The 140,681-nt window shown below is 45.1% G+C and overlaps 6 protein-coding genes across 14 annotated transcripts in view; 4 read left to right on the forward strand and 2 right to left on the reverse strand.

Annotated features, from left to right (window-relative positions):
* Positions 1 to 2,281: 2,281 nt before the first annotated feature.
* LOC310644391 (synaptophysin-like protein 1) lies at positions 2,282 to 22,509 on the reverse strand. 2 transcript variants are annotated; one of them, XM_083369314.1, is made up of 6 exons: positions 22,319 to 22,509; positions 11,795 to 11,913; positions 9,165 to 9,375; positions 7,175 to 7,363; positions 4,499 to 4,650; positions 2,282 to 3,159 (listed from the first exon to the last, which is right to left on the reverse strand). In XM_083369314.1, exons 1-5 carry the CDS (start codon positions 22,385 to 22,387, stop codon positions 4,519 to 4,521), a joined length of 720 nt encoding a protein of 239 aa, XP_083225440.1. In that variant the 5' UTR covers positions 22,388 to 22,509; the 3' UTR covers positions 2,282 to 3,159; positions 4,499 to 4,518. The 2 variants fall into 2 exon arrangements, with proteins under 2 accessions (XP_083225440.1, XP_083225439.1); XM_083369313.1 differs by having other exon boundaries at positions 2,282 to 4,650.
* Positions 22,510 to 23,555: 1,046 nt separating this feature from the next.
* Positions 23,556 to 86,009, forward strand: KMT2B (lysine methyltransferase 2B). Of its 6 annotated transcripts, none has more exons than XM_083369165.1 (37): positions 23,556 to 24,264; positions 35,875 to 35,950; positions 38,038 to 40,226; positions 42,840 to 42,947; positions 43,188 to 43,350; positions 45,939 to 46,179; positions 49,228 to 49,283; positions 55,649 to 55,894; positions 56,364 to 56,458; positions 56,835 to 56,933; positions 57,761 to 57,874; positions 58,095 to 58,241; positions 60,671 to 60,766; positions 61,431 to 61,548; positions 62,444 to 62,557; positions 63,523 to 63,707; positions 64,743 to 64,835; positions 64,921 to 65,010; positions 65,473 to 65,546; positions 66,501 to 66,625; positions 67,494 to 67,597; positions 68,443 to 68,580; positions 69,542 to 69,700; positions 69,973 to 70,093; positions 72,373 to 72,451; positions 73,290 to 73,450; positions 74,250 to 74,465; positions 75,043 to 76,564; positions 79,355 to 79,450; positions 79,535 to 79,641; positions 80,805 to 80,942; positions 81,597 to 81,671; positions 81,844 to 82,021; positions 82,569 to 82,676; positions 83,280 to 83,363; positions 84,233 to 84,362; positions 85,088 to 86,009. In XM_083369165.1, exons 1-37 carry the CDS (start codon positions 23,932 to 23,934, stop codon positions 85,361 to 85,363), a joined length of 8,454 nt encoding a protein of 2,817 aa, XP_083225291.1. In that variant the 5' UTR covers positions 23,556 to 23,931; the 3' UTR covers positions 85,364 to 86,009. The 6 variants fall into 6 exon arrangements, with proteins under 6 accessions (XP_083225291.1, XP_083225293.1, XP_083225292.1 ...); XM_083369167.1 differs by having other exon boundaries at positions 73,299 to 73,450; XM_083369166.1 differs by having other exon boundaries at positions 35,881 to 35,950.
* A 2,810-nt stretch (positions 86,010 to 88,819) lies between these two features.
* PSENEN (presenilin enhancer, gamma-secretase subunit) lies at positions 88,820 to 91,135 on the forward strand. Its single transcript, XM_083370013.1, has 3 exons — positions 88,820 to 89,056; positions 90,284 to 90,388; positions 90,771 to 91,135. Exons 1-3 carry the CDS (start codon positions 88,996 to 88,998, stop codon positions 90,908 to 90,910), a joined length of 306 nt encoding a protein of 101 aa, XP_083226139.1. The 5' UTR covers positions 88,820 to 88,995; the 3' UTR covers positions 90,911 to 91,135.
* Positions 91,136 to 101,162: 10,027 nt separating this feature from the next.
* HSPB6 (heat shock protein family B (small) member 6) lies at positions 101,163 to 106,630 on the forward strand. The gene is made up of 3 exons (XM_083369662.1): positions 101,163 to 101,451; positions 103,234 to 103,356; positions 105,225 to 106,630. Exons 1-3 carry the CDS (start codon positions 101,257 to 101,259, stop codon positions 105,414 to 105,416), a joined length of 510 nt encoding a protein of 169 aa, XP_083225788.1. The 5' UTR covers positions 101,163 to 101,256; the 3' UTR covers positions 105,417 to 106,630.
* Positions 106,631 to 110,339: 3,709 nt separating this feature from the next.
* On the reverse strand, positions 110,340 to 121,796 carry LIN37 (lin-37 DREAM MuvB core complex component). Of its 3 annotated transcripts, XM_083369586.1 has the most exons (10): positions 121,562 to 121,796; positions 119,361 to 119,414; positions 119,029 to 119,104; positions 117,592 to 117,642; positions 116,845 to 116,874; positions 114,704 to 114,789; positions 112,906 to 113,072; positions 111,612 to 111,761; positions 110,661 to 110,734; positions 110,340 to 110,521 (listed from the first exon to the last, which is right to left on the reverse strand). In XM_083369586.1, the coding sequence occupies exons 2-10, from the start codon at positions 119,392 to 119,394 to the stop codon at positions 110,440 to 110,442; spliced, it is 750 nt and encodes a 249-aa protein (XP_083225712.1). In that variant the 5' UTR covers positions 119,395 to 119,414; positions 121,562 to 121,796; the 3' UTR covers positions 110,340 to 110,439. The 3 variants fall into 3 exon arrangements, with proteins under 3 accessions (XP_083225712.1, XP_083225713.1, XP_083225714.1); XM_083369587.1 differs by lacking the exon at positions 116,845 to 116,874; XM_083369588.1 differs by lacking the exons at positions 119,029 to 119,104; positions 119,361 to 119,414; positions 121,562 to 121,796 and adding an exon at positions 118,217 to 118,310.
* Positions 121,797 to 132,233: 10,437 nt separating this feature from the next.
* The window catches only part of PROSER3 (proline and serine rich 3), a 10,404-nt gene continuing 1,956 nt past the window's right edge, over positions 132,234 to 140,681 (forward strand). The window contains exons 1-10 of the mRNA XM_083370174.1: positions 132,234 to 132,448; positions 133,432 to 133,540; positions 134,020 to 134,318; positions 134,501 to 134,646; positions 135,459 to 135,520; positions 136,338 to 136,417; positions 136,937 to 137,067; positions 138,356 to 138,540; positions 139,256 to 139,753; positions 140,498 to 140,669. Of these exons, the coding sequence (XP_083226300.1) occupies positions 132,438 to 132,448; positions 133,432 to 133,540; positions 134,020 to 134,318; positions 134,501 to 134,646; positions 135,459 to 135,520; positions 136,338 to 136,417; positions 136,937 to 137,067; positions 138,356 to 138,540; positions 139,256 to 139,753; positions 140,498 to 140,669 (1,693 nt within the window). The 5' untranslated portion in view covers positions 132,234 to 132,437. The remainder of the gene's footprint in view (positions 132,449 to 133,431; positions 133,541 to 134,019; positions 134,319 to 134,500; positions 134,647 to 135,458; positions 135,521 to 136,337; positions 136,418 to 136,936; positions 137,068 to 138,355; positions 138,541 to 139,255; positions 139,754 to 140,497; positions 140,670 to 140,681) is intronic.

The raw sequence follows: 140,681 nt of genomic DNA on the forward strand, positions 1-140,681 counted from the left end.
TGGAGAGAGCTCATCAAGTGTTAAAATATACAGCAGAAGAAGTTAGCTCTGTTTTATTAGCATTCTTTTCAAATATTCTTGCTTTCAGCATTTCAAAGGAAGCAGCAGCAAATCTGCATAGCTAAATGGGATTTTAATTGCATCCAGTGTCTGAACTGCTGTGCAAGACCTGAATTTAGACGGGGGGGTCTCTCTCATGGTTAAGCTTTTGCTCTACAGGCTGAGTTGCGACTAGCACTTTTTTTGTCACTTCCATTTAGTGGTAGCAAAGCTGCAAGGTATTTTAGGAAATGGAACAGAAGATGAAATCAGATGGAAAGAAGACCAGCCAGTTATAATTCTGACATTCCCATAATCCTGCCCCTGAAAGGTGCTGCACTGGGATGACTTCTGGGGGAATTATGGGAAGGAAAGTCAACCTAACATCCTAGACCAGTGTTTCTCAACCTTAGCAACTTTTAGGATGTGTGGACTTCCAATTCCCCGAATTCCCCAGCCAAGAGTTGAAGTCCATACATCTTAAAGTTGCTAAGGTTGAGAAACACTGTCCTGGACCAGGAGAGGGACCAGGAGAGCTGGCTCAGGAATTCTGGGAGTTGAAGTGTGCAAGTCATAAAAGAGCCAAGGGCCCCCACCCCTGTCCTAGACCAAGGTTCTAAACTTCCTCTCACGTCTGCAATGTAATAGTAGATACAATTTCACCCACCCCTTGGTATCTGCTTTCCAAATTTAGGCCAAAGGGTCTCTTTGGAATACTTTCACCCAACCCTCACGAAGATTCATTCAGTGTTGGTCTGAGATTTGTGTGCCAAGAGATCAATTTTCACAGCTTAGGATGGTCAGGACCAACAATGTTGTCAAACTGGAAGTCCACTTCCTTCAGCACCACCAACTGGCCAAAGAAAGAATTGCAGCTATCCAGGAAAATTTAAGATTATCTAGCTTGGACCTCACTAAATGTCTATCGTGTTTAGTGACCGTTTGAAGTTTCAACGGCACTGAAAGAGTCACTTTACACCAGACCTTGAATCTACAACTGTTGCACTGTCCCAAAGTCACCTGCACACTTCACTGCCGGCTTCCAATAAGAAGAAGCCAGCAATAAAATTGCAAGTTCTGATCATGTCACGTCTCGCTTAACAGCTGAATGGAAAGTGACAGTGTAAGCCAGGGGTCTTCAAACTTGGCTGGCTGGCTGAGGAACTCTGGGAGTTGAAGTCCACAAGTCATAAAAGGGCCAAGTTTGAAGACCCCTGCTGTAAGCCCCGTGCAGTCATGTGATGTTTCACTTAGCAAATGTAATGGTGTGTGGGAATGACCTTGGGAGAGGGCTGGGGAGAAAGGCAGCCTAGAGAACAATCAGATAAAAGAGGGTACAGCCCTCAGCTGCACAATGGGCGGAGAAAGAAACTCAGAAAGGAACATAACCTCTCAAGCTGTAAAAGAGACGTCGGGGAGAGTTGTACTTTCAAACTTGCAAGAATCTGTTAATGTAGCCTTACAATAAAGTAGAATTAGTTCATCTAGTTATGTTTCCTGTCTGTTCTATCAGGAAGGCTGACAATGACCTCACTTGTCATTAAGTGAAGGCTTCTGAAAGAGGTCCAGAGCTACTTCTTCCTCTTAGCAATAGGGGACTTTTTCTTATGGTTTCCAGCCTGTAAATCGAACGCTTGCATATTTGTTCTCTACTGTAGCAAAAGGATAGGGTTCTATGGATTGGGAAACCTCATGCCCAAACCTTAATTTTATAGGAAGAACCAAAGCTTATTATTTTAAAAAGTGGGAATTCTCTCTCTGTGGCAATAACAGAATAATAGACTTGGGAGGTCTACTAGTTCAACTTTCTGCTCAAACAGGAGGCCCTATATATCATTTCAGACAAATGTTTGTCCAATCTCTACGCTGTTCCATTCACCCAACTGTATATTCTGCTCAAGCCAGGAACAAACAGTATGACAAGTCTGTTAACAAGCATAATGATGACACTGACATGACAATGATTTTTCCCATAATCTCCCCAATGTTGACGAAACACTATTTTTAATAAGTAAGCTTGTAGTCCTAGCTTTCACTGTCCTGCAGTAAAATTAAGAACAGTGATTAAGTGAATAACAGTGAATAAGATGGGTTTTACAAAAGGTTGATCTTATATAGGTTGATCTTATATAGACTGGGGGGGGGGCAGATTAGGTGCTGTCCCTAACAAAATACAAAAATTGAAGGTTTAACTGTAACATCTTACTATGAAAATAATTGTAAATGAAAGAAAGACAATGAAGAAAGTAAATGCAAATTATATTAAAAGGGGAGGAAAAAATCATACAAGCACATCTAGGCATGAATAGGAATCAGAGCAAAAATTGATACACGGCTGATCACATTGTCCATTATTTTAAGAATCAATCCAAAGAACACACATGTTCTTTACGTAGGTTTGCAATCGGAAACTTTTCTGGATTTCCACAACCAAGGTGGAATACCTTGGCAAAGCAAGTTGGCACATCGAAGGCAACAAAACAGCAGCGAATGGGGCAAATTCATACATGGCAGAATGGGAAACATGATTAAAGTTAGCATAAATGGACTGATAATATTACCTAGTGTGGTAATAAAACGTCTGCAAGAAAACCACCATGCTCAGAGAGCACCAAGGACCCCACAATTCAACCTTGGGCTACAAATGTTCTCTTCTATTGGTAGTTAGAATAAAAAATAAAAACCATGCAAGGTACATTTTCACTTCCAGAGATCCTGTCTCTTCATTTCTGGTATTTGACATCATGACAAACAGAACCTCAACTTCTAGCCAATTTTAAAAAAAAATTAAAACCAAATATTTGGACGACAGTATTAAAACCAAGATATCTGGAAAATTGTGCCAGAAAAACCACCAACCCCCAAACCTCACACCAAATTCTGCAATCACAAAATGTATATTTACCCAGAAAATATAGGAGATGACCAGGCTGAGCTGGAGGGAGGGGTCAAACACACCATCAGTCTTCAGTCCCTTCAAGCCCACAAGAAATCTAAGTCCAGCCCATCTTGAATTCCTTCCCCTTGGCCGTTAATAGTTCAGATTCTTGCAGAGAGCTCAAGATTACAATAAATCTTTAAACCCATTTGAACTGTCTGGATCTCCTGAATTTCCTGGTGCTTGACAGAAAAAAAGCAATTGTCAACTCCTTCACAGTGTGATTCCCTCCCCCCTAAGCTTCTGTACAGTTTATATAAAGCCCTGATTCTTTGGCATATATATTTTGCTTTGGGTTGGATCATTTTTTTTAAGAGGAAGAAGCATAAATTCACAGCCTTGAGTGATGCTGATCATTATTTTAAAGGATGCCTCGTCTGCCAGAAGGACTAGAAGTTAAACTCTTGTTTAGAATCCCTTTCAACAAATTGGAAGCCATGATCAGACACCACTTTTCCTGCAGGTTCCTTGGATTCATCAGCAGAATTCACTGCCATCCTGCACCAGGGCTGCGCCATTATTTTTCAGCCATGCTAACTAAGCACATGAGTGACATTTGAGGAGACCCCTTCCAGCTTGTGAAAAGAGGCAGAGTAGTCCAGGCCAGGCTAAAACCTAATCTGAATTCAAGTGTCATTAAACAAGCTAATTAAATACAATCTGGAAGATCACTGCCCATGGGTTTCGCAACGTTCAACAATATTCAGGATTACAACTCGGTGGCCTCTTTTATTGCAGTTGCACCAAGACTACGAGAGGGGTGGTGGTGGCTGTGGAGCTTCAAGTTGTGCAGTCGCTTTGGGGGACCTGGGGCCCTTTAACTACGTAACATGCGACATGCTCACAAGGGCCACATTAGCCAAGTCTGTTGGGTTTGTAGATGAGAATATTGGGGGGGGCAGGAAGATCAACTACCAGCATTTTAAGTTATCTAGCTTTAAAGAACTCCCAGAGTTACGGTTGATTTGGAGTTCCATGTAAACCGACTGCAAAGCCCAGGCATTTATGCATTCTGGACAACAGTCAGAAAGGCAAGATCGGTATAAAACTGGATGCTTTAAGCGCAACTCTCTTCAGGGGAATCCAAAGGCAGCATCCTAAGCATGCTTAATGGACAGTCTGTCCCACTGAATTCAGAGGGGGTCTTCCTTCTAAGGAAGCATATGGTGATAGAGGTGGCACTTCATATCAAGCGGGACAACTGAACCCTGACAAGCTGCCTTTGATCAACTGAAATGCTGGCCACTCAGTCTTTTATTAACATGGTGGAGCCTTCGAACCCAAGACAGCAAAATCCTCTTTTCCAATGCAGGGAACAGGTTTTCACACAGCATAATGGTCCTCATGCATGGTGTCACTTTCGGTTCTGTCCTCAGCATGGGAGCAAAAACAAAACATGAAACCCCAAAGGGAAACCCATCAATTTTTCACACAACAATTACACAACGGAGGGAGGGAGGAGAGGGAAGGTTTAACAGCCACGAGGATCATCCTGAGGCGAGGAGAGGCGCTTTTCCATACCAAAGGCCTTTTCAGATTCTTCACATCCCTGAAGGAGACGGAGAACTGATCGCGTTTGGAGAAGCGCTGGAGGGAGGATTATGTAGGTGAGTTTCCTTGTAGACAAACCAAGCGTTGCCGGCCCACAGAATCAGGTTGAGGAAGCCAACAACCTAAGAGGAAGAAGAAGGTGGGAAAGGTAAGATTTTTAGGCCTAAGCAGCCCAAAAGGATTGGATGATCCAGCAGAAAACTGAAGCAAAGGCTTTGATTCCAGCTTCCGAAAGTGGTGGAAATGTATTATTCAGTACCTCCAAACAATATATTTGACACACGATATTGTATAGTTCAGGGGTAGGCAACCTTGGCTCTTTTATGACTGGTGGACTTCAACTCCCAGAATTCCTGAGCCAGCCATGCTGAGGGGAAACGGAGAGGTTTCCAAGCTGTGCCATGCTGGTAAAAATTTGGTAACAGAGGGTTAAAAATGTCTGGCACGTTTGCCAACTGTTTCACATTGGGGAAACAAAACTAAGATATGCCAGCAAGATATCCATGGGTTGCCAATAGGTTCAACCCACGGAAAGCAGCTAGCAATAAAAATGGAAAGACTCAGAATATGCTCGCCCTAAAAATAAAATTGGCTCCCTTCATTTGTGTGACATTTTGACAACACGGCCCTCCTGGGTCTTGCATGAGCTGCTGGAATCCCTGCCAAAAAAAATGTGTCTCCAGTTACAAAAAGTTGTGATGAATGTTATCTGCTTTAGCCGTGGCATTTCATCCTGGTCACTTTCCAGAGAAATTTCCTTACCACGTTTTTCCTTAATATTCCTGATTTTATAAAACAAACACCTGCTTGATTTCTTTTCTAACTCAAAAAGGCTCCAAGCCTTTATTCGAGAACATATATTTTTTATTTTACTTGTAAAATTTATCGGATGCCCATCTTATCTCAAGGTAATTCTGGGCAGCTTACAATCATAAAAGACAAAATATATAAATTAAAAGCATAAGTAAGTTAGTACAAAATGTCAAACATGCAGCACAATGAAAAGAGGGGGAGGGCGGGAGCAGGATGATGGGGGAGATGGGAAACTGTTCTTCATCGATCCACCACCTCCGCTAATATAGACAAAATATAAAAACGAAGATCAAACAGCTGAAAAGGGAACACGTCTAAGCAACAGGGCTCTTTTGCAATGGAACACATTTTGATGTACGCAACAATACACAGTGCCAAAGATAAGAGTGCCCCATCTTGAAATTCTGTCTTGCAGAAGAAAACACACAAGGCACATGCCAAAGGGCTGTGTGGAAATGCAGAAAATGAGATACTAAATCCTCATAGAGAGAAATCCACTTGAACCGCTGAGAATTGAAAGATCCAGCAGAAGCATTTTCATTTTGAACAAACAGGTAGTTCTCAACCTAGGACCGTAATGGAGCCTGCCCATTATGGTCATTAAGTCGGGCAGTCTTAAAGCAGGCTGTCGTTTGTCTGACCCTATTTTTTCAGCCTTTTTTCGTAGGTTTGCAGCAGTTGTTAAGCAAATCACCACAGTCATTAAGTGAGCACTACTATGGCTACTTAAGTGAACCCATCGTTTGCTATGGGGCGTTTTGGCCGAAAACTGGAAGTAAAGGCCGGTCTTCAGCAAAAAAATGTCTCCAACTGCAGTCATGCGACTACAGGATACTGCAAAAAACCATAATTGCAAGCCATCTGAAATGCAATCATGTGACTGCGGGGGTGGAAGTGGGACAGCCACTGGAACTTCAAAACTGGACTGTAAATATCTTCTGGGAAGGTCAATCATAAGCCTGAAAGGTCACTAAGTCAGCGTTTCCCAACCTTAGGAACTTGAAGATGCGTGGACTTCAACTCCCAGAATTCCCCAGCCAGCATAGCTGGCTGGGGAATTCTGGGAGTTGAAGTCCACGCATCTTCAAGTTCCTAAGGTTGGGAAACGCTGCACTAAGTGACCAGTTGCAAGTTGGGAACTGCTTGTATAGTATTTCCTACAAAGCTCACACCACCTTTCCAAAACATAAAGTTCTAAAAATTTTAGAACACAAAATTCTCAAAGTTGAGCGTATGGAACCCAGCCAGTTTTCATATTCTTCATCATGCCCTAAGGAGTTGTGGAGGAATTCAATTTTGAAGCATGCCCAAACATGCTCTAGTGAAACACACCTCAAGAGAGGCATATTCCTAAATAAATACAAAGAACGCTTATTCCTGATGGTTTGTCTAGATCGGGGGTAGGCATTCTTGGCTCTATTATGACTCGTGGACTTCAACTCCCAGAATTCCTGCAGGTCTTGGTAGCTGAGGCACCCTATGCCCACTTTCCGTGTCCCCTCACCCTTTCAGGCAACATCCCCTGCCCTTTCTGAATTCAGAATTCTCCTCTCCATTTCTTTCCCAGCAGCTGTTGCTTAGTAGATAGATGTGATCATCAGAAAGTGAGAAAGACGAAAAACAGGAGATCAGAATTAAGGAAAATAAGATAATGTTCCCCATTCATGTTTGGCTCCAATTCTTCTTACTGCTAGTTTCAGCTAACATGCAATCTGCATGAATTATTAGCCTATTATTCTGTCTCCAACAGAGTGGCCAAGAGTCTTTGGCAGCCTCATATCAATGGCACCCCTGCCACCTGTTCCTCCCCCCATGTACCACATGCCCACGTACCACAGACACATTCAGGGATCCCATCCTCCTGATCTCACTGAAATGGCAAAACCCAGGCTGTGTCGTACAGTACTCATTATCCGTAACTATGTTGGATCCGGTGGATATTTTGATATCGACAAGTGCCTTCGCCCAGGCTGATGTGCTGACCAGCCACAGAAAAGAAATGATGACTGTAAAGACGAAGTCCTGGAGAAGGAAGAAAAAAAATAAAAGAGGCTTTAGCAGAAACGATCAAGTAGATCAACTCTTATCACTCTAAGGACTAACATTGACTATATCATAACTATGGGATCCACCAAAAGCTTATTGACCAAGGAATTTGCCCAAACTTTCTGAATTTCAAATTTGAGCAGGTGGGCTTGCTAGTAATGTCTATTACAGCTCCTGCCTTGTGGATCAGGAGGTATTTTTGATCTACAGAAAAGACGTCACACTCACCACAGCTCCTGGAATCCCGGCGGCAAGAGAAAGAGGAAGAAAGATTTACTGTTATGGTTAAATATTTCTCTGAAGGATGCAGAACCTCTTCTCAGCATCAGCTAACTGTTCCAATGCATCCAGCTGCCTAGGCATGGGCTGAGGTGCTGCACACTCACCAAAGGCATAGAGCAATGGACAGAGATGAGAGGAAAACTGTATTTTAAAAAAATCACCAAGTAAGTGAATCTTAGGGCTTTAAAAATATCTTTTGTCGGGAAACTGCCACTTTGGCTGGAAGGAGGAGGTCAAGCAAGGGCCCAGTTTGGAGTCTTTGCACAGCAATAAGCAGCATAAGCTAGACCTCCTCTAAGATCCCTGAAGCCTTTACTTGCTCATTCCCAGTGGAAGGCAAGCAGTATGGTGAGATTCTTGTAACATAGGCAATAGGCAATAAAGTTGCTGACTTTAGCTATTTACAAGCTCTGGTTGCTTGCGCTTGAAACTTTTTTTTGCTTTTATTCAAAATAAGGGTTTTCTCTATAATATTTACGGCATTTTCTAATAGAGGGAAATCTATTTGCACTGAAGAAATACCTTTAGAATAAGGCTTTCAAAACTTGCTTTTAGAAACAGGTTTTAAAAAAACGGCATGAGACTCAGTGAGGGTAAGTGAATGATGAAAGAAAGGTATGATAAACCCTTGGTCTGCCCAAGATTAATAAAGCAATCTCAATTAAATAATTATATGTTAGCCTTAGTTACCCCACCTTTCCAGAAGCCTTTTTCTCTTTTGAAAGGCTTCTTGGCTAAAAAGAAGGGATATTAACTTCTAATCCCATCTTAAGTGTGAAAGTTGGCTGGGTGACTTTGGGCCAATCACCAGGAGATAGTGAGTTCTAGTCCCATCCTAGGCATGAAAGCCAGCTGGGTGAATTTGAGCCAATTCCTCTCTCTCAAGTCCAATTCACCACATGGGATTGTTGAGGGGGAAACGGGAGGAGGAGGGGGACATTATGTATGCTTACCACCTTGAGCTCTTTATAAAAATATCAAAGATGGGATATAAATGAAAAATAAACAAATAAAAATAAAACTGCAGCTCAGTAAATTAACCTTATGGATAAATGGCACCCGCGATTGTTTCCCATCCATGAAGTATGCATACCTTCAAACAGTGCTATGAATTAGTGGTCCCCAACCTTTCCAGTTTGGTGGCATGGCGCCCGGGGGGGGTGGGGGGGAGAGGCACACACGTCTGTGCACAGCTCCATTTGTGTGAACAGCACGCAGGTGCGCCTTCCATACACGCAGATGGGAGTTTTGTGCCCGAGCGAAGGATGTTTGCGGTTTACACATGACGTTCCACTCGCGGGAGCGTCAGGCGCTTGAGCAGAGGGCGTTTGCGTTCGCACACAAAGCTCTACTTGCGCAAGTGGAGGTTCACGTGCCCGTGTGCTTGCCCATTTCTCCCGCAGCCTGGATTCTAACAGGCCGCAGCCCGGGGGTTGGGGACCCCTGCTATAAATAATAGAAAAGCAAAGTAAAAAGCCAGATCAAGTTGACTTACAACCATGGGGAGTTTTCCAGCACCTCGATACAAGTGCATGTAACCGAGATACAGAATTAAGGCTCCGATGCAGTACAGGAATACGAGAACTGCAAAAGTCACAAAGAACTCAGCAGAGGAGGAGAAATCTCCCAACAAGTAGATGGGCGAGCTCCAAGTACTGTTGCATTTTGCTGCCGAGTCCAGAGGTCCAAATGAAATTTTGCTCAACCTGGCGACAAAAAGGAAAAGCTGACAGTTTTCAGCCATATCTTTGCCCAGCCAGACATCCATACATATGAGGCTGACGAAAAGCTTGTGTGTTTGCGTGCCCGTGTGTCATGTCGCAAATACTGCAATTTACATACTCGCATCAGATAGCCGAAAAAGAGTATAGGACAGGGTTTACAAAGGGATAGGCATGTCGTAATTTCAACATAATTTTGGTTTACTGTGAATGTCCACTTTTTCAACCAGAATACATTCCCACAAATATGGAAGCTTCTTTGTCTCCAGCAGTTTTTGCTGATCCAAGTTTCTTTAAGTGTTTTCAGATCAGGTATGTTTCTACGCAGAAGATCTCATATATAAATCTAACAATACTTGGGCAGGATACATATAGACCTCAGGTTATAGGTTACAACAATTGGGACCAGGATTGCCATCACTAAGAAATGTGGTCATAAATCACCACATCATGCGAATGCATCTCTTAGCAATGACAATCCCAGTTACCACCATAATCCCAAGATACGCAGCTCGTTAAGTGGGAAACGGGGTGGGAATCCCAGTAAGGAGTGCAGCCTGCCATTGGGAAGTGTGTGCCACCGGGGTGAGGGCCTGCACAGGTCACATGCAAGCTGGGGGAAAATAGAATAGAATAGAATAGAATAGAATAGAATAGAATAGAATAGAATAGAATAGAATAGAATAGAATTCAGAATGAATAGAATAGAATCCAGAATAGAATAGAATAGAATAAAAAAATATTGTTTGCTAATGTATGCTACTTTATTGGTTGCTAATCAGCATACATTAAAATGAAATTTCATCATATTCAGCTCTCAAAAAATAGCATTATGCATATACCCACATACACACACATATATGACAGAGAAATATCACAGTCTAGTTTGAATGTACATATACATAGCAAAAAAAAAAGAATGCTGTGAATTTACAAGACAGAAGGCATGAGGAACAAAGCCATTACAACAGAAGTGTCAAACTGCCGGCCCGCTGACCGGATGCATCATAGTGAAACCGCACCCACCCCATTGCCAGCAATGGAAAAAAAGTCGTGACACGTCGCGACATATCACATGACGTTGCGAGTTTGATACCCCTGCATTAGAATCTAGTAGGTCTGCTATAAATACTCGGAAACCTGAATAGGCTTTGGGGAGCAAAAAATTGGAAGCAATTTTTCCAATAGTAAATGCCTTCCATAGAACCAGCCATGAGGAAAAGGCTTGCTAAGTGTTTGAAAATGGATGACAAAATTTACCCTTCCATCCTTATTTCTTGGTTGTGCAACTGAGTGAGAATTATTTCCAAATATTCAGCTGCCACAGGATATTATAACCATGTGTGTCCTGATTACTGTAACTTTTCCAACAAAAATATTTATCTGCTCATTTGATTCAGATCCTGTCTTTCCACCAGGAACTCAAGATGGCGTCCTTAACCAACCTTCAATTTTTCACCATACAAGGCAGATTGTCCCCTTAACATCGGGGACAAGTTACTACCCCCTGTTGATAGGGCCCGCAACCTGGGTGTCCTCCTTGACTCGCAGCTCTCCCTGGAAGATCACATAGGAACTGTGACCAAGGGGGTCTTCTCCCGGGTTCGACTAGTTCGCCAATTACGGCCTTATCTGGACCTGGATGCCTTACGTACAGTCACCCATGCTCTTGTGACCTCTCGCCTAGACTACTGTAACGCTCTCTACTTGGGGCTGCCCTTGAGATCCACTCGGAAGCTTCAACTGGTGCAAAGTGCAGCGGCACGGACACTCTTGGGAGCCTCCCGATACTCCCATATCACACCTCTCCTCCGTGCACTGCACTGGCTTCCAGTTGCCTTCCGTGTGAAGTTCAAGGTGCTAACAATGACTTACAAAGCCCTACATGGCATGGGTCCGGACTACCTACGGGAGCACCTTCTGCCAATGTCAGCACCCCACCGTCCTGTGCGCTCCCACAGAGAGGGCCTCCTCAGGGTGCCACCGCTCAAGGAATGTCGGCTGGTGGCCCCCAGGGGGAGGGCATTCTCAGTGGGTGCGCCAGCCCTCTGGAACAGCTTACCAACCGAAATCCGGATGGCCCCCGACCTCCGCACCTTCCGGCGCGAATTAAAAACTTATCTGTTCCAGCAGTCCGGCCTGGCCTGATAGCTCTAATCTGGGGTCCCAGTTTGTATTTTACTATTGTTTGTTTTCACTGTTGTTCATTCTGTATGCCTACCTTATTCTGTACACCGCCCCGAGTCCCTCGGGAGAAGGGCGGTTTATAAAAACGAATAAATAAATAAATAAATAAATAAATAAATAAATAAATAACTGTCATCTCCTACAATAACTTTTCTTAACCACAGGCAGATACACCCAAGAACAACCACGTGGATTTGAAAAAGTGACATAGTCTCACCTGAAAGGATAGAAGAAATCACGGGTCCATGTGATATTTTGGCCACTTTTACAGGTGAGAAATATAGATGTTTGCCCACTGTATCCGCCACAGGTAGCAAAGGCAAAAATGGAGAATATCTATGAGAAATTGAGGCAAAAAAAGGTTACATGTCAATGATGTTTTCCAGAGACAAACACAGTATGGGCCTTCACAAGAACAATCCATAATTCTTTCTGCTCTTCAAAACCATCTTCCAATTTAGGCCTATTGAAAGCTTGCTTAGAGATCCATCCTTTGAATCACTTCAGCAGAGATCTCTTAAGAACTTCAAGAGAACAGAGAGTGGGTTCATATCTTGTATTGTTTGGCAAACTGGTGAGGTTTGCACATAGTTAAGATATAAGCTCCCTTGGCTGGATTCAGCCTGTAATTTATGCCCCGCTCCCAAAAAATATACAGTGGTATTTTGGTACTCATTGTTAATTGGTTGTGGGAGGTGCGATGAGGATCAAAAACAATGAGTACCCAAACAAATTTTTCCCACGAGGAATAATGTAGTGAGTCACAAGGCAGCCGACAGTGACAAGTTCTAGCTTGTGCATTGAGTATCAAACAAACAATGAGTACCGGGACAAAAATTTTGCATCAAAATGTGTTGAATACCAAATTCGATGAGTTTCAAAGCAGTTGTGTACCCAGGTTCCACTGTATTAAAGTTTTTTATTTTTTATTTTTATTTTTTTAATTCCATTTATATCCCGCCCTTCTCTGAAGACTCAGGGCGGCTTACAAGCTTAGCAGTAGCCTTCATTCTATGTATATGCCTGCTTGTTAGGGCTTTCACACACACCCCAAGCGGCATTATTACAAAGTCAGCTTAATTGCCCCCAACAATCTGGGTCCTCATTTTACCTACCTCGGAAGGATGGAAGGCTGAGTCAACCTTGAGCCTGGTGGGATGCGAACCTGCAATAATTGCAGGCAGCTGGTGTTACTTAAGGAGGCATTAGCCCACTGCTCCACCAAGGCTCAAAGCCCACCAAGGTTTGATGCAAGGCATTAATGTTTGCAGCATGACAAGGGAGAAAGTAATGGTCAGATTGTGGGAAATGTTATCAAAGCCCTTATCAAACCCAAAACAATTTAAGTTTTATTTATGTACTACCCCATCTATATGATTTTTACAGACGACTCAAGGTGGCGAATATATCTAATACTCCTTCCTCCTCCTATTTTTCCCCACAACAACAACAACCCTGTGATGTGAGTTGGGTTTGTATGACACAGGCTGGGTTCACAGATAATAGAATCCCTATCCCTGAAAAATAGACTTATCTTTTAGTCCATTTTATCTCCTACAGTTTTCCTGTGCTCTTAAGGACGCAGTCAAAAGTACATGTCAGTTAAGGAAGGCCAATCTACTCAGACTGACTGCAAATTATGTCATTCCACTATAAAGAGTAACACCCAGAAAATAGTCTCCTGCTAACTAAGGCTGTGCAAATCCAAAGAGGTCTTTGAAACAAACACCTTTCAAAGCAATTCTCTTCAAATGGCTAAAGCTTGGAAAATAACATGGCTGCTTTAATTCCAAAAAATGGGTTCCAAATATAGCACCTTTTTTAAAAAAAAAATCCACAGGACCCTCCAGGCTCATTTAAAGCAGGTCATTTTCATTTTAAATTTAGGAGAGCCTATCCAGAAATTCCTGAAACACACATTTCATTCATTTCATACCTATACCGATTTTCTTCGGAAAGCCAAGGTTGCTATTTCAACATCTTAGCCTGCCCCTTCCTTAAGTTATGATCATACTTAAAGCCAGGAACCTGTTGTGCAACATTTTACAATTTGCTTCAGTTATTGCTTACCAGAAAATCTTCCCTCCCCAAGAAGATTGTAGTTCTAAATTAAAACTGTTAAGGGCAACCAAAGAACAATGAAAAGTTGAACCCCAGGAATGACTGATGTCTTGTATCTCCACTCAATATGTCCTACGGTTAAGGGGCAAGAGAAGAATTTTCCCCTTTGGCTCTGTTGGATTTCCTCGTGCTATTGTGAACTTCCTCTCTCCAGCATAGGCTTACACAATTATTACCCAATGTGAATAGAAGCGCTGAAACCGAACATAACCAACCACACCATGGGATGTAAAACTAAGGGAAGGACAAAAGGTCCATTAGGATGATCACACATTGGCAAGGCAAACCTAGAAATCTCCACACATGGACGCCTAAGGACCCGGCCAGGTTTTCTGTGAATGGCCCTAAAATACCATTAGAGCAGGGATCTTCAAACTTGGCCCTTTTATGACTTGTGGACTTCAATGCCCAGAATTCCTCAGCCAGTCTGCCTGGCTGAGGAATTCTGGGAGTTGGAAATCCACAAGGGACTTAAAAATCTACAGATCGTCCTTGACTTACAACAGTTCATTTAGCGACCGTTCAAAGTTACAATGGCATTGAAAAAAGTGACTTAGGAGCGTTTTTTTCATAGAACCATTGTAGCTTTCCCGTGGTCACGTGATCAAAATTCAGAGGCTTGGCAACTGACTCATACTGATGACAGTTGCAGTGTCCCAGGGTCATGTGATCACCTTTTGTGACCTTCTGACGCCAGATTCACTTATCAACCGTGTTGCTAACTTAACAATTGCAGTGATTTACTTAACCGTGGCAAGAAACGGCGCAAAGTGGGGCAAAATTTACCTAACAGACGTTTCGCTTAGCAACAGAAATTTTTGGCTCAGTTGTGGTTGTATGTCAAGGACTACCCGTATATAAGAACTCAAACAAACAAGCATCTCCTGGTTTCATTCTTTCTGAAATCTGTCTCTTAGGAACAAAAGGCTTCAGAGCACAGGAAATAATTCAGAACCAATTTGCATCCCTGTTGCATTTGCCCCAGAGCTATTTTAAAAATTAATTTTGGCAGCCAATCAAAACAGTGTCATAGACTATTTTATGCTATCATGATTAATTTCACTTTTATATTGTTCTCTCCCTGGAGTCATCCAGTGAGGCATACAAAAAGAAAATCGTATTTCCATAAATAAATAAAAAATATAAACAAAACCATCTATCATTTTAAAAAAAGCTCCAGAATTAAAAAAAAAACAATGTTCATTTTAGAACAGGTCAAAAGGCAGTCTGGTCACCTAATCTACTGTTTAGGTGAATGTCCTTTGCTATTGCTTAAAAGAAAACAATATATTTGAAGAGGACAGTTAATATCTCTTTCTTCCTCTGTATTGCCCTGTGGGTTTATTTTCTTTGCCATCATTGTCTTGTGATATTTTGGTGGAGGTTTTTTTTTATATTATTCTCTGTTTTTAAAAATGTTTTAACCATTGTAAACCACGCAGAGTCACTAAGAGTTGGGCAGCCTATCCATTCTGCAAATTATTATTGACCCATAGTTTGCAGGAACAAATCAACAATATGTACGGGTGTACCTCAGCAATATTGTGGGTTCGATTCCTGACCACTGCAATAAAGCAATATCACAGTAAGGCGAGTCGCATAAATGTTTTGGTTTCCCATTGCATAACCAAGTTATATTTATATTATACTGTAGTCTATTAAGTGTGCAATAGCATTGACTTTAAAAAATGTACATGCCTTAATTAAAAAAAACTTTATTGCTAAAAAAATGCTAACCATCCAGACGTCGTACTTTTTTTTTTTTTACTGGTGAAGGATCTTATTTAAAAAAACCCCTCACAATATCTGTGAAGCCGCAGTAAAACAAGGTATGCCAGTACTTTGGGATGTACACTGGAGATTTATGCAATGTGCGAATTGACTTATCTATAGCTGAAATTCTGAAGGAGAACAGGAATAGCTGCACCCATATCCATTCCTTCATTTGGTATCCTTGGAATGCAACATGAAATCCTGTAGATGTCAACTTTTGTTTGATTTAAAAAAAAATTCTGAAGAATTTGTTTGTTTACCTTTGGATTCTTCTCAGGACGTGCACAGCTCTGGCATATATTCCTGCCAAATGTCTACACCAGGGGTAGGCCATCTTGGCTCTTTTATGACTCATGGACTTCAACTCCCAGAATTCCTGAGCCAGCATGGCTCAGTTTGGAAACCTCTCCCTTTCCCCTCAGCATGGCTGGCTCAGGAATTCTGGGAGTTGAAGATCACGAGTCATAAAAGAGCCAAGGTTGCCTACACCTGGTCTAGAGAATAACAAGCCACAGGTAGGCCTGGACTCACAACCATTCATTGAGTGACTGTCCAAAGTTACAACATCATTGCAAAAAGTGATTTACAACCAGTCCTCATATTTATGACTATCATAGCATCCGAATTGGTCATGTGATCAACATTTTGGAGCATGGCAACCAGAATGTATTTACAATGGTTTTAGCATCCCAGGGTCATGTCAACTCCATTTGTAACCTTCCCCAGATTCAATTACTGACCACATGATTCACTTAACAACTGCAGTGATTCACTTAACAATTATAGCAAAATAGGTTGTCAAATTGGGCACGACTCGAAACTTAACAACCGTCTTGCTTAGCAATGGAAATTCTAGTCCCAATTGTGGTCATTAAGTTGAGGACTGCCTGTATTCAGAGTGGGGTAGTCAGCCGTGATTGTGAAGAGCTCCAGAGGATCACCCAGTGACAAATTCAGTGTAAGTGTAAAGCCAACCCCATTTGGGTGAGAACAAGCGATTGTGGAGTCTGAACTATCTACAACAAGCCAGGGAAATGATTTTGAGGTCACAGCGGACAGTTCAGTTAAGAAATCAGCCCAATGTAGCAGTTGTAGAAGAAGCAAATTCCATACTAGGGATCATTAAGGAAGGGATTAAGAATAGAAATGCCCAGATAATGCTCTTACATTGCAGAATATACCCACAAAACCTGCTGTGCATACATAATCCTGACTAGTTCTTTTTGCCCAACCTAAAAAAAAAAGGTAAAATACAGCTGGAAAAAGGGCAGCAGACAGCAATCAAAATCATGCGAAACTTGAATGCTTTCCGTTTCAGAAACGGTTAAAATATTTGTGACACTCATTCCAAGTTGAGGGCTGCAGGCTTCCAAATATCGGTTACCAAGCGAAGAGTAACAACAGAGGGATTTGTTTCCTTCGCTCATTTGCCAGCAGCAAGAGGCCTCCAGTTGGTCAGTAAGAAAAATCTAATGCTTGCCTGGAGGGCTCATCCAGCAAAATTATTCTTGCATTAAGTTCTTGGAACAACCTTGCCCAACATATCATGTGTGAGATGCCGTCATCTCAGAATCATCTCTTTCCTTGGGTTTTCCTCTCCCAGGCGTTTCTACTGAAATAACTTCTTAGAGCAGGGGTAGGCAACCTTGGCTCTTTTATGACTCGTGGACGTCAACTCTCAGAATTCCTGAGCCAGCGGGCTCAGGAATTCTGGGAGTTGAAGTCCACGAGTCATAAAAGAGCCAAGGTTGCCTACCTGTGTGTTAGAGGTTCCTCCTCTAACTTCCATCGTGGAGAGAGACAGAATCTCTGCTGGCTATCTATCTGCCGGTCTGCCCATTTTAGACGGCTGCCCATTTGACCAGCAATTCAGGGCATGTGAGGTTGTGCCATCTGGTGTCAGGTGAAAGAAATCAGAAGCCAGGACAGAGTTCAAAAATATAACTTTATTTCATGCTCCGTATACCCAAAATACTAACGGTCAAGGCAAACTGGAGATAAGTTAATTGTCAGTGGACTTCAAGGAGAGGGGGGAGGGACTGGACTCAGGTCTCTGACATGGGCATAGAAATGCCAAGCTGACAATGCATTTGACCCTGCTGTCCTCTGGGGTCAGACTGGTCATCTCCTACTACAACTAGCCCAGCAAAAAAACAGCCTGTCCTCCTTCCCCGATCCAGACTTCCTGATCTCTCAAGATCTTTGAAAAGTAAGTGAGCAATCCCTGACTTGTGATTGGAGGGGTGGAGAAGCTGTGGGGACCCCAAGGAGTGGGAAGTGGAGCATGGGGTATCTCTGGGGATAGGAGAGGCCTAAGACAGGTGGGCTTGTGCCTGCACTAGGTCCCCCTAGGTCAGGGGCTCCCAACCAGGGGTGTGAGATGATATTCCAGGGGGTGCGAAAACTTGGGGTTTTTCAAAATTATAGTGCATATGCGTAATTTGTTGCCATTATTTTGAACTTTTGTTAAGGGGGTGCGGGAATATATCAGAAGCGTTCCAGGGGTGCGGGCAATAGAAAAGGTTGGGAACCGCTGCCCTAGGTCTTCCACACCCATTAGGCGTGCCAGGCTCCACTTAATCACCCCCCGATGTTCATTTAACAAATGCACTGGGGAAAACAAGGATGGCAGGGCCCTTAAGTGAGCTGATTCACTTAATGGTCATCCCAACTTTCGGCTGTAATGGGCGTGATCCATTAGAGTCATAATTCTGGGACTATCTGTAGCAGGGCTGGCACCAAGACACTGTAAACTGTACCAACACAACGGAAGCGGCTTCAAATTAGGATATCAAGCATTTGGTTTCAATGTCACAAATGGGACCTTTGGGGAGGCAAAACATCAAAAAGAATTGGAGTATTTGTTCAAAATATTTAAGAACTACAGGTAGTCCTCAACTTACAACAGCTCATTTAGTGGCCAAAGTTACAACAGCCCTGAACAAAGTGACTTATGACTGTTTTTCACACTTAAAACCGTGGCAGCATCTCCATGGTCATAATAATCAAAAGTCAGACACTTGGCAACTGACCCATATTTATGACGGTTGCAGTGTCCCGGGATCATGCGATCACCTTTTGCAACCTCCTGACAAGCAAAGTCAATGGGGAAGCCAAACTTGGCACTTTGATATGGCCCAAGGGCTAATCAATAAAGACTTTACAAGGAACTAAGCATACTTGCTTGTGGCATTTCTTTTCCATGAAAAAAGAACAAAGCTTCTTCCAAAAATTGGGTCCCTATTATGTTTAAAAACTCATGCTTTCTTTAAGGAGCTCAAGGAGGCTTAAATAGCTGCCCCCCCTCCCCCACCATTCTTTATTCTCAGAAATAGACTACAAGGCGAAAATAAGAAGGGGATGTAATGATTTGGATGCAGATTACATCAGTCATATTTAATCCCACTGAAAATCAATGGGCCTGAAAATAATGAATCATGTTTCAGAAGAAGGAAAGCCTGTTGAACCATGTCTGGATTTCAGAAGACCTATGCTGAAATGGCCAGAAGCACAGCGTATACAACCCAGCCTTGGTCCTTTTCAAATGGTTTAACTCCACGTAAAACTCCTACTGGCTGGGGAATTCTGGGAACTGAAGTCCAGGCAGTAGATCTTAAAGTTGCAAAGTTTGAACAAACACTACGCTGAACTCAGCCTCCAGATGTTTCGGATCACATTTCTTTATTTCTGACGCTGGTGGTGATGCTGGTGCGTTATAATCCAGGAGTGTTTATCTACAGTAGTTCTTCTTTGCAGCACAAGACAAAGCCTTGGATGCGAGCATCCCCTCCTCTCTAGCCTGAACAATTCAATAACGTCTGATTCATGGTCTACCTCTATACCAGACATGTCAAACACAAGGCCCGGGGGCCAGATCTGGCCCGTGAAGTGGTTTCATGCGGCCCGTGAAGCCATCCTGGAAACAGTGAGGGAACGGCCCCCACTGCCTTGGCCCTGGCCCAGAGACCCTCCTCCTGCCAGAGACCCTCAGATCTGTCCCACTCCTGCCCAGGCCCCCATAGGCACCCTTGATGCAAACGATGTAGAGCTGGCCACGCCCACCCAGTAGGCCATATGCACTCTAGCCACACCCACCCAGTAGGCCACGCCCACCTCAACGCTGATGCGGCCCTCAATGAAATTGAGTTTGACACCCCTGCTCTATACCTTTTCTAATCATGTGCCCTCCATTTTATTGAAAAAGACCATCCCCATCAAGACTTGGCCATGGGAAGAAAGTAAGGACCTTCGTCATTCATGGCGACTTCACTTCTGATTATTCTCAGCAAGTTGAGAGTCAGCACCCACCGAAGACTGCAATACCCATTAACCCCAGCCTGTATAGTTCAGACCATTAGCCATGCTAGTTGGAACTGAAAGCGAATCTGAATTCACATCGTGGAGGACCATGCTCAACAGAAATCTAGCATCTCAGGTTTCCCTAAGGTAGTACTTATGAATCACCACAATCCCTACCCTGCACCGTTTGAAAGTCTTACGGAATTAATATAATATTAAAAAGAGAACCCCATCAAAGCCATGATCAACAATCAGATACTGTACTCAAGTATTTGGGTGTATCACACTCTTACTCATGCTCAAATGCCTTTCTCACAAACCGCATTGGTACAACTTTCTAAAGGTGCAACAAGGACATGTTAGGTTTTGCTGCATCTGTTTGTGGTCTACCCAGGCGATGCATTTGAACACGCTGCTCCATTGTTTTACTGGAAGACTCCAGGCAGAATCGATCATTTGAGAATTCTTTCTCCTTCAACAGTTTAACTATAGGTAACCCTCAACTTACAACCACAATTAGGAATAGAATTACTGTTGCTAAGCAAGGCGGTTATTAAGTGAGGTACACCTGATTCTGCTAAATGAATTACAGCTAAATGAATCAGGCAGTCGTAAAGTGAATCTGGCTTCCCCCATTGACTTTGCTTGTCAGAAGCCGGCTGGGAAAATCAAAAACAGCAGTCGTTCTAAATAAATGCTAACTGTTGAGCGCCTGAATTTTGATCATGTGACCATGGGGATGCTCTGGCAGTCATATGTACAAGGATTAGTCATAAATCACTTTTTTCAGTGATTTTAAACAGTCACTAAATGAACAGTTGTAAGTCGAGGACTAAATGTACTGTGAACCATAATGTAGCAGTGTTAAAGAATCTGATTATGTGCTTCCATGAGAGATATCAATCTATCTGTATTTAAGGTGTCCCCAAATTCCCAAAGAAATAAACACTGGGGATTTCATTAATATTAAAATGCTTTCTTTCCCAGAATTCAGACACTGGAAACATTTTTTTTTAAAATTACCAAACCAGTCATCTTACCCCTCAATAATATCTAAAACCAATGGGTTTGGTTTCTCCCCCCCCCAAACTTGTCAACTTTTAAGATGTGTGGATTTCAACTGCTGCCTGGGAATTCTGGGAGTTGAAGTCCACACATCTTAAAGTTGCCAAGTTTGGAAAAAATCCAAAAGATTATTATGTGGAGTCCTTGGCACTCTCCGAACCTGCATGTTTTCTTGCAGGCTTTTCATTTAACCCCCCCCCCCCACTAACTGGGTAATGAAACGTCATTAAGAAAACCACCCAGCTCAGAGAGTAGTGCCATGGACTTACACAATTCAAGTGTGAACTACAAACACCCCTCTTCTGTTAGCTAAGCTGTTTGTACCCCAAGAGTCCAACCGCCAGCAGTCAGCCCCCCCCCCAGCCTTTTATCAATAAATCAGACTACAGTACAGGAAACACAAACACACGCCAGCCTTCCCTTGAAAGGGACACCATCTGGTAGCAGTAGAAGACAGAGGTGCCATTTTGCTCTCTCCCCCCCCCCAAACACGAATAAACTTACATAATCGCCTCTTCGGATAAGATACCAATTTCACTCCCCCACAGACCCCTGGATCAGACCCCCACACGGCCCTTTTCCCCTTGCAACCCCCCTCCCCACTTGGCTAAAGATCCCATTTTCAGCTATTAGCCCCAGGCCGCTTGTTAGAAGCCTCTCTGGATTCCTTCAAGCAACGTAACGGGCGCTTTGGATCTGGCGTTCCTGGGAAAGAGGTCAGTCGTGTAGAGAGAGAGAGAGAGAGAACGAACCCCAACCGATTCAAGGCAGAATTCTTAATGGATTTAAGAGCGACCCGTTGGAACCCGGCGGGACCCTTCGCCGCAGATTGCACGGCTTAGGCACGAGGCTTTGCGGGCCGAACCCAGCACAACTACGGTATGCGGCGAAGGCGGGGGCGGGTGGGAAGAGAGGAAAAACTCCCAAAAATAGACCGCCGGAGGATTAGGGTGTGGGAAAGCCATAACACGTTTCCTAGAAGCATTAAACTTTGCAGCCCGGAGGCCACGCCTGGCTTTATAAATCCGGCGGACGGGCGGTTTGGGGGGGAGAACAACGGGAAGGGGATCGGAGGGGGGGGGAAATGCAGGCGGAGGCGCTAAAGTGGGCAAAAGCAGAGCGGGCGGGAGGAAAGTTCACCCGACGCTGCTCGGGACGAGAGAGGGGCGGGGGGGGGGGCGCTAAGGAACTGGCTGCAACAAGTCTCTCCCACCCACCCACCCCGAAAACACCCACGATCCTCCCCCACGAGCGGCGAGGCCAGCGGGAAACGGCAGAGCCCGGATTGCACGCGCGCTCGTGCCGTGGCACGCGCGCGTGGCACCCCCCCCCTTTCTCCCCCGGTTGCCTCCTATATGCGTTGTTTTCCACCCTTTTGGGTGGGGGGGGTGGAAGCCCGCTCCAGCTGCGGGCCCTGCGCGACATCCTGGTCCCGCCGAGGCCCTGCTTGGCTGGGCGGCTCCGGCCGCGACCGCTCGCTTACCCATTGCAGGCATTTGATGAAGCCGATGGGCTCCTTGACGGGCCCCAGATCCAAAGTAAACCCGACCATTTTCAGCGGGGAGCGAGCAGGGCGCAAAAAGGGAGGCGTCTCTTTCGCTTTCTCGCTGCGGGGAAGGCGGAGCGGGGCAGGGCAGGGCAGGGGAAGGGAAGGGGCGGTTACGGCCGAAGGGGCCGCCACAGCCTTCCTACCTGAGTCACTCGCTCCGTCCGGGCTGGCGCGGCCTCGGGGCTGCTGGCGCTCCGCCCCGCGGCGGGAGAGGCGGCTGCAAGGCGTCGCCTTCCCCCCCCCCCCCCCGCCGCCGCTGGGGACGGTCGTCCTTGGAACCGCGAGGCTGGTCTGGGAGCCTCCGTCCGGCCAGGCCCGCTCTTCCTCCAGGGCCCGCTCTGTTTTGCTGGGCCCTCCCCAGCCTCTGGGGGTGGGGAGAAAAAAAAATCCCCCTTTCCTTGGCTTAGCGGGCTGTGATGCTTCATTTGCTTAACCCAGGGGTCTTCAAACTTGGCCCTTTTATGACTTGTGGACTTCAACTCCCAGAATTCCTCAGCCAGCTTTGCTGGCTGAGGAATTCTGGGAGTTGAAGTCCACAAGTCATAAAAGGGCCAAGTTTGAAGACCCCTGGGTTAACCTAACAGTTTGGCCGGGTCACTTGGGGTGATGCCCTGGAGAAGGCAATTAAATTTGAAAGATTGGGGGTCGAAGGAAAGGACACCGGCCAGAGCATATCGAAAAAAGCTCCCCAAAAATGGGAAGATGTGGAGAGACCTTGCTAAGAGTAGGACATAACTGAATGGGTAACACCCACACTGGATGTTTTTAAGGAGAGATTGGTATAGGGCAGGGGTAAGGCAACCTGGGCTCTTTTACGACTCGTGGACTTCAACTCCCAGAATTCCTGAGTCAGCCAGGAATTCTGGGAGTTGAAGTCCACGAGTCGTAAAAGAGCCCAGGTTGCCTACCCCTGGTATAGGGTTTCTTCACGGAAAGGGAATCGCACTGCATCCTGGGACCGGTAGTCTTGCAGCTGCATCTCAGAGTGAACGTAAAGGAGATTCACTTCCTATTAGCGGTTTTAAAAGACTTCTCTTGCAACAGTGCATGGAGAGAGCAGTAATACTCTGCGCCGTAAAGCAAAAGGCAAAACCCGAATTTTATTCTTTGTACAGACATTCTAAAAGATCCTCCGACCTCCCTCTCTCTCTCCCTCTCTCTCTCTCTTCTCTCTAGGGCGAGCGACCATTACACCCGACTCAATCGTTCACCATGCCTAAGGGCCGTTCGGCTTCAGTGCGATCGCGGTGCCCGATGGGAAACGTAGTTTTCCTCTTTCACGGCCTCAGCCGGACTGCAGAGGGCCAAGCGCCAGCTAGGACTCTTTTCCCCACAATCCGCATCTACGTCAGACGGGCGTTTCCGGCCCGCGGCGCCCGCCGGGAACCGCGGTCCCGGAGTCTCGCCCCCTCCTTTTTCTCTCAGGGCACCGCTGCCCGACGCGGGACTCGGACTCCCAGGCTGCCTCGCGCCGCGAGCTGGAGGCGGCTGGTGGAGGATTGTTATTGTGGTGGCCCGGCCCCCTAGTCTCAGCTCAGTGTTTAAAGATGGCGGCGGCGGCGGCTGCTGCGGCGGCGGGAGGCGGCGGCGGCGGCTCCTCCTCCTCCTGGGCCTGGGTGCCGCGGGGTCGCTTTCCGGGACGACCCGGCGGGTGCCGCGCGCGGGGAGCCGGGGCCGGCAGCCGCGCGCGGATCTCGCTGCTGGCGCCGCAGCTGCTGCTCTGGGCCGCCTCCGGAGAGGGCGAGCGGGCCGCGGCGGCGGCGGCGGCGACGACGACGGGGGACACCACCCTGGGGAGCCTGCTGGGCCTGAGCCGGAGCTGGCGCCGCCTGCAGAGCCTGCTGGGGGACAGCGGCAGCAGCGGCGGCGAGGAGGAGCCGGTGAGAATCCCGCGGCGGCGGCGGCGGCGCGGCCCCTTTGACAAGGAAGGCGGCCCTGGCGCCACGGAGCCCGCTCCCTTCCTCGCCGGGCGGAGCGGCCCGTGCACGCGGTGGGGCGGCGGGTCGACCTTCCGGGCAGCCGCGCTGTCTCCCTCCCTCCCTCCTTCCTTCCTTCCCTCCTCCCCCTTCCCTCCCCCTCGGATCGGGCGTCTCCTCCTGGGAGACTGGCCGCAGCTGGGCTGCGATGCTCGGGCCGGAGGTTCCGGCGGGGCCGGTGGTGGCTGCTCGCCATCCCGGGGTGCAGGCAGGCAGGGAGGGAGGGAGGGTCGTGGCAGCCCTTCCGCCGTGGCTCTGTCTCGGGCTCCGAGCCGGGCCCGCGTCTCCTGCACGTGGATTGCGGCGGTTTTCGCTCCTGGGCGGCCTTGGGGAGGAAGAGGAAGAGGAGGAGGAGGAGGGGGCGGGTGGGTTTCCAGCTGACTTAGCGCTGCTGCCTGGCCCCGCGGGCTCCAGCAGTGACTTCTGCCGTCCGCTTTTCAATGCTCCGAGTGGCCTCCGTGGGTGTTGATAGCTGCCCACCTTCGCCGCGCTCGTCCGGGCGTGCACTTGGGTCCCAGGGGCGCTTCCCCTTCCCGAGGAAGAAAAAAAAAAGGAAACCCCGGCTGGGGATGGCAGCTGAGCTGGCAGGGAGCCTCCTGGAACTTGCGCCCCGGTTGCTATCAAACCCGCTCCTCCCTTTGTGCAACTAGTTCAGGTGTGATGGGGTAGCCATGGTGAACAGATGCTGTCCTCCTCCGGGGGAAACCGTGGAGGAGGGGTTTTTGCTTCCAGCCCTTGTTGTTTGTAGGCAGCTGTTCTCCCTTTTGCTCCTAGGTGCTCTTTAGTAGGAAGGTGATGGCTCTTTGGGAGAGAGGGAGGAGGAGGAGGGCCTGTTCCTGGTTAGTTGGGGGTGTGGTGCATTCAGACATACGCTGCCTTTGTTTCTTCCTGGGTCCTCCAGAATTACTCCTGGAACAGTCACCTGCCAGAGAGGCTTTCTCCTCCTCCATCCTCCTGTATCCTGATCCTTGGAGGAACCAGCTTAACCGGAGAGGTCCTTTCGTGCAGCTTCTTACAAAGCAGCTTGGCAGATGCTTGCAGGATTCTAAAGGAATCCCTTGATTCCTGAAAGGTTGGAGGTTTCTTTGGAGTAAGATTCTGTTGCTTGCTTCTGGAAACTTCAAAAAGTTACCTGGGAACGTTTTCCGGAAACTGAAAATGTCTAGGAAGTGCCAGAAACAAGCTGGATGGTGGCTTGACTTTCATACATTCGTGGCAGCTCCTTGTGTATGAATTGCAATTCCATAATCTTCATCCAGGGGGAAAAAAACATTTAGCCGAAGCGCTAAATTGAGGGATATCCACTCCCCTGGAAGGGGTTATTGATATGGAAGAGCTTTCTGTCATGAGTCCCACTTGCAGACAGCAGTCATCCAGTTGATATAGAGTATAAGCTTTCCCCTGCCTGCTTCAGTTTGATTGGCATCGCCCCTGAATATTTGCAACTTGTCTTTGGAAGCAGCACATCAAATAGGCCTTTACCACTTATTTTATTTATTTGAGGCTAGTTGCTGTTGCTGATTGCAAAATGATGGGTTATGGCACCCTGACAGGGTTTCAGAAGCCCGGTGATATCAAGCACCTAGTCCAGGGGTAGGCAACCTTGGCTCTTTTATGACTTGTGGACTTCAACTCCCAGAATTCCTGGCTGACTCAGGAATTCTGGGAGTTGAAGTCCACGAGTCATAAAAGAGCCAAGGTTGCCTACCCCTGACCTAATCTTCTAGAAGAAGCTAAGGCAGGGGTGTCAAACTGTTGGCCCACGGGACAGATGCATCCTACTGAAGCCACACCCACCCCATTGCTGGCAATGCAAAAAGAGTCGCGTCACGTGATGTGGCAAGTTTGACACCTGTGAGCTAAGGGAATCCTAACAGAAAGTCTATGTGGCCTTTGAAACAAGGCCACAAGTAAAAGGTTTGAGAATTGTTTGGCATGGGTCACTGCTTCCTAAGGTGGAATGCTTTACATCTTAGGATAGACAGTGACCTCAGGCCTAACATGGCAAAGCAAAGCAGATACCTAGTTAGTACTTCAAGTGGGCTTCCTTTTATCACCTGCTGCAATAGCCATAGTCTCTCTGGTCCCAGATGAAATATTGCAAGCACGACTCTCTTTCTCACACCTTTCACAAAAGACAAAAGATGCACTGTGTTCATATTTTTAAAGCCACAATTGTGAGGATTCTGCTACAGCTCTTGGCAGCGTCGATTTTTGTCATCAAAGTTTTTCTTCCTCCTTTGATTTTGTCACTTGGGTGTAACTTGAAAGTTGGCCTGGTCATTAGTGACATTATTTAGCTTGCATGAGAAAGACTGTGAGGGTTGGGCCCTTAAGCTCAATTCTTATTCCTTCTCCCTTAGCACTTGACATCTTGAGAGCACACAAGAAAGCAACGGGGTGTTTGGATTTGTGAAGTAACATTTTAGGTTGATCAGGCTAGGTAGGCAGAAGACACTAAAAGGGTTTGTACTCCACATCAAAACTGATGAAAATTAATCTCTGTTGTGATGAGTTTGAACGTAAGTCTCTACCTCTTAAGAGAAGGTCTCTAAGATTCATCTAGTTTGCTGCTGTGCATAATACAGCGGCCAACCCAATGAATATGGAGAGCTTGCAAACAGAATACAAGAGTGCCAGTTGTTTGTTTTTAAAAATTGCCTGATCTTTGATTTTAGAGATTAATATACACCTATCAGAATTAGTGATAATTTACAGCCCAGTCTTCTATTAGTGCATAGTTCCCTTTATGCTTAAATTGATAGCTTGTTCACCACATCTAGTGTTTAGTACATTCCATAGCTATAATTGTACAAACTATATTTTTTGAATAGTCACTCATCTTGTGTGTAGCTTCATTAAATTCACTATTTCAGTTTGGAAGAAAAGTGTTTCTCCGCGTTTTCCTTTTCTGTAATTTCTCCCTCAGCCACTATTTTAGGTTGTCCTTTCCTTGCCAATGGCTCTTGCCATGATCCTTACTTAGTATAAACAAGTACTGTATGTAGACCTCGGGAACTGAAAGATTCAATTGTTCTTTGTCTCTCTTGATCTATGCAATTTTTGCGCTACCGATTAAGCAGGCCTCAATTAGAGTTCCATTAATAATGGCATATACATTTTTCTTACAAGTTACCTTTTCCACTGCAATCAGTTGTCTGACAATTGCACATTTCATGACACGGGATTGAATACATTCTAAGATAGAATTCTAGTTCCTGGGAAATATATTTTATCATATACCTCCAAATTATAGCCTTTTCATAGCCCCAGAGCTGCCTGTGAGCCTGAGGATGTAGGAAATTCATGGACGCTGCACTGCTCATCCTTAAGTAGGTCTAAGGAAAATGAATATATATATATATATATATATATATATATATATATATATATATATATATATATATATATATATATATATATATATATATATATATATATATATGTGTAAATTACTAACAAAGAATTAAAGGGAAACTGAAATGCATTTCTGACTCATTAGTCGTCATCAGCCAGCCATACCCTTCTGAGATTCGAACCATGGGCTGATTCGAATCTCAGAAGGGTATGGCTGGCTGATGACGACTAATGAGTCAGAAATGCATTTCAGTTTCCCTTTAATTCTTTGTTAGTAATTTACACAAATATAGGAATTGTCCGGTGTGACTACTGCCTGTTCGATAGCCTTCAAGATAGGCTGAAAACAGGAAATAAAGATTTGCCCCATGTTTGGGGCCTAGCAAGGTAATCTAAAGAGTTAACATTTGAAACATATATATATATATATATATATACTTAAAAAAATCCTCAAAGCATCTTATCTCTGCCCTTGTGATTAATCATCACTCCATGTATTGCATCTTTTTTTTAAAAAAAAAAATATCTGAGTATAGTTTCCAGCTATCAAAATGTTGTCCACTCCAGAGTTAAAGCCCACGAAAGAGGGTTTGAAGGCCTCCTTTGTGATCGTAGAATACATCTCAGAATCCATTGCAGTGGATAGATTAAACAGACAGCAAGTTTGAAAGCTGCAGAACTAGTAAGGAGTGGTCACTGTACTTGAATTACAGTAATACAGGTAGTCCTCGACATACCACAGTTCATTTAGTGACGGTTCAAAGTTACAACCGCACTGAAAAAAGTGACAGCCGTTTTTCACACTTACAACTGTTTTGTTTTTTTTAATCCCGTTTATATCCCGCCCTTCTCCAAAGACTCAGGGCGGCTTACACTCTAAGCACAAATCAATGTGCTTAGCAATAGCCTTCATTCTATGTGTATGCCTGCTTATTAGGACTTTCGCCCCTCCCAAGCGGCATTATTACAAAGTCAGCTTATTGCCCCGAACAATCTGGGTCCTCATTTTACCTACCTCGGAAGGATGGAAGGCTGAGTCAACCTTGAGCCTGGTGGGATGCCAACCTGCACTAATTGCAGGCAGCTGGTGTTACTTAAGGAGGCATTAGCCCACTGCTCCACCAAGGCTCTTGCAGCATCCCCTTGGTCACATGATCAGTATTCTGACACTTGGCAACTGACTCATGTTTATGACGGTTGCAGTGTCCCCGGGGTCAAGTGATCCCTTCTTGTGACCTTCTGACAAGCAAAGTCAATGGGGAAGCCTGATTCGCTTAACAACCGTGTTTCTAATGTAACAATTGCAGTGATTCACTTAACGACTTGGTCAAGAAAGGTCATAAAATGGGGCAAAATTTACTTGAACTGTCTCGCTTGGCAGCAGAAATGTTGGGCTCAGTTGTGGCCGTAAGTCAAGGATTACCTGTAGAGGACTTATATGATTTCTAATTACAAGCATAAAGCTGCTGGTTCCTACAAGTATAAATAATCCGTAAAATAAAACTGTGTAGATCCTTACTCCCCTCCCCAGGCCCAATAAGCTGTAACCTCCTAGCTCAGGGGTAGGCAACCGTGGCTCTTTTATGACTCGTGGACGTCAACTCCCAGAATTCCTGAGCCACGATTGCTTACCCCTGTCTAGCTTTTCATGAAATATGCTGCTGGCGATACAGTACTAGCAGCAACTGAAGCTCCATACTTGTTTGTACCATCCATCTTCTGCTGGAAATGCATGAGCATCTATGCTACTGTGGATTGTGTCAGGACCTTCAGGCAGCCCACCTGCAACTTCTGTTTCCTCAAGGCAGCTGTTTATGGGTGGCTATGGGTATCTCATAAAAAGTTGTTCTTATTTTGCAGCTCACGGGAATAAAAACAGTTTTCTAGGATGTGCTAGTGATGGCTGATCAAGACTCAAATCAAATGAACTCTCAGGCAAATAATTCAGTTCATCCAGAATTTTAAGATGGGTGAGTCTCTCATGTCTTGGACTCACCTGTTCTCTTTTATATATGTTCACTCCATGCTTCTTTCTCTCTTAGAACAGAGCTCTCCAACCTTTCCGGCTTGGAGGCTCGGAAGGAAAGGAAGCAGCAGGGAAATGGGCACAAATGGGCACGCGCATAATGGTGGCGCTAGCATGCACACGCATGCACAAGAGGGCCATGCGCGCCCATGGTAGGCACACCCTGGCACCCGCCTGCATGCACAAATGGGCTGTTGGCATCCACGCACATACGCAAGTGGGCCGCTGGCACCTGCGTGATTCTGGTAGTGGTGCTAGTGTCCCCAGGCATACACAAATGGGGCTGCTAATGCCTATGCGGTGGTGCTACCGTGAGTGGGGGGGGGCTCGCCAGCGGTTCCCAGGCCCCAGTGGCCAATAGGCCACGGCCCGGTACCAGGCCACGGACCATAGGTTGGAGACCCATGTCTTAGAACTTTTGCCTTTGCTGTAACTGTAGAATTTTTGTAGGATGAAATATGTACACACAGACACATTTAAATTGTTGGAAACATCATAAATTATGCTGTGTGTGTGTGTATGAGATGCTTTGTATATATGCATGTGTGTGTATATATATATATGTATACATACACATATATGTATACTACACACTATACATACATACACACATACATATACATACATATACATATCTGTATATGTATACACACAAACACACACTGTATTTATTGCTTCATCTCATCTGTGCCTGCCTACAGGGGAAGAAACCCCAATTCACATTTGTTTCAGTTAATAAATTTTTATCTGCTGGCTGCCTGAGGAGAATCATTTACTATCCTCAGGCAGCCAGGTGAATGGCTACCTCAGCCTAGCAAACTTTGATTGAAATAAAATTTGCCTGACATTTTTAGTCACATTTAGTACAGGTAATTCTCAACATACAACCGTTTGCTTAGTGACTGTTTACATTGGCAGTGAAAAAAGTGACTTACGACCGTTTTTCTCACGACTGTTGCGACATCCCCCTGGTCACATGATCAAAATTCAGAGTCTCAGCAACTGGCATGTACTTCTGACGGTTGCCGAGCCCCAGGGTCACGTGATCACCTTCTGCGACCTTCTGACAAGGCAAGTCAACAGGGAAGCCAGATTCACTTTAACAAGTGTGTGGCTAACTTAACAATTACAACGATTCATTTAACAACTGTGACAAGAAATGTCATAAGATGAGACAAGTCTTGCTTAGAAATGGAAATTTGGGGTTCAGTTGTAAGCCGTATAGGGCTACCTGTACAGGCTTTCTCAACTGTGGCAACTCAGAAATGTGTGGATCTCAGCTCTCAGAATTGATATTACCCAGTGTGGGTAATATTAATATTTCAGGAAGAGAGTGTGCTTGGTATTAGTTCTTATTATGACTGGTTGCAGAAACATTTGTGCACATGAATTTGAAGACTGTTTCAGTCATGTTCTTCCTTTGAGTGTTGAATTTCCTGCGGTTTATAGCTAGATGCTTTGATTACTAGACAGAAGTTGAGGAACAAGAAGGAAACTTTTCCCTCTTAATTTTTTTTTGTAAAATGTGCTAAAGAACTGATTGTCTGTAATCCATTCATTAGACTATAGCAGGAGCAGGCAACCTTGGCTCTTTTATGACTCATGGACTTCAACTCCCAGAATTCCTGAGCTAGTCATGCTAAGGGGAAAGGGAGAGGTTTCAATGCTGAGCCATGCTGGCTCAGGAATTCTGGAAGTTGAAGTCCACGAGTCCTAAAAGAGCCAAGGTTGCCTACCCCTGGCCTATAGCATTAATTCTGGCTAGCATAGATGGACTCCATTTGCCTCTGCATTTTTTTGAGTTTATTTTTTCCATTTCCAAGGTGCATAAATGTACAGAATCATGAGTGGGTTGAGACACTCACAGGCCTGTATGCAAGAGTGAATGAATAAACATTCTTGCATTATCCCTCTTTGTGCTGTATCAGGGTTGGAAGGTGGATTAGTTGGAAGCTGGGATGTCAGCCATGCATGTATGAAATAAGCTGATGCACTGAAATATGTAATATCTATGAACATTCTGGTAGAGCTGGGCTTCTTAAACTTTTTTGTTGTTCCAGGGACCCCTTTGGGAGCCTGGTGAAACTTGCAGGTCCTTCTCAGAAAAAGGAATATAAATATATAAAATAAAATGATATAGCCTTGGTGGAGCAATGGGCTAATGCCTCCTTAAGTAACACCAGCTACCTGCAATTAGTGCAGGTTCGAGTCCCACCAGGCTCAAGGTTGACTCAGCCTTCCATCCTTCCGAGGTAGGTAAAATGAGGACCCAGATTGTTGGGGGCAATAAGCTGACTTTGTAAAAATGCCGCTTGGGGGCGGCCGAAAGCCCTAATAAGCAGGCATATACATAGAATGAAGGCTATTGCTAAGCACATTGATTTGTGCTTCTTAGATTGTAAGCCGCCCTGAGTCTTCGGAGAAGGGCGGGATATAAATGGGATTAAAAAAATAATAACAAAAATAAAGTTGTATTTTTTTCCCTATCCAAGTTCACAGACCCCCTAAAATCTATTGATGGACCTCCAAAGCTTTAGGCTTTTAGCACAGTACAGCATGACCTATGAAGGGGCAAGCATGACCTTTGCACCTTAACTGGCTGCATAATTTATCATCTGATTATAGAGAAGTTGGTTGATTCCTCTTAAAGAGCTTTCTGTCAGCTAAAATTGCTCCAAGAACTGAGCCGAGTCCCAACCCACCTATCTTGCTGATAATTAATAAGAATACCTGCAAATTAGTTACACCTTGCCTTGAATTTCAATAGGGAAGAAATATAATAAAACCGTTGCATGTGCACACCCCCAAACAGAAGAATAAACCAGGAGTTCTGCTTTATTAAACAGTATTGTGCCCCTATTCATTCATTTCCTCTCCATGTGTTGGTGAACATCCTGCACAGCAGAATGTTAACCAGAACCTGGGATTATGGTTAAATAGGTTTAAAAAGCCAGATTTTGTAAAATAACAGTGCTCCCTGATTTATAAACCTGCTTCTTTGTAATCCCTGGTTTATAGGCAATATTGTGCTAAATGTATATGCTTATTATACATTTACTGTACATGCTACTTGCCTAAGGACGCTGTACAAATTGCTGCTTAATGAGGCAGAATTCCTAAGTTCTGTATGATGGCACATAATTATGTATTGATTAGTTGCAAAGCCATATCAGAATAACAAAAGACAATAATAAAACCGTCTAACATAATACAGCGAGTAGGCAAGAAAATACAGTTCTTATTTCTATATCATCTCTACAGTTTACTTCCGTAAGATCCATATATCCAGTTCTCAGTTGTGCTGTTTTATTCAGGTAATGCTGGCTGGGGAATTCTGGGAATTGAAGTCCACAAGTTGCCAAGGTCGGATACTCCTGGTCTTAACCAACTTGCCTTGCTTTCTTTTCCCAAATCCTGCAATTCAGGGGTTCTAGGTGCTTCCAAATTGTTTCAGAAAGAAGCCTGGCATCTTTCTGGCATCATCATTATCATGGTCAGGCTAGATTTTCATTTCTTGACAGCCGCTTCCAAGTGCAGTAGTCCTCTCCATTTCCTGTGTTTGTTTTTCAAGTGATCCACATGCCCCTTGCCACAAGAAAATGCTGACAGCTCTTTCTGTCTCAGGCTGAATAATAAGCTCCATTCGGCATTCTGATCGGATGAGCCGGTGGGAGAGAAAAGTTGGAAGCATTTGCTAGCCGGGCACGGCTCTGTTTTATGCGTATTTCTGTTTTCAGAACACTCCTGAATTATTTTACCGCCAGTGGGTGTCCCTTTACCAGCTGGAGAGGGTTGCCGTCGATTAATGCATCTGTTTTTGGGGATGAAGGTCTGGCGTAACTCGCTGCAACTGGTCACTGCCCTCCTCTTTGCCATACACTTTTAAGAGTGGCATCTTGGGAGCCTGGAAGGGATACAGGTAGTCCTCGACTTACAACATTTCATTTAGTGATCATTTGAAGTTACAGAAGCAATGGAAAAGTGACTTACGACCGTTTTTCAGCACTTAGGACCATTGCAGCCTCCCCAAGATTATGTGATCAAAAATTCAGAGGCTCGGCAACTGACTCATATTTACAATTCATTTAGTGACCACTTGAAGTTACAATGGCACTGAAAAAAGGGACTTATGACCATTTTTTCACACTTACAGCCATTGCAGCATCCCCGCGGTCACCTGATCAAAACTCAGATGCTTGGCAACTGATTCGTATTTATGACCGTTGCAGTGTCCCGGAGTCATGTGATCCCCTTTTGAGACCTTCTGACAAGCCAAGTCAAAGGGGAAGCCAGTTTCACTTAACAACCCTGTGACTAATTTAACAACTGCAGGGATTCGCTTAAGAACTGTGGCAAGAAAGATTGTAGAATAGGGCAAAATTCACTTAAATGTTTCATTTAACAACAGAAATGTGTGGGCTCAATTGCCGTCGTAAGTCGAGGACTGCCTGTATGTTTGTATGTAGAAACAGCTGGGACAGCCATCAACGTTACAGCTCTGAATGTAAAGGTGCAACAACCCACGAAGAGCGCACAAATGCGAATAAAAAGCGTAGGGGCAAAGTATAAGGCCAGGGGTCTTCAAACCTGGCCCTTTTATGACTTGTGGACTTCAACTCCCAGAATCCCTTAGCCATCCATGCTGGCTGAGGAATTCTGGGAGTTGAAGTCCACAAGTCATAAAAGGGCCAACTTTGAAAGACCCCTGGTATAAGCAGTCAGCTTAATTTTGAAATTTTGTGCCATTGGATCTGAATTTTCCTTCCCTGAAGAGAGAGACAGAGATGAGATCCTCCCTGCATGCTTTTCTCTCTGACCCTGCCAACAGCTGGGTTTGACTGCTCCGCCATGTGATCATTAATCTTGAGAGAATTTGGCTTCAAAACAGAAAAAAAGTTGCTCATTTCGCCTCTGCTGTTTCTTTCTTGATTTTCTGCAGAAGCCCTGCCAGCTGTAGCTGAATCTGTACCTGATCTCAATATACTTTCTTTCTTTTTTGCCACCTGTTTCCCAGGTGCTGCTACCTTGACTACGTCTTGACACTTGGGTCTGAAATCTAGCAATTTATCGTGGATCACCTGTCAAAAGAAAAAGGGTTTTCGGTCGCTTTTGTAGAATTATTTTTCTCTTTTGCTCTCGAGTCCCAGGATTGTTTCATTCTCCTTTTTCAAAACTTAACACCTGCAGTTTTTCTTTCTGAAACTGAGGACTAATCCACTGGCATTCAAATCTATTAAAAGCTTCTGCATTTCAGGGGTGGGGGAAGCAGACAGTTGCTACGACTTGGGTGACCTTTCAAATCTAAATTGTGAATAAATAAATAGTAAAGATCTAATGAGGCCCCACGCAGAGCTGTCAACTTGATCCTTCCTTTCGATGCAACGTGCCACTTGTGCGTGCGACCCGTGTGTTAAAATGGCCAACCTTTTCTGCTGTATGTGCACGTGTGCCTAGGATATTTTTCCCATTCTTTCCCCAAAGATAATGGGAAAGGCATCCCATTAAGAGCCGTGGTGGTGCAGTGGTTAGAATGCAGTACTGCAGGCTAATTCTGCCGGCTGCCGGCTGCCAGCAGTTCGATTCTTACCGCTTCAAGATTGACTCAGCTTTCCATCCTTCCGAGATCGGTAAAATGAGGACTCAAGATTGCTGGGGGCAGCATGCTAACTCTGTAAAACGCTCAGACAGGGCTGTAAAGCAGTATGAAGCGGTATATAAGTGCTATTGCTATCCGAACATTGTTCCTGTTTCAGTTAATGTCTGTGGAGCTTCTCGGTCATCCGGATCACGGTTGTCCCAAGGGTGTTTTTTCAAAAGGCAACTGGGCTTTCTTTGTTTTTCTTTGAAGACGTTTCGCTTCTCATCCAAAAAGTTTCTTCAGTTCTGACCGAATTGTGACTGACCATTCAATCGGAACCGAAGAAGTTTCTTGGATGAGAAGTGAGAGGTCTTCAAGGAAAAACAAAGACAGTCCAGTTGCCTTTTGAAAAAGCACCTTTGGGACATCCTGTTTCAGTGGTGCTGGGTTGGGGGTGACTCTGGCCGCATTCTGCAATGTTGCCTGTGATAAGTACGGTACCCTCCCCTCTTTCTGTTGGAATGACCATGGTTACTTTTCTTTCTCCTGGCAGGAAGAGTTCCTGGGCTTCCATTCAGAGGACGATGCTTTTCAAAGCTCACTGCGTGCTGCTCTAAGATCTAAAAGAGGTAAGGAATTTATGTAGGTATAGGTGAGCGTTTTGGGTCTTATCTGCAAACATGGTCTTCGGGGTTGGGCATGGGCCAAACTCGTGAGGGTTTGATCTTCTAGCTAGCTTAACATCTTGCTGTGGAGTTTCAGTGTTCTCCTCCAAAACTTCATGGGGTATCAGTTGAGAGCACTGCAATCAGCAATAGGTATCAATCTTGCAAAGTGGTAATCTCAACCATTATTTGACATTCATGCTTTTTATTAATTAATTTTGAGTCTCCCACCGATTCCACTTTTGTGTTGTGTTGTGTTGCGGTTTAGTATGCTGGGGGAACTAGGCCATCACACTAACCATAGGGTTCTGTATAGTACATTGTGTTTTGTCAATTTGAGTTTAGGATCAAAAAGTCTGGGACTCAACCAAAATATAATCTAGGTATGTATTGTAAAGTCCAAAGGCTGACTCCCAGACAGAATGTGAACCCGTTTTTTTAGTCTTCATGTGAAAGTCTTCAACTCTGATGCTGTTAGTCTGAGTTGGACTTTAAAAACCCCCAATATTTAATCATTTTAAAGACAAGTTGCTGTCCCATACTTATACGAGATCTGCCTCCCTGAAACTGGATATATTGTATTGCAATACAGGAAGGACATTGTTCATAACTGGTCCAAAAATTCTTCTGTTTTCCAGCAATTGTGTCCATGCACAATAATCACATTAGTTATGACACTATACTTAAAGCAGTAGTTTTTCTAGTGGGTCTAATACTAGGATCTGGGGGGCTTTTTTGTATGAATGTGGAATGATTACTTCCAAGGGCTTTAATACTGCAACTTTTTAAAGTCACTACTAATACCATTTATTAATTCTTCTGAGACTTGGAAAGCTCTCCCAATTTTATAGGATTCCCAGTGGTGCAGCTTGGTTTGGCTTGTATGATTCTCTGCCAGATGTGAAGTTTTGCCTTTGATTCCATTCCTGACATCTGCTTTCTTGACCTCTTGTCATTGAGGTTGTCTGCTGTTCAGAGCATTTATATGTGAAGTTTAAATATTATCACAAAAATTATTATAAGCCTCAACCTAAGTTTTCTTTGGGTATTGTAATTTCATTCGTTGCATCATTCACTGTTAGAAAGAAAGCTGATTTTGAATGTTCCAGAAGATTTCCAACTTATAGTACAGTATACACAATTGAGACTGGAATTTCCATTATTAAACAAGGTGGTTGTTAAGTGAATTGTGCCCAATTTTACAGTCTTTTTTGCCACTGTCGTTAAGTGAATCACTGCAGCTATTAGGTGACACACGCGAACATTACGTGATTCCAGCTTCCCTCACTGAGTTGGCTTGTAAGAAGGTGGCTGGGAAGGTCACAAATAGCAATAGCACTTAGACTTATATACCGCTTCACAGTGCTCAACAGCCCTCTCTAAGCGGTTTACAGAGTCAACTTATTGCCCCCCAAAATCTGGCTCCTCATTTTATCAACCTCGGAAGGATGGAGGGCTGCGTCAACCTTGAGTCGGTCGGGATTGAACTCCAGGCAGTGAGCAGTGAGTTAGCCCGCAGTACTGCATTCTAACCTCTATGCCAGGGCGCTCCAACCTTGGCAACTTTACGCCTTATGGACTTCAGCTCCCAGAATTCCTCAGCCAGCATACGACTTGTGGACTTCTGGAAGTTGAAGTCCACAAGTCATAAAGTTGCCAAGGTTGGAGACCCCCTGCTCTATGCCACCACATATGGCTTCTCCACATGGTAATCATATGGCCCCGGGTCACTGCAGCCATCATAAGTACATGCCGATTACCAAGTGCCAGAATTTGATCACGTGACTGTGGAGACGCCGTGACAGTTATAAGTGTGAGAACCGGTTGTAGGTCACTTGTTCCACTGCAGTTGTAACTTTGAATGCTCACTAGAGGAATGGTTGTAAGTTGAGGACTATTAACAGAACCGTCACAACTAAATATCGGACAATGTTCAGCTAGCAATGGGATGTTACCTGAATGGACTCTGCCTGGGTAGGAAATTGTTTTGTGAGCGCCCCTTGTAGCCGAGTCATTTTTTTTACAGCTAAGGTTTCTCTCTCTTTGTACAGGTGCCTCTCTGTCACCGCACGGCAGGAGGAGGAGGGCGTTCGCTGAGGACTCCGTTTCCAAAAGGTTGGTCAAACAAAAAGCTGTGGAATCCCAGCGAGACCGTATGGTAAAAGCGTTGGCTGAGCTGCTTCAGAGGACCAAAGGGACCCCAGCCAGGATAGGCCGGCAACCAACATCTAGTCCAAAAGTTGTCAGGATGCTTCCTAAGCAGACTCAAGCTGACCCAGAACCAGCTGTTGACCCAATAAAATCCACCGCTCCTCCCCTTCTCCCACCACCAACAGAGAAGACTCTCAATTCCACTGTCTCACCTAGGCCACGAGGCCGGCCACGCGGCTCCTTCACAAAGAAACCTATTCCAAGGCCCGGACCTCTCCACCAGAACATCAGAACTTCATCTTCCATCCCGGAGCCTAACAATAATATACAGTTGCCCTCCTCGTGCGCAGAGATCAGTGCATCTTCCGAGCCATCCGAAGCGTTGAAGAAACCACCGCTCATCCTCAAGTTCTTCTCCAAAGCCAGGCGGCATAAATCTGGCCAGTTGGTGGTGACCCACGTCCGGCTAAAGACCCACGGTCACAGAAGGGGCCGGAAGAGGAAGTGGAGCGTGGTGCCAGAAAAGAAGCTCTCCCCGCTTCCTTCCGAGGCTGTTTCTGAATCGGAGGCAGTTTTATCAGAGCCGGATACTTCTGACCCTGAACCTAAACAGAAGGAGCCCCCTGCTCCTCATTTGCTGTCAGAAAACCTTGCCCCCGAATCATCTCCTCCGCCCAAATCTCCAGTCTCAAAACCAGAGCCACAGCTGGAGGCAGTTGTCCAGGAACTGCAGCCAGCTCCAGAGGCCCCTGACCCAGAAGCCTCTGGACCAGAACCAAAGTCTTCTGTACCTGAAGGTGGCATTCTTCCTTCGTCCACCCAGGTCTCTTGGAAGCAGGAACCCCAGCGGCCCTGTCTGCAGAGCGACGGAGCAGTCCTCCTTCCCGAGAAGGGGCCTTCACGTGTTGCCCTTTCTGTAAGGGCACAGTGTTTGAAACGGGGTCGTGGGCGGCGCGTGGCAACTCAACAGTTGCCAGGCAAGATGAGGCTGGAGGAGGCTGGGGGAACCGCTCAGCAGTCTGGAGTCACTGGCTCTGAGGAGGTCCCAGCTCTCAAGACCACCTTCCTGAAAAATATCCGTCAGTTCATCATGCCGGTGGTGAGTGCCCGGTCATCCCGTCTCATTCGGACCCCCCGTCGCTTTATGGATGAGATCCCACAGAAGGCAACCAAGCCCTTGGAAAGCCCCGTTCCTGATGGGGCTTTAGACAAGCAGGAAGCTTCTCTGTTGCCCTTGCAGGGGACCCCTCAACAGCTGAACCCCCCAGTCCCTAGTTCTCCTGAAAAAGATACCTCTAGAGCTCCGTCACCCCCATCTTCCCCTAGTGGGCTCCACGTAACGCCTACTGCACCAGCCCTGCCTGAGAAACGGCGATCCATCCTACGGGAACCCACATTCCGATGGACCTCACTCAGCCCCACTTTGTCTCCCAAAGATATGGGGAAAGCTCTCTTTCAGGTGCCTAGTGAAGATGCGTCTCTTGTGCCCAGCGCACCAGCTCCTGTCTCTTCCACCCCAACCAAGCGCACTCCCCTGCTACGGGCCCCCCAGTTTACACCCAGTGAGGCCCACCTTAAGATCTACGAATCGCTCTCTGTGTCTCCCGAAGAGTCTGACCCGGTGCCGGTTTCCCCCGAGGTCAGAAGGGACCCCCCAGTGCCGCTGCAAGAAGCTACCTTGCTCTCCAGCGAGCCCGTGGTGACCCGCAGTGGCAAAAAGCTGGTGGGAAGAACCAACCACCTTGCTTTGCCCCTCTTCACGGAGGTTCCTAAGCCCCTTGAAGCTCAGAGCAAAGAGCTGATCACCATGGAGGATGTCAATTCTCCCGGCGTGGTTCACAAGGTGGCGATCCGAAGAGTGGTGCCTCCCTCCACCCAAGTGCAGGAGCAAGAAGGGAAAGCAGATGACAGCTCAGAGAGCGAAGCGGAGCCAGCAAGCCTCTCTGTGGAGGAAGCGAAACCCCCCATGCCTCAGCCCAAATCCATTGTCACTTCCCTTTCCAGCATGGATAAAGTGTATAGCCTGCTGACTCGTGCCAAGGTGCAGCTGTACAAGATTGACCAGCAGAAGCAATTCAAGTTCATTCCGGTAAGAGAAGCCCTCCACCAGGTTGAGTGATGTGGGTTTGGGAATTGTAGCGAGGGTAGGCCTTGTCCATAGGGGAATCAGGTGCAAGAGGTCAGGATCCAGGAGAGAGGTTAAAAAAAAAAGTACTTACAGGTAGTCCTTGACTTATGACCACAATTGAGCCCAAAGTCTCTGTTGCGAAGTGAGATATTGGCTAGGTGAGTTTTGCTCCATTTTTTGACCTTTCTTGCCACAGTTGTTAAGTGGGCCATTGCAGTTGTTGACGTAGTCACAACAGTTGTCCCAAGTGTACTTTTGGGCGAGGCAACTGGACTTTCTTGTTATTCTTGGAAGACGTTTCACTTCTCACCCAAGAAGCTTCTACACCTCTGAAGCTTGGATGAGAAGCAAAACGTCTTCCAAGAATAGCGAGAAGGTCTAGTTGCCTCTTGGAAAAAGCATCTTTGGGACAACCATGACCTGGATGACGGAGAACCTCCATAGACATTTAGTAACACAATTGTTAAGTCAATCTGCCATCCCCATTGACTTTGCTTGTCAGAAGTTGCAAAAGGTGATCACATGACTTCGGCACACTGCAACCGTCATAAATACGAACCAGTTGCCAAGCATCTGAATTTTGATCACGTGACCATGGGGACAGTTGAAAAACGGTCATCAGTTGAAAAATGGTCATAAGTCCCTTTTTTCAGGACCGTTGTAACTTTGAACGGTCACTAAACGAACTGTTGTAAATTGAGGACTACCTGTACAAGTTTATTTCATGCTACCTATACAAACGATGGAGGGACGTTGGCGTCAGATAAGAGTCCACAGGACTTGAAGTGGGGCTGGACTTAGATGTCTTAAGAGAGTGTAGAGATTCCAAACTAATGATGCATTTGACCCTGCCCTCAGGCTCAGCCTGATCGTTTCCCACAGGGGGCAGGGAGTTGTGGTCTTCAGGTTGTTGGTTTTGCTTGAGCACAGCCCACAATTTAATTTAATTAATTTAATTTATTGAATTTATATACTGCCCTTTCCCGAAGGACTCAGGGCGGTTTACAGGGTATAATTTTAAAACATTAATACAAAAATTAAGACCAATTTAAAAAAGATTAAACTAAGTCCCTGCAACATGTAAAACCCCAGTTAAAACCCAATTAAAACTCAGCCTGAGCCGGAAAGCTCGAAGAGCCAGGTCTTCAGGTCTCGGCGGAATGATCGAAGGTCGGGGGCAGTCCTAAGCTCCACGGGCAGCTGGTTCCAGAGGGCAGGCGCCCCCACAGAGAAGGCCCTCCCCCTGGGTGTCATCCGCCGGCATTCTTTGACCAGCGGCACCCTGAGAAGACCCTCCCTGTGGGAGCGCACAGGACGAAGGGAGCTTGATGCTGGCAGCAGGTGTTCCCTCAAATATCCTGGACCCAAGCCATATAGGGCTTTATAGGTCATCACCAGCACCTTGAATCTCACCCGGAGGGCAACTGGAAGCCAATGCAGCTCGCGGAGCAGAGGTGTTACATGGGAGTAACGGGAAACTCCCATCACAACTCGCGCGGCTGCATTTTGTACCAGTTGAAGCCTCCGAGTGGTCCTCAAGGGCAGATCCATTTTGATACCAAACACATGAGTTACTTTTATGAATGCACCCCAGGTTAGAAGTCTTTGAATTTGCATCCTCTGTTTGGAGAATTATCAATGGAGCATGTTATAACAATAATAATTGAGTTGGAAGGGACCTTGGCTGTCTTCTAGTCCAACCCCCTGCTCAGGGAGGATCTAACGCACAAAATACTATAAAGATGGTGCAGCATCCAAAGAATTGGGCTTATTGTCCTATATTTATGTTCTCCCCCTAGGAAAGAAATCAAAAGGTTCTGAGATATTCTGAGCAGTAAATGAGAAGCAAATGAGGGATTGGGACAGGCTACCACCTATGGTTAGAAGTTGATAGCTACTTTGAGGTTAGGTCTGTATTTTGCTCTAGGCCAGGGGGGTGTCCAACCTCGACGCTCACTGGGAATTCTGGGACTTGGAGTCCATAAGTCTTAAAGTTGCCAATATTGGACACCTCTGCTCTACACCATAATAGCTGCCTTTATCAAACATGCTTGATGTGATCAGTGCCAAACCTACTGGTTGCGTGCACACAGTGTGCCACGTATGATGACTTTAAATCTTTTTTTAGTGTGTTTTTGTGATACAGTTTTTTGTGAACTCTGGCCGTTTGGTAAGCTTACGGTGCGGTGTATTTTGAAAATCCTGTCATTGGATTCCTACAGTTACCAGGTTGAATGTGCTATGTGAACACATGAACGGAGACATTTTTCTTCGGTTTTGGCTTGACATGTGTGAATACAGCCATCTGTTGTTTATTCAATTAGCCACAGTGAAGCAGTTGATGGTTTAGTGTGATTTGAGCGTGCTCTTGGGACTCTGCATGCCTGGGCATAGCTGTGTGCGCCATGCTGTGCTTCATGGAAAATGACTGGTGCCACTGTATTGAGAGATTTCTGGAATGAAAGCTGCCATTGTGTTGGAAAATGGGCAGAATTGTTTGGGGAAATTAAGTATTGAAGGGGGGGGCAGGTCCCAAACCATGTGGAGTATAATGCTTGTGTCCCTTTCTCCTAGGGGTGTCAAACTGTCAAAGCCGAGGCCTTTGAGACTCCAAAAATCCCAGCTGAGCAGGAGACGACTGCAGACCTTAAAACGGAAGATCAGAAAGAGGCTAGAAAACAGGTAATTGACTTGCAGCAAGATTCCAAATACAAAAGCACGGGAAATCTAGGTGCTGTGCTTGATAACCTAGCTATCGTGGCTGGCTTCACAGTTTGTGAGCCCAGCCACTCACAGGTCAGTCAGTGCCACGTGGCCCGGCACAATGCATGGACCCTGGCCAAACAGATAACAGTTTCGAAGAACTAGCTCTGCTGCTTGTCACTCATGATAACGGAAGCTCTTCCTGCACTTTCTTGACAGGGCCAGGAATCCCCAGTGCAGGGCCCTCGGATCAAGCATGTTTGTCGGCATGCCTCGGTGGCCTTAGGGCAGTCTCGTGCAATGGTGCCAGAGGATGTGCCACGCCTCAGCGCCCTGCCTCTGCGGGAGAGGGAAGAGATTGCTGCATCGCCCACCGTAGAGGGTGAGTGTTGGTGGAAAAGATTGGCTGAAGATTCTCCTTCTGCCTTCTGGCCTCACTTTGTCTTACTGGGTAAACCTGTTTCCAGAGCATATGGTGTATCTTAATCTGTAATGCCTGCTAATGACATCAGGAGGCAAAGCTTTTACCCCTGTTTCCCCAAAAATAAGATAGGTCTTTTTTTTATATATTTTTGGCCTCCAAAAGAGGCGCCATGCCTTAGTTTCAGGGGGTGCCTTTTATACTCAACTCTGGGACCGACAGCCCCACCCAGCCGGCCCACTTCTTCTGACCGAAGGAACAGCTTCTTTTTGCAGCTGCATTCCGGCCTGGATTTTGCAGTCAGGTCTTTCTGGAAGGCCTATGCAGCCGAGTACCCAGCTATGGATCACAACTCAGTTCTCGGCTGCAGTGGCCTGTAACTGAGAAATGGAGGCCTGGCTGCAGAAAACGCCACAGAAGAAGTGGGCTAGCGAGAAGAGGCCTGGCTGCAAGGTGAGTGGGTGCAGGATGCGTGGGGCAGCTCCACCCCCACCCCAGCTTGATTTTTAGGTGTGCGCCTCACCCCAAAACTGGGCTTATTTTGGGGGTGGGGCTTATATTAGGCCCACCCCCCCCCCCAAAATCAAGCTAGGGCTTATTTTCTGAGTAGGCCTTGCTTTCGGAGAAATAGGGTATTCAGCCTTGGGTGCAATAAACATGGAAAAGGACCGGAACACCCACGTAGCAGGCTTTATTTAGACAGAATATGTCTGTTTGGGTTAGGAGAAGAGGAATTCTGACTCAGATTGATTGAGGTGGGCGTGTCAACAAGGGAGGAAGTACAGATGGTCCTCGACTTACACCAGTTTGTGTAGTGATCGTTTAAGGTGACAACGGCACTGAAAAAAAAGTGACTTACGACCACTTTTCACACTGAGGAACACTGCAGCATCCCCGGGGTCATGTGATCCCTTTTTGCCACCACCTGACAAGCCAGATTCACTTAAAAAAACTGTGTTGCTAACTTTAACCACTGCAGCGATTCACTTAACAACTGTGGCAAGAAAGGTGGTAAGATGGAGCAAAACTCACTTAACAGATTTGGGGCTCCAGTTGTCGTACGTCGAGGACTACCTGTAATATATAGAAATATGTATTTTTGGATTCCTCAGTATGCTTGCAGATCAGTGCGATCCCTGCACTGAGGCAGTGCTCATGGTGTTCACAGGACTTCTTACTAGCTTCCTTTTGAAGATCGTGGCGTATTCATGACAGTTTTTCCGTTGGCAGTGCAATGTGAGCCTGTATTAGGAACACCTTGCAAGCATAGCTGAACCAGGCGCTCGCTCTCTTTTATTTTTTAAGCCAAGCTCTAACTTTCATGGTGCTGGCTCTTGGGCCATGCTGGTTTCCTGTGATAGGGTTCAGGTGGGGGTGAGAATCTGAATGTGTGGTGCTGTGGTATATACAATAGAAGAGCCAAGTTTCAAACAGTTGGCTTAAGGCAGGGGTCTTCAAACTTGGCCCTTTTATGACTTGTGGACTTCAACTCCCAGAATTCCTCAGCCAGGCATGCTGAAGTTTGAAGACTCCTGCCTTAAGGTGTACCATCCCTGTACCTGAATTTGCCATTTTTACACTTTTGCTTTACAAGCAAACCTCTATAACATGTAAATCCAAAAGTCCTTTTATGGGTGTCTTATCATAGTTGTTGGGCTGAAGCTTCTTCAGCCTGTCCCATCCATGGTTCCATCGTGGCACTTTTTCTCTAATGAAATCAGATTTTTGCTACTCCCAGGATAAGATAGAAATAGCAGATCTAGAAGGTTTTGTCTAACTCAGGGGCTCCCAAATTCTTCAGCTCATTGACCCATTGAAGTTTCAGATTGTTCGACTCCCAAATATCTATTATATATAAACAATTCAATAAATACTATTTTAAGTAATACTGCTAGTACTGCTAATAATAATAAGGGCTACCCAAGTCCGCTCTTGCTGTTCTTCATGACTGTGCATCTGTAGGTAACATCTCTCACTGCTGGCTAACTCACCTTCAGGGCTAGTGTGGAGATCTACAGAGACCCCAAAAGATTAATGGATCCCAATTAACCTTCCATCATTTATCAACTACCTCTTCACCACCAGCCGTTTATCAACCCCTTGGATCAGGGGTCTTCAAGCTTGGCCCTTTTATGACTTGTGGACTTCAGCTCCCAGAATTCCTCAGCCAGGCATTTTAGTGGGACTTTGACACAATTTAATTCTTTTTTAATATTTGTATTCATTTGTATTTTATTGTTGTTAGCCACCCTGAGTCCTTCGGGAGATAGGGCGGCATACAAGTCTCATAAATAAATAAATAAATTCTGGGAGCTGAAGTCCACAAGTCATAAAAGGGCCCGGTTTGAAGAGCCCTGCCTTGGATGGCCCCATTGACCCTTGGAGGCCAATATTGAACACCTTGGGGAGCCCTGATCTAACCTGACAAGTCAGAATCTTATGTCAGCTAACAAGCATAGATTCATTTTAGCTGTAGCTAAAGAGGCTTAGAGGATTAGAGATTGTAGCATCAGGCTTACAGTCAAGTTAATGTTTGGACTGTTCCACAGAGACCTCGTCAACGTCTGAGAACGAGTGTGGCCTCCAGAAACAAGTGAAGCCAGATCCCGCAGTCAAGGCTACACCGCCCCCTGTGCGTCGCCACGTCTCTCACCATCACGGCAAAAAGAACCGAATGACTCGCTGTGGGAAGTGCAAAGGATGCCTAAGGCTCCAGGACTGCGGCGAATGCATCAACTGCCTAGATAAACCAAAATTTGGCGGGCCAAACACTAAGAAGCAATGCTGCGTGTGAGTGTGTCTGAGAAGTTCCCAACTCCAGCCCTGACCACTTGTCCACTCCTTCCGTACCTGCTGAGCATTAGAAAGCAAGGCTTCAGGGTTTTACCCGTAGCCAAGGAGAGGTTGCACCTGTACTTGTAAATGGGGGTTGTAAATGCTGATTCTACTAGGCAAGCCCTGGCTGCAAAGTTTAGCATCCCCTCTCAACAGTTAGAAGCAACTTTCTGCTCCTTATGGTAGGCAAGGCAACTCTAAAAATCCACAGCTACTTGCTGTGTTTCTTCGGAGGAGAATCATAAGTCAGGGAGTCGGATGTTTCAGCAGATAGGAGTCCACAGGCATTGACATAGTGATTTCTTTGTTTATTGGTTTGATTTATATTCCTCTAAAACAGGGGTCTTTAAACTTGGCCGTTTTATGACTTGTGGACTTCAACTCCCAGAATTCCTCAGCCAGCGTGCCTGACTGAGGAATTCTGGGATTTGAAGTCCACAAGTCATAGTATCAGTTTTTATCCCAGCATGGACTCAGTGATGGCGACTGGCTAGAGTCACTCAGTGAGTTTCCATTAAGTGTGGGTTTTATTATGAGATTCCCTTAACAGAGTTAATACCTAAACCAAGGGCGTCTAACCTTGGCAACTTTAAGACTTGTAAACTTCAACTCAGAATTCTGCTGAGTGAGGAATTCTGGGAGTTTGAAGTCCCCAGGTCTTAATGTTGACAAGGATGGACACCCCTGCCTTAAACATTACACTATATTACACTTACACATTCGGAGACCCCGGTTTAAATGCCCTTTGAAGGTGCAGCTAAAGTTGAGTCAGAATACCGAAACCTAAGCATGATGTGTTATTTTCTGTATCTGTATCACAATTAGTACGCAAGTTAAATAAACACAAGGTTCACCATGCCACACTCATTGTGATAAACACCCGAAACTCTTGGGGTGTTGAGTTGGCTGACCCTTTTCCTTTTGTTTCTTGCATCTTTTCTGCTTTCATAATTTGTCTCGTAAGTAGGCGGGTGTCACTTTGGAGTGCTGTGAAGCTGAACCCATCCCATTCTTCCAGCATCTTAGTGCTAACTCACTGCTAGAAATCCTTTCTGTCTTTCCAGGATTGTCTTAACAATTTTCTGCAACTGGATGTTTGGCTGCTGTGAGTCTTTGGACTCTAAAGCTAGCTATTATTAATATTTGTGATAGGACAGTAAGGAGAAGGGGATTAGGCAAACTCAGTAGCCTTGTTTTTGTTTTTCTAATCTCAGGCAAGTAGCCCTGATGATGTTACCTGGTTGGGTAATGAAACGTCTGCAAGAAAACAACCCAGCTCAGAGAGCACCAAGGCTTACATGCAGTCCTTAGAGTCAAGAAATATCCTGGTGGAGGGCATGATCTTCCTGGAACAGAGAAACAAAAAGATTTCAGTGAAAACCGCAGAAGTGTAGGATGGAGAAAATAATCCCTGAAGAAAACTTTGGAACTCTCTAGCATGTCCACTAGAACAGTTCTTTTTCAATCTTGGTAACTTTTAAGGTGTGTGGACTTCAACTCCCTGAATTCTTCCGTCAAACGGCTGTCTAGGGAATTCTGGGAGCTGAAGTCCACACACCTTAAAGTGGCCAAGACTGAAAAAGACTGCAATAGGACCTCAAGTCTTCTCCTAGCTTAAGTCCTCATGGGACAAGGTAGACTTGTCAAGGAGGATGGGAATTCCTTTTCCTTTTTGATAGGTGGTGGTGGGGGGAAAATAAAGCAATTTACAAGTTATGCAGGCAGGACGCTGCATTTCCCATAGCAGTATATGTTTTAGAGGTTTCATTTTAAGCATAAGCCACCTTTTCCCCAACCTGGAGTGCCAAGAGGTTGCATTTGGAAAGCTTAATGAGTCCAAAATTTTACATGATACAAGTTGATTTCCTAATTTTAATAGGAGTCATTATTTTCTTGTTTTAGGACACACGTGTCTCTCGCTTCAGGCAGAGTGATACGAGAGAAAGGCCAATTTCCTAATTAATTTCTCCAGTGGACCCACCTTGTGCTGAGGGAGACCCTAGGGCTCTGCTGCTGGCTTTGCTTGAAGCTTGTGGCAATAATAATAATATAATAATAGTAATAATAGTTGGAAGGGACCTTGGAGGTCTTCAACCCCCTGCTCAAGCAGGAGACCCTGTATCATTCCAGACAAGTGGCTGTCCAGTCTCTTCTTAAAAGAAAAGATTTATGAAAGGCCTCTGGTCTGTATGACTAAGTTTCAGTGGCTGGCATATGTCAACTCCGTGGGGGAAAAAAGGAGCTTCTGGCATCATGAGACATTCAGAGCCCACCCACTCCACCTGCCTTTTTTAAAAGTATCTTTTGAAATAAATAATTACAGGAAGAATCATAGAATTCTTTATTGGCCAAGTATGATTGGACACGTAAGAAATTTGTCTCCGGTTCATAAGCTCGCGGTGTACATATAAACAGCAAGGAATAGGTCATAGGACTTAATAAACAACATTTAATAAATCATGAGAAACCAACAGGAGAGGATAGTAGGAAAGATGAGTGGCTAAGAAAAGAGAAAGGAGTCAATGCTGTGGGAATTGAGCGTTCCGCAGAGGGGAAGGCACGGGGGGGGGGGGGGAAACTATCTTTGTGTAGTTGTTTCGGCATGCAACTCCTGACGGGAGAAGTTGAAATAGATTATGCCCAGAATGCGAGGGGTCTGTAGCTATTTTCTCAGCCCTCTTTCTGGTTCATGCAGTATATCGATCCTCAATGAAAATATCTTCGCTGCCAAACAAAATATCAGCCTTTGGCATATTTTCAGGAGCAATCCTGGTCCCCACAAAAGGCTTCCTGGGATGCTAAGAGAATTCAACATCTAAACAATGGGTGTTCTACTTAATGGTGACAGCCGTGTTATTCTTTGTGCTCTCCCAAATCTAGATGCGTCCCCCCACTCCCAAGCTTGAGTCCTCCTGGCTTATTTCTAAATCCCTGGGCTGAAGAGTCTGTTGGAGGTAGTTTTTCTTTTTACCTCTCCTCTGACAATGTATGTCTGGCTGACAGGTATCGGAAGTGCGACAAGATTGAAGCACGGCGAGTGGAACGGCTGTCTAAGAAAGGTAACAGTTGAGTGGTTGAACTTGACTGGACTAATGTGCTCCTGTGAGTTGGTTGCGTGATCATGTGTGGTCTCTTCTCTGTGTGTGTCTTTGGTTTTCCTGTTAGATATTATATGACCTTCTGATCAGGGGCATTTTTTTTTATTTTTATTTTTTTGGAATATTTGTATACCTTTGTATAACCATACTAGCTAAAGTCCAGCCCATACCAAAGGGCTGGAATTCTGCACTGAAGGTCCAAACTGGGATTTCAACATTATACCGGAATGAACGTTTGATGCTTCACATCCCAAGTGCCTGTGTTTAGACAGGCTTTTTAATGTTCTAGTAGTTTTGCCTTTTAAAAGTTTTGTATAAGTCCAAAGCTAATGTTTCTACTGTCTTTAACTGTAGCTTTTTGAAATTGTGTGTTTTTGATAACACTTTTGCTGTTTTTCCTCGATTTGGCTTTGTTTGTTTATCTGTCTTCTTGTAAATCACACGGGGTGCGTTAATGTTTGTGGAAAAGGCGGATTTACAATGGAAATGACTTATTGCCAATGACTCACTTTGTATGCTGGCGGGTTCTACCTTGCGACTTGTGCAGATTGACGTATTAAATTGTAACGCGGCACAATTTTGTGAAGAAGTTGAAATGTGGTATGTAAACCGTCAAGAGATGGGGAAGAAGCCTTCAGGCCTGTGAGGAGAAGAAGAAAGGGAGGGTGCAGAGAAGTATGTAGTGTTCCTGGGAAGAAACGGTACTGCCCTTAAGAAAGGCACATTCCCTTGACCACAGGATCCTTCTTCCTTTTGGGGAGTGTGGGAGGAACACATTCCTCTTTATGGTACATTTCTGTGCTGTGGTTGCCTACATATTTCTTGACAAATACATGCATGCTGTAGAATATGGTCAACAAGCCCACAAAAGTGACTAGCCTGCTCTTGGCTGAGTGCTTGCAAGGTGTTTGGTACTGGTCACAAGAGAGGGAAAACCAGTATGAAAACCCAACAGACGTTGTCAGAGAAGGAACCCAAAGCCATGCCCTCTTCTGCCAGCCCAGTCAGTCACCTTGGATGACCAAGGCAGTTCTTAAATATAAAGGTCATCAAGTGAAGGTGAGCTCCTGAGGATCTGTGTACAGGATTTGTGTCGTAATCCAAATAATGCATTATGTGATTTGATGATAAACATACAGAACATCAGATGTCCCACTCGGGAGGAGCCAAACTGATCTGCTGCCCCCAGGATACTGCTGTGATGCTGTTGAACAATGTCTGCTCACTCACACTGTCCCTGAGCTGCTTACATTTCTTGGAGCGAAGTCAGAGGGTTTATTTCATTATGGGTAGTTTCAGAGAATCTTAATAAATAAATAAATTTCTAATGCAGTTTGCTTCAAGAATATTGGGGTGGGGGGCAGGGGCCCTATTGGGTTAGGATGATTTAATATTGGGCTCCTATACTTTGTGTGGTTAGGCCTCAGCACTTTTAGCAACAACATATTACTGTTAGGACGTGGCCTTTAATTTTGCTTTTTATTTCTTGATGAACTTTGCAGTCAGTTTAGTTTTGTAGGCTGTCCAGATCCAAAGATCTGAGGCCAGAGAGCTGAGCTGTTTTTTGTCTCAAAGGTGCTTTTTTAAGAGGCGACTGAGCTTTCTTTGTTTTTCCTTGAAGGCGTTTTGCTTCTCATCCAAGAAGCTTCTTCAATTCAGAACTGAAGAAGCTTCTTGGATGAGAAGCGAAATGTCTGCAAGGAAAAGCAAAGTCCAGTTGCCTCTTGCAAAAACACCTTTGGGACAGTCACGACCTGGATGACTGGGAATCTCCATAGACGTAGACCAGGGGTCTTCAAACCTGGCCCTTTTATGACTTGTGGACTTCAATTCCCAGAATTCCTCAGCCAGGCACGCTGGCTGAGGAATTCTGGGAGTTGAAGTCCACATAAAAGGGCCAAGTTTGAAGACCCCTGACATAGACCTATTCTTAGATTTGCTTTCTGAAAAAAATGTGCTTGATTAAACAAGCTTTATATTAAAATAAAATAAATTCCAAAGACTTGCGGTTCCTCCACAATTGTAGCTGATCTTTTAACCAAGGAAGCTATTTCGTACCAGGTCAGACTTTTCCACCATTATGTCTTTGAGCTGTCAGCAGCTCTCCAAAGGCCGGCATAGTCTTTCCCCTCTCCTGCTATTTCTCTTCAGAGCTGCCAAAAATTGAATTAGGGATGTTCTACAATGCATGGGCTCTATCACTGAACTGTTGCCCACGCTTGTCTCTATGCTGACTGGTGCAGTGACCTGGTTTAACATATTCCTGGCTCTGTATTTTGTTTCTTCTTAATGTGTATTGTCTGTAGCCATTACACTGAATTATGCTTGTTTCCCCCTAGAATGTGCTGTTCCATTCACTCCCCTTGTTTCATGCTGTGACAACTGCACCTATCCCTGAATCGTGAACTGTTGCCATTTGAAATGCTGTTCCATCTAGCTGACATTCTTGGGCAGGCTGTTTTTCACTAATTCCATGAAAGCTGAGATTGGTGCACCAAGGTTTCCCATCTGGTCCTTCTTCCAAATGCTAGCCAGGGTTGCTGCTGCTTAGCTTAAGGAAGATGGCTTCATCACACAACCTCTAGGCCAGGGGTAGGCAACCTCAGCTCTTCTATGTCTCATGGACTTCAACTCCCAGAATTCCTGAGTCAGCTACAGTATAGGCCTTGCCTTCACTCTTTGTGGTTTCTCTCTGGAGGTACATATTTGGTTTCATGAAATAACAGCCATTTAAAGTGAATGTAATTTAAAGAGGTACCCTGTTCAGATAATTGTCTCCTGCCCCAAAGCTATTTAACAGGCCCTTTGGCCTCAGATTTTTCCTCTTAGCACCATTTCTTCAGTCACCTGTGTCCCCAACCAAAGAAAGATGATGCTCATCTTGGGTCTTTTGTTTTTCTCAAGTGAGGGGTTCCAAAAACAAATACTTCTCCCCCCCCCCCCCGCCCCCAAATGGGAATGTGGAATCTGATCTGCTGCAATTTTAAGTTTTAAATATTGGTGAGGATATAAGCACTTCTATGATATCACCAAAAGGTGCAGATTTTCTACCACTGATATTAGCTGTGCATTCATCTTGACCCCTTTCGTCCTTCAGATTTTGTAGGATCCTGTCATATGGAAACATTTTACCCTCTTAAAGTGACTATTAAAATGCTATCTAACATTTATATCCTGCTTTCAAGTGTACTAATTGCTCTTAAGATGCCTTATGTTCTACTAATCCTTAAAACAGCCTTGGGAAACGGGATATGTGATGCTCTCTGTCTTGCACATGGGTGTTGGAGTTGCTGAGGCTCACAGCAGGGAAACTTCCCTAATGTCACCCTTGAAGTAAGATTTTCCTGTGTCATAGCCTAGAGTAGGTGGTCTAAATTATAAGAATTCAGTTTAAACACAAGTTCCTTGATTTGGGTGGATGTGAAAGAAGGAAGAAAAAAAAAGGGTCAGTTCAAGTTGTGGGTTGAATTGGTCACTTAGCTCTGATATTCCCACTTCCTGTTATCCACTGCAGCTTTTCCCTAACCTGTTTCCTCCTCAGATGTTTTGGGCCTGGCTTCCATCACAGTTGAACAGACTTGGGACCTGCAAAAGTTCATATACTGATTACTAGAACGAAGTGCATGGGAGCGGCTTAGTTATATGAACATGCGCTAAGTCTTGAGTTTACAGCACACATTTACCTTTGTACCAAATGAATCCATTTCCTTGGCTCAAACAGTACATTGAAGCTTCTACTAAAGAAATGGAGCTAGGTTTGCACAACATGCTAATAATCAACCACAAAAGCTACCAAATGGGAAAACTGAATAAACCTTGCCTACTGGGCCAGTGAAACTGCTAAGTCTAATTGGCCCGAATCAGCGTATTGTGCAGACATAGGTTGCCTCTGAGCATATGTATAGCCCAGGAATTTGGGATGGCTCTCAAAACAAGCTCACACCCCTCTCCACTCTCACAATAAAACATCCTGAACGTTAGAAGCAAGCAAGTTTTTGTGATGCTTTTTCTTGGAACAATATAAGTAGGAAACCTTTGCTGTTCAACAAACAGATTCCTAATCCTGCTGCTTATCCCTGCTGTAATTAATGCTGTAATCCAGCCTAGCTGAAATTACCCATGCTTTCTGCTTGCTTGTAAAACCCATGTCTTCCGCCTCCCTCTGTTGTTTTCCCCTCTTGTTTAAATTTAGATGTTTCTCAAGCTTGGCGGCTTGAAGATGTGTGGATCTCAACTCCCAGAATTCCCAGAGTTGAAATCAGCACAGCCAAGCTGAGAACCATAGTTTAAACTTTAACCTTCTGTAACTACCACTTAAATCAGGAGTCTTCAAACTTGGCCCTTTTATGACTTGTGGACTTCAGCTCCCAGAATTCCTCAGCCAGGCATACTGGCTGAGGAATTCTGGGAGCTGAAGTCCACAAGTCATAAAAGGGCCAAGTTTGAAGACCCCTGATTTAAATGTTCTTTGGGAGAAGTCCCAGGTAGCAGTTTCCCTCATTGTCTCTGCTCCCCTCCCACCCCCAAGTTCTTTTAGATGCTCTGGGGGGAAAAAAGGGGTTTTAAAAGTAGACTAGTCTTCCTCAGTTTGGCATCCGGTTGGGGAATTCTGGGAATTGCAGTCCTCTGGAGGCCAGCAAGTGGAAAAGGCACTTGCTAGGTGAAGGAATGCTGTTGTCTGCTAAAGACTGGGATGGGTGGAGCCAAGGATACCATAGATAGTTCTGCAACCGTGGGAGTAGGTGGAGGTCCTGTCCTTTTTTTTCGGGATTATGGGAAGGAAGTGGGCAGGTACTAGGAAGGGGCTGGGCTGGGGAGGCCATTGTGATCTGAGGGGGCCTGAGCAGAGTTGATCATGCATGCCCCTGAGAATGCCCTCACTTGCTGTGCAGACTGAAGAAACATTGCTTATGTGAGCAGATAAATCTGGGAAAGGAGGCTGAAGGTGGGGAGGGTGGCAAAGAGTGTGTGTGTTGTGTGTGTGTGTGGGGGAGAGACAACATTTGGCTTGTTCTGCTCTTGGGGGGTGGGGGAATTGGAGCTTAGATTCCTGGCTTCTTCAGCTCAGCTCTGGGGGTGGCTTGGGAGAAATGCTAGAAGGTGCAGCCACATGTTGAGGGTCCCTTTGAGCTGCTGAATCTTTTTCCTGCCTTACCTCTTCACTGCTTCTTCATCCTTTTTCTGGCTTCCACAGTGGGAGCAGAGGCAGGGAGTTTTGGCCCTCCACCCCTCCCTCCCTTTGAATTTCACACAAAAAAACTCTTAATGGTACCTTCAAGGGGGAGGGGTTGGGATCAGAGACTTCATTCGGCTTCATCTGCATATGAGAAAGTCGACAATGACTGCCAGAAAGCTAGAGAATTGCTCTTTGGCTTTGCTGTAAACCAAGGAGAATTACAAGCCAGTGCAGCTTTCGAGTAAATCCATAGTGCCTGATTGAAGTTGGATCTATAGGAGCTCAGAGCCTTGAGCCAAAGTCAGTATGACCGCGGTGATAATGGTCTCTGAAGTCCCATCTAGTTTTTTTCCTTATCTCTCTGCTCTTAGCTGTAGACCTTAAATCTCTTTTGTTTAGGAAATGAGAAAGTAAGGAGGAAGATCATTTACCGGGCCTTTTAAGAAAGGAAGAAAGGGCCCTTTAAACAGCATTTCCAGCAGGGATGGGTAGGGATTGGAGACCTAAATTGCTGACAGGAGGGAGGGGGGAAGATTAAAGCATTGCTGCAATAGATGGAAGATGAGCTGTGGCTAAGGTAAGTGAGCTAATAAAGACTTTGTCATGGGGAGAGCCTTATAGATGGGTCCGTGGCTAAGCAGAGCAACAGCTGACACAAGATGTGTTGTTGTGTTGAGGTGCGGCTTCTTCCACAAGGCAGGTGAGAGTAAGCATCTCTCACCAACCTTAAATCCGGGCTGCTAAAACCCAAATGCCCTCTGGTTGCAAGCAGAGATACAGAAATATTCTTTTGGCAACTGGAGAGCTCTTCTTGGTCCTTGTCAGTCCTGCAGCGCTGAGCAGTAGGTTAAGCTGAAAGTTGATGCTGGTAAGAGCACCTAACCGAGCTGCAGAGCTTTTTTGAATTTTGGTCTGATCAGAGGTTCAGAGCCTGTTGGGATGGCGGTCAGCTGCACTAAGTACCGTGCCTCAGTTCAGGGGTTTGCATTCATTTTTCTCTCCCATCTCCCCACCCCTGATTATGCATTTATAACAAGTCTTGGGCAGTGTGCAAGGGGGATGGAGGAAAGGGGAGGAAAGTTCGGCCCAGCATCCATCTGCTGCTAGAGTCGGACTGCCGGGCTCTGCTCACCCATGCCTTTGTCTTCAGGCCGTACAGTAGTGAAGCCCATCGCCCCCTGGGATTCAGAGGATTCTCAAGAGGAGTTTCCAGCCCCCTGGGAAGTCATGCTGGGGGCCACAGAGACTGCTGAGCAAGACTCTTTGTTGCAGCGTAAGTCAGCCCGGCGCTGCGTCAAGCAGAGGCCCTCATATGACATCTTTGAATCCTCTGACTCAGACACAGAGCCGGCCTCCGGCTCAGCCACTCATCGCCGGAAATCTTCCCGGGACTCAGGTGAGATGTGAACTTTTGGGTTGCTTGGTCCATGACTTCCAGGCTAAGATTTGACAGCTACTGGGCTACTATCGGTGGCCATCTATGGCACATGCACAAAAACAAGAAGCTCTTGCATGTGTCTGAAGCTGTGGCTAGCTGCAGCTTCCGAGGGCACAAGCATGGTTGTTGGTATGCCCACCCTGGGCACAATTTTCTTAAGAGGAAGCTCTTGATGGGAAGACCAATAGGGCCTGAGAGGTTGTCTCGTTTTGGTGTGACGTGACGTTACGGCAAGCCAGAGATCCTTGATGCTCAGTGATAGCTAATTCAGTAGATTCTGACTTATTCTTGACTCACAGCATCTCTGAGGTAAAGCCTAGTGGAGTTGCCATGCTTTGTGCTTTCGAGGTGAAGAATAGAGTAACTTCTCACCCTGTTTGAGTCTGATGCAAAGAGAATACGCTCTGAGATGCTCATATGTTTCCAGATTTGCTTCCTGTGGACTCCGAGGAGCAAAGCCGGCCTCGTAAAAGTTCTTTGCAGCCTGTGGTGCAGTTGAAAGCCAGGAAGAAACCGGAGAAGGTGAGCCATCAAGAAAAGGATGAGAGAGGCAAAAAAATTCACGTCTGGGCTAGGTTTTGTTGTTGTTTGTGTTGTAACTCAGGAGGGTGCACAGCGCACATCAGGGACTTCAAGGAATCCACTGTGTGTTGTGTTCTTTAAGTGGGATATGAGCCAAGTGGCAAGTCATTTCTTTGTTTTCCCACCGAGATTCATTTCCCTTATAGCAAAATATGCCAGTTCTTCCGTCGTCCTTCCTTACCCTCCCCCACATCAGTTTATTTCTTCTCTTCTCATATCCTAATACCAGCATCGTGTTTCCCATAGGACACCTGGATGTCTGGGAATATTCAGTTAATCTGCCGCTATCTTTCCTTCTTTTCTCTGTCCTTTTCAGGACATCCCTCTTTCTGCCTCACTGCCCTCCATCTCCAATGGCTGGAACGGGAAACAGAAGTCCACGGACGGAGTCCACCGGCTCAGGGTTGATTTCAAGGTGAGGGAGGAACTTCTGCCTCATAGACACCATGGAAAGGATGGCATATACAGCGAAGTCAAGTTGGCAATCACTAGACTCCAAAGTGTATTCCCTAGCGCAGGGGTAGGCAACCTTGGCTCTTTTATGACTCGTGGACTTCAGCTCCCAGAATTCCTGAGCCAGCCATGTTGAGGGGAAAGGGAGAGGTTTCCATGCTGAGCCATGCTGGCTCAGGAATTCTGGGAGTCGAAGTCCACGAGTCAAAAAAGAGCCAAGGTTGCCTACCCCTGCGCCTAGTGGAACAAAATCTCAGTTGGCACCTGTTCCTAAATCTGCTATTTACAGTCTTATGCCTATTAAACCCAAATGGCTCTACAGATGATATTGTTCTAGACCTGAACAGTTTTGGTCTAGGCTACTGCAGCACGCTATACACAGGACTGTCCTCGGAGATTGTCCTGTAGTTTCAGCTGGTGGAAGAAGGTACCAGTGCAGTTTTGCAACCTTGTTTGTCCCACATTAAAGGATATGTGATGGTTCCTAGTTCTTTCTGTGACTCAGTATAAGCTGTTCGTCTTGGTTTTACATTTTTAAATAGATTACAATCTCTAAATCCAAGTCTCTATTTGTCTTGTTAATGCACAGGAGGATTTTTTTTTCCCCTGTGTCATTCCCAAACTGCAGAACAAATATCCTTTGAGGCTGATTGGTCATCCCTCTACTGTCAGAAGAAGTCATCAAGGCATACCATTGAAAGTTTTTAAATTCCCTTTCCGTTCATCAATTCACGGTGTGTTGCTCTATAGCTTTTAGAGCATTTTTTTCCCCACTTGTGTGCCCCATAGGAAGACTGTGACTTGGAAAATGTCTGGCTGATGGGCGGTCTCAGCATCCTCACTTCAGTACCGGTCACAACGCAGGTGGTCTGCCTGCTCTGCGCAAGCAAAGGTTTCCATCAGGTGTGTCCAATGATGGAAGGAGCTAAGAAGTACTGAAAGTTGCCCTGGGCAGGAATTTTGAGGAAGGGCTTTGCTTGCCATTTGGGAATTGGTCAGGTGGAGTTGCACATTGGGGTACTTTTGCCCTCAGGGTTTGGGGGTTAAAGAGGAATCAAGAGTTATCCAGTTGCCTGTTTTCATGGATGTAGGATCTCTAACCTGACTGCTGCCTGTTCTGTAGCTTGTGTACTGCCAGGTGTGTTGTGACCCTTTCCATGTCTTCTGCCTGGAGGAGGATGAACAGCCACTGCCCGAGCAGGAGGACAGCTGGTGTTGCCGCCGTTGCAAGTTCTGTTATGTCTGTGACCGCAAAAACAAAGCCTCCAAGGTAAGGAAGTGGTGTGTGTGTGTGTGAGAGAGAGAGACAGAGAGACAGAGAGAGAGAGAGAGAGAGAGAGAGAGAGAGAGAGAGAGAGAGAGAGAGAGAGAGAGAGAGTGTGCAGGGAATACACTGGCTTGTATGCTCCTTCTGCTAACAGGAAAGTAGCAGTCCATCATTGCATCACCAACAGCTCTGTGTAAGGGGGGGGGGCAGGAACCAGCATCCTGGAAACGGCTGTGCTTTTAGCTTGTTCATGCTCACAGATGGAGGACTTCAAGGGTCAGGAAAGTGACCTTAAATCAATTGCTCCTTGGTCTTTATCTCCCCTTTCAGGATAATGGGGAGCGTGTGGGGCATTCCCCTTCTTTAAGCCCAGACTCGGAAAACATAACCAAAAATGGGCAGATGTAGCAATAGCAGAAGCAGCAGTAAACTGAGGTTTCAGAAAACATTAATCCCATCCTTCTTTGGCTTCCTCTTTTGCTACCACACTTCCTTCCTTCCTTTTCATGAGTGCTCTGTCTCTCCTTTTTCTAGAGCCACTTGGGTACTCAGGCACCATCCTATTATTTTCTTCACTCTTGGTTTCCTTAACATGAGTACTCCATCTACCAAATGGCTTCAGTGGTTCCCTTTTAGCTGACCTGAACCTTGATTTGCCTCCCTGGTGCTCTTCTCCTCCTCCTCCCCTTCTCCCTTCTCCCATAAAAATGTAGTGTGTTATGGATTTATATTCCATTTCTCTTACTTTTATGCACTTAGGACAGCAAACAGTTGACCAAATACAGAATTTCGGATCGCTCCTTCACTTTTCCTTGGAGTCTTCTGCCAAATTTGGGTCTTTTGTACCTGTGTCCCCACGTTTCTCATGCCTGGCAACTTTTAAGATGCTGGCTGAGGAATTCTGGGAGTTGAAGTCCACAAGTCATAAAAGGGCCAAGTTTGAAGACCCTTGTACTAACGTAACAACTGCAGTGATTCACTTAACAACTGCGGCAAGAAAGTTTGTAAAATGGGGCAAAACACACTTAACATGTATCTTGCTTAACAATAAAAATTGGGGGTTCAGTTGTGGTCATAAATCAAGGACTACCAGTAAACAACCAAAGGATTCTCAACTGGAGAGAGGTACTTCTGCAAGGTTTTTTTTTTAAGCAACATATACTGCAAAGAGAAACAGAAGTAAATAGGGGAAGGGTGTTAGAGGAGAGGGAAAAAATGGCAGTATTAACAGCTATGCATGAAATAGGGAGGGATGCGGTGGCTCAGTGGGTTAGGCCGCTGAGCTTGTCGATCAGAAGGTCGGCAGTTTGGCGGGTCGAATCCCGAGTGCCGCGTAACAGAGTGAGCGCCTGTTACTCGTCCCAGCTTCTGCCAACCTAGCAGTTCGAAAGCACGTAAAAATGCAAGTAGAAAAATAGGGACCACTACAGTGGGAAGGTAACAGCGCTCCGTGAACCTTTGGCGTCTAGTCATGCCGGCCACATGACCACGGAGACGTCCTCGGACAAGCGCTGGCTCTTTGGCTTTGAAACGGAGATAAGCACCGGCCCCTAGAGTTGGAAACGACTAGCACGCATGTGCGGGGGAACCTTTACCTTTACCTTATGAAATAGGGAGGGAAATGAAGGTGCCAATTTGAACAAATGGCATATAGATTCAATAATGCCCTGGACAGGTGCTGGACAGCTAGACAGGCATTTGAGTAGAAGAAGGAGAAGCTGCTTCTTTTTTTAAATTATTATTATTATTATTATTATTATTATTATTATTATTATTATTACTATTATTATTACTATTATTATTATTATTATTTTAAAAAATCCATTTCTACATTGTTGTCTAGGTATACAAGTATTAAAATATAATAACCATCACATTCGTAATAATCTTATCAAAATTCAACCATATACTAGGAAATAGCAATTGAAATATCTAAAATAATATTACCCACATTAACATTAGTTATATAACAATCAAAAGTATTTACTAATCCGTTATAAATCTTGCTCACAAAATCCACCTGTTCTCCTATTTCCAACTTTCTAACCTCTGTTTTTATCAGCTAACCATTGGTAAAATAAGTCCCGTGTCATATAATAATTCCGTTTCTTCTTTTTCTTTAATTTTTAACGTTAACCTATCCATCTCTGCGCATTTCCAGTATTTTTTTTAAATTATATTCGAAGGAGAAGCTTCTTTATCATGAACGTAAATATTTGGAAAAAAATAAAACCAGAATTCTAAGGATCTGGTTTTCTTAACATAGCTTTTGTGTTTAGCTCTCAGCTTTCTTTTTTTTCCCCTGCACATTTTGCATTTCTGGCCGCAGTTCTCCGTTAGGAGATGCGAAGGATTCCAAACACAGGGGTAGCAGCTTAGTTGTTTTCCTGCGCCTTACTCCCTTTCTCTCTCTCTTCTATAACCTGCCACAGCAACTGCTGGAGTGCGAGCGCTGCAGGAATTGTTATCACCTGGCCTGCCTTGGCCCCAACTATCCCACCAAACCGTTTCGTAAGAGGAAGGGCTGGGTAAGTATCCGCAGAGTGGAAAATGTTGGGCAGTGTTTCTCAACCTCTGCAGCTTTTAAGATATGGGGGACTTCCAACTCCCAGAATTCCCCAGCCAGCACACTCTGGGAGTTGAAGTTCACACACCTTAAAGTTATTTATTTATTTATTTATTTTATTACATTTATATACCGCCCTTTCCCGAAGGACTCAGGGCGGTTTACAGGGTAATTAAAAAAACCAAGATAAAAAAGTTAAAAACAATTTTTTTTAAAAAAAAATTATATTTGTCCCTGCATAAATAAAACCCCAGTTAAAATTAAGATTAATTCTCAGCCTGGGCCAGAGAGCTCGAAGAGCCAGGTCTTCAGGTCCCGGCGGAATGAACGGAGGTCGGGGGCAGTCCTCAGCTTCACTGGCAGCTGGTTCCAAAGGGCAGGCGCCCCCACTGAGAAGGCCCTATCCCTGGGTGTTACCCGCCGGCAATCTTTTACCGGCGGCACCGAGAAGACCCTCCCTGTGGGAGCGCACTGGACGAAGGGAGCTTGATGCCGGCAGCAGGTTGCCGTAGTTGAGAAACACTAGAGCAGAGGAGGAGAGTGAATCAACTGTACAGCCTTTGTACTGCAGGCTCAACCGCCCCTATGTTGCAATTGTGAAATCCTTTTCCTTTTACGTCCTTCAGATCTGTTCTGCCTGCATCCGCTGCAAAAGCTGTGGGACAGCGCCAGGGAAGAACTGGGACACGGAATGGTCCAGCGATTACAGTCTCTGCTCGGCCTGTTCTGTGCTGTACAATAAAGGTGAGTGCAGCAAAATCTTCTGAAAAGTTTCAGACGTTTCCACTATAAATCGGAATGCTTAGCAAGTGTTTCAGTACAAGGACATGTTTAATGAATTTATGGACCATTAGTCTCTGGGGTCAGCCCGTCCTTTTAACCATTATTCCACACTGGCTTTCCAAAGTAATTCTTGCGTATGCATTACCTATATTTTTTTACAGAGGTATAGATTGCTAATACCAATTTTCCCCGTAAGAATAGCCTTGTAAAGTAAGTTGGGCTAAGAGTGAAAGGCTGGCCCAAAGTCACTCAGCATAGACTTGAACCTGAGCGATGTAACTTCAGAGAGATTAAAATATATCTGTGCTTATAACTGCCGTGAAGAATACCAGAAGCCACATTTTATATCTTTTTTTTTCTTTTCTGTTTTTCTTCACCTTTTTCTCCTTGCAGTTTTTGCTTTTTCCTTGATTTACTTTTGGTTTCCCCCCCCCCTTTCCCCCCTTGCTTTATATTAGTTTTTATTGGCTTTTATCATCTGCTTTAAAAGCTTCAGTGACCATTTTAAAGAATAGACTTCAACCTTGGTTCCCCCCCCCCCGGTTCTAGCCCACCTTTTCATCATTCCGCCAAACCGGCTATTTTCCGGTGCCAGGCAAGAATGGTTTATTAGTTTTTCAACCTTTTAGGCATTTTAGTTTTGTTCCGTTTCTACACCGAGGCATAGTTTTTATTCTACTTTAGGCCCAGCAGCTTCTATTCTGCTTTTATTGGTGTTTCGGTTTTCGTTAACTGAATATTGTTCGGCTACTGAAATACGGGGTATGAATGGAGCGAGCGTTGAAATCTTAACATTCGTTTCAAAAACCGGGTGGGCTCATCGTCCCTCTTAATGTGGGGTCTCTTCCTCGTGTAGGGAACTACTGCCCGATCTGCCTGCACTGTTACGAAGATAATGACTACGAGAGCAAAATGATGCAGTGTGCCAAGTGTGACCACTGGGTTCATGCCAAGTGCGAGGGACTTTCAGGTTGGTTGTCTGGAGCAACATGGCTTAATTCAGGAGGCTAAGCCATTTTGTTGTCCATCCACATTGGGAAGGGACTAGGACTAGCCCTAAGAAGATGGATAGCATTGCTGCTGCATTCTTTTTTTTTTTTTTGAACTATTACCATCTCGCAGACGGTACAGGATAATAAAAACCAAGACAAACCGGCTGAAAAATAGTTTTTATCCCAGAACTGTAATCATATTAAATACTACTGCATAGTGCAACATTGAAGTGCAATATTAGTGGCAGCGCAATGGTGAATAGAATGTGAAGGATGCGTGTATATAATGTATGTCCTTAGTTGTGGTTTTTACTTGTGTGTGGTGTGCACTGAGGACAGCACTTAATTTTGTTGTGAGTTACACAACGACAATAAAGATATTCTATTCTATTCCATTCCATTCCATTCCTTCTGAAATTATTCTATTCTATTCTATTCTATTCTATTCTATTCTATTCTATTCTATTCTATTCTATTCTATTCTATTCTATTCTATTCTATTCCATTCTATTCCATTCTTTTCCTACTCCTACTCCTACTCCTACTCCATTCCTATCCTAATATTTCTTCCAGACTGGTTTCAGTCGTTACACTAATCTATCATTCGAACCAGGATATTTAACAAGTCTGTTGGGTCAGGCAGTTCAAACCCATAAATGATTGTTTTCAAAGTCAGAGTCTTAGACGTTGCACTAAGCTCAGCATGAATGCTGAATCCAGATATTATGTGGGGAAAGCCGTTGATGGTAGCAGAGGTGTTGCAGCAGGGGATTGTTTTGTTCTAGAATTGTGTGACCTTTGTGGTGTTTTCCCCTTTGTGGGTTCCCCCAGCTAGATTCCGTATTTGTAAATGTAGCAAGAAAAGACTGGAGGGGGGAAAATGGGAGTGTCATTCGACCTAGGAATGAACATGAGCGATGTGCTCCTTTCCTGTCTCTTCCAGATGAGGGCTATGAGATCTTGTCTAACTTGCCGGAGAGCGTGGTGTACGCATGCCGGCCCTGCTGTGGCAGCGATAAGACCAAGTGGCGAGAGGTCCTTAACTCAGAGCTGCGCAAGGGACTGCGGCAAGTGCTGCAAGGGTTGCTAAGCTCCAAGTGTGTGGCGCCACTGATGCAGTGTGCACAGGTATGGTTTCTGGAGCATCGTGCGGGACCATTTCTTCTCTATTTTCTCTCTTTCCCCAACCCAATTTGATAGCGCAAAGTGCTCAGTGTAGGTGACCCAAATGTACTGGCTGCCAATTAGCTTGGCAGACATTCTCCCAGGCACTGGGCTAAGGTAGTTAGAGCTTTGTGATGAGTGTACAGCTTCTTTCTCTGGTTGATCGGTTCTGCCATCTGGTTATTGTCATCGTCCCATGCTCTTTGTAGATCTGTTGTTTGCTTTTATGCGATGAGCCACTCAAAGTCGATCGCAGTTGGGCGACGCCTAAACTAAATAAATACAGAAATGCAAACATGCCAGTCATCATTGTTTTAATCAGTTTGTGGATTGGGAGTTATTTGAAAAGCTATTTCCTTCCAGGTGGCTTCATCCATATCTTAAGATCGGTTGCTAAACCCTTCTGACACATTATTTCAGAGGCAACTGCCAGCTTTTCTGCATGGCTGCACCTTTTAGTGGAAATACTAGTTGATTCTAGTGCTCCTGGAGCTGAGGCTCTCATCCTGCTCCAACCAGATGTATGGACTTCAACTCCTAGAATTTTTCTCAGTGTCCACATTGATTGGGGAACAACCGGGATTTTTAAGCCTACGTATGTGGTGGTGCCCAGGTTGGAGAAGACTGGTCTGAAAGTGGCTTGCATGTCGCTACTGTTTTGCAAATTTCTCTTCCTTTGGAAGAAACATAGCCTAGGACAGGGGTCCCCCACCCCCGGGCTGCAGCCCACTACCAAGCTGCATGAGTGATGGGCAAGCACACAGATGCTCACGCACAAACCTTCACTCGTGTGAATGGAGGGCACACGTGCCCCCTGCTCACACCAATGGAGCTGTGCACACGCGTGTGCGCCTGCCACCCATGCAACACACACACACCCCCGCCCATTCCAGGCCAGGCTGCCAAGGTGTGGGGATCGCTGGCCTAGGAGAAGGTGGCTTATAGGCTGCAGGTAGAAGTGACAGCAGCCCATTTTCCTCACCTCTTTGCTCTTGGCAGTGCTGCCCGGATGATGGCGTGAAGGTTCACCTCCGGCCTTGTGATCTACGCACTGTCAACAAGCTCTTTGAACAGGGACATTACTCGTCCGTGGTGAGTGTGGGGAAAAGAATTACATGCTGGAACTGGAGAATGGGAGCTACTTGTAACCTCCATTGAGCTTTTTCTCTCTTTGCAGCACAGCTTCCATGAGGACATAGTGGGAGTCCTGTTGGGACACACAGAGGAACAGCAGGTCATCTCCTCTGCAAAAACACTCTATATCGAGGTACTCATCACCTGTCGGTGGTGGAAGATGGTCTCTTGAATTAATTTAGTTGATAAGGATTAAAGTGTGCAGGGATGCATAGAGCAGGGGTCTTCAAACCTGGCCCTTTTATGACTTGTGGACCTCAACTCCCAGAATTCCTCAGCCAGCGTGCCTGGCTGAGGAACTCTGGGAGTTGAAGTCCACAAGTCATAAAAGGGCCAGGTTTGAACACCCCTGCCATAGAGTATCCGTTTCACCTTAGCCTCATGTACCTTCTCTCCTATAGTTATGTATAACATCTGTCAGGGTTAGGCAAACTCTTCCAAGTTTAGAACAGCTGTCTGGAGTGTATTTGGCAGCAAGTATCCTGTGTTTGCAAGTTTTTATTCTGAGCTTGGAATAGTTCTTGGTTGTTTTGCTTTCCTGGGAACTGCTGCCTCTCGTCTTAGCTCTCTGAACTTCTCTCTCTTGTCTTTCCAGCTGATGGGAAAGTATTTCAGTTGGTTCGATGCTCAGGATACAAAACACTGGACCCGCAACAGCTCCCTTCCAAAGTGAGTGCTCAAAACCCAAAATATGGAAATCTTTTCCAAAGTCATAACGGGCGATGTGGAATCTTTATCCAGTTGGGGCTGTTGGAGGCAGCAAATCCCTTGGTTACACCATGGAAATGAATTTGGTGCACCAAACTCATTGATCCATAGCAGCAGTCCCCAACACGTGTCATGCTTTCTGTTTAAAGTCCTGTTTAATCAGCCGTTTTCTTGTAACTGTATCTTAATGGAAGATGCTGTTCCCAATGAGGGATATGAAGAAGGGACAGTTGGGTGGCCTAATGCAACCCTTACCTGTTTTAGAAAGCCCAGCGATGGCAAACGTTTTAGAGATCGAGTGCCCAAACCACAACCCAAAAGCCACTTATTTATCGCAAAGTGTCAGGGGCCGCATCAGCATTGTGGTGCCCTCAGGGTGTGTGGGGGGGTGTGACCCACTAGGTGGGCGTGGCTGCGGTGGTCATGGCAGACTGGGTGGGCGTGGCCGCCTTGATGCTGCTCATGGGGGGATGCCTGTGGGGGCTGGGCAGGATTGGGGGAGATCCAGAGGGTCTCTGGTGGTGGAGTGGTGGGCAAGAGGCTTGTCCTGCAGGGTGAGGCAGGGGGTAGGGTGGGGGTGCCATTGCTGTGGGGCAAGGCAAGGCCAGGGCAGAGGCTGCCTGACTCCATCGGCCCCCGCACACAGAGGCCAGCGAGCACATGGGGGCGTGATGTACCACCTCTACTCAAGCTTGCTAGATGTCTGCTTTGCCTTCTTTGTGCTGGACGGGGCTGCTGCTCCGGGCGGTAGCGGCAGCCTAATGGACCTGCTCAAGCTGCTGGCAGCAGCAGGCGTGCCCACAGAGAGGGCTCTTGAGTGCCGCCTCTGGCACACGTGCCATAGGTTCGCCACCACTGGAATAGCCTCTGCAGCTTCTGATGGTTTCCTGTTTTTCTCCTCCCCTCTTTTGATAGTGGCATGCTTCCCAATGCAGTTCTGCCTCCTTCCTCTGACCACATCTATGCTCAGTGGAGGCAGCCACAAGAGGTCAGCTCAGCTGCCAACAGCCATCTGAGTTCTGCTGGCCCTGAAAACATGGGTAAGGCTTGGATGGAAAGGCCTCAAGGGTCAAGCGTTTCCTCTTTGCTTGCAGATACCTTCAGACCAACAACTTGCTAAAGGGTGGGGGGTGGGGGCTGTCTTCTCACCCCACATCTCCCCAATACATAGAGAACCTATGACCCTTCCTTCTTTTGAGCCCGATTCCTGCTCCACCGCTGCCTGTAGCAGCCTTCTGCAATCCAGCCCTCTCCAAATATTTATTGTTTGCTTGTTAAATTTACTCGCTGCCTATCTCTCCATGGGGCTACTCTAGGCGGGTTAAAATAATGAAAAGGAAGAAAACAAAAGGAGTGTAAACAGGAGTAAAATAATAGAGCAATAAAACAAATGATGAAAAGGGCTACAATGAGAATACATCAAGATGATAACCAAAAAGATGGTCGTATGGAGAGCATAGCACAGGGGTCTTCAAACATGGCCCTTTTATGACTTGTGGACTTCAACTCCCAGAATTCTGGGAGTTGAAGCCCACAAGTCATAAAAGGGCCAAGTTTGAAGACCCCCGGCATAGTACAAGGGGGGGGGCTGGGGCGGTGGAGTCTGCCATCAGTCCAGCAGCCACCTCCAGCGTGGGACTGCCCCATTTGGTCATCAGGCCAACCAGCAGATATGCAAGTATGCTGGATTACACACTCCATCTTTCCACCCAGCACCACACAGTCAGAAGATTAGTCTGGCATATTAGAAGGGCAGAAGGCTAGTTTTTCTGATTCTACTTGAAGATACTCCGGATAAAGATCCTGTCTCCTTTTCAGGATCTCCTGTGCCCTGAGGAAATATTAGAGGGGTTGTAGGGAGTGAGGATCAAAATCCAATTTTTTTTTTCTTTCTTTCTCTCCTTGCAGTTGGGAAAGATGCAGAGCGTGTCTCTCCACAGCAGCTGTTGACAGACCCCGAGGATAAGAGACAGTGTGCCCTCTGCCTTCAGTTTGGAGATGCTCCTTCCAAGGTAAAAGTGGTCCTGCTGGTTCGTCCCAAAGTCCTTTGCTCTTGGAAGGGCCAACCTCGGGAAGTCCTACGAGGAAGACTTTCACGTAGATCAGTGATTCTCAACCTCTTCTTCACCACAGATCCTCTTTAAATGCTTTTTATGGCCATGAACCCACAAGACTTAGCTCAAGATTTAAATCATAAATTTTTTTCAAGACCACCTGTGACAACATCGCTGCTCCTCCACATACACACAGGGGTCCAAAGACCACAGGTTGAGAATCACTGGTGTAGATGAACCGTCCCATATCGGTCCTCCCACAAATGATGATGATGATAACAACAATGTTGGCAGGGACGTTGGAGGTCATCCAGTCCAACCCCCTGCTCAGGCAGGAAACGCTATACCATTTCAGACAAATGGCTGTCCAGTCTCCTCTTAAAAACTTCCAGTGTTAGAGCATTCACAGATTCTGGAGGCAGGTTGTTCCACTGGTTAATTGTTCTAACTGTCAGGAAGTCTCTCCTTAGTTCTAGGTTGCTTCTCTCTTTGGTTAGTTTCCATCCGTTGCTTCTTGTCCTGCCTTTAGGCACTTTGGAGAATAGCTTGGCTCCCTCTTCTTTGATATACCATATACCAGGGGTCTTCAAACTTGGCCTTTTTATGACTCATGGACTTCAACTCCCAGAATTCCTCAACCAGGCTGGCTGGCTGGCTCAGGAATTCTGGGAGTTGAAGTCCACGAGTCATAAAAGAGCCAAGGTTGCCTACCCCTGCGCTAGGCAATCAAGCACGGTGGAATTCAAAAATCATACTAAATCAAAACCAAACACGTCACCTCTCCTCCGAACCCTTCTCTCTAGGATGCAGGGAGGCTGCTGTACATCGGCCAGAACGAATGGACCCACGTCAACTGTGCCATCTGGTCAGCCGAGGTCTTTGAGGAGAATGATGGCTCCTTAAAGAATGTCCATGCTGCTGTGGCTCGGGGCCGGCAGATGGTAAGTTTGGCTCATTTCTGTTCCCCTCTGCTCTCCCCTCTTATTTGGAGGGGGAGCAAGAACAGGCCCTCTCCAGGGGAAGCACACCTTGGAATTGTTTTGGCGTTATTACAGATCACTTTCTCCGTGCCTTATGGTGCATTTTGTACAGGGATGTAAATGTTATAATGTGGAGTCTTGCACCAGAGATGGGAGCGGTGGCATCAAAACCAGAATTGTTACGTTACATCTATTGTTCAGACAGGATTTCCTAAGTCCAATAATGCAGTAGTAGCCCGGCTGCTGATGCTGGAAGATCTGTTCTGGATTCAAACAGGAGTGCTGGTGTAAATTTTCCCTGAGCCCCAAAGACTCAAAAGTAGATCAGAAAAAATGTGTGGTTGTATCCCAAAGCAGTTGGATACACTCGAAGTTAAAACAAGAGCAAAACTTGCACCCACGGGGAGACCATCTTGAATCCTTTTATTTTCAGAGCCTTGACCTGGCAATATTAATCTTAAGAAAAAGTTGAGTAGAACAATGGCCCCAACCTTTGGGGCACTAGAGAACGGTTCCGTTAAGAGACGTTTTTCTGTGGATCGGAGGGGGCATGGTTTCACCTGTTGGCTGCATCCCGCGGATGGGGCTTCCACTTGTTTGCGTGGCCTGGTTCATGGCATGCCGTGGCCTGGGGCTGGTCCACGGGCCGAAGGGTTGGGGACCCCTGGAATAGACTACAAGATTGCCATAGCCACTTTTTGTAGTTGCCTGGGCTTGTTTAATGATGAGAGAGAGACAGTAGGCAAAGGAGAGCGTGGCAAGCACAAGAAATGTGTGCTTATATGTCTCGTTTTTGCACACTGCAAACAATAATTTGATGACAGCAAACTCCGTAGTGACTGCTGGGCCTTTTACGTAGGTTTGGCCTGCTGTACTGACAGGGCTACCCCGTCCTTGACATATCTCACTTTTCCTGTTCTAGCGCTGTGAACACTGCCAACGCACCGGGGCCACTGTTGGCTGCTGCCTCTCTGCATGTCTCAGTAATTACCACTTCATGTGTGCCCGCCTCTGCCATTGTACTTTCCAGGAAGACAAAAAAGTTTTCTGCCAGAAGCACATTGACCTTCTGGATGGAACGGTAAAAAACGGAGGGGTGGGGATGGGGGGGGGGGAAAGGGAAACAGGAGAATTGCCAAAGGGTGGAGTGGAGAATGCCGGAGTTTCCATGAATGCTGGGATTAAAAGGTTGGGATAGTTTCATCGCTTCTGGCCTTGGCAAGCTGGAGGAGTGAGCTGCCTTTCCTACAGGGCTGCGATCTGCAAAGAGGGCGGCCTTTGTCCCTATGTGCGTTCTGGTGACACCTTTATGAATAAGCAGCGTGTTCAGCTGCCATTCTGCCTGCCCTCTAGGAGATTGTCGCTGAAGATGGGTTTGACGTCCTGCGACGGGTCTACGTCGACTTTGAGGGAATCAGCTTCAAGAGGAAGTTTATGGTGGGCCTGGAGCCGGATACCATCCACATGATGATAGGTACTTGAGGGGATGCAAATGAGCGGCGATGTGCTAAGGCAGGGCTCTTCAAACTTGGCCACTTTTAAGACTTGTGGGCTGGCTGGGGGATTCCAGGAGTTGAAGTCCACAAGTCTTAAAAGTGGCCAAGTTTGAAGACCTCTGTACTAATCCATTGGGCTGGCTGAGGAATTCTGGGAGTTGAAGTCCACAAGTCTAGTGGCCAAGTTTGAAGACCCCTGTGCTAAGGGAAGCCTGGGGATCCAGAGTAGACAAGCTTTACTTCTCCTGTAAGGTGGTGATTCTCGTGGTGGATGTGGAAATGAGTTTAAGGCTACAGCGGTAAAGAAGACCTGATCTGAAAATGTCTCTGCAGCCCTGTCACATTCATGCCTTCTATTCTGGCAACGCTCATGCTCAGATTGCATTGAAGCCAAAGGGGGCCATGCCTGAGAGCATTGCATGCTGGTGGAGGTCTCATGTGTTTCTGAGAGAATGAGTTCCACTCCCTTTTTCTTTTTCCCCACATGGAAGTGAACGGGAGCAATTTATGGACAGGGGATAAAACACCAGTTCACATCCCTGGAATTAGAATTAAACCTGGTCTTGGTGGCTTCCGTGGCTATATATGTGTGGGAGGGGGCAGGGGAGAATATTAAAGCAAACATTGCCTCCAGTGGCTGCATCGAGAACCAGGTTGGTGTCTAGGTGAGCCATGGTAGCACAGTGGTTAGAATGGAGTATTGCAGCCATACTCTGCTCACTGCCAGGAGTTCAATCCTGACCGGCTCAAGGTTGACTTTGCCTTCCATCCTTCCGAGGTTGCTAAAATGAGGACCCAGATTGTTGGGAGCAATATGTTGACTCTCTAAACCGCTTAGAGCAGGTGCACGTTCAGAATGCCATGCCGCAATTGAGGAACTGCTCCAGAGAAGACCTTTTCTGTTCTTCTCTAGATAGCACTCAGACTTCATAGTGTTGTACAGCACTCTCTAAGCCAGGGGTCTTCAAACTTGGCCCTTTTAGGACTTGTGGACTTCAACTCCCAGAATTCCTCAACCAGCGTGCCTGAGAGTTGAAGTCCACAACTGGCCCTTTTAGGACTTGTGGACTTCAACTCCCAGAATCCCTCAGCCAGGCACGCTGGATGAGGAATTCTGGGGGTTGAAGTCTACAAGTCCTAAAAGGGCCAAGTTTGAAGAGTGCCGTACAACACTATGAAGTCTTGAGTGCTATCTAGAGAAGAACAGAAAAGGAGGTCTTCTCTGGAGCAGTTCCTCAATTGCGGCATGGCATTCTGAAGGTGCACCCCATTGTTTCAGGATAAAAATCATTTCATTTGGGCTTTCAAAACTACTCTAATTTTAGCTGGTGGCATGCTTTAGTCCCTCTTAATTTTATTGTATGTGGTTTGGCCCTTTAATATTTTATCGATTTTTAAATTTGTGCGTCGCCTATCCTGAAATCTCTTACATAGCCTTGCGAAATAGAGCTGTCCCCAAATACTGTACATAAACTGATAGATGCCTTTAAATAATCTGCCTGGGATTGTACCCCTCCACCCCTGCTTTCAGTTCTTGGCTATCCAGGAGCTGCTGTTCTTTTATCTTGCGGGTTATTGTGTTTAATTTTGTGGGTGGGGGATTAAATTCAGGTTGATGGTTGGGAATGCCGGCGGGGGGGGGAGGGGGGGTTGGGGCCCGTTGCCTACGGGGAGAGGCTAACTCAACATCCATTTTGGCATTTCCCCCCCCCCTGCCTGCCCCCTTGAGAGTCTCTCCCAGCAAGAGCCGGCAGTGTTGAGTAGGGCGCCAGAAGGCTCCGACTCTGTCGAAGACGGCTTCCCTATGTTCTTTTTGCAGGAAGGGCTGTAGCTCAGTGGTAGAGCAGCTGATTTGCATGCAGAAAGTCCCAGGTTCAGTCCCATCACCTCCAGGTAGGGCTGGGAAAGTCCCCTGCCTTGGAGAGCGTCTGCCAGTCAGCATAGACCATTACGTAGCTCGATGGAACAAGGGCGGCCTGACTCTCTGCGAGGCCGCTTTCTGCCTTGGTATTTGCTCTGCAGCATTGCCAGCGTGGCTAGTCTGAGGGGCATAGCTCTTGCCCGTCCTTCTCACCCTGCCCCCCCTTTATTTCCATGGGCCACCACCCACCGGGACATTCTTGGGGGCAAGCCCCGTGGCAACCAGGGACTCCCACAGCAGAATTTCTCAGGGACTTTTGCCCAGTCGGTGAAGCGTGTTGGATCTTCCGCTCGGTGAGCCTTTTAACAGCTTCCCAAATCTTGTCTCTGCTGTCAGGCTCCATGAAGATTGACAGCTTGGGGATGCTGACGGACTTGTCCGAATGCGAGGGACGGCTTTTACCTGTAGGCTACCAGTGAGTATCTACTTCCAAGTTGTTGGTCTCAGTGTCATGTTCCCTTCTTTTATCCTAGAGAGGCAGAATTTTGATGCCAGGTTGTATGCACATGCGTACGTCACGGTTACGTGATTGTGTTTTGTGACAGTTTTACCAAAAACTAGCCTTTACTTGGCTTGCTTGACGACGGCCGCAACAAAAGGTCATAAAATCGGGCTGGACACCTGACCGGTCCCTTTTATGACTCTGATGGGTGTTCTCCGTTATGGTCATAACTTGAAGGACTTGCTTGTGTAGGAAATGTGCGAACTAAAGATGCTGCTTCTTCCCCCAGCCTCTAAAAAGCTCCCTGAAGGCCACATTAGCTGGGATGCTTTGAGTTGTAGCCCTACACTTCTAGGGGGCACCAGGTTGGAAAAGGGCGATTGTCCTTTCAGAGAGGACAATCTTTGATAGCATTTGATGGGAGATTTTTTTTCCTAATGGAATTGGACCAAGATTTTTTTTAAAAAAAATCTGACCTTTCCAGTTTTGTGGCACGTTGGAGATTCTTATTTTTAAGCTTGTGTTAGAAGTAGAACTTAAGCCAAGCTGAAGGCTTGATTATAATGTTTGATTATTTTCCAGGATTTCTAAAAATTATTTTCTTTCTGTCCCGATGGCAGGAAATCTTCCTACAAAATTTCAGCAATAGCATTTAGGGGAAAACCCCCCCCCCCAAAAAAAAAACAGGGTTAGGGATTGCAGGTTGCCCACCTCTTCTCTAGCAGGCAGGTGCCTGACTCCTAGGCTTCTTGCTGCTTAGACCAAGACGGTACAGAGATCCTTTGCTTCCTTCTGAACATATCCCCACCAGATGTTCCAGGTTATATTGGAGCACAGTGGATGCCCGTAAGCGGTGCCGATATACATGCCGGGTCCTGGAGTATCGACCCAAGCTGAGCCAAGAAGAGCCAGATGCCTTGGGAATTCAGGAAGAGAACCACACTATTGCTCACAGTCCTGCTGTCCCTGTAGGTAAGTCTGGTCTGGGCCCTTTTTTTTAGACCTCTTTTGCATTTTACTTTTCCACCTCATGCAGAAATGTGACAGAAGATTTTCTGCATCTCTTAATGTCCTCCTTAATGATGGGGGGGGGGGACACAGAGGTTCGGAGTCAGCTCAACGAACTCATTGGATAGTTCTGCAGTCCTTCTACCTCCTAGATTTTTCAACCCTGGGAACCTCTGGGAACTTCTAAGATGTCTGATTGGACTGTCCCTCCTCCTCCTCCTCCTCTACTCCAGTGAATTAGGGAGGCATCTGCCTGAGTCCCTTCCAGATGTTGTACTGATAGAATAGAATATTACTAACTGAGGGTTGAACTGTGGGCTCCTTGGTGCTTGGTGGTTTTCTTGCAGACGTTTCATTACCAAACTAAATAACATCATCAGGGCATTAACATCATCTTGTTGTTTTAGACTTCCTTCAGCCCCCCTTTTTTAAAATCCCATTTATATCCCAACCTTCTCCGAAGACTCAGGGCGGTTTACAATCTAAGAAGCACAAATCAATGTGCTTAGCAATAGCCTTCATTCTATGTATATGCCTGCTTATTAGGGCTTTCGGCATATTTCTGCCAAAGATATCTTGGTGATTCTCTGCACTCCATCAGCCAGGTCTGGAGTGGCCTCACAAACTGGAGGTTTATTATCATGAACCTACAAGTAACTTGTCACTAATAAGAGCCTGGTAAAGGTCCTTGGCCCTCAGCCATTGAAGGTCCCTGGGTTCCACTGCTTCTGGTTTCTACTTCTGACCTGCTCACTCTTTTCAGATCCTAACCTCAGAGAGAAGCCACTTCAGGAGGCACCTTCTCCTGTACCACCACTGGAGCGCCACTCTCCAGCACAGAACCCAGGACCTCTGCCACCTCCAGAGCCTGCTGTCTCCAAGCCTAAACCTCTCACTGGAGCTCGCATCAAAGTGCCCAGCTACTCCCCCACCCGCCGCCCCCTAAGCGGGGTATCGTCCCGCCCGTTGCCTTCTCCCGGTGAGTACTTGGCAGTCCATGTCCATCGGGTGTGCGGATCACCCATTTTTAAAAATCAAGGGCTGGCTCTTGAACCAACTCCCGGGACAAAACAATTCGCAGAGAAGTAGCCTAGATGTGGTAGGGTCCCTTTTTCCTTTTCAGTTTTCCAATTGAGCCACAGTGGCTTGGGATTCATTCATTGTGTTAGACCACAATCCAGGATTGGTGGCGTGTGAAATACAACGCTAGGCTCAACCCATCCCAACTGTAGGAGAAAGGATGGCAGAAGCTGGAGGTAGAGTGAAAAGGGGGATCAGCGTAGAATCCCTATTTAGCTGTAAGAGAATTAAGTCCAACCCTTTGCTGTCGACCCTTCTCTAATTCTTAAGCAATGTCACAAAAGTGCCTTGTAAATACTACTAAAAATGTCCCCACTGAAGTGAAGGGGCGGGGAGGAAGAGTTGAAAACTGGGACGATAGGTTGGGGGTTTGTCTCCATAGCACATTCCTGACCTGGAGAGATCCCTGCAGCCAATGCATCCTTGCTCTTCTTAAGACCTCCATTTTTCTCTTTCCCTCCTCTGTTTTTTTGCAGGGAGCGCATCATCCATGTCCCATCATATCTTGACTGTGGGTGACCCCGACTTCCCTCCCCCGCGCCGCGCCCAACGCCTCAGCCCCATGTCACCTAGCAGAAACCCTCGCCCCCGCCAGTCCCCTCTCCCGCCCCAGGCCCCCGCTAGCAGGACTAGCCCCCCCAGCACCTCTCTCAGGGTAATGCCGCCCCTCCCAGACTACCCCACGGCTGGGAATGGCTTCAGGCATCCTTCTACCTCAGCCGGGTGTGACGAACTGCCGCCCGTCGCAGCTACCTCGCCCCCTCCCTCCTCCCCCCCAGTGCCGCCAGAGCTAGCCTTTGAACTCAACGTCTCCGACTTGGAGTTTGACGACAGCCTTCTGGATGAGCCTTTCCAGGAAGAAGAGTTGGGAGGGCCACGGACATGTCCCCCTTCACCCAGCCTGGGCCTGCCCCAGTTAGATGGGCTGGGCGACGGCGAGAGTGAGGAGGAAGGAGAGGCCAGCCGCTACGTCCGCTTGCCGCGTACGGTGGTGACCCGAGACCCACCTCTGCCACCCTACCCGCTGGACCTCCCACTGCCCCATATCCACCAGCTGGATGGCATAGATGACGGCACTGACAGTGAGGCGGACGCGGCGGGGGGACACCCTTCCACCAAGGGCAAACAGCCTGAGCCGAGGGTCGAGCGAGAGCTGGCCGGCCCCACCCCAGCGCCAGAGGACTTGCCCTCGGACATTGTGGACTTTGTGCTGAAGAACATGGATGCTCCCGAGAGCAAGAGCAGCCCACCTTCTTGTCTCAGCCCGATGCCACTGCCACCGGCACCTCCTACCTCTGCCAGCCTCAATGGCACCGAGTCGGCCCATCCCATCCCTGCTCCTGCTCCGGCTCCATCCTTAACCCTTGGTTGCGCCCAGGTGCCCTCCACCCCTGAAGTGACGGTGCTGGGACCTGAGGCACAAAAGCCCAACTCCAGAATCATTCTGGTGAACAAGCTGGCCCAGGTGTGCATGAAAGTTCAAGGCGAGGAAAGCCTGCTGGCAACTCAAGATGGGGAACAGGCTTCCAAACCGAACCCCACACCGATGTCCACTGCTCCCAACCTTGGCACAGTTATTCTGCGGGCACCTCTGGGCCTGTCTCCTAACCCTTTGCCCACTTGGACAATCCGGGGCCCGGTGCTTAGCATGGTACCCATGATGAACATGATGGGCACCACATCTCAGGCTGTTGGGGGTGGGCAGTTGGCGCTGGGTACCCCAGCTCTGGTGACGCCCTCGCTGGGACTCCAGCAGACCTGTCTTCTTCAGCCAGTCGCCATGAATTCTAGTGTGCTTAGTATTCCTGGCTTGGTGTCGTTGCCCGGGCCTCGCCCAGCCATCCGTGTCAAGAGAGTTTCCACCTTTGCTGGAAATGTGCCCGTCAAGAAGATGAAAGTGGATGGAGTTAATGACGAAGATCCCTCTCCTGTATCCCCAACAGTTACTGCTGATCACTTGGCAAATAATTGCATTTCTGGCAGTACACTGGGTCCTGGGTAAGTATAGTATAGGTATTGTTAAGTTATCCCTTTTCTGTTCCTCCCATGCTGATTGCATAAAAGTTGCGTTGAAACCAAAACGGCACGTGGTTTTGTAACAGGACCCAGCAAATTGAGACCCCTGAATCCAGGAGAGCATGCTACAATAGCTGTGGGATCCATGTTTCCAGATGTGCATCCCTGTGCTTAATGCTAGCACAGTCTTAAATCTAGTATCTCTCATGATCTAGAGCAGACACGTCCAAGCTTGGCAACTATTAAGACCTGTGGACTTCAATTCCCAGCTGGCTGGGGAATTTGGGGGGTTGACATTGAACTTGCCTGTGGACACCCGTGTCTAGACACTATCGTTTTAATATAGATGCAACAGGTATCTTGCAGTTCCATCTAAAGTTATCTCCATTCTAACACCAGGTCTCCTTACATACGGTTTTTCTTTAAGACTGCCACCGTTCCACAAATAATACCAGACAAAGCCATTCTATACATGCATAATCTTGAGTTTTGGTCCTAAAGGTGGAGTTGCATGGAGAAAACGTGGATTCAGAAGTAGGTAGCAGTGAATAATGCCCATCCTACCAGCTTGGACTATTTTCTATATACCTGGTTTCTTCTTTGTTTTGTAGAATAAAGCAGCAGCTTTCTAGGATTAAAAACAGTCCTGGTGTGATGAGTCTGGTAATTGGGTGGCATTAACATTCATATTCAGCTGGTTTGCAGGCACAGTTTTATCTCAGTTCAAAAGGCAGCTAACTGCACAAATAACATTAAAACCAAAGATGGGAACAGGATAAAAATGCAGACAGTAGCTTAGACTTAGCTGAAGTGCTTTCCTCAAGTGAAGTGAGATTACTGTTCAGCTCTTGATGACAAGGGTATCTAGAACATTTTCAGTCCAACTTGAAGCACCTGGCCCCAAAGTAACTTTTATTGACCTGATGGGTCACTTCTATTGTTGGGGCAGGACAGGAGCAGCAGGGACAAATGGAAACTTAGAGGTCATCCTGGATTGCTTGGAGATTTTCACCTTCATTCATGGTGTCATTCATACTTCACAGCTATCTGGAAAGCCAAAGGATACAATTGTTTTTCTTTGACTTGTAGGGTTAGGGTTTCGTGGGCTTTCTTTGGACCATCTGTTCATCTCTTTGGCATTGCACTAAATGTCCCAGAAAACCCCTAACTCGATGGTGTTTTTTTTAAAAAAAAAATATTAATGTGAAGCTTCAGGTTGAGAATTTGTAATGAGTTGCTGTCAGTATGTTAATTAAGCCTGCCTCTTTTTGTGAACTGAATAAGGTGAAACTGGAAATGCTGAACTGGTATTGGGAGACAAGGGTAGAGGGACTGAGCTAATTCCATTAAGCTTTCCAAAGGTTTAACATACCTCTTTTATTGTTTAACCTTTAAAAAAACTGACATGCATAAATCGCATCACTGTTAAATAGCAATTCACCCTTTCAGTGGCACAATTTTGAGGGAGCTCCAGGGATTGCCAAAAGAACTAGAAGAGTCTTTTGTATACAGGCAGTTTGTAGGGTAAGTTCCCACCTACAACAGCTCTGATTTAGACTATAGAATCATAGGACTGGAAGGGACCTTGGAGGTCTTCTAGTCTAACCCCTTGTTCAAAGCAGCAGACCTTATACCACCCTGGTCAAATGGTTCTCCAGTCTATTTTTGAAAATTTCCAGCGATGAGCACCCACAACTCCAGGAGGCAAGCTGTTCCATTGATTTAATTGTTCTCACAGTCAGAAAATTTCCCCTAGGTTGCATCTCTCTTTAACAAGTTCCACCCATTACTTCTTGACTGCCTCTGGTGCTTTGGAGAATAATAATAGGATCTACCTTGTTTTAACCCAGCATTAACTGCAACCAATCATGGAAAGGAAGAAGCTGTTCACATTTATCCTCCCTGCCTTGGTTGTTTCCTGATCAAATTACTGTGATACTATGTCCAGAGTTTGAAGGAAATCCAGCTAGCATTGCAAAGATTTTCTAGATACTTTGATATGATTCTGATCTCATCAAAAGCCTGTTATTTACTTTCCATTTTTTTCCCCTCTGTTCATTTTTGTTTTTGAGACTCGAAAGCATGGGTCTCAAACTCACCGCGTCACGTGACGTCTCGCGAAGTATCATGACTTTTTGCATTGCTGGAACTGAGGTGGGTGCAGCCTCCACATGATGCAACTGGCCCGCGGGCTGGCAGTTTGACACCCCTGCTCTATAGGAATCAGGAATTGGGTTTCTGGAGGAGTTGTACCTGTCTCCCCCCAATATTCAGTTCATGAATAAAAAGCCTTCTCCTTCACAGAGAAGGAAAAAAGTGATGACAACTGAATGGAGACACTTTTATTATGTGGCTATACAACTTTGATTTTTCTAAAAAAAAAATCATAAATGGTCTTGGAACCCATTTTAGGAAAGAGAACCTACATATGCTTTATGTTAGTAAACAGAATGTGTCGGTAAGGTTTTCCATTCCATTCCATTCTTCTATCACAATATAAAGCAATTTTGAAACCTCAGGAAAAAAAATGCAGTTATTATTGTTATGACTAGCTGGACACTCATCCACATTCCCTCTCCCAGCATCAACTAACTCTAAAAGCAATAGAGAAAAAATGGCTGCATTTCCATCTGTTATCAAAGCAAGAACATCCGATGTTAGCAGCGTTGGCAATATCTAAATCGCATTGGTTTCCCTCGCGCAAGTGTCTGTTTATGCCAGTGTGTGTGTGTATGCGTGTGTATCTATTGAAATGGCCCCTTTGCCCTACAGCATTGGGAGGGTACGGATGAAGACGCCCACAACAAGGGGCGTCCTAAACCTGGATACATTCAAAGAGGAGACGAGCGTCGTCAGCAAACGTGAGCTGTAAGTGGATTGGCTTCAAGCTATAGGAGCTCTCGAGTTTGCTTGCTGCTGGCCCTTAATCTTTCATTTCCAATGTGTCTGCAGGTCTCCGATGGAGTATTCTCCTTCCTTGGCAGCACTGCATTCCCATCCTGGATCCCCGGAGCAGATCCCAAAGTCTATTCTGGAACACGTCTGGCATAGATACGCAGGTAGAGTCCTCTGCTTGCGTCTGGTTGGGGAGGTTCTTGAGTAGCTCCTGAAAAATATATTCAAGGATACGCACATCAGTCTTTATTATGGTCCTACACCGGCATAAATTCAAAGATAAAATGGCGATTTTTACATAACCCCCGGGGGATAACCAGCCTAGTGTGGAAATTGCAGCTTTTGAATGGAGGACTGAGAATTCAAATCCCCATTTGCTCATAAAATTTAATGGGTAGTCCTGAAACTGCCATTCAGCCTAACCCTTGTGCATCCTTTTGGACCCGCACTGCACCTCCTTCACACAACCCATGCACCGTCCCCAATTCTCACTACACCTCTGTGACCCTCACCGTGCCTCTTTCCACCACACTTCCGTTGCATTCTCCTGCACCCCGAGCTTCACCACACCTCTCTCACCCAGCAACAGCCACTCTCACCTTCCTGCCATCCTGTTTGCAAGCCACCTGGGACTTTCAATTTCCTGCCAGCTTCCCCACTGACTTGTCTATGAGAAGCCAGCAGGAAGTTAGTTGCCTTTCCTAGCAACTGTGGGATTCAGTTAACAACAGCCACGGGACTACAGAGATCACTGCTGCTAAGGAATGCAGCTGTGCTTTACAACCACATCATTTAGCAATGGAAGTTCCAACCCCAATTGCCATTGTGAGTCGAGGACTACTTACACAAATGCAGAAAGTAGAATGTATACATAATGCATTGGTCAGTTGGTCATCCCAGCGCTACAGAGCAGTCAGTGTAGGTATATAGGTTCAGTGCCCGGACAGACAGCATGCCTGCCTCTGGAATTCTGGAAATTGCAATTGCAACTCCACACATCTGGAGAGGCTGGCCTTACTGAAAATGTTAGGGGAGTTGTACTTGTGGGAAAGTCTCAACTCAAGGCTGGTTTTTGAAATTATGCTTTGTGAGATGAAGTTCTTGGCAAACCACTTTTTTTTTAAAGGGATCCTTGAATTTTCTTGTTTTCCCTGCTATTTGGACCTTCCCTGTGCCACTGCATTAGCAAAGACCTTTACATAGGCAGTCTTCACACAGTCTTCTTGACCGACCCTCATTGGATTTTGCATCATACTTACATTTGCCTTCATTCGTGAGTCTTCACACAGTATACTAGAAGGGATTTGGGCCTCTCTTTTGCCTCTAGGAGATCTTTCCAGCTCAGACGAAGACAATCTGAAACAGGAGGACAAAGAAAATGAGGTGCCCCGCAAAACGCAGCCCCACTTGTGTTTTGAGATCACCAGCGAAGATGGCTTTAAAGTGCAGGCTGACAGCGTTGACGGTGAGGAGGGGAATCAGCCTTGGTAGAATTCCCTTAGCCATTCTGCTAGGTGCTCTGCGCCATCTGCAAAGCTCCCTCAATAATGGTACTCATGGGTTGAGTTTTCTTGGGGTGCCAGTGGCAGTCATGGTAGGCTTGCTTGAGAATCCTTTGGAGTTCCAAGCAGTGGTGGGATTCAGCCAGTTAGCTAAATATTGCTGCGTTCAGAGAACTGGCTGGCTTCAAGAAATCCAGTCTAGGCCTGCATGGATGCTACTCCCAGAAGTCTGTTCTAGGCCTCAGAGGCCTAGAGGAGGCCTCCCAGGCCTAGTGCATCCCACCGGAAGTGCGTGGATGCCATTTCTGGAAGTCCGTTCTAAGCCTCGGAGGCCCAGGCCTGCTTTGAATAAGAGAACTGGTTCAGGTATTTGAATTCCACCACCGACCCCAAGTCTCCCTCTGCCCATCTCTTATATCAGGGATGTCAAACTCGCCATGTCACGTGTCATGTTGCGACGTATCACAATTTTTTTTCTCGGTGCTGGGATGGGTGCGGTTTTCACGTGCCGGCAGTTTGACACCCCTCTGCCGTACATTGATAGGCGATTACATTTGCAATGAATTGTTTAGCCCTCTCCTAATATAATAGTTCATTTGTGTTCTGTCTATCCTCAGGTGCCTGGAAAGCAGTGATTGAGAAGGTCCAGGAAGCTCGCACCAATGCCCGGTTCAAACACCTATCCTTTGCAGGTAATAAAAGTTCTACACTGGTTAGGATTTTTCAGCATTTTCCATTTGAAGGGAACAAACTATAGGAGGGAAAGGTAGATTGGCATAGCTGTAGGCTTTCTTCTGTGCAAGCAAAGACACCTTGGAATCAGGCCTGGGTGCTGAATTGCACAAATTGTATTTTTCCTTACAGGAATGAACGGAGTGAGAATGCTGGGGATGCATCACGATGCTGTCATCTTCCTGGTGGAGCAGCTGTATGGTGCCAAGGCCTGCCACAAGTACAAATTCCGATACCACCAGCATGAAGGCGAGGAAGAGGAGTTGCCTCTCAATCCTCACGGTTGTGCCCGGGCTGAAGTTTATGTCAGGTGAATTAATTTTCCTTTTTACTTGGTTCAGGGTAATAGCCACTACAGGCGCTCCTCGCTTTCAACACAATTGGGGCTGGAAAATCCATCGTTAGGCGGACAGCATTTTGCTGCAGTCGTTCAGCAAGACATGACATAATTAGAATTTGCAGCCTGCGGGGCCAGCTTCTCCATTGTCATAAACCAGCTGAGAAGGTTGCAAATTGTGTTCATGTAACCCAGTGACAGAGCAGCTGTCATAAAGGCGAGCCAGTTGCCGAGCACCCAATCACGATCACTTGACCACAGGAATGGTGCTATGGTTGTAAGTGCAAGGACTGGTCATAATAAGTCACCTTTTTCATGTTGTTGTAACTTGGAGTGGTTGCTGAACGAATCATCGTAAGTCAAGGGCTACTACCTGTATTTGAAGCCCGTGCAGCAACAGAAAGGGGTTCCTGATCCAGTAGATTTGAAAAGCAGGCTAGAACGTGTGAGAAAGGGTGATTGAAAGGACAGAGAAACCATTTGGGTTCTGAATAATGGTGTTGTGTTCCTTCCTCTTCAGGAAATGCACCTTTGACATGTTCAACTTCTTAGCATCTCAGCATCGTGTGCTTCCTGAGGGTGGCCCTTACGATGAAGAAGAAGATGAGGTGCAGCTGAAATCCACCAGGTAAAGAGGCCCTTCCAATTTTATAGTCCTTGCGTTGGAGTAGACCTCATTATCATCTGTCATGACTCTTGTACTGGGTATTGTGCCCAGCAGCTGTGTACAACCAAGAAAGCTCAATTCTCACCGTAAAGGAAGGGTGTGCTAATGTTTTAAATTTGACTATTTGCAAGCCACCGTCCTTTTTTCCAGATTTTATGGCATTCATTATAGATAACAGATTTATTCATGAGGAGAGAACAACCATTGAAATCAAATTAATTAACTCTTAGATTTCGGATTTCAATAGAGCAACATGACAGCTTATAATTAGACCTGGGTTGAACCCGGTGCCTATTACTATAGAGCCTGCAAAATGCCAATTATTGATGATTTGTGTTTTGAGATGGGTGGGATATCGACCATGCAAACTTTTTATTTAAAGTGTGCTTTTCTTTAGTCAATAAGACTTAACTAATAATAATCTGTCACATCTGTACCAAAGTATTGCTGGTAAAAAAAAGGGGGTACGAACATTTCCTACCAAAATCTTGTCCCTGTTCATAAGATCCTATGAAAGAGCAATCATATGCTGTTTTGGACCTGATCTGATCTATTATTTCTTAGGCGGGCCACCAGCTTGGAGCTACCCATGGCTATGAGGTTTCGGCACCTGAAGAAAACTTCCAAAGAGGCTGTGGGAGTGTACAGGTAATACTTCAGAGAATTGGAAGGGACCGTGGAGGTCTTCTAGTCCAACCCCCTGCTCAAGCAGGAAATCCTATACCATTTCAGTCAAATGGTTGTCCAGTCTCTTCTTAAAAACCTCCAGTATTGGAGCAACCACAATTTCTGGAGGCAAGTTGTTCCACTGATTAACTGTTCTGTCAGGAAATTTCTCCTTAGTTCTAGGTTGCGTTTCTGCTTGACTAGTTTCCATCCGTTGCTTCTTGTCCTGCCTTCAGGTGTTTTGGTGAATAGCTAGACTGCCTCTTCTTTGTGTCAGCCCCTGAGATATTGGAACACTGCTGTCATGTCCCCCCTAGCCCTTCTTTTCACTAAACTAGACCACAGGTCTGCAACCCGCGGCTCCGGAGCCGCATGTGGCTCTTTCAGCCGTCTTCTGTGGCTCTCAGTCCTCTGCCATGTGCGGTCCAAAAAAAAAAAAAAGTGGGACTAAAAAAGTTCAACCAATCAATTCAAATATGCAGGGTAGGTGCATATCTCGCCTTGGCTCCACTCTTCAGTCAAACCCTGTTCTGCGCATGTACGCGCATGTGCACACATTTTTTGTGGCTCCCAGTTTTTCCTTTTGTGAGGGAACCGGTTCCGAGTGGCTCTTTCACTGTTTCAGGTTGCTGACCCCTGAACTAGACACACCCAATTCCTGCAACCGTTCTTCCTATATTTTAGCCTCGAAATCACCAGTGAAACGTTGTAAGTCCTCCAGACAAGGTGTAGTAGGCAAAGCTGTGTTGTGTGTTTGTTTCAGGATTTCAGAAAGCAAAGCTCCTGCCATCTTCCTGGGCTAATTCGTATCCCCCTTAGTTTTCACCTCTCAGATGTCCTCTCCATTTTAGGTCAGCCATCCATGGGCGGGGCCTGTTCTGCAAGCGCAACATTGACGCGGGCGAGATGGTGATTGAGTACTCCGGCATTGTCATCCGTTCGGTGCTCACGGATAAGCGTGAAAAGTACTACGACAGCAAGGTAATGCTGATGGAAGGAAGGGTAAAGCAAAGAGGTGCACGCTGGGAAGGAATTACCATGGTTGCCAGCTTGTCCCAAAGGTGCTTTGTTTCCCAACTAGACTTTGTTTCTTGAAGATGTTTCACTTCTCATCCCAAGGAGCGTCTTCAGTTCTGAACTGAAGAAGCTTCTTGGATGAGAAGCAAAATATCTTCAAGGAAGAAACGAAGTCCACTAGCCTCTTGAAAAAGCACCTTTGGGACAACCGTGACCTGGATGACTGAAGATCTTCATAGACATGGTGCCAGCTTGTTCTCCTCTTAGCTCTGTTGGGTTCTTGATGTCCTCTGAGCATGTTTCTCTTCCTATGGGCATTTTCTTATTGAGTTAGATAGCACTTAGTAATAGCACTTCGACTTATATACCATTTCACAGTGCTTTACAGCCCTCTCTTAAGCAGTTTACAGAGTCAGCAAATTGCCCCTAACAATCTGGGCCCTCATTTTACCAGCTTCAGAAGGATGGAAGGCTGAGTCACAGATAGATAACTTTATCACTGCAAGCTTGCGGTTCACCAAATTTTCTTTTCATTCTGGAACATGGAGTGGAACTCAATTCCAACTTTTCTCCTCCTCCATGAGGACCAGGGCACCAAATTCTCCACCGCCAAGAATCCAACAACTCAACCCTGAGCTCCGTGGATTCTCCACTGGGGCCCCTCTTAACTCTCTTTTCCTTCCTTGCAGGGCATTGGATGCTACATGTTCCGCATTGATGACTTTGATGTGGTGGATGCCACCATGCACGGCAACGCTGCCCGCTTCATCAACCACTCCTGCGAGCCCAACTGCTACTCCCGTGTCATCCATGTCGAAGGCCAGAAGCATATTGTCATTTTCGCCCTGCGCCGGATCTTCCGGGGCGAAGAGCTGACCTACGACTACAAATTCCCCTTTGAAGACGCCGGCAGCAAACTCCCTTGCAACTGTGGAGCCAAACGTTGCCGTCGTTTCCTCAATTAGAGACTGGTCCCTCACCTGGCTTTCCTGATCCATAATGCTTGCCCGGCCTCTTCCCGGTGTCAGTCGAAGGCCGTGCCAAGTGGATGGAAGGGAGCTTAATCATGGCATAACCTTTTTGGTGGGCTGCTGCATTGCTGACTCATCCCTTTAATTCCTTGAAGCGTGTGACTCCAAGGGCCTCAATCATCTCCAAAGAGCATCAGGGATGCCACTGTTATGGGTGATGAGGGAAAGCTCTTAGCCGCAGCTCGGCCCTCTTTTTTTTTTGGCTTGAAATTATGAGACGCAGAGATCCAGGGCAAATGTGGGAAGAATCACCTCTTATTTGTGCCCTTCTGCTTCACAGACCTCTTTCCCTTCCTCCTCTTCCCTCCCCCCTCCACCTCCCCAATCCTGTGGGGCGAGAACAATCTTTTATTTTGTACTTTTAAATTTTGTGGTTTTTCTCCTTCCTCCAAGATGATCCTCTGTTTTAAAGAAGAAGAAAAAAAATACATCAAACCCAGGAGGATGTAAATAGTTGTACAAATTTCTAAACCTGTTTATTTTCTATGCACTTTTTTATTTAAGATGCTCAGTCAACTCAGACGGGAAAGGGTTGGATTCTTGTTGGTATAATTTTAAATAAAAAGCAATTTTGACACAAGATTGTGTCCTCGTGGCTTTGGTTGCTTTAAATTTCGTGATGAAGGGGAATGTGGTTTCTGTAAGTGTAGAACCAAACCCCTCCAGAGAGGGACAGTCGCAGTTCTGTGATTTAACGAACTTCCCTTGGTTATAACCGAATTGAGGATACAAGTTCTCAACTTGCGACAATTGAACCTGCTGTTTACAGTGATGGTTGTAAAGTGTGTACCATGCTCTATTTTACAACCTTTTTTTGCTGTGGTCGTTAAAAGTGAACCCATTGTTCCCTATGGGGCATGTTTTATTTTTGCCAGAAACCAGAAGTAAACACAAGTTTCTGGCAAAAACATTATAAATTATAGTCATGTAACTGCGGGACACTGCAAAGGCTGTGCTGTAGGTGTGGGCTGGTTGCCAAGTGCCCAAAATGCAGTCATGTGACTGCAGAAGAGGGACATGGATGTGGAACTTCAAATCCACAAGAAGCTTTTTGGGGGTCTGTTGTAGCTTTGTACAATTGATAAGCGATCAGTTGTAAGTCGAGGATTACCTATTGAATTTTCTCAAGAGAGCCTCAATATAATTGCTGCCTGAAAGTTCTTATTGCCCTCCTTCCACTAAATGCAGCTGACCAGGCCATTGCTTGAATTGGCTTCTCTAGGTTTTGTTTCCCCTAAAAAAAACAAAAAAACCACACCTCAGAACAATGAGCCAGGATTTTAAAGAATTCAGATACTGCAAGCCATACAAGCTCAGTGACATAGAGTTGTACTTCCAAACAATGGGCTGGCATTTCCACCTTACTTGTGAACTTAGGGGCATATCTTTTCTAATAGCTGGCTGGAAATTCTGGGAGTCCACAAGTTTCAAAAGTTGCCAAGATTGGCTGTGCCTGAGGTACTCCCGTCTTTCGCAAGTTCGGAATGTATTGCGAGGCTAAAACTCATCCCAACTAGCAGTCCTTGTGTGACAACATCTGGAGTCAAAGGTTCAGGCCTACTGTTCAGAATTAGCAGAGGCAAGGCGCAGACAGGGAGGATGAAAAAAAAACAACCTGGAAAACACAACGGCAAAACAACAGCGTCCAGAACCATGCCCAGTGCAATTACCACATGTACAGCAACATCACATAAATATCCTCATTGCATCTTGCTATCCAAATGGCAAACACAAGTCCCCAAGTTGTTGCACTGACGTAACTGCCTTTGCCCCCGGAAAAAGACTTATGGCAGCATTTGTGGTGTCGTTGCACAGGTCATCATTTGGACTCTTGCAGACGCTCATGTGACAAACTTTCCCTGCAGGGATGTAAAATGAGCTGGAAATTTTACTTCATTTGGATGAGGTCACCTACGCCAGGGGTCCCCAACCCCTGGTCCGTGGACCGGCACCCGTCCGTGGCATGCCAGCAACCGGGCTGCACAAACAAGCAAAGCTCCATCCGCGGGATGCAGGCAACACACAAAACCACACACACTCCAATCCACAGAAAAACCTCTCTCCACAGAAATGGTCTTTGGTGCCCAAAAGGTTGGGGGCCACCGACCCAGGCAAATTGCTCTGTAATTTGGAGTTACACCAGTATTTTTCAAATTATTTTATTTATTTTAATTCCATTTATATCCCGTCCTTCTCCGAAGACTCAGGGCGGCTTACAAGCTTAGCAGTAGCCTTCATTCTATGTATATGCCTGCTTATTAGGGCAACTTTTGAGATGTATGGACTTCCAATTCCCCAGAATCCTGCTGCTGGCTGGGGAATAATTGGAGTTGAAGTCCACATATCGTTTAAAAAAAAATACCCAGTTTGATAAACTGCTTTAAAACACCGGTGCGGGCCACCCTCAGAGAAAAGGGCGGCGTGGGGGGGAGAGAGAGAGAGAGAGAGAGAGAGAGAGAGACATAGTTCCGCACGTGACCCCCTTTCAAAAGAACCACAACTTCCGGCATCCTCTTCTCCGACGAGAAATAAAATCCCAGCATGCTGCGGGGTAGGTATGATTTCGCCCTGTAGGTTTCAGAAAGTAGATTTTTGCCAAGTTGTAGAATCGCAGAGGATTTCGGCTGGGTCCGGAATAAATAACAATAACAACAACAACAACAACAATAAAAGGGACATTCTAATAACAGGCTTCTTTTTTTTTAATGTCTTGGGATTTGCTTTTGCCTAATTGTGACATCGAGCGACGGTTAGTAGCTTTATTTTCCTCGGGGTGAGCTTCCCTGCTTTCTGCGAGCGAGAGAAGACAACCGGGTGCCGCGTCTCCTTCGCATTACAAGTCCTATCAACCACAAGTGGTTAAAAAGAACAAAACACCTAACCAAAAAGAGGCGTTGTAGTCCAAAGCGACCTGCGGGATCACTTTAGGCCAGAGGTAGGCAACCTTGGCTCTTTTAGGACTCGTGGACTTCAACTCCCAGAATTCCTGAGCCAGCTGCGCTGGCTCAGGAATTCTGGGAGTTGAAGTCCACGAGTCCTAAAAGAGCCAAGGTTGCCTATCCCTGCTTTAGGCCATTCACAGGGACTGTGCGCCTCTATCTCTTTTGACCCAACACGCTTCCGCTGATCCATTCCAAACCAAGGGGCGGCTATGTTCGTTTTAAACCCGGCTTGGGCTTTTGCACGGGGGGGAGACTGCGCGTCGCGGCTCCCTTCTGTTCCCACGTGTTCCCGCGCATTCCAACAGACGAGTTCAGATGAGCCCCGCGCCCGGTGTCCGCTTTCCCTCGCTTCCTAGCTCCCGTTTGGCCCTTTCCGAGCATCTGGAGGACTACCGTTCCCAGAGTTCCTGGCGGCGGGGGAAGGGCGGGGCGGAGCTTTCGGCCAGGAAGCAGCTGCGCCGGGAGGGAGAGGAGGAGGAGGGGGGGGGTCTCCTTCGGGCGGTCGTCGGAAGAGAGCGGAGCGACGCGCGTTGGGTCCCCCTCGAGCCCCGCTCCGTCTCCAGCGCGGGCTTTCCTTTCCTTTCCTGCCGCGGGGCTGGGAAGGGGCCGCCAGCCGTGGGCACCATGAACCTGGAGCGCGTCTCCAACGAAGAGAAGCTAAACCTCTGCCGCAAATACTACCTGGGTGAGCCGCTGCTGGCGGGTCCAGCGCAGCCCGATTGGGGGCTGGGGGAGAGATGCGGCCTCGGGGAGACCCCGCAGCCCCTTGAAGGCAGCACCCAGGTCTCCGCAGGGCGCCCGGGGGATGGGTGGGGTGGGGTGGGGTTGGGGAACAGGACTGGGCTCAGTAGGCAAGGTGCTCAAGCGGAAGTGGCTCAGTGGCTCTCCAGCTGGGCAACTTTTAAGAGGCTGGCTGGAGGGGGGGATTCTGGGAGTTGAAGTCCATGCCACTTGTAAGTAAGAGTAAGGAAGTAAGGAAGAGCCTTGGTGGAGCAGTGGGCTAATGCCTCCCTAAGTAACACCAGCTGCCTGCAATTAGTGCAGGTTCGAGTCCCACCAGGCTCAAGGTTGACTCAGCCTTCCATCCTTCCGAGGTAGGTAAAATGAGGACCCAGATTGTTGGGGGAAATTAAGCTGACTTTGTAATAATGCCGCTTGGGGTGTGTGTGTGAAAAAACCCTAATAAGCAGGCATATACATAGAATGAAGGCTACTGCTAAGCTTGTAAGCCGCCCTGAGTCTTCGGAGAAGGGCGGGATATAAATGGAATTAAAATAAAAAAATAAAATAAAATAAAATAAGTGGCCATGTTTGAAAAACACTGGGCCGGCTCCAGGAAAACATATTCATCGTCGTGGTTGGCTGGGAGATTCTGGGTGTTGAAGTCCACACACCTTAAAAGTTGCCTAGCTTGATAAACACCGCTCTGAAATATAATTTACTATTTGAAAAGACTGCAGGGGTTTAGCAGGTTTATTATTTATTTAGCGTATGGCATACTGTACATGGACTAGCAAGGTAAGTGTAATATTTCAACTAGATTAGTAGAAGCCAATAAAATATAAATGTCAAAAAGATCTATGTCTAAATATCAGTGTCTAGGCCAGGGGTAGGCAACCTCGGCTCTTCCAAAATGTGGAATTGGGAGGGACATGGTTGAGGAGAACAGATCTAAACTTTAGGGATTAAGGAGTGCAGGTATCAGCAAATATAATCCACTGAAAACAAGGATTTGTGATTCAAACAATCTTTACTTTCTTTCTGAGCTTGAGTTTGTTAAATGGAAAACCAATTGGGACAAATGCACTTTTCTGTTCATGAAGCCCTTGTGAAAATCTCTTTTTTTCCGCACCATCCCTTGAAGAAAATTCTTCCAGGCATGTAAGATAATATCTTTCTCCCATCTCTTTAGGTGGCTTTGCTCTGCTCCCTTTCCTGTGGCTGGTGAATGTTATCTGGTTTTTCCGAGAGGCCTTTTTTGCACCAGGCTACACTGAGCAGCTTCAGATCAAGCGCTGTGAGTTTCCCATGGGGGGAGGGGGCGGGAGGAGATTCTAGTGTGTACAGAAGGGGTCCCCAACCCCCTGGTCCGTGGACCAGTAGCGGGCCAGGGCATGCCAGCAACCGGTCCGCACAAACAAGCAAAGCCTCATCCGCAGGATGCAGGTAGCACACAAAACCACGCATGCACCCTCCGATCCATGGAAAAACCTCTCTCCATGTAACTGGTCCCTGGTGCCCAAAAGCTTGGGGACCTTTGGTGTACAGCATGTCTTAAGGCAACAGCCCTGACCGGCACTCGGTTCTTGATGAGGAGCTGGGAGGGGAGAAAAAGCATTGAAGGAGAAAAAAAGGAATACTTAATTATTTTCTGGTCATTTCTTTCTACCTCTTCACAGATGTCCAGCGGTCAGCCTTAGGCCTCCTTTTCTGGGTAATTGTGCTCACAACATGGATCTGCATCTTCCAGGCACGCCGGGCCGAGTGGGGTGAACTTGGCGACTATCTTTCCTTCACCATTCCATTGGGCGTCCCCTGATACACCTTCGTCCTCAACATGGAGCTTTGCATTTTACTGTTGGACTCCTTGAATAGCCACCAGGCTATTTTTTTTTTCCTAATATCTCCTTTTCACAGAATCCAGGTTGGGATATACTGTGGTAAACTATGGTGGGGCCACCTCTTCTCTGTGGTCCCCTGGATCATCAACTTCGGCTCTCCTTGACTACAAGAGATGATCAATAAAGATATGGTGATCTCTTCCTGTTGGCCTCCAGCGTGATGGTGTTGTGAGGAAGGGATAGGTGGTGTGGGGTGAAACCTCTTTTTTTTTCAAAACAGGTGTCTGGTTAGTGCGTGAACCTTGAATTTCTTGTTTCTTCTTTGGTGGCATTCTTGTCATGGAGCTGCATGTGAGGAGAATGTAGATCCAAAGGGCTCTGCTCAATGCTGAATGGTTCTGAACAGACCGAGACTTGAAGAGTTTGCTTTCTGAACTACTTTGGTCCATGATTCGTTTGTTTGTTTTTTTAAGTAAAATATTTATCTACACAGATAGACCTCAACTTACAACCATTTATTTAGGTACTGTTCAAAGTTACAATGGCACTGAAAAGAAGGACTTATATCACTTTTCACTCTTATGACCGTTCCAGCATCCTCGTGGTCATGTGATCAAACTTTGGACTCTTGGCAACTGAATTGTATTTATGACGGTTGCAGTGTCCCATGATCATCTGATTTTCCCCCTTTTGCAGCCTTCTGAGAAGCAAAGTCAATGGGGAAGCCAGATTCACTTAACAATCGTGTAACTAACTTTAACAACTGCAGTGTTATGGAAGAAGAAGTACTTCTAAAAGGATTCGAAAAGAATTACAGGTTGTTTTTGACTTACAACAGTTCAGCTAGTAACTGTTCAAAGTTTACAACAGCACTGAAAAAGGCTGTTTTTCACACCTTCAACCATTACAGCATCCCCATCATCATGTGATCAAAATTCAGATGCTTGGCAACTGACTCACCGTTAAGACGGTTGCAGTATCCCAGAATCACGTGATCACCTTTTGCAAGCCAGATTCACAGTCGTGAAACTAACTTTAATAACTGCAGTGATTCGCTTAGCCACTATGACAAGAAATGTCATAAAACGGGGCAAAACATAACGTCTCACTTCGCAAGAGAAATTTTGGGTTCAGTAGTGGTCATAAGTCAAGGGCTATCTGTATATCATCTCACTGAGTATATAGCTCCATTTCCATGCTAGCTAGGGATTGAAAGCTGACCTCTTTGGAAGGTGCCAGAATGGAAAAAGCCACCGTCAAGTAGTGTTCTCATGGTATAATTGATAATTCAGTTTTTTATGATTGCAAAATTGAATGATTGATTATTGAATTATCCCACTTTCTGGATAAATTAACCTGGCTTGGGTTCATACCATACCAGGGGTAGGCAACCTTGGCTCTTTTATGACTCGTGGACTTCAACTCCCAGAATTCCTGAGTGAGCCATGCTGGCTCAGGAATTCTGGGAGTTGAAGTCCACGAGTCATAAAAGAGCCAAGGTTGCCTACCCCTGGGCTAAGCAGTTAAAAAAGTCTAACAAAGGATAAGGTTAGGCATGATTCACAAGTTGTATGAATGCAGGTGGGATTTTTTTAAAATCTCTTTCTGAGGTGAAACATACCTAATACTCCTCCCCTGTTTTCCCTACCATAACAATCCTGTGAGGTGAGTTGGGCTGAGTCAGAGGGACTGGCCCAAAGCTATCCCAAAGGTGCTTTTTCATGAGACAACTGGACTTCCTTTGTTTTTTCCTTGAAGACGTTTTGCTTCTCATCCAAGAAGCTTTTTCCGTTCATGTTCTTGGTTGGGAAGCGAAATATAAATCATATATAAGATTACAAGAAGAAGGCTTATAAGAATAAGCTAAGAAGAGGCTAGACCAGGGGTAGGCAACCTTGGCTCTTTTAGGACTCGTGGACTTCAACTCCCAGAATTCCTTAGCCAGCATGGGTGGCTCAGGAATTCTGGGAGTTGAAGTCCATGAGTCCTAAAAGAGCCAAGGTTGCCTACCCCCGGGCTAGACGGTCACTTGTCAGAGATGGTATAGTTCAGGGGTAGGGAACCTTGGTTCTTTTATGACTGGTTCAGGAATTCTGGGTATTGAAGTCCACAAGTCATAAAAGAGCCAAGATTCCCTACCCCTGGTATAGGTCCCCCTGCTTGAGCAGGGGGCTGGACTAGAAGACCTCCGAGGTCCCTTCCAGCTCTATTCTATTTTCAAATAAAAAGAAGTCCAGTTGCCTCTTGCAAAAACACCTTTGGGACAACCATGAGCTGGATGACTGAGAATCTCCATAGACATTTGGTGCAAAGGTGGTTTTCATGCTTTAAAGCAGGCCCAGAACTCAGTCTCTTGGTTTCTAGGCCAGCAACTGCTGTCTTTGGTGATAGTTATATGTAACGAGGGCAAGACTCAGGGCAGATAATATCTTTGGTGGGCTTCTGCTTTATAAAAATTACATTGAGCCTGTTTTACCACTTTCACTATGCATTCCACCTCTCTTCTGCCTCAGGGCGGTAGAGAATTCTGCTGCTGATACCTTGCAGTTGTGATTGGAAGCGACTGGAAAATCCACAACTAATTACTTCTGACAGCCTTACGTAGGTTTGTGGGTTTCACTTGCTCATACCCGCTTAAGGGATCGAAAATTGGATGTTGTGTTGGCAAAGGGCAATACTTTTTGCCCTAGCATAGACGGTGGCCTTCAGGTTTGTGCACGTTTGGTGGTTTTAAGTAGAGCCAAATGACACAACTTTAGAAAAATGGTTCCGATTTGGCAGATGGCTAGAGTTATAAGAGCTGCAAACAAAATTTGCTTTCCTGTCATGCCACAAATCTCCCTGGCATGTCCTTTTTAAACCCATAACGTGTGTTGGCAAGCCAAAGGCAACAGAGCTAGAGACACTCTGATTTTCACTCCTTCTTCCAATCTACCAAATGAAGTGGTTCATAAAAATCACAAAAATGGGCAGCTTCTGCCAATGCAAAATCAGGACCAGGATAGCTATAATCTGAGTTTAATTTTTGGAGCTGAAAAGAGCTTGTGAGAGAAGCAGCAGAGTGGATACAGTTGTGTCACAAATTTTGGCATGGTATGATTTTCTCCTTTTGCTAGATATGGGTGTGTCCTTATTTTCATGAAAGCAATACGGGGATTGTGTTACTTTTTTTAGCACAGTGTGGCTATCTTTATGGTGACACAAGACTTCCTTTGTCAATTCAACAATGATCGTATCTGCTGCAGGCAACAGCAAAACAGCATGCCTGGGCTGTGTCCCACATCCGTCCAAGCAAACATAGTGCAGAAACCTCTGCAAAACACAAATGATCCTCCGAGACCAGGTTAATATAGTACAGATACCCTTCAGACAAAGCTGAGATTATTAATCTAAAACCTTGATTACCCTGGAATCTTGGATGCCCTTTCAGTTTTTTAGCATGCTCTTTTAAGACAACTATTTCCTTACAGTGATCCTCAGTGAAACAGCTCAAACCAAAACGGGGTGTTCTTCAATCCTGTTGGGAGTAAATGGAACTCAGAAGCTTCCCTAGTATTTTGAATCTGCTTGATTTTTGCAAATGCTAGAAGCGGCTATGAGCATTTATGCTGATGCCGAAATTTTCAGGAATCTGTAGCCTGTGCAGAATTTTGAAGCTTTGTGCGATGTTTCAGAAGTTAAACAGGAATTTTTTGATTGCTAGGCAAGAGCTTAATTCTTTATCCTCTGCCCTCTCACCCCATGTGAGGGAAAATGTTGCGAGAAGGACATTGCCTGGATGTGCGGGTATTTCTGATGTAGGCCATTATTTGGCATTATTCCCATTGTGAAGAAGAGAGACTCAGCACCGATTTGCCATAACGTCTCAAAGATGGAGGATTTGAATACATGACTCATCCAATGTAATATTATCCACTGACAATTGGGCAGTATAGTGTGCTTGACTAATTCTGTAATGTGATTTATACTTCACCATAAATGGGTCAAATTGAGGTACCTGGTGAGCTTTGAAGTAGAAACATTTCTCAGTTTTAACCAGCAATGCCAGCAATTAAACTTCTGGTAAATCAAAGAGGTAGTTTCAACCCAGAGCGACGGCAAATTATACTTCTGCTTTATTTTCTTCTAAAACTGAAGGCAACGGTGGTACATAATTCTGGATGACAATAAAAATGACCGCAGTCAATGACCAATCCATAAAGCACCTTACATACAGAAAACTGATATTGATTAACCAATTAGGCACTGTAAACAGATCAATCAGGCCATCTGTTGCACATTTCTCCTATCGCCTAAAAACACCTGGCCACTTTTAAGGAAATAGAACCATTTGAATCTGAAAATAAAACTAAAATGACCAAGATATTTAATTAGGTGGGGGGTTATGCTTCATGGCAAGGGTGTGGTATAGTGGTCAGTGTAATAAAATAGGTTTAATGCTTTCAGTTACTCCATCACATGGGCGAAATTTGAATTTAAATGGAATGTCTTTGTATTTACTTGGAAGTGCTGCAAATTAAGTAAGAATGTGGAAGATCAATAATTTGGTGGGAGGGGTTTCAGTGGAAACTCTTAAATAGATGGGAAAAAAATGTATAATAAAAATCAGACATATACCGGGTATTTTTTGTTGCTATTTACTAACTGTTGGTTAAGTGTAGACATTTCCTCCCACAATAATCCTGTGAAGTACAGATAGTCCTTGACTTAAGACAATTCATTTAATAACCATTCAAAGGACTGCAGCACTGGAAAAAAAGTGATGATTATTGCAGCATCCTGGTAGTGACATGATCAAAAGTTTGGTGCTTGACAACCACCATGTATTTACAACGGTTGCAGGATCATGTGATCACCATTTGCAAGTTCCCAGGAGGCTTCAAATCAGAGAAGATGGATTTGGTTAATGATTGCAGTGATCTGCTTAATGACCATAGCAAAAGGGTCATGCAATCAGGCATAAATCACTCAATGTCTGCAAAGTCCCCAAATTTGAGGATTCTCGGCTAAGGGACTATTGCAATAGAAAGTATGCGTGATAGAGTCTTCCTCTTTTAGGTGGATCAGCGTTTCTTAACCTCAACAAGTTGAAGATGGGTGGACTTCAACTTGCAGAAATCACTGAGGAATTCTGGGAGTTGAAGTCCGTCCATCTTTTAAGTTGCTGAGGTTGAGAACCACTGCAATAGACTGGAGGCCCTGAGGAAAGACAGTAGAGGGAAGGACTAGAGAAATCAGCTCAGAAGGCTTACTACTTAGCATTGTAATTTGTTCTTAGCATGTTAGAACGGTAAATGCCTTGGCACAAAGAAAGCAGGCTTTTGCACGAAAGCGTAAATTAAAAATTCATCCAGGTGTGTTCCTCTTTCAGAGCTTTAAAAACCTGTACAAGGATTGCTTGCTTGGCAGTTTAAGAAAGCTGTTTGCTCCAGGGCTGGGCAGAACAGTATCAGCCCCATGTGGCTTGACCTGTGGGAAATTGCTTCATGACATGCTCTAACAGATTTAGGATGAGAACATGACAAAATTGTGCAGTTTGAGAAAGAGTGGAATTGTTGTAGAGCTTCCCCCCCCAATTATATCAAGATTGTATTATTTTATAGGCATGTCGCTGTAGAGATTTAGACCAAACATTTTCCCTGGCCTGGAAAATCAACGTTGGGTCTACTGTATGGATAGTCCTCAACTTACCACCCTTAATTTAGCAAGTATTTGAAGTTACAATGGCACTGAAAAAAGTGATTTATGACTGGTCCTCAAAATTATAACTGCCACAACATCCGCATAGTCATGTGATCCAAATTTGGGCACTTGGCAACTGGCATGTATTTGCAATGGTTGCAGCGCTGTCATAACTTTGAACAGTTGTTAAATAAATAGTCATAAGTTGAGGACTATCTGTAGTGGAAAGATGAGCAAATGGACTTAACAGTCTCTCCTTGTGTACTCTGGAGTCTCTGCTGTTGCTATTGAACACTGATCTCACTATTTGGAGAGAGAAAGCAGAGAAAATTGTAGGCAAAATTGTAGGCTCTTTGAGCTATCTGGTCTGGACTGAGGGGTTTAATGTTTTTAAATTGTGATTTTAATTTTTTGCGGCTAGACTTAATTTAATTTTATTTTAATTTTATATTGTTTTTAAATTTTGCCTTGTAAACCGCCCTGAGTCCTTTGGGAGTAGGGCGGTATATAAACCGAATTAATAAATAAATAATAAATAAAATCATATAGTAAAAAAAACCCTAAGCATCCATAAAACCCACAATATCATAAACTATCCAAACTCATTTTAGCCAGATTTAGGAAGCTACACAGCTTTAGCCATGGAGTTTGCAAAACATGTTTACTCAGTTAACAATGGTTTACAGTACTGAATTAATCAACTGCCTGGCTTTGCCATACACACCGCAATGTAAACTGAGCAGTTATGTGGTTGCTAAGAGTCAACACCAATTTGACGGCACATAACCAATGTTGGGTGAACCCAACCATGCAGTCTCGGCTGGCTTTATGCATCCTTGAGCTGAGTTATATTCCTTTGGATTAAAAAAAGAAAAAGAAAAACAGAATTAAATTGCTTCGGAGGAGTTTGAATGCGGGCTTGACATGATTCAGAATCTCAAAATATAAATTGCTCTCATTCAGCCTGCTAAGGTTAGCTGCTGAGTATAATTTTACTAAATTAACCCATTGGTCAGGCCAACATAACATGCTAAGGCTAAGCTATGAGCAAAAGTAATAAAATAACATTCGTCCAAACTGACACGTGTTCTTAGTGCTTCTACTAGGTCTATTTTTGAAATGGTTAATCACTGTATAAAGATAGGTGGTAAATTAACATGTATGAGCCAGGTCTGTATTGACGTGCAGGGTTTAAATGAAAACAATATGGCAGACATACTTACTTGTTTCCAGCAAGCCTCCCCATATTCATCTCCCAGGTAGGTCCTGTTTTCTGATACTACTTCCAAGGGTGTCTACATAACCACCCTCTGAACAGAAACTGCTGAAGTTGCTAATTAAGCCGGCTATGAGATCTCTTTGATCAAGCAAAGGTTGTGTGAGCAAGTATTTTCCCTTGCCAGCAGCGAAACACACGGTGATTTGGGCTTCATCTTGAGAACGACAATTGTTCTTATCTTGGTCCTCCAGTCCTACCACCCAGAATCACAGGTCATTCTGACTGAGGCAAGGGGGAATAACACATCTGGAACACATCAAGTTGGGGGGGTGAATGTACTCCCTGAGAGCCATCTGGCTTCTTGTACTGTTGTTGGAGAAGGTAGGCTTGGAGAGAATGTGGCACTATTTCCCTAAAGTAAACGCAAACTTTTGCTTTAACAAGGAGTCGTTATGCGGTGACCTTGTTTCTTAAAATGGTTGTCAGTGTGTGTCACCGTGTTACTTGGTTGCAGGAAGCCCACTTTTTTTTTGTAACAGTTGGAAGGGACTTGGAGGTCTTTTACTCCAAGGGTAGGCAACCTTGGCTCTTTTATGACTCGTGGACTTCAACTCCCAGAATTCCTGAGCCAGCTGGCTCAGGAATTCTGGGAGTTGAAGTCTACGAGTCATAAAAGAGCCAAGGTTGCCTACCTTTGTTCTACCTCTTGCTCAAGCAGGTCTTGAGCGTGTTGCTCCCGTTTTATTCCCTTTTGGTTTAGTGGTTTGTGTTGTTATACAAAGCTTAATACGTAGCAGGGGTGTCCAACCTTGCCTACTTTAAGATTTGTGGATGTTAACTCCCAGAATTCCACAGCCAGCTATGTTGGCTGGAGAATTCTGGGAGTTGAAGTCCACAAGTCTTAAAGTAGCCAAGGTTGGACACCTTTGTTGTAAAATGTTTCATCAATAAAAACTTAGAATGAAAACTCTTTCCATACCAAAATAATTTATTACACAGTCTTGACTTTTCTGCATTACAGGCACTGGTTGGGTACACATAGTACGCTTAACCTAGTTCCAGAATTACCCACTGTATTAGGATATGCTAAAACTGGCCAATGTTAACCTTGATTAGTTTAGGTGTGGATGAGTACGCTGCCTGAACTCTGGGCTAGTTTGATTATTTATGAAGCTTATAATTTAGCCCTGTGACTTTGGGTGGCGCACACAGTTAAAATAACAAAAACCAAACAATCAAAATAATTTAAAAACAAAACCATAAAAATGCAATTAAAAACTATAAATAGAAGAAAAGACACAGGAGTCACAGGAAAATTTCCAACACTTAGAAACAATGGTATCACTTGGCAGCCTCTGCACAGTCCATGAGATCCCCAGGCTTGATGACAAAAACAGATTTTAAGGGCTTTCTGGGTGGTCAGTCAGAAGAAGGCCAATGGGTGGGTGGGGGGAGAAAAATGATGTCCCACAGGACAAGTGCCACAACAGAAACCCTTCTCTTTCCTGGAATTGCCAGGTGAGGCCCATTAGTGCAAACCTTGAAAAGTGTTAAGATGGGCATATTGTATGACCCTCTTTTACCGGTCTACTATAGAGAGCATCCTCTCGTATGGTATTGTGGTTTGGTATGCTGGTCTGACAGCCGCGGACAGGAAAGTATTACAGAGGGTAGTGAGCACAGCACAAGGCATTGTGGGTTGTCCCCTGACACCACTGGATGACATCGCCAGGGCTCGTTGCCTTGGAAGAGTGAGGAAGATTCTCAGGGATGACTCACACCCTGGACGGTATCTCTTTACTCTCCTACCATCCGGTAGGAGATATAGGAGTATAGCCAGCCGCACCAACAGGCTGAAAAATAGCTTTTATCCGTGGGCTGTTAGGCTTTTAAATGGGACATAATCTTATGCAGAATTGACTTGGGAGGCCGGAGTGTGGTGTAGTTGGTTCACGTAGTGTGGTGGGATGGAGGGTTTGTTGTCACTGTGTGTTGGGGGGGAGAGCAGGGGGGGAGGCTCAGCTAATTTCAATGTACACATGTTGTACTTTGACGATAAAGGTTTATTATATTATTATATTATCACCACAGCTGGTCATTTTGGTGATGCTCTCCTTTAAGAAAAGCTGTTTTAAAGAAACGATAAAATCATCCTGCAAAAGGCCGAGTCGCAGCCGTCTCTTGACGCTGATCCACCTGTCGAAGAGCAACGGAGTACAAATAGATCAAGTTACGGCGACTACGACTATTATCAGATTTGTGTTGTAGTACCCCGGATGGCCTCCAGATGGCAACATAACCACCTGCCGCCTCCTAGCGGCCGTCCCCTCTTCGCAGTCCGGAACCGCGCTTCTCTTCAAAAATCTCTCTTAAAAGGGCAGGGCTCGCTCTTTTTCCGCGGGTGCTTATTTGGCCTGTTCCCCGTGCATAAAATAACGTCTGAAATGAGCTAGGGGGGAGGGGAGGAAAAAAAGAAAAAAGAACGACCCCTTTTTCCAACCCCCAATCCAGGCTTGCAAACAGCCTGTCCCATGCACCGACCAACTTTCCCCGTGTCCGCTTGCGATCACACTGCCAAACTCTCGCACCGAGCCAGAGAAAGACACAAAACACACACACACACACACACACACCTGTCCCATGCACCGACCAACTTTCCCCGTGTCCGCTTGCGATCACACTGCCAAACTCTCGCACCGAGCCAGAGAAAGACACAAAACACACACACACACACACACACACACACACACCTGTCCCATGCACCGACCAACTTTCCCCGTGTCCGCTTGCGATCACACTGCCAAACTCTCGCACCGAGCCAGAGAAAGACACAAAACACACACACACACACACACACACACCTGTCCCATGCACCGACCAACTTTCCCCGTGTCCGCTTGCGATCACACTGCCAAACTCTCGCACCGAGCCAGAGAAAGACACAAAACACACACACACACACACACACACACACCTGTCCCATGCACCGACCAACTTTCCCCGTGTCCGCTTGCGATCACACTGCCAAACTCTCGCACCGAGCCAGAGAAAGGCAAAACAACAACAACAACAACAACAACACACACACACACACACACACACACAGCTGGAACAGCTGCCACCGCCACCCCAACTCTCTTTTTGGACTCGGAGGAGTCCCGGCTCTGCTGCTGCTGCTGCTTCCAGACGAGCGGCTCTCTGGCGGGGGGGGGGGGGCTGAACTCCGCCGGCCGAGGCGGCGCGCTGGGTCCGGAAGAACCGAAAACCTTCCAGCGAGTTCCAGACGGGGGTGGGCGGACCGGCGGCGGCTTCTATAAAAGGGACCGCCCAGGCGCGGCTCTCCGTCTGCGTCTTGCGCTGCAGTCAAGGCTCGCTGGGTCGGTATTGCTGAGCTGCTGCTTCTTCTTCCTTCCTTCCTGCGCCATGGACATCGCCATCCAGCACCCCTGGTTCCGCCGGCCCATGGGCTTCCCGTCGCTCTTCCCGCCTCGCCTTTTCGACCAGAGGTTCGGAGAGGGGCTGATGGAGACCGACCTGCTCTCGGCCACCCTCTGCCCGTATTACATGCGCTTCCCACCCATGCAGATGCCCAGCATGCCGGAGACCGGGCTCTCGGAGGTGAGCGCAGCGCCGGAGCCTTGGGGAGGGGGGGCGGCGGGGGGGGCAACTGTAGGGTCTCTTCGGGGTTGGGAAGGTCTTGGGGAATCGGCTGGAGGTGCTGAGACAGGGCTTGCGTCGGGTGTGCGCGTGTGTGTGTTTGTTTTTGTTTGTTGGCTCTCCGCTGGCCGTGGACTCGCGTGCCGAGGGCGCCGTGGGAATGGGGCTGCGCGCATCTAGCAGCCGAAGGGGTGAAAAGGTCTGGGCCGATGAGTGAAAGGGAGCGGGGTGGGGGTGGGGGGAGAATCACGGAAAGACTGCCAAGCGGAATGGGAGAGTCCGCTGCCTATTATGGTAACGTTCTTTTCCCTGCCCGAGCTGAAAGGACAATGCCAACCCAGTTGCCCGCCGGGCCAGAAGCCTGGCATACACCCGCCCTAAAGGCGCAGAAGAAACACTATCCTGTTGGATGGCTGCCTGCCCTTGCCTTAGCTCCCTTGACTAGAAAGCCAGCCGGGAACGAGAGGAAAGCTGTTCCTTGGTTGGATTGCGACTTGGCTTGTGAAGTCAACGAGGAGCCAATTTGGCTTGTGTGAAGTTCAAACCACCTATGGTGGCTTGTCAGTCATTGGATAAGGTTTATGGATTGCAAGAACATGGCCAGCTGCAGTTTCTTCTGTAAACTATGGCTTGGTGCACTCTGCAAATTCACCTGCTTGTTACATTCACAATGCTTTTTTTCTGGAGAAGGATGGAAGATGTTCTATTATCTTTTTCCCCCCAAAAATCCTACTGTGGGGAACCCTTGGGGTGCAGAGCATCTAGTCTTCCCCTGGAGTTTGACTTCTTGCCTTCTTTCCATGACTGAACGTGATTAAGGCAGTGAGGAGGCCCTTAGATTAGTTTCAAGGCATCCATGCCAAACTTTTAAAGCCAGAAAGCAGCCTGGGGAAGCCATTCAAGTAACGTTGTTACTTGTTTCTGCAGGATGAATTGGCAAATGCAAATGACTGGGTGCCCCAATTGATGCAGAAATTTGGTGATCAGAGTTGTGGAAACTCTTACAAACTCCATTTGTAAATCATTTTCTAACTTCAAAGACTTGGACTTTTAACAACTGGATTGTAGCAAGAGAGGCAGGGATGGCTGTTGCCTAGCGGCATAGACCACGGTCCCACCCTATATAACCTAGCGGTTGGTTTCTGATTGGCTGTTGTAGAGAAACAGATGCCCTGCAGCTGCTGCATGCTTGTAATCTGCGCACCTACGAGTCACTTGCACACTCATGTTTTCTACTCTTCTAATGCTGGATTTTCTTGTGAATGATAGGGAAAAATCTTGCATTCTGCCTGTTGCTGGGAATGATGAGAAATAGGATTCAGATATGATTTTGTGGAACTCTGACCTCAAACCTGTCCTGGTAGCTTTCAGGTGTAAAAGAGCCACAAATTTATAAACATGAAAGTGTGTGTGTGTGTGTGTGTGTGTGTGTGTGTATAGACATAAAGTTGCTTCTGATTGTGATTAAACGATGGATGGAAACTGTTTCCAGTGGAAATGCCTTAAAACAGGCATGTCCAACCTTGGCAACTTTTAAGACCTATGAACTTCAACTCAGCCAGCCATGGGGAATTTTAGGAGTTGAAGTCCACAGGTCTTAAATTTGCCAAGGCTGGACACTCTTGGCTCAAACCAATGCAGTTTTATGGTATGCGTCTGCTGAATTACCCCAGCAAATATTTTCTGCTAGATTCAGAAAAGTTGCTAGTTTCTCACTCACTTCCCCCCACCTACTGTTTCCAGATGAAACTGGACAAGGATAAGTTCTCTGTCCTACTGGATGTCAAGCACTTTTCACCGGAAGAGATAAATGTGAAGGTGGTAGGCGACTACATTGAAGTACATGCCAAACATGAGGAACGTCCGGTACGTAGCTTTTTAGGCCTTCTGCAGTTTACATTGTTAAAAGATGAGATTGAGGTGGGGGAAAAAATAATTTAAAGCTGAATTTTTGAAACCTGTGTGTTTAACCTGGAACTCAAACTGAATTTACATCACTCAGCATTTTCACACAAAGATGTGTTTAGGATGATGTGAAAAGGTGGATCTTACACAAACTGCTTAATCCTAGCCTTGGGTTAATAAGCTACAATTTATATACTGGTAGTCTTCAACATACAATTGAGCCTAAAATTTCCGTAGTTGTAACATGGTTGTTAAGTGAATCCAGCTTCCCCATTGACTTTGCTTGTCAGAAGGTCACAAAAAATGATCACATGACCCCAGGACACTGCGACCGTCATAAGTACGAGTCAGTTGCCAAGTGTCTGATTTTGATCACATGACCATGGGACTGTTGTAATGTCAATAAGTGTGAAAACCGTCATAAGTCACTTTTTTCAGTGCTGTTGTCATTTTGAATGGTCACTAAACAAACTATTGTAAGTCAAGGACTATCTATATTCATCTAATCTGCATTCAGACATTTAAACCTGATGACTTAACGTGATGCCTTGATTTTTCCAATATGTTGAACCACAGACCTTATTTTTGCCTATTTAGCAGTTAAAGACAAAGGATGCATTACAGCTGTGACACAACCCGGTTTGGGTTAAAAATTTGTTGCTTTTGGCACCAGCGGAATATTTAAATTTTGGGGAGCTCTTTTGGATGCTTTCCCGAAATATCAACTATATATAATTTGTAGATTTGCAAAAGGGCTTCTTTGGTGACTTTGGCCTTTTACAAAATCCCCACTTCCCTGAAGGAAAGTAACAAGTTTGTTCTTTTTTCCAATCTGCTTCTTGCTTGTCCCACCCGGAACCAGGTGGACCCAACGCCTGAGCAAAACTCTACAATGCCGCAAGGGTTCTTTTTGTTTTCTGATGGTGCCTAGGGATGGCGTGAGGAACCATGTGGGAGTTGAGTCAATAAAGATAGTGATGGAAATGTTCTTTGTAGCAAGAGCATGCCACGGTTGTTGTTTTTTTAAGATGCTTTAATTCGAAAAGGTGGGTCAGGCAAGGTCTGATTGCAAAAGCCTGAAAACTTTGCATGTCGAAAGATTGCCCTGTATAGGTAGTCCTTGATTTACAACAGTTCACTCAGTGACGTTACCCAGAAAAGTGACTTATGGCCATTTTTCCACACTTAGTGACTGCTGCAGCATCCCCATGGTCATGTGATCAAAAATCTGGATGCTTTGCAACTGCTTCATATTTATGACGGTTGCAGTGTCCCAGGATCATTTTGCGAAGGTTGGACAAGCAAAATCGACGGGGAAGACAGATTTGCTTAATAACCAACATGTTGCCAACTTAACAACTGCAATGACTCAAGAAGCCACGGATGGAAACCAACCAAGGAGAGAAGCAACCTAGAACTAAGGAGAAACTTCCTGACAATTAGAACAACTAACCAGTGGAACAACCTGCCTCCAGAAGCGGTGGATGCTCCGACACTGGAAGTTTTTAAGAAGAGACTGGATAGACATTCGTCTGAAATGGTATAGGGTTTCCTGCCTGAACAGGGGGATGGACTAGATGACCTCCAAGGTCCCTTCCAACTTTTTTATTATTATCACCTCCCAAAGCAAAACGTTTATGAACATGCAGATACTTAACAACTGGGGCAGGAACGGTTGTAAAATGGGGCAAAATTCACCTGACTGTCTCTCTTAGCAACAGACGTTTTTGGGCTCTGTTGTGGTTGTAAGTCAAGGAGCTACCTGTAGTATCGGGCCATCTCTTCCCTGTTTCGCCATTCATTTGTCTTGTGTTGCTCTGTTCTTACAGGACGAACACGGCTACGTCTCCCGTGAGTTCCACCGTCGCTACATGATCCCCAAGGGGGTCGATCCAGGAGCCATCACCTCCGCTTTGTCTCCAGAGGGGGTGCTCTCCATCACTGCCCCCACCAAAACCCCTGCATTGGAACGGAGCATTCCCATCACTCGTCAAGAGAAGCCAGCTGTCACTGGAAAATAAAGAGAGAGGCAACCTGGCCCAGAATTTTTCATATGTTTCCCCCCTATTAGATATCAGCATTGTGAGCTTGGACTCCCCTTGCTTGTAGGTACAAGGTTGTTCACACTTAAGCCTTTAAGGAAGTGACGTTCCTTTCCTACCTTGCTAAGTGCTGCTGGGATGCTGACAGCAAAGAGACCGTTGTCGTAAAATTTCAGTCCACCTACCGGAGAAGAGCGCCATTTTCTTCTTCCGACTAGAACCATCTTTCTTCCTTTGCAGGCTTACTCTGTACCACTCTTCATGTTGAAATGACTTCCTTGTATAAACACCCATTTGCAATAAAGTGCTTTTTGCTTAAGAGCCAAACGTTGCCTGAGGGATACTTGCCAATAAACGTGAAGCTATTATCCTATCTTTAGGGGAATGGAATGGAGCGCAATTGCCCATGCAGCTTGAAGTGAAGTTGCTGTGGGGTGTGAATGTGGTTGGAAAGATGAATGTTTGATGTTCTAGAACTGTGAGGGATATTACAGAGAAAGTAGGCTTTTCAAAAAGGCCGGGAAGGTTCGCTACTTGCTGCTAGAATTTGAGCTATGAAATGAGGTGTCCCTGCACTAAATTAGCTGTGCTTGGACTGCAAGGTGGCACGAGAAACTAACCAAGTTGCTATGCAGTTTATATGGATCAAATCTAATTACCGGTAAGAGTCTCCTGAGCTTAAGTACTTCATTTCAGGGACATGTGTGCACAGCAAAGAGAAACATTATGGATTACAGCCGGGGTCTCCAAACTTGGCAGATTTAAGACTTGTGGACTCAAGTTGAAGTCCAGAAGTCTTAAAAGTTGCTAAGTTTGGAAAGCCCTGGAAGTGGTTTGTCTTCTGGTTTGTTTTTCCCCCCAACTTCCACTCTACCATATAACCCAGACATTTCCTTGTGTTCTCTCACCAAAGCACTTTCCAAGCCTTGACCATTGCTTAGCTTTTGAAAAGTAGAGAAACTGATCTGGTTACCTGTTTTTTTATTATTATTATGGTATCCATTCTACAGCAGAAACACATTTTTAAATGCTACATTGCAATGCAACTATTATTGACTGGGTGAAACAGGTGGATCTGTTAAAGTTGAATAAGATTAACAGTTTTGGGAGAAGTTTGTTTTTAGACTCTTGTCATTCTTGCTACTCGAGTGTCTAACCTGAGACTATAATTACAGAATAAATTATCATGCACATTTCATTTCACAATTTCTCTGCTAAATAATGATTGTTATCAGTGAAAGGATGTTGAATATAAGCAGCACACAGAAATAGTGATGCTTGACCTGCCCAGCTTGATGGATTGTTGATATTCCATCAAGTTGGTGTTGGGTCTACCAGCTATTTCAATAATTAAGGCATGTGCTCCTTGATTTTTTATTAAAAGAGCTTGCATATCATTTGCATTTTCAGTTGTCATGCCCATGCTGCAAAGTTGGGGAGAGTGAAATCCGTGCTTTGTGAAAACGGATCAAATTTCCAGTTAATGGGTAAAGGTTCCCCCGCACATGCATGCTAGTCGTTTCTGACTCTAGGGGCCGGTGCTCATCTCCGTTTCAAAGCTGAAGAGCCAGCGCTTGTCCGAGGACGTCTCCGTGGTCATGTGGCCGGCATGACTAGACGCCAAAGACGCACAGAACGCTGTTACCTTCCCATCGTAGTGGTGCCTATTTTTCTACTTGCATTTTTACGTGCTTTCGAACTGCTAGGTTGGCAGGAGCTGGGATGAGTAACAGGCACTCACTCTGTTAAGCGGCACTTGGGATTCGACCTGCCAAACTGCTGACCTTCTGATCGATAAGCTCAGCGTCTTAACCCACTGAGCCACCGCATCCCTATAGTTAATGGGTACAATTGTGCAAAACAAATCCTGTGGATGATAAACTAGGACTTCACATAAAACGTTCCCCCGTTGTTGAAATTAAGGAGAAGGAATAGGTTATGGTCTTCTGCAGAAAGGGGGCAGGGGCAGGGAGTGGGATAGGTGTAAATCAACAACCTTCCTTTATAGATGATAATTCCTAGCTCCCATGTTGAAAGGAAAAGAAAATGCTTTTTGTTAATGAAGTAGAGAATAAAAGACTTTTGAATTGTGCCAAGGAGAAACTTGGAGCCAGGTCGATGCAAATCATACAACCAGGTACACAATGCCCATGAAAGGAATTATTTCTTGACTGTGTTGGTACTTGTCTACATTAAGTTTAATGAGCACATCCAAAAAGCTGATCTCCACCCACAATTAGGAATAGAGATGGTTTTCAATTGCATTCTTTTCTGAATGGATTGTAAAGGAGATGGCTTGGATTCAAGACAAATTAGGTGTGGCAAATCCAATGGAAAGCTACCAAAGTTAAAAATTTAGCCAATAGTGAAAGCACATATTTTCAAGATACAGTTCTGGGGCAAGTGTTGGGCTGGTGCCTGCCTTTTGCGAAAAAAACCAACATGCGATTTGGCATATTGTTTATCTGGGAGTTGGCCAGACTGTCCTCTTAATATTTGGTTTTGTTCTAAATGTGATTACAACTTTCCCTATTTGGCTTTTGCTGTATAGGCAGAACACTGCTCTACATATTTATCTATAGATTTTAAAGTGAATTTCTAGATCCATAACCTTGGCAACATTAAGACTTGTGGACTTCAACTCCCAGAATTCCCCAGCCAGCCTGCCAAGGTTGGACACCCCTGATCTAGATTCTTCTACAGATTCTAGGTTCTTCTAGATTCTAGTTATAGCTAGCTATAACATCTTAAATGAAACCTTTGCCCAAATTACTTCTTAAACATTTAAATGCTGCTTTGAAAAGACTAGGTGGCTTTTTGAAATTAAGGATTTCAAACACTTAGCAAATGGCAAATGAAAGCCCTTTGCATAAGTTGAAAAAGGAAGTGTAGAAAAATGGGTAATGAACTCCACAATGAAGGAAGGGATCATATGTTGGGGTTTCGTGGTTATAATCTGGTCAGGTGGTTTAGGATTCAGCATGGTGGGAGACTTCCCAAGCCTTCCTTGTCTTGATCTGTTGTATAAATCAGGCCAGTATTAAGTTTGTAACCAGGCATTAAATGTTAAGTGAACACAACTGTTCAGCGTAAGGATCAGAACACAACCAAAATCTCCCTTTTCAGCCTTACAGTCTCCAAATTCATGCAACACATCAAGCCATATTTTTAACATTATTGCACTGGGATTGTAAACCATGTTTTATAGCTTCTCCACCTATGATTTGCTATTACCGGTATGATTTATTAGTAGTTCAACCATAGCAGAAGAGAACATTCAGATGCAGCCACAACTGAAAGCTGATGTCAGGGAAGGATTTTTAGATGTTGGCTTTCCACCTTGTACTTTAGGGAACAACTGAGTCATGTGTGCATGATTGATGTACCAGCTGCACAGAGTCATCTGAAATCAGGCTGCTCCTAAGAGTTGAAGAATATGCCATTGTAGCAACGTTTCTCCTCCTGAAATGCATCTCTGGGTGTCTAGAAAAATCTGTCTACCTAGGAGGCCTCAAAGAATTGGTGTTGGGTGCTGGAGCATCGTATATCTTTGCATGTGAGTTAAAAAAAACCCAAACAATCTGCAATATTTGCCGAGTCACAATGATCCTTGGCTGTCAGCCCAGTTGCAAAGAGTAAGTTGAGAGTGCTCTCTGGAACCTATCGTGAGCTTTGTGGAGGAAGATAGAGAAATACATGTTTGCATAATAGGCTATAGATAGACCTAAGTCAAGTTGCCTCCTTGGCTCTTATGCATTCTCTAAACCCAGGGTGGTTTATCATGTGTGAATCCAGATAGTTCATAATAGGTGAATTCAACCCAGATAAGGCAAAATAGTTAGAAGTTAGGAGAAGTGGGCCTGTTTCTCTCCTCTGTAAGTCCAGAGTACATGTAGTCCTGGATTTATGATTTATGATCAAAATTGGGACCAGAATGCTGCAGTCATGCTAAACACATGCTAGTTGCCAAGTGTCCAGACTTTGATTATATGACCATGGGAATTTTGTGACAGTTTTAGGCATGAGAAACGGCTGTAAGTCACTTCTTTCAGTGCCATTGTAACTTCAGTTGCTAAACGGTTTGCAAGTCAAGGACTGCCTGTAGTCAACTAATTTAGCCTTCATCTCCTTTACTTTCTCCTTTAAGAATAACACTACAAAAAGCACATCATCAAGATGCATTGTGGGAAACATTAGGCTTGGTAATGAGTTCTAACTGTTCCTAATATGGGAGAACTTCATCTACAAATGCGATCTCAGTTCATATTTTGGCAATCTAGGTAGGTCCCGAAAAATCTTTTCACTGTACAGTGGAGTCAGCAGCTGCTATGCACCAGCTGGTTAATTAATGTGTTCCAATCCCAAGCTAATTTACATGGATAATTTATTATAATACATGGTAATTTACAAGATTGATTTTTTACACTGAAACCTCTGCAGGGAAGGAGAGAAAAAGCACGGATGTCATACATAGACCGTTCCCTTGAGAAACCCTTACTTCTTCAAGGATGCCAATATTGAGCTTGCAACTGTATTGGGTGAGGTCCAAGCTACATGGTTGTTCAGAAGTAGCCATCTATGACCATGTCTGCATAATATATTTCCCTATGGCTAGCCCAAATAACTAAATTTTCTACTCACTGAATCATTAACTAACCATGTGGGTTGTGTTTGCACAATATACTGGTTGAGATCTGGTGGGTCAGCTTGTGGCAGCAGGAATCTAGCCAGTGTCATTAACTTATGGTTGAGTCTGTTGTGTGAACCAAGGGCACAGCTTAGCTAATTGTGGATAACTAAGTTGGTAAAGGCACGCATAGTAGCATGCACAATGCATACATTTATAGGGGTCCTGATATGTCTTCTTGTGAAGTCAAGCCTCACAAAATCTACAAGCTCACATACTGCAAACAAAAGCTGCATTTATTGATAGACCAACTCAGAAGCAGTCCTGTTAGTCCAGAAGACAAGAGATTCCAGGAAGACCAGAGCCCCTCACTCCTCATTGCCGTTCATACATCTCCTTAAGGATCTTCATGCTCTCCGCATAGCGCAATTGGTTCTTCTGCGAAGCTTCTTTCCACCTGGAAACAAGCCACAAGCCAACCATCGCACATGGATTTTTGCGCTATCCTTTCCACAAATTGTTTCCCGCTACACAGACATTCTAGCATGGGACCAATAAGTGGCCCACATTTTGGCTTTCTGTTACACAAGCCCTACCTTTGCCGGATCTTCTTCCATCTGTCCATGTTCTTGTAGATGAGGGTGGACATTGAAGGGACCGATTCAGAAGTCTAGGAGGGTTTATGGGAGAGAGGAAAAAATAGGCAAGATCCCTTATTTGCTATGGGGCTAAGATACCGTATGAATGTCCTAGAAAGCATCTTCAATTTAACAACAAGAGCATCTGATACATTGGCTAGATTTATTGGAAACTTATCTGTCTGTGAAACTTGCAATCCTAAATTCCTTTCCAGTTTATTTTACTTAGGTTGATTTAGTCGGTTGCACATCTTCAGTTTTTAGCTGCATTTTTAAGTTCATACTTACATTATTCTGACTCATTCAACTTCCTGTTCTCCATTTCCCTGTTCTTTTAAATTAAAACTTCGTATAAGTACCCTTTCCTCACTTGAAATGAGTAAAGTATTCTAAAATAATCATCTTCTCTGACAGCTCGGCACAAAAGCCTACTCTACCCACACCACACAATCAAATCAGTTGAAAATGTAGTGGCTGGATTGGTGGGATTGTTATTCTGATATTGCGTGTGCATACGTGCGTAATGTATTGCATTGCGTGAATCCAAGCTGTTTAGTTTATGGCTCAATGCCTTGGGGCAACCCAGAAAAAGGGAGATAATTTAGCAGTTAAATACAAATAGTATGTTATTTAGCAACTATGCTTTTTTTTTTAGCTTTGATTTAGGCTTTGGCATGTTGAGTGAATCCAGCCACACAATTAAAAATACGTTTCAAATTCAAAATGCTAGTGTTCTCTTAAAGAGTAATATCCTGTTGCTTTCTGCCCTGTATCTTGCTAATAATAAGAGGGGATTCAAATGAGAAAAAGGTCAGTAAAATACCCGCCATTTGCTATTTTATCATCCTACCTATTTATTCTCAACCCCCCCCCCCCGCCCCCCATCCTTAATCAGCGTGGTGGTCTGACCGTTTCAGCAGCTACTTCTGTTTCTTCTTCAGATGCTGGTGGGAATGGGATACGCAGGTTAACTGGTTCCCCTGCAGGATTTGTCTGGCAAGGGACAGGTGGTGGCAGTTTGTAGACATCCTGGATCTTCCCATTTAAGACTTCAACACCCTGGAATCACAGAGTTTAAGAGAGAAGATAGAACAACAACAAAAAAAAATGGATTCAACTTTTGTAGACTTAATCAGTAGACTTGTTCTTGAAATATAGTATATAAAGTTGTGTTATTGCATGAAATTCTCTCTTCTAAATTTGAAAGTATAGACTTGGCCCAGCTCTCTGAGGCCAACCTAGAAATGCTGGTGCTGTAGTGACTGCTTCAGAGGTGCTCTAAGCCTAAAGCGTAAACATACACGTGTTTCAAACTCAAAAGACTTCTGGAGTAGTCAAAATAGTTGGCAAAGTTTGAACAACCCATTCTAAACTGAAATGCCTGCAGCCCTTATCCAGGTGTATAAACATCCTGATAGGGACAAAGAAGATGCTGTGGGTCTAAAAAGGGCAATGAGTTGCACTATCAGCCAGAACAGTTAACGATCAAGTTGGTGGGGATGTGGATCTGGGACATCTATCATCTTTGAGGTTTGCATTTGGACATTTGGTTGAACCAGTCTTCAGAATCTAGGGCAAGCCTGCCAATCTTGAAAAGCCTGATTTTTCCATTTTAGACAGAGGAGAATGTAAAATAGATCTGGATCTGACCCTTGTTTCACTGGAAGAATGCTAGGTTTTGCTCAATCCACATTGGCACAGTATTCCACAGGCTGGGAACTCTGGAAGCTATAAGCTTAATGAACTTAAAGGTAGTCCTCATTTAGCAACATCAATTGGGACCAACAACTCGAGTCATTAAGCAAGTGCTAAGTTAAAACCACAACGGTGCTTATGATCTTGCTTCAGCTTTCCTTTGCTTTACAGACCTCAGGTTGTAAATGCAATTGTTGGTTGCAAAGTTACTTTTTCATCACTGTCATAACTGCAGACGGTCACTAAACAAGGGCTACCTATACAAGATGCCACATTGGTAAAGAAGGATGTAACATGTGTGCATAAAAACCCCGGATCAGATCCAGACTTCATTTGGATCACATATTTACTGGTCTGACCTCAACTGTGTGAGTTATGGAGAGAGAGGTGTCCAACAGATTTTAAGTCCCCCGAGAAAACTTGGCGGAAAGTGGTAAACTCAGCTATTGTTTTACTGGTGATAAGCCTTTTCCCACTAGAAGCAGGATTGGGGAATCCTATTCTGTACCTCTTCATCTTCAAGCAGGGTAGGCAGACGTGGGCTGGGAGACCGCTCCTGTTCCCGCACCATGGGACTATTCCGCATCCAAGCTCGGCAGATGGGGTAAAGTGGGGTGCTCTCAGAAAATTGAGCCAGGTCTACACTTCGATCAAACAGCTTGATGATGTAAGTGTCTGCAAGGATAAAGATGCATTAAAAATTAAGAGAGAGATCTTAAATCAGAGCTGGGTGATGTCTTTAGTGGTACTTATAGTACTGTCTTTCTTCCTCCCTCCCTCCCTCCCTTCTTTCCACAATATAGAAGGAGGAGCCAACAATTTTTGTTTGTTTAGAAAAGCTTTGGAGAGAGATTTAATGGGGAAGTAAGTGTTTCAGACTAGACATTTTGCCTCTGAAGCTTCCCCTCCTCAGAGGAAAAATGGATTGGTCTGTGGTGTTTTAAGGAGTAAATGCTGTGCCTTAAACCTCTCTGTCAGCCCTTTGAGATAGGCCAGGATAGGAAAAGGCTCCACAAGACAAACTGGAATTCTACTTTATGGACATAGGCTATATCGTAACACAGGCTTGAAAACCAGGTGGCATTTCCCCTTTGTTCTCTCTTAGACCAAAGAGAATCAAGATAAGGTCACTTGGAGTTTTGCCAGCTGCTGCATTCCTTCTCCAAGGTCACCTCTGTGCTTCTCTACACGGCCATCAATTTTGCTCTTTAAAACACTCCCCAAGAATCCCAGACAACAAACCCACAATTTGATTTTGTTCTCTCCACAGTTCTTTGGGCCAAATGCAAGACATGCCCTCCAAATAGCCCATTTCACCTACCTTAAGCAAACCTCATCAAGCAGCAAACTCAGTTGTTGTTAGCGCCTACATGGAAGACCACCTAGGTTAGACTGGGAGATTAAAGGCCCTTGCAAACCATTTCTGTAATGTTGCTAAGAACTCCACAGATGCAGTTCCATCCATGGGCATCTTTACCTTTAACAAATTATTTCCACAAGAAAGGAGATGGAAGAGGAAAAGATACTTAAAAGGTAAAGGTTCCCCCGCACATGTGTGCTAGTCGTTTCCAACTCTAGGGGCCGGTGCTCATCTCCATTTCAAAGCCGAAGAGCCAGCGCTTATCCGAGCACGTCTCCGTGGTCGGCATGACTAGATGCCAAAGGCGGACGGAACCCTGTTACCTTCCCACCATAGTGGTCCCTATTTTTCTACTTGCATTTTTACGTGCTTTTGAACTGCTAGGTTGGCAGAAGCTGGGACGAGTAACAGGTGCTCACTCTGCTACGCGGCACTCGGGATTCGACCTGCCAAACTGCCGATCTTCTGATCGACAAGCTCAGCGTCCTAACCCACTGAGCCATTGCATCCCTTCTAAAAGATACTTAAGCTTCCATTATTTTGTCTCCTCCAAGCCAACTGATTCAAGTTACAAAGGAAGAGAAGTACCCTCATCTTAGTAAGAAAACGGCATTTCCAGTAAACAGGCCTTTTCCCTAATGCAGGATTGCGAAACTGGTGTCTCTTCAAATATTGCTGAACTACAGCTCCCAGAATTCATCTCTACTGGCCATAGGCTGTGAAAATCCAGCAATATCTAGAGGCCATCTCTGTCAGAAAGACTTAGGAATTTGGGATTCAGAAACACAAGGTGGGCTGGGATAGGGGAAAAGGAATGTGGTAGAGAGGAGTCATAACTCCGCGGCAAAACATAAGCTTTGCATCCCTAAGGCCAGCAGTTTAAGTCTCCCCAATATCACTGACTTGGCTCTCAGGTCACTAAGGTAGCGTTGGTGTTTTCACTTACTCTGCTTTTGCGGTCCTCCTTCAGTAAGACCATCGTCCATCTCCTTCCTCTTTTTGCGGCGATGATGGGAGAATCGGGTAGAAGGCCTGAGGACACAAGAGCATTAGAGAGCGATGCAAATGGCTGGATAGCTCACATTGAGCAGCGGAGACTGTAAGACTCCTGAGATGTCTTCCAACTCCATTATGGTTCATTCCACGGGCTCTGAAGAATCCAATGGAAGGATCTCATAAGTATCCTGGAGTGTCCAAGACACCCAGAATGAATTGAGAAAACACTCAAGGTTTTTTTTTTTTAATGGAGGCTAGGTAGCTTTTAGTAAAGGAGGTTTAATTGGGATTCCTGCACTGAGCAGGAAGTTGGACTTAACCGTCCCTTCCTGTGCTAGGATTTTGTAACTCTGAACACTGGCAGATGTAGCAAGCTGTCATATACAGTGGTTGGATTAGAAATCGTAGAGTATCCACAAAGAAGAGGAATTTGGCAACTTCTCGATTCTTTTTGCATGCCGTTTTTCTTTTCTTGATCGAGACAAATCAACTTGGCTCTGAAGAAAAATGCACCCCTGGTTTTCCTGTAGACCAGCCATGTCCAACCTTTTGGCTTACCTGGGCCTTACATAAAATATATGACATAGTTAATGAATATAAATGCTAATGCTAATGATAATGTTAAAAGTTTACAATCTTGTGGGGCGATGTCACTAGCTGTCTAAGGCTGCATATGGTCCATGGGCCGTGAGTTGGACACACTTGTTGTAGATATGTGATGGAATTTGGATCCCACTGGCAACAGCAAGCATGCTAGGGTAATGGGAATTGTGGATCTATCTGAGATCATAGCAATGGCAAAAGTTTAAAGCTGTTTCCTGTCCTACCATCATTTTGAGTTGGCTTGTTGTCCCCCTACGGATATATCTTAATTACGCAAGGGCAATTATACAATAGGCCTTGGGCCTATTTTGCCTCAGCCTATTTATTACTTCATATAATATATAAAACAGGGGTGTCAAACTGCTGGCCCGCGGGCTGGACGTATCACGTGGAAGCCGCACCCACCGCATTGGGGGCAATCACAAAATAGTCCTGTGACGTCGCGAGTTTGACACGTCTGGTATGAAACTTCTACATTATGAATTAACTCAATCAACCTAAAGGGCACAGGAAATGGGCTACTGAGCATCTAAACTGCTCTCCATTCCTGTTGAGAAGAATCACTTTGCGTTCAGTTTTTAAAAATCCATCCGCAACAAGTCATTTGTTGGTTTGTTTATTGATGAACAGCATTCCTAGACCGCCCCAAGTATTTCTGGGCTGCAAGGAGCAAAACTTAAAAGTCAAGGGAGAAGATGGTAAGAAAATATAGCTTATCGCAGTGTCTCCAGTCAGTTGCAGCTGAAGGCACGATGAAATTAAGAGAGAGGCTGTTTTATTTTTTTATTTTTTTTATTTTAATTCCATTTATATCCCGCCCTTCTCCGAAGACTCAGGGCGGCTTACAAGCTTAGCAGTAGCCTTCATTCTATGTATATGCCTGCTTATTAGGGCTTTCGGGGGGCCCCAAGCGGCATTATTACAAAGTCAGCTTAATTGCCCCCAACAATCTGGGTCCTCATTTTACCTACCTCAGAAGGATGGAAGGCTGAGTCAACCTTGAGCCTGGTGGGATGCGAACCTGCAATAAATGCAGGCAGCTGGTGTTACTTAGGGAGGCATTAGCCCACTGCTCCACCAAGGCTTGTTGCTTTTGAGAACTCTGTTCTCAACAAAAAAACAACAAAAAAAGCTCCAGACCTGAATTCCAATGGCTGTGCAAGGAAGTGAGCAGAATGCATGGGCTGCACTCATTCCCACAACTGAAGAAACATGCCACTCCTTCGGCTTGTCTCTTTGACTGCGAGAACTGCCAGGGAGGAATTCCAAAAAACCTGCAGGCCACGTTCACACACAGCACTGAAAACAATACGAGAACCAGACCCTAATGACACTCAACACAATTACATGTGAACCAGGCTGCAGAATTCTGTGCCAGATGCTTGCATGATTTTTCTTTAAATCTTCAGAGGAGCTCAGTAAGAAAACTTTCTACTCTCCCACTGAGTGGTCATCAATAGGCAAGAAGAACAGGGCTAAGAACCATACCTCTTTCCTGTAGCAATAGGAGAAGGGTCCCTGCAACCGCAAAGCAAAAGAGGTTAGGAAATACCTAGCAGGCAACAGCCCCACCAGAAAGAAAATGGCTTTTCTAGGAAGTTGGTCTCAGGAAGGTTAGCAAATCTATAGACTGGAGAAGGAATGGGAAGCTGTAGCCTCCAGATATTGCTGGACTACGATTCCCAGAAGTCATAGCCAGCATGGCCAACAGTGAATGCTGGGAGATGTAGTCCAGCTGGAAGGATAAAAATCCCTCACCTCTTTGGGGCCTGCTGTCCCAGACCATTAGGAAAAACCTCCTCCTTGAAATTTGGTAGTAAAGAATGTTATAAATATTCTTTAAAATATTGTAAATAATTTGTAATGCATGGTTTTGAAAAAGCTTCAAAAGCAAGCAAGCAAGCAAGCAAGCAAGCAGAAAGAAGGATAACTAGATAGATATAGTTCTGGTTGTTGCACATGATATTCTAAAAGTTGGAGGTTGCTTGGGGAAGATAAAAGATTTTTGGACCCATTTCTCAAATTCCTCTCAGATACTCCTGAAAGAAGAGCAAAGCAAAGGATTTTAGAGTTGCTGTAGGAAACATAAGCCAATTATTTCAAGGCCTGATTGTCCATTGAACACGGTGAACCTCTCTAAAAGAAATGCTTTCTTTGCCTGAATTCAGCTAATGGCTTGAGACAGGTCAACGTGCAAAGATAAAGGAGAGAGCTGAACGTATACTTGCTCCTTACTTGCTGAGTATATCCGATGACGTCTTTCCAGGGTCCTCTTCCATTTGCTCCCTGATAATGAGTCAGAAAAAGAAAAGAAGGAAAACGTAATCAGATTTTGTCCAAAACATGAATTCTCCCTTGAAGGTTCTTCTTCACAACCACTTCAGTCTCACGAGAAATGAGAGATTGATAAGCTGGTAGAATAGGAAGAGATTCGCAAGAATCTTTTTTTTTAAAAGAATTTTTATTAGATTTTATAGGGTTAGGGATAAAATAGGATCGGAATTAGGATTAGGGTTTAGGCTAGGGTTGGGGTCGGGACTGGGATAAGGAGAGGGTTGGGGTCAACATTGGGGTTATCCTCCAGTGACATTTTCAATATTTAAGAAACAGAATATTGTCTGGGTACATATATTTAAGTAACAATAGTAAATATTGTAAGAATCTCTAGCCTGGGATAGGAAACCCACGGCAAGCCCATCGTGACACTATTACAGCTTCCAAAATAGCTCATCATTGGCCATGCTTCCTACGGATAGTGGATGTAGTGATAGCCAGTATTATACAGGTATTCCTCAACTTACGACTGGTCACCTAGCAACTCTTCCAAGTAACGACCAACCCAATAAAGGAGACTTACAACCTGGATTCGAAGTTCAAACGGCTTTCTCCACAGTCACATGGCCAAAATTTGGGCGCTCAGCAACATGGCTGGACTTATGACCACTTCCAGTGTCCTACAATCACACGGCCCCATTTCAATAACAATTTTGCTGAAAATCGGCACTTCTATGTTTTGGCAAAACTGTGCCCATAACAAATCATTGGTTCACTTAACAACCACGGCACTCGCTTTACAACCATGCAGAAAGGTTCAAAAATTGTGACCGACCCATTTTACAACGGCAATGGGCAGGTTCCATTATGGTCGTATGTTGAGGGCTACCTCTAGTGGTAATATCTAGTAATATCCATAGTAATATCCGTGGGTTCAACCAATCAGGAGTTGTTTCAGAAAATGAACTAATATGCTGAAACTGTTTTAGTTGACATCTCTCTTTTTGGCACCTCAAGCTCTTGGTTTCTGCTGTTTGGGATATTCTACCCCAGGGCTTTTTTTCTCACAGAACGCTCAGAACGGAGTTCCGGCACCTTTTTTGGATGGAACCTTGTAGGGTAGGCAAGGTGGGTTGTAAGACACGTGTGAGTTCCGGCACCTTTTTCTTTTACAAAAAAAGCACTGTTCTACCCTAACTGGTCAGATGTGCTGGGACTTTGGCCATATTGGCGAGGAGTTCTGGATGTTATAATCCTGATACATCTTATAAATGATAATTTAGGAAATGTTAATAAAAAGCAAAAATGGTCCATTCAGCTGCTTTTAATACCTTTCAAATATCAACAGAAAAATTCAGATTCCTTCTCGGTGCTCAGAACTGACTTGCTGATTCTTACCTATCAATATCAGTTTTTTCCAGCAGACACTGTAGGACGGCATCAAGACGGTTTCGGGCATTGGCGGTCTCAAGATCTGAGGATGACAAGAGATTGTTACTCCAGCATACAGCAAAGAGAGGAATTCATGATGTATCTTTTTTGTTTTAGGTTAACAATGAAGTTGCTTGTTTTTTTTTCCAGGTCTAGAAAACCCCCAAAGGTCTGTGGATTACTGTCTTAAAAAGCTAAATAAATGCAATCAAAGCTGAAGGATGGGAATGGGAGAGAAGATGCTGGATAAAATTGAAAGCTTTGAATTTTTATAGCAGAACATTCCCGAGGCACCTTACCTGGTTTTTCTGTTTTGACTTTGGTATGTAACATGTTTGTCGAGAATCGATTTCCTGCAGGAGTAAAAGAGGGAGGGGGGGGGGGAGATTTCAAATTCACGTTTTGCCAAGGAGTTCAGACCTGACTTTGGGGAAAAGGCACAAAAGAGGACAGAGTCCAAAAATTAAGGGAAGAAAGACAAAGAAACTCAACTCCACCTTGATTTTGCCTAACAGAAGAAGGAACAAACAAAGGACCAGTTTTCAAGATTCTGTTATTACAGGTAGTCTTTGACTTATGACTATATTTGAGATCAAAGTTTCCAGTTATTAAATGAGTTTTGCCCAATTTTCCAACCTTTTTGCCACAGTTATTAAGCAAATTACTGCAGTGGTTTAAGTGAATCATATGATCATTAAGCGGATCTGGCTTCCCCTTTGGCCTTGCTTGTCAGAAGCCAGATCACCAAAATGGTATCACAAGTCCCCTGGACAGTTACCAAGCACCCAAATTTTGATCATGTGACCACGGAGTTGCTGTAATGGTCATAAGTGGGGAAAATGGTCATAAGCCCCTTTTTTCAGTGGTGTTCTAACTTCAAATGGTCTCTAAATGAATGCTTGTAAGTTGAGGATGACCTGTACATCTTATAAAAGTCTGTCTCAACCTCAGCAATTGTCAGATGCGTGGACTTCAATTCCCAGAATTCCCCAGCCAGTGTGGAAAGGCTGAATGAGATATTCTGGGAGTGGAAGTCCACGCATCTGAAAAAGGCTAAGGTTGAAAAAGACTGCCATATAAGAGAAAGGTAAGGAAAAGCACAATCAGACTTGCAAGGTTATTCAATACAATACTATATAGTAAAATTAGTTTGCTGGTCTGGTTTACCTTGAAGGGCTGACACATATGACAAAAAATAGTTCAGAAAGTTAAATCTACTGGATTCAAGAAATGACAGAAGCCACCCCACTAAATGTGTTGATTACAAGCCCCTCATCGCAATGCTTCAACAAGGATGGAGCCTTTCCATCCAATTCACTTGGAGGTCAGCAGTGGGAGCAGTTTCCTTAAAGTACCAAAAAACTCTGTTGCCAAAAAAAGGGGGGGGCAGAGGAAACGTTAAAGCAGAGAACGTTGCAAGTATTTTTTCCTTTTCTTAAAGTTAGAGGACTCTTAAAGGCAGCTTCGCTCTAAAGTCACGCGAGGCAGGTTTGCACGACACACGTGAGAAAAGGTTCAAAGGGCGTGAAGCGAGGGTGTGAGCGAGCTTCGGATTGTTTTGGGAACTCCAGCCCTCCCTGCCTTAAGCCTGTTGTCTGAATCGGGCCATCTCCATTCATCCACCTTCTGGGCTCTTTGCATTAGGGTAGGGGTAGGCAACCTCGGCTCTTTTATGACTCATGGACTTCAACTCCCAGAATTCCTGAGTCAGCTATGCTGACTCAGGAATTCTGGGAGTTGAAGTCCATGAGTCATAAAAGAGCCGAGGTTGCCTACCCCTGTGCTAGGGAAATATGTCCTAGGAATTAGTGGAATGTCTTACTCAACATGGTAAGATTGTTGTGCAAACTACGAATTTCATTAGTGACAATTCCAATTAATATGTCTAGACCAGGCGTAGGCAACCTCGGCTCTTTTATGACTCATGGACTTCAACTCCCAGAATTCCTGAATCTGATCAGGAATTCTGGGAGTTGAAGTCCATGAGTCATAAAAGAGCCGAGGTTGCCTACCCCTGCATTAGGAGAACAAAGCACCGGCGGTCTGTGCATGGGGTTAGGCTACGGCAGGGGTCTTCAAACTTGGCCCTTTTGTGACTTGTGGACTTCAACTCCCAGAATTCCTCAGCCAGCCATGCTGGCTGAGGAATTCTGGGAGTTGAAGTCCACAAGTCACAAAAGGGCCAAGTTTGAAGACCCCTGGGCTACGGGGTTCTGTAAACCCAAGCCGGTGAGGACTCTTAAGAACTCTGGGCGCAGATACGATTGACTGAGCTCGTATTAACTCTGCAGCTTGCAATCCCGGTCAGTCCTTCCCCCTCCAACATTTTTTTCCCCCTTCGAGGGGAACCGCTTCTTCGCCGCTCGGGTTAAGCAGCGCCGAAAGCCAATTCCCGGCGGATCGGTTGCACCTCTATAGCAGACCCCGATCTCCGTTCTGCCCGATCCCGCAGCCCGAGAGAAGAGCCCCCCCCTCCCCGCATCGATGTGCTTCCTCTTACTTTCGGTGGAAAGGAGCGATTCCAGCCCCCACCCCCAAAAAAAGGATCAGATGAAAGGTAAATCCTTGGCGGCGTGGCGGGGGGGTGGAAATCGCTGTTGTTTTGCTGTCGGGTCTCGGCTGGCTGGCTGGCTTCTTTCCTTCCTTTCCTAGCTTTGCACCCCGACGGCGCGCAACTCCGGACTCGCCTCCAACGAAAATCTGCCTCTTCTGGATCGCTTTGCCCGTTCGCACGAATGCAGAAAAACCGCCTCTGGTGCATTGCATGCTGGGAATCGTAGGCAGGGCGATTCCACCCAGTGACTGAGGCTGTTTTTTCCGCCTTCCCCGCCCTCCCCCTCCTTTGCGAATAGAAACAGCGCCTCTTGTGCGAGGATGGCGCTCATGTGAGCCATAAAGAACTACTATTTTTTCTTCTTCTTGTCGCCTGAAAAGAATAGTAGAGTCGGAAGGGACCTTGCAGGGCCTTCTAGTGCAAGCTAGGTGGTACCTTGCTGGATAGTAGTAACTGTGAGAGGGATCTCGGAGTCCTAGTAGACAATCACTTCACTATGAGCCAGCCGTGTGCTGCAGCTGCCAAAAAAGCCAACACAGTGCTGGGCTGCATTAACAGAGGAATAGAATCAAGATCGCGTGAAGTACTAATACCACTTTACAATGCCTTGGTAAGGCCACACCTGGAATACTGCATCCAGTTTTGGTCACCACGATGTAAAAAAGATGTCGAGACTCTAGAAAGAGTACAGAGAAGAGCAACAAAGATGATTGGGGGACTGGAGGCTAAAACATATAGGGAACGGTTGCTGGAATTGGGTATGTGTAGTTTAATGAAGAGAAGGGTGAGGGGTGACATGATAGCAGTGTTCCAATATCTCAGGGGCTGTCCCAAAGAAGATGGAATCAAGCTATTCTCCAAAGGACCTGAAAGCAGGACAAGAAGCAACGGATGGAAACTAGTCAAGGAGAGAAGCAACCTAGAACTAAGGAGAAGCTTCCTGACAGTTAGAACAACTAACCAGTGGAACAACCTGCCTCCAGAAGTGGTGAATGCTCCAACACTGGAAGTTTTTAAGAAGAGACTGGACAGCCATTTGTCTGAAATGGTATAGGGTTTCCTGCCTTAGCAGGGGGTTGGACTAGATGACCTCCAAGGTCCCTTCCAACTATTTCTTCTTCTTCTTCTTCTTCTTCTTCTTCTTCTTCTTCTTCTTCTTCTTCTTCTTCTTCTTCTTCTTCTTCTTCTTCTTCTTCTTCTTCTTCTTCTTCTTCTTCTTCTTCTTCTTCTTCCCCTGCTCAAGCAGGAGACCCTATAAACATTTCAAACAAACGGTTGTCCAATGTCTTCTTAAAAACTTCCAGTGTTGGAGCACCCACAACTTCTGGAGGCGAGTCGTTCCACTGGTTAATTGTTCTCACTGTCAGGAAATTTCTCCTTAGCTCTGGGTTGCTTCTCTCCTTGACTAGTTTCCATCCGTTGCTTCTTGTCCTGCCTTCAGGGGCTTGGGAGAATCGGTCGACCCACCCCCACCCTCCCACCCTCTTCTTTGGGGCAGCCGCTTAGATTCTTTCCCTTCTCCGGCGTTGTTAGCATGGCGCTGAATCAAACTCTTGCAGAAGCCGGCCCTACTGCATTGCGAACCCTTCAAAGTCCCACTACAAGGCTGAGCTTGCTGCGTTTTTAAGACCCAACAGTATGAAGAACTTCTTCAAAACTTTGATTCAGCATTCCGACAACACAGGGAAGGGACAACTTCCTGAAACAATGTAGTCTTTAGCTCACATGAGCGTCATCCTTGCGCAAGAGGCGCTGTCTCCATTCGCAAAAGTCCCTCTCTTCTCAGTCTTGCAGCTTGCCGATTCGAAAAGCTTTGCTTTTTCTACCGAAAGTCTTCCAAAAGACGTCAGATATAGCTTCTCCATTAAAACTTGAACGCCGGTTGGATTTTGCTCATTTGCACGTTTTACTTCTAGTCCCCCCCCCAGGTGGTGCCAAGGTAGAACATCAACACAAGGTCAACAAGGGCTCTAATTCAGGGGTCTTCAAACCTGGCCCTTTTGTGACTTGTGGACTTCAACTCCCAGAATTCCTCAGCCAGGCGTGCCTGGCTGAGGAATTCTGGGAGTTGAAGTCCACAAGTCATAAAAGGGCCAAGTTTGAAGACCCCTGCTCTAATTCATAGTAGGTTTGCAAAGAAATATGACCAACGGTCACTTGCAGTCTCTTACATTTTGTAGCGTTTGAACTTCATTCCCTGTCACCTTTAAAAAAATAAAATACCCGAGGAAGATGCACAGGTTGGATCTGGAATACCCGTGTAGTTTTGCAGGACTCCTTAGCCCTGTTGAAAACATGTGGTTTTGTGCGTCTATCTTATTCCCTTTAATTGCTCTGATCTACTCTCGTATTTCCTTAGTTAGTAAACGCAAAGCTTTAAAAAGGCCGGCCCACAGCATGGCGGGATTTGTAGTTCGTACGCCGGGAGAGGCCTCCTTCCTTTGAGGCGGCGCACGGCACGCAATGCTTTCTGGGAACTGTAGTCCTGGAACCTGCTCTGTCGTGGCCGGGGGGAGGAAAGGGAGGCGCTGTTTACCCGACATCCTGTGCGTGCAAGGGACCGCCTCTTCTTCTGTTGCTAAGCGACCGTAAAGGCGGTAAGTTTATCCTGTGGTGAGCGGGAAGAACTTCGTGGGGTGGGGGGTGGGGGTGGGGATTCGGGTGTGGGGCGAGAAGGGTCGGCGGCGGTATTATTGCACCGAGTCTGTCGTCCTTCCCTGGGCAGGAAGGACGACACTTCCTATCCTCCCCATCCAGCGCAGGCATGAGTGACGTTGCCTGGGAATGATGGGAACTGCCGTCCCGCTCGGGAAGGCCCCAAGTTAAGGAAAGTCATGGGAATACGACCATTGTTGTGGGAAAAAAATGGGAGGCAGGAGTCTTTGTTTTTATCCTGCCTTTAAACCACTCAAGGCCAAGAGCATGGCTGATGCTTCTTCATCCTCCTACTTCCCCCACCACCACCACCACACACAACAACAACTTTGTTAGGGGAGTTGGGTTGAAAGAATCAACTGCCCTACCTAAGGTGGGACTCAAACTCAAGACTCCGGGTTCCTAGCCTGAGGCCTTGACCACTAGACCATAATTGTCCAACCTGTTTGCTTGCCTGGACTGCATTGAATGAAGAGGAATTGTCTTGGGCTGCATATAGAATATATACTGTATTTATAGTTAGTATAAATAACACACTTCCTTTATTTTTTTAATAAAGTTTCCTGCTTGAGCAGGGGTTGCACTGGAAGACCTCCAAGGTCACTTCCAACTCTTATTCTATTTTTTTTTTAAATTAACTTGTGGGGAGCAGGGGTTGCACTGGAAGACCTCCAAGGTCACTTCCAACTCTTATTCTATTTTTTTTTTAAATTAACTTGTGGGGATGCATTACTAGCTATCCAGGGCCACATGCTACCTGTGGGCTGCACCTTGGACGTGCCTGCACTAGACCAAAGTGGATTGTAGGTATGTTCGCTATCTTGAATTACATATAAAAAAGGTGGGATAAAAGTATCGTCAATATAATCCTGCCTCCTTAAGGTTACATTTGGTTAGGTTTATCCAGAGAATAAATCCCATTAAAGGGAACTGAGCCTTGCTTCAGGACTTGGTTGGACAGGAAATATGCATTCAGAATCTGCCTCTGATCTTTGAGTTTGTTGTTCCAGCTGACTGTGATTCAGAACTGTTAGCCTCAGGATCAGTAAGCCAGGATTCAATTGAGGCTGATCAACCACAGGCATCTCCTATTCAGCTGGAGCAGTCAGATGAAGGAGTCACAAGTCCCAGATCTTAAATGCCTACAGAAGTGAGCAGAACAATGTTCCTCACTGAGACTGCTCACTAGGCAGGTGAAGCATGAGTAATTGCAGCCAGCTGTCAGCAGACAGATTTAGGTAGTTGCTTTACTTGCACTCTTTTTTTGGAAATACCTGTTTGGCTTTCCAGCTGATGATTCTTGTTCCTGCTTTATTCTTCAGCTCTAATATATAACCTCTTTTTTGCCTCTTAATTCTTTCCTTCATACCTTGAATGATTTACTGGTTTTTGTATCGCAGCCAATGACAATATTTGAAAGCTAAGTAGGGTTGGAGCTGCCTAGTACTTGGATGAGAAACCTTCAAGGAATACTAGTGCTGTAAATGGAGAGGTAGGGAAAACATAACGGAGACAGCAATAGCTTCCATCTTTTTGCCACAAAGCCTATATCAGGGGTCTTCAAACTTGGCCCTTTTATGACTTGTGGACTTCAACTCCCCAAATTCCTCAGCCAGGCATGCTGGCTGAGAAATTCTGGGAATTGAAATCCACAAGTCATAAAAGGGCCACGTTTGAAGACCCGTGGCCTGCATGAACATGTCTGTGAAGTCCAGCTTTCTTGTGCTTCTTGTAAAAGTTTCAACTGTAGACATAAGTATTTTGATTTGTTTTAATATGATGAAAACATTCATCTGTAATCTTTGTAGATAAAGTTGCTATAAAAATAAGCCAAGCACTGGGTTTGTGGGTTTTTGATCAATGTTGTCTCAAATTGGGACTTGCTAACCCCAACTCTAAAACCTGTCTGTCTAGGGAAATTACAAAATCTTGATTAAGCCCGTTGCTGGCCTGAAGAATTTAAAGATTAGAAGAATTTAAAATTATGGCATGTTTAGTATTTTTTAACTTGCTCTGAATTTTAAAACTGGTCAATATTAGCATAATGGTGGTATGTTGAATTTATTTTAATTGTAAAATTTATTGGCCACCCATCTTACCCCGGGGTAACTCTGGACATTACTTTTAACAATGTCCATATAAAGTTCTCTTGTATTTTAAGTTTTGAATTCCTCATAGCAGGGACTCTGAACTATATAGATTAATTTTGCAACAAGATGATTTCTTTCAGGGATTCCTAACTTATTTTTTTAGTAGCATTTGTTTTGGTAGGTTTAGATCATGTACACGTCTGAGCATAATATAATTGTCCAGCTTTTTGTAGCTTTCCCAGTTATCCAGAAATCATAAATAACATGGAGATGCAGTGATTAAAAATATTTCATTGGGTGATTTTTTTTTAAATTTTATCCTCATAACATCCCAGGTTAAGTTATGTGACAAAAGAATCTAGTTCTGTTCCCTTTGCTAATGGTTGCTAGCTTTTCTGTATGTAAGAAATATTTATACACACAAGCAGTGCAGGTTGCAGTTTGAGTTTAGTTTGGACTAGAGATGATCTCTGAACAGGGCGTTCAGTGGAAGGTATGCTGATGTTACATGCATAATATAAATTATATTAATTTGCATCATTCCCATCATGGCTGAAATATCATGCAGTATGTGATGTCTTGCCCTTTGCCTTCCTCCCCTCGCAGATACTCTGAAATCTTGTTGCACTAATTACAGAGTTGTTTATATTCCCAGGAGCCTGTATAGGACAACTGTCTTCAAGTTTATCTTTTTGCAACAGTAGTCCATTTTTGCATTCAAATAGCTCTCATATGGACATTAAGTAAGAATTCTGAACCTTTCTGGACATTTGGCCTTTTAAAAGGTCAAATTGATGAAGTGGAGATTCAGAGGCTATATTTCTGTTCTTAGTACAAATTGCTAATTGAAGCCTTCTTGGAAGTACTGTAGTCATATTGCACTGGTAAATTGGAAGTGTTTCTTTTCAGGCCATTTAACTTACAAATATACTTTTGAGACCTTACATGACTGAGCTAAGCCTCCCTCCCCCGCCCCCTTGTCAATCCTTCTCATCATTTCTGGGAATACACAAATACCTCTTTCTCTCATCAATACAGCAGCTTTAAATGAGCCTAGTGGATTTAGATTTTATATGATGTCCTATATAAATGCTTTTGTATCTGCTGCATCATTAATGCTAATTTACTAGGATGAATATGTTGGGACTATTGTAAACAACTCTTGGGTTTATTGAAATGGAAATCCAACTTGCGTGTCTTTGAAGCATCCCAAGTAATCATTTGGCTTTCAAGTGGAAGAAAGCAGCCTAGCATTATCTCCTTGATTCATTAACTTGGTCTATAAAATTGAAAAATGCAAGCAGATTCAGTGTTACATTTAATTGTCAAGGAAATTTTTAAATCCTGATTTAACTATTTTTTTTTGCAACTGACTTTATACTTGTATGTTTATAAAAATAATTGTTCCTCTTTCCCCCATTTTTTAACTTAATTCGTTTTACTGTTGAGGTGATCATAAATTGTGCTTATACATAAGGGCTAAAACACTTAAATACTCATAATGCAGCTCATAATACAGCTATGGAGGTATATCTTCCCTAACTCTGCAAACAATTAATGTAACCGTGACAAATGAACACAAAAAGTAATTGCCTGATGAAGTTGGATATTATATAGGTCTTGCATAAAGTGACAGTAGGATAGTTAACCTGGAAGATTTCCTATATCTAATAATCACTATGGTGAAATAGGATTAAGGAAAAGATTGGTCTAGATTAGATTAGATTTCACCCAATGAAGTATTGAATTTGGCTATGGGCTTAAATAGTGTGTGAGGTACTGCTGTGTTTATAAGCGCTTGTCTAGAATGATCACACAAGAAAAATCAGACCAAAGGATTTTTTTTCCTCTTTTTCTGTAAATGCCGATAATTCGAATTTCTGGCTCCAAAAAGGAGAAGCCAAAAAAAACCAAACAAAAAACAGATGACCGTGTCAAGAGAAGGCTTGTTCTAGCCTGAGCAGGTGCCATGAAAGAAACCACAAGCTATTACTTTAAGTCCCATCTGGATGGAAGGGTTTTTCTTCTTTGTGCCACCATATTAAAATGCAAAGCCAGTCTGCTTTGAGTGCCAAGCGACAGAGGAATTCTTTAAACCTGCCAGCCTAAAGACACCACTTTGAAACCCAGCATAAAAACACCGAGGCGGTCCAAACTCTTTAGCAACACATGACAAGGTCCATGTTTTCCTATAGTTCTGGTGGTTGGGTGAAAATAATAGGCAGCTCTCAAGGAATACAAGATGAGTGATAGGTTTGGGAAGGAACTGCCATCCTTTGCTCATCAAGCCTGAGACAATACTGGCAATGCCAGTATTGCCTGTGCAAATGATTGGTTTTCTGATTCAAGCTTCTAGAGTTGAAGGGGCAGGTCAGCGGCCTGTTTTTCGAAGAACGTGTCATACTTATCGGCTCTGCATTTTTCACGCTGAAAAGCCCATGGGAATTCCTGCGTTCATGCTGTGTTTTAATATTGTGCTTGCTTTTATTCTCCAGCTTTGATGTGCACTGTGCAGATGCCCTTGTGCCTGGTTCATTCATCAGTATTTGATCCAGACAGTGCTGGTGGCAAGAACCAGTACTAAACAGGAGAAACGATTCAAGAAAATGTGTGTATCTTGTAGAGTGATCTCGGAGGAGTTTGTAGCTTGGGGATTGTGTAATTTCTGCCATCCGCATGGATGTTAAACTTGCTGAATTTACACGTCTGGCACATTTTTAAAAAATTGTACTGAGAACGTATTGAAAATCCTATTGCATTTCTACATAGCATTTTAGGAGACGATATTCTGGAACTTAGAAGGATTTGTGTTCTGTTGTCCTCTGAGTTGGGAGAAAAGGGGCAATGCCTTTATCTAACAAGGAATAAGGAGAAATTTCCTAACAGTGAGGACAATTAACCAGTGGAACAGCTTGCCATCAGAAGTTGTGGGTGCTTCATCGCTGGAGGTTTTTAAGAAGAGACTGGACAGCCACTTGTCAAGAATGGTATAGGTTCTCCTGCTTGAGCAGGGGGTTGGACTAGAAGACCTCCAAGGTCCCTTCCAGCTTTATTCTCTTTGATTTAAGTAGCTTAAAGCTTGCTTCTCTTCTGCTAAATATGCAGAGAGAAAGTAGAGAACAAAGGCATTTGCTGGGCTGCCCTTTTACCCTTTCCTCCAAGACACGGTGTGAGGCAGGATGTGCTTCAGAGGTACAAATCAATCCAAAGGATCCAAGAATGGCCCCAGCATGAGGGCAAAACTGAGGGCAAACTCTACCCACCCTTAGGATCACAGGCTGCTGTAGACAGAACCGCTGTGCCAGATGCAAGAAACAACTTGGTAATCAATAAGTGTCAACTGCTGTGGCAAGTCGTCTTGGAAAAATTGGTGCATAAAAGTTTTGGTAGGAAAGAGCTGGGTTCTGCTGGTGGCTTCTTGCTTCATTAGGGAATTCCCCTCTTCCATGCTGAGACCGTAGAAGCTGTTGGTGTGGAGTATGAGTAATTGGGAACTACAGTTAGCTACTGGTATGCCACTATCCGAATTCTTGCAATATGATTTCATTTCTGCAATAAGCAGAAGAACCTATTCCACTGAGCCTTGTGGGGAATACTGTATTTCCTCTCCTGATTCTAGACCGCTCTCATCTCATGCTTGTTCAGCCATATTAGGAGGAAAGCACTTGCATTACTCGTCCAAAAGCTGCTGTCTTTCAGTCTCTAGAACCAGCATGGGAGCTGTTTTAAGAAAATCACATTGGGATGCTAGACTAGGAACTACGCCACCTTTGATCACTAGGACTCATACAGTTTTTCTCCAGAGCAAAAGATTCTGGGCTGTTTGTTGCATCATGCTGTTCGCTGTGCCGGGCTATAGTAGGGTCAGTGAATGAGGTGCTTTCACGGGAGATGGGGGGGGGAAGGACAAAAAAACCTGTTGCCTTGGCAACTGCATATGGGGTGTGTGTGACATAGCACCATGGAAATTTCCTTCCCAACTGTCCAAGAGGTGGCTGCAAAGAATTCCTTGCTTGGAAGCCCAGGAAAGTTACAATCTGGAAAGACTGTTTGAGTGGCAACACAGCTGATGGAAACAAGCTGGGATTCCAATAGTTTTGGAATTGCATTGGATTTCAAGTATGGGTTGAGCTAACCAGGAAATTCCTCCGAATGTGGATCAGTCTCTGGACATCTGTGGTTGACCTGCATGCTGAATGTGCAGCTCCATAGCACTCTGGAGTGGGTATCTATGGAGTGGGTATTAAACATTTTGCAAGGCTGGGGGAGTTTGAAAGCAAAATATCTCCAACATGGCTTATATATTTTACCCCCTGATGCTGGTCTCTGTTCAATTGTGTCCGATTCTCAGTGGTTCTGTGGGCCAGGCTCTAGGGCTGATTTTCGGTTTATCTTTCTATTTATTCCAGTTACAGCCACCTATACTACAGGCTGTGGATGACAAATAATATTTTATTAACTGCTTTCATCAAGGCATACAAATTTTATTTATTTTTATTTTAATTCCATTTATATCCCGCCCTTCTCTGAAGACTCAGAGCGGCTTACAAGCTTAGCAGTAGCATCATGGCACAGTAATTAACAAACAATTCAATAGAATTTAGGTAAAGGTAAAGGTTCCCCCGCACATGGGTGCTAGTCGTTTCCAACTCTAGGGGCCGGTGCTCATCTCCGTTTCAAAGCCGAAGAGTCAGCGCTTGTCCGAGGACGTCTCCGTGGTCATGTGGCCGGCATGACTAGATGCCAAAGGCGCACGGAACGCTGTTAGCTTCCCACCGTAGTGGTCCCTATTTTTCTACTTGCATTTTTACGTGCTTTCGAACTGCTAGGTTGGCAGAAGCTGGGACGAGTAACAGGCGCTGACTCTGTTACGTGGCACTCGGGATTCGACCCGCCAAAATGCCGACCATCTGATCGACAAGCTCAGCGTCCTAACGCACTGAGCCACCGCGTCCCTCCAATAGAATTTAGTCATGACCTAATAGTCAAATTGGTAAGCAGCAAGACAAAGGAGACACAACTATACGTATTGTGATTCAGGATGGCATTGTTGAGATTCCTAGGAAGCTTCTCATGGGGCAAGCCTATCAAATGTCCTTAATTTGAACAAGGATGCTACATCATTTGCTGCTTAGCAAGTTTGTAGCCTTGGGATATTTGTGCTGGCCTAATTTAAAGGTAGGCTTTGTAAGGATTATTAGCTATACACGGAATGTTTCTGTTTAGTTAAATCTCCCACCCCCACTGTACCCCATTTCTAATGATCAAAGGACTTGTGTCTTGGGACTTTCTTTTACTGATTTCAACTATTGTAAGTTTTGTGTTTTAAACAGAGTTTGATGAATAAGTGCTCACAGCCAGATTCACATATAATGCTAAACCATAAATTAATCAGCCACGTTGAGGCTTCCTTTGATATATGAATTCATCTGTGCTTTACAATTTATTCAGGTTAGCTTTTAATCTGTTCATATGTATTCTTTAAATTATGGGGTTGGACCTGATGAGCATTTTTTTATAACATTCATTGTTGAGCAGAAACTCTTGGGGCTAAAATGATGGTTTGGAGAGAGCACTGAAAGTAGAAACTTTGTAGTGGGTAACCCTTGTCTTTCCCCCGCCTTATAACAATGGTAAGAATCCTGTAGGAGAGACTGCTAGACTTGGGTCAGCCTTGTTCCCATAGAGGGACACTTGTAAAAGTGCAGGACGAACCAGCAGTGCGATGCCATCATTGGCATCCTCAAAGAAAGATTTTTTTTAAAAAAGTGTAATTTCCTCTGTAGTTAATGGTCCTTAGCAGAACAAAAGAGCCTGCATCTTTGCATTAAGCATCTTCTTTTTCATCATTACCAAAACCTAACTAAAGAGAAATTGAAAATCTACAAAAGCCAAAGCTAGGCAGAAGAATTAAATTGTATGATGCCTTAAGTATTTATTATTTACTGGATCCTCTTCTGTTTGTTTGCTCGTAGAATACGCTTTGGAAAACTTGACAACATTTTCATGAGGAGAGAGGCAAATATATTTCCAGCATGGTTTAAACCAGCACTCTGCAAATAACCTGGTGGAAAACAATGGATTCCAGGTACAAGAGTGGCTACCTACTTCTTGTCTTGGAATACTGTAGCAAAAGATGAATAGAATAAATTTAATGAGTTCAGTTGGCTGCATCTAAGAAATAAGATTGATACTATAATATGGCCTTCTCTGTAAATCCAGCTACCCTACACAGATTGAAGTAATGGAACTCTGGGTATATCAGAAGAATGTAATTTTGTAGGTTCTTGCTGTTAAAAATATCTATTTTGGAAAAGGCAAGGAAAAGACATTTCTAAAGCTTTCTTTGTATGCCATGTTGTTCAATGCATTGAGGACAGGAACAACTCTGAATTGTGTCACTTTATTCTGGCAGCCTCATTTCCCCTGAGCTGTGTAAAGTACAGCTACAGCTATAGATATGCTGGAGTTAACCCACCATCCATCTAATCCTGTCAGAACCCTATGAAAAGCAGGGCACGGATGCGGTTGGATCCACTTATTCAGCTTTCCCAGAGATTGTCACTGAGTGGCACTCTATGACGTGATCGCTGCCATTGACACATTTATTTTTGGCAATATTGTCTGGTCTCCTTGGGAGAAGCTAAGTGTCTTTCCCGTTAACTGAGAAACAAACAAAAGTTAGGGATTAAAAAGGAAAATTTGAATGCTCTTAGAAACCTTAACAGCAATATATAAACCCTGTGTATTTAATTACATATCCTAGGAAGAAAACTTTAGAGACATCCTTCTGTTGTTCTGGTTTTCTAGATGTGTGTGTTTTTAACACTGTGGACCCTGTAAATTTTGTTTGTCTTGTGCACCCACTGTTCTACCATTTCTGTCTGAGCAATGTGTAATTCAATCTCACCAAAAGGTCCATATTATCATGTCCACACCGTTCTTTTTTCTCCTAGATTCCACAAAGTTAGGTTTCCTCTTTCTCCCCCCTCCCGCCCCCCCCACCCCATGGTTGTGGTTAATGGTATTATGTAGACACTTGTCTAATGGACATCTCTTGTTTACTCACAGTCTAGCTGTATTCTCCACTCTTGGGAGCCCCTTTTTGGAGGCATCCAGTTCCCGAAGCCATTATCATCCCTCCCAGGCCCAGCCATTCAGGCAGAAGAAGCAACAGACGGTGAGAAGTGGATAAAGTCATGCCATGTGGTCTCTAAGGAAAGCAAACTGAAAGCAGACTGTTCCTTTTGGTGATCTGTCCTTGTGGAATTGAATGTTAAGAATTGGAAATCTAGCTATTAGGAATGCAGACTTTTCTCCCTTTGATCTGAAGGCTGAAACAGATTAGCCATCTTCCTGCAGGAGTTAGACATTCAAAGAGCCGATGGGTATAGCCAAATCATTAGAGAGAACAGGCTGAAGTCAACTCGGCTGCAAAGTTCTTGAGCCAGTCATCTAGCCTTCTTTTCAGAAGTGTAAGGATAAAGCAGATGCCTTAAAGCATAAGACTATGGTTGACCTTTCTAAAGATTTCATCTACAGGAATCTGTGATGTCTGAAGTCTCATGGAAGGAAGTTATGATCTCTGAAGTCTGGATCTCTGATGGATCTCTGTGCCAAGGGGGAATCATGTCTTCTTTATTTTTTTTAACTTCTTAGGTCCTGAGCCCATCTCGTTTGCAGCCTAGGAATTGCTCTGTCTTTCCTGAGGAGCCGGAACCATTGAGCACTTCATACCCTCATTTACTGCCTGACTCCAGCTCCCATGAGGGAAAGCCCCCCGAGTCAAACTCCACAAGCCCCTTCAATGAGTCTTGGCCCTCAACTGAACGTAGCTCTTCCTCCCTCACTCCAGAAGGAAAAAAGGATCTTCCAGCACAGCTGTCATCAGAGGCCAAGACCCTGGAGGCACCAAAGCTCCTAGATTCTGCCTCAGACAACGAATCCATTGTTGCCAAGTGAGTCCAGTTATAAGAGTCACCGTTGAAATGGCAGATGAAGCTGAGGACTAGGCTTTGTAGACGAACATTTAACGATGGCCTCGGTTGCTTCTCTATCGACCCTTTCCCCTTAGAGTCCTGGTTTCAGGTTCACGATGACGATTGCCTTCTGATCAAACTACTTTCCTTTCCTTTGGCAGGTATATTGAGCGGTTTCGCTACGGGAAGCCCACCGATCGTAAAGAGCGCTTGGCATCAAGTGGAGGTTCAGCTGATTTCTGGTGGCTTAGCCACTCGTTTCTCCCAGATGGAGAAAACTCTAAGAAGGAAGCATCGCTATCTTCGGGTACTTAAGGCCAATTGAAGAATAAAGATCTGTCCCTAGGTTCATGCATTGTGCTGGGTCATCGGTTCTCTTACCATGTTTTATTTGGTGCAGTGGCTGAGTTTTTACGCTTTGCTATGCCAAAATAAACAACCACATTGGGACTTAGCATGATATGTGAATATAGCTCTGGTAGATACAGAGCTTTCGTCAGATCAAGGCAAAAGGCAAAATCTGAGTTCTCTTGTGGAAATAAAGCTGCCTTAGGCACAGGGATGGTGGCAACAGATGGGAAGAACTTTTCATTTGGAAGTTTGTAGATATGGCTATAGGCACACAGGGGCATGTTATCCTTGGGCAACCTCTACTTGCCAGTTCCTGGTCGGGAGACATGAAGTATTGTTAGCAATTCTTAGCAAGTGTGTATAGTGAACAGTCTTGTCAAGAGATGAAGATGCATTGTCTTCATCCACTTTGCAACTATTGGGCATGTGGTATAAGCTTTTTTCAAAAAGCAATAGTGAAAGGATCCTGAGCATAGCAAAGACTTGGATAATGTTCTGTCCATCCCTAGTATTTCCTGCAGTTGGTCTGTTCGTAGAGTATTTGTGGACCTGCTGGAAAGGCACGTAGGTGATACTGTGGTTCAGAGGGAACTCTGCCGCTTCATGGATGCACATCCAATGCAAACGTAAAGGACTTCCTAACCCATTGAAACATCCTGTGGTTTGTTTTTTTCTTTTTGCATGTAAAATATTTTGAAAAGTTATTCCTTTGGAAAGATGATTGTTCTGTATGAGTCCTTCACTTTTAATGGAGATGTCTCTTTGCAGATAACAGCCAAAGTGAAGTGAGGTCATCTCTTTTTGGTCCCATCCTGACTCAAACTGCCTCAGTGAGTAACAAGATATTCTCCTAGACAAGGATTCTTTCTATTCAAGAGGCAGACAGTAACACAACTCTGCTGGCTTCTTTCTTTTCTATTTTCCAGCTCATGGGTAATCTTGGGCCCAGAGAGTTGGGAAAGCAGTATTTTTGGCCCTGAGCATCAATCCTTATCAGTCATAAAGCTCAAGCTACGTGAATAATCTTGAGTCGAGGTGGCTTCTGAGCCTTGCCTCCTTCAGACTGAGAATAAAGTAGAACGTGTCCATCTATGTGGACCTGAACTTTTTAAAGGGAGGTCAGAATAGAATTGCAGTAGATACATAGGAAGGGCATCTAATGAAATGTGGCTGCATAGGCTTTGTCAAATACATACTTGGAGTAATTGCTCTGCTCTAGGTAGAGAAAAATGTAAGATATGTTACAGTGTTTCTCAGTTAGTAGATTTCTTGGGTTGGTTCCCCCAGTTACTTCCTTGTCTTTTTATCAAGGACTTAAGAACTTTCAGAAATTCTGAATTTCCAGAGGAGGGAAATCTTGCTTTAAAAATGTTCATCTAAAATGAGCGGCAGACACCTCAGGAGTCTTCTGTTACTGAGGACCTTATTTCTTTTTTTTTCCTTCTGCCTACAAGAGAGTTACTTGCCAGGGTCACGTTGCATTGCATTGACTTCTCCATAATTTTCCCCTAATAAGTTACACGTTTTGCATTGGTGTGCATTTGCAGAGGTATTGAAAATGCCACTCTCCTCTATTTGGCAGGATGTTGGCGTGCTTTCCCCCACAGAGTTCTCCCTCTTTACGCTTTCTTCATATGCTCTTTGCAGGGAGAAATGCAAGCTGCTTCTGCACTTGACACTGAGACAGTGAGCCTGCAGGAAAGAGCAGCTAGAGTCTTAAGCAGAAGGTATTGGCCTGACTTATATTTGTCCATCACCCAGTAGACCAGTGGTGGTGAGCCTATGGCACGGGTGCCAGAGGCGGCACTCAGAGCCCTCCCTATGGGCACCCGCGCCATGTTTTAGAAGTGGCAACTGTCCCTCTTTAACCAGCCGCCCCCCACAGGTCTCCCTCCCCACGAGCGATATTGAGGTGACCACACCCAACTTGGCCACACCCACCCAATCTTCCATGCCCACCACAGCCACACCCACCCAGTAGGCCACGCCCACCTGGCACCCAGCGATAAATACGTGGGTTTGGGGTTGCAGTTTGGGCAGTCGGTCTCTAAAAGGTTCCCCATCACTGCAATAGACCAATGCCATTTTCCAGTTCTGTGCCTCTGCTTGGTTGTCTCAGCCAACTGATATTCCTCACCCCCCCAATATATATATATATATATATATATATATATATATATATATATATATATATATACACTTCTTTTCTAACAAGATGCTTTTCTCAATCTGTCTTTTGCTTATAGCATCTCACCACTGAGTTTCAGGCCTGTCAGCTCTGAAGGGCTTGATTCTACTACCACATCCACCAACCCAAATAGCGCCACAGACGTGCCTCAACATGCTCTACAACACTCTGCAGCACACCAAGTCAAAGGTAGGGAGGGCGAGACATGTGATCTAGAATGATTTTCCCCCCGCAGATTTATTTATAAGTTTGGTCTCAGTAAAAGAAATGGTTACTGGGAGTGGAAGGGGAATGGAAGAACCCATGATCAGTCAGCAAAGATGGTAAATTGATTCACATTTATTTACGAAAATTAATCCGTTACAGAGGAAAAAGAGCAGGATGCAGATAAAAGATGGGGGATTCAGGGCCTGGAAACCTTTAATCTAAGAAGGATTTGAATGTGGTCATTGATAAGTTGAACACGAAACAGAGGTATTGCGTTTCTGGGCTGCGTTAGAAACGCTTGATATTTGAGATCTCCGAATAGTTATTCCTTTCTGCTTGGCCTTAGTGAGAGTGCAGCTGGAGTTGTATCTGATTCCGGGTCCACCTTTTGGGAGATGTTGCCAGGTTAGGCAGAGTTCACAAGAGGGAAGCGAATTAATGACATATCTGCTAAAGATAGGTTGAAGGAACTTGGCATGTTCAATCCAAAGGGGAGGTATAATAGCCACATTCAGGTGCACAAAGACAAGCTGCAGGGAAGATGATCAAGAATCATATTCCATGTCTACAGAAACTAGGAGTGGAAATAAAGGGACACAAGTTTCAGTTACCACGATGTTGCTAAAATATAAGGGAAAATTCCCAATGGTAAGATCTGTACAATAATGGGACAGTCAACCTATAGAGGCTGTGTATTCATCATCTCTGGAAGTCCTTATGAAGAGGTGGACAGCCATTTCTCTTGCTTGGTTTCCCTGAACTTTGTAGAGGGTTAGACTAGATCAGTGATGGCGAACCTTTTAGAGACCGAGTGCCCAAACTGCAACCCAATACCCACTTGTGTATTGTCGGGTGCCGGGTGGGCGTGGCCCATTGGGTGGGCGTGGCTGCGGTGGTAACGGCAGACTGGGTGGGACTGAAAAGTTCAATCCATCAATTCCAACTTTGTGACATCTTTTTTTTTCCCCGCGAGAAGTTGAAATTGATTGAAACTTTTTTTGTTTTTTGCACATGGCGGCGGAGGCCTAAAGTGAAAAGGTTTTATAAAACCCAGCTGGAGGCCTAGGACTGGGGCGATGGCGTGCCTGCCCACAGAGAGGGCTCTCCGTGCCACCCGTAGCACGCGTGCCATAGGTTCGCCACTACAGGACTAGATGAACCTACTGGCCCCTTTTAATTCTACAATTGTATGAGACATTCATGAACAACTCATATAGCTCTTTTGCAGCGATGACTTCCAATTCACAACAATGTCTTTTTTGTTTTCCAGAGAGCTTAATTATTCCTTATCATATCACTCCAAGTTCTATAACCCATTGTTTAAAACCAGAGGATGACATCCTATTCCAGTGGCGCCTGCGGCGGAAGATGGAGGAAGCAAGCAAAGCCGTTGCTGCAATGCCCTCTGATGTTTGGAGGAATCCATGCTTCCAATCGACCTGCACCTCTGGAAAAGTAAAGATTTGAAATCAGTTAGTGGAATATGTGTAGATTTGGAACTGAGATGATGCAGTGAAGAGATGCTTTCTTTCCGGTGGCCATTTCATTCCATTGAACTGAGTGAATGATTTTGAATCGCTTGCTATGTAAGCATTTGCAAAAGAAACATCTTCATAAAACGCCTATTTCTGCAAACCACACACGTGTGTCCACCACCACATATACTCTCCAGCTGGGAACATTTCATTTTCATTAATGTTTTAGCAAAACAGCTTAAGTCATGTTTTATCTGAAAGTCAGCAGCAGAATTTAGCCCTATGTTGTATGTCGAGAAAATTAACAGGGCAAATACAGAATGCCCCATTAAGGGAAAGAACATAGCGCTGGGGCTCCTGATAACTTATGGACTGTTTTCTTTCATTGTGTGTAACTTCATGGCAAAAGAGCCATACAAGATATCTGATTTTGGTTCAGAATTAATCAGATGTTTACAATGAGTATTTCAAATAATGCATACATTGGTAAAATGACCTGTATGAAAACAAAGAAGACATATCACCGTAGTATTTAACCTTCTTGTGTAGTAAAACTCAGCATCAATGTAACATAGGAGACAACAGCTGTGCTGATGAAGGAATTCTTGGTTTACTCTGCCAATAGGCATTTCTTCATTTCATGCTAGGAACAGAAGGCCAGAAATGCTCTTAAATATGTTTATTCCTCCTTGCAGATGGAAAGAGAAGTTCTGCAGTCAACTGAACCAACTCCTCGGAGGGGCAAAGACCAAAACGTTTTGTCAATTCCCGAGCCCCACCTAGATATTAAATATATCCAGAGTCGGTGCCATCCTTGCTCCTGTGCAGGCGTGCCGAAGCGTGGAGTCACTTCTGGGCAGCATATTGAAACCATTTCCCCCAATAGTGGGATAGTGATAACTGGAGGCCCTGAATGCAGCGATAAGCCAATTGTGAAGGATCCAACCCCACAAAAAGATTATGTCCCTGATTACCTAGAAACCTCTCCATCAAGACCTGCAAAAGCCAATGAGTCTTTGAGTCAGACAACTTCATGTCATGTTCAACAGACAGCTCCATCTGATCAGGGAATGCACCTGGAACTCAGCAGAAAACCAGGGGTATGCAGAGTGAAGCAGAGACAAGCAAAACCAATTTCAGACTCCACAACACGCAGCCCCACAAAGCATGCAGTTCAACATGTACTATCGGAGGTACAAGGCCTAATCCATCAATCTGCCTGATTGTTATCACAGAATAATTCGGTGGCATTAGCAATAGCAATAGCACTTAGTGTACTGCTTCAGAGTGCTTTACAATGTGAGGTTTACAATGTCGTCCTATTGCTCCCAACAATCTGGGTCCTCATTTTACTGATTTCAGAAAGATAGAAGGCTGAGTCAACCTTGAGCCAGTCAGGATCGAACTCCTGGCAGTGGGCAGAGTTTGCCTGCAGTACTGCATTCTAAACACTGCGCCACCCAGGGTTCCGTTTAGTAGGCATCCCCTCCTAAATAGAACTGCAGTGCTTCGGATTCAAAGGATACTTTGGAATGTGCAGTCCTTCATGATGCGCTGCCTATATGTTTTTAAAGTAGCCGTGTTGTCCTGGAGTCATCAGGATTGCCAACTGAATAATACTGAATTGTAAAGATCCCAGGTCATTTGATTTTCTCTTGAGAACAATAATTTGAGATTATGTTTCAAGGAAAGGAATTATTGCCCCTCTCATCCAGTCTTGGGGCCTTAAATTCATTAGATTAGCCAGTGTATGACACACGCACTGGACTGGTCTAGCTTGTTTCTTGGCCTGATCCCACTGAAATACTGTTGTTTAGCTTTGAAAGGAAGACACAGGAGTCATAAGAGGTCAGCTTTATCCTCTTTGACGTCTACTTTCCTACTAAGGTCAAACTGAGAACAGTTTGAATGGGCTTTCTTTTTTCTGTCTTGTCCAGGTGGTTGCTGAAAGGCTATTCTCCCCACCTGAATCTCCAGCTCTTCCTCGGGACAAACCAAAGAGATGCTCAAGGACTTTGGGTCCAGAGGAGGCTATTCCAAAGAATGTTGTCACTCCCTCCCATCCCCAACTGCTGAATATGGCTGCTCAGCTACTGGAACAGGCTGAAGGTAGAATCCTTG

This window comes from Vipera ursinii, assembly GCF_947247035.1.
Source record: "Vipera ursinii genome assembly, chromosome: 9".
NCBI lineage: Eukaryota > Metazoa > Chordata > Lepidosauria > Squamata > Viperidae > Vipera > Vipera ursinii.

Excerpts from the sequence above, each read along its gene's own strand:
- LOC310644391 (XM_083369314.1), bottom strand. The coding sequence starts at position 22,387 with ATGGTCGGGTTTACTTTGGATCTGGGGCCCGTCAAGGAGCCCATCGGC. Across the intron at positions 11,914-22,318 it reads TCATCAAATGCCTGCAATGG|ATATTCTCCATTTTTGCCTT; the intron begins GTAAGCGAGCGG and ends AATTTCTCATAG. Across the intron at positions 7,364-9,164 it reads CTGGAAAACTCCCCATGGTT|GACTTCGTCTTTACAGTCAT; the intron begins GTAAGTCAACTT and ends TTCCTTCTCCAG.
- KMT2B (XM_083369165.1), top strand. The coding sequence starts at position 23,932 with ATGGCGGCGGCGGCGGCTGCTGCGGCGGCGGGAGGCGGCGGCGGCGGC. Across the intron at positions 42,948-43,187 it reads AGAAAGAGGCTAGAAAACAG|GGCCAGGAATCCCCAGTGCA; the intron begins GTAATTGACTTG and ends CTTTCTTGACAG. Across the intron at positions 56,459-56,834 it reads CCAGGAAGAAACCGGAGAAG|GACATCCCTCTTTCTGCCTC; the intron begins GTGAGCCATCAA and ends TGTCCTTTTCAG.
- PSENEN (XM_083370013.1), top strand. The coding sequence starts at position 88,996 with ATGAACCTGGAGCGCGTCTCCAACGAAGAGAAGCTAAACCTCTGCCGC. Across the intron at positions 89,057-90,283 it reads CTGCCGCAAATACTACCTGG|GTGGCTTTGCTCTGCTCCCT; the intron begins GTGAGCCGCTGC and ends CCATCTCTTTAG. Across the intron at positions 90,389-90,770 it reads GCAGCTTCAGATCAAGCGCT|ATGTCCAGCGGTCAGCCTTA; the intron begins GTGAGTTTCCCA and ends ACCTCTTCACAG.
- HSPB6 (XM_083369662.1), top strand. The coding sequence starts at position 101,257 with ATGGACATCGCCATCCAGCACCCCTGGTTCCGCCGGCCCATGGGCTTC. Across the intron at positions 101,452-103,233 it reads CGGAGACCGGGCTCTCGGAG|ATGAAACTGGACAAGGATAA; the intron begins GTGAGCGCAGCG and ends TACTGTTTCCAG. Across the intron at positions 103,357-105,224 it reads CCAAACATGAGGAACGTCCG|GACGAACACGGCTACGTCTC; the intron begins GTACGTAGCTTT and ends CTGTTCTTACAG.
- LIN37 (XM_083369586.1), bottom strand. The coding sequence starts at position 119,394 with ATGTTACATACCAAAGTCAAAACAGAAAAACCAG. Across the intron at positions 117,643-119,028 it reads GAAAAAACTGATATTGATAG|GGAGCAAATGGAAGAGGACC; the intron begins GTAAGAATCAGC and ends ACTCATTATCAG. Across the intron at positions 113,073-114,703 it reads AGGAGGACCGCAAAAGCAGA|ACACTTACATCATCAAGCTG; the intron begins GTAAGTGAAAAC and ends TTATCCTTGCAG.